Source organism: Ciconia boyciana, chromosome 6, assembly GCF_034638445.1.
Source record: "Ciconia boyciana chromosome 6, ASM3463844v1, whole genome shotgun sequence".
Classification (NCBI taxonomy): domain Eukaryota; kingdom Metazoa; phylum Chordata; class Aves; order Ciconiiformes; family Ciconiidae; genus Ciconia; species Ciconia boyciana.
The window spans coordinates 36,733,138-36,877,316 of NC_132939.1; the positions used below are offsets into that span (position 1 = coordinate 36,733,138).

At 38.4% G+C, this 144,179-nt stretch overlaps 1 protein-coding gene and 2 long non-coding RNA genes across 4 annotated transcripts; all 3 read right to left on the minus strand.

Annotated features, from left to right (window-relative positions):
- Positions 1-22,143: 22,143 nt before the first annotated feature.
- Positions 22,144-85,987, minus strand: SPRED1 (sprouty related EVH1 domain containing 1). 2 transcript variants are annotated; one of them, XM_072863551.1, is made up of 6 exons: positions 85,278-85,987; positions 50,212-50,386; positions 42,085-42,253; positions 40,736-40,785; positions 32,025-32,132; positions 22,144-27,213 (listed from the first exon to the last, which is right to left on the minus strand). In XM_072863551.1, exons 1-6 carry the CDS (start codon positions 85,307-85,309, stop codon positions 26,554-26,556), a joined length of 1,194 nt encoding a protein of 397 aa, XP_072719652.1. In that variant the 5' UTR covers positions 85,310-85,987; the 3' UTR covers positions 22,144-26,553. The 2 variants fall into 2 exon arrangements, with proteins under 2 accessions (XP_072719652.1, XP_072719651.1); XM_072863550.1 differs by having other exon boundaries at positions 22,146-27,213; positions 32,025-32,183; positions 85,278-85,985.
- Positions 64,656-67,517, minus strand: LOC140652599 (uncharacterized). The gene is made up of 3 exons (XR_012042872.1): positions 67,224-67,517; positions 67,011-67,091; positions 64,656-64,849 (listed from the first exon to the last, which is right to left on the minus strand). It is a non-coding gene; the product is annotated as an uncharacterized lncRNA (long non-coding RNA).
- Positions 67,518-70,834, minus strand: LOC140652598 (uncharacterized). Its single transcript, XR_012042871.1, has 3 exons — positions 70,764-70,834; positions 68,767-68,833; positions 67,518-67,576 (listed from the first exon to the last, which is right to left on the minus strand). It is a non-coding gene; the product is annotated as an uncharacterized lncRNA (long non-coding RNA).
- Positions 85,988-144,179: the final 58,192 nt, after the last annotated feature.

Consider the following 144,179-nt stretch of genomic DNA (forward strand, 5'->3'; position numbering starts at 1 on the left):
TGCCTGTAATCTTTTTAGTAAGATGACATAATACATATACATAATGTATGTATTATGTGATACATAAAAAATACAATAACTCAATTTTCTATTAATGTTAAACTAAGGTAGATCTCAACCACTTACCGGACTACTTGTATGAATATAGCAAATCATATGTTGTTATGCTATGCAAAACTGCTGGAGAAGTGTTCCTACTGCCAGGCTTGCGAATGGGCACGGGCATTCTCATACTGCCTAATGGCAAGGGTGGGGTGGAAGGGTCCTGCTTACTGCTGCAGCAGAGTGGTCACCTCCTGGTCTGCACTGCCAACAGAGCAGGCTTTTGGTTGTACGTGGTGTGTACAATCTATCTGCTCCTAGTAGGGAAAGGAAAACTGCCCACAGATAAGCTAGCTGCACGTTTCGAAAGATTCGGTCGCTTTCTCCTTCTCATATGCAGCACAGGAATAAAAAACCACATCTCTTGAATTCAAATGAGGGGGAGACAGACTGCTTTAATGCAGAAGAGGTACAAATAATCTGTAGTACTAAGAAACGTTTAGCAGACAATTATTGACCACTAGAGGGGATCATAGGAGTGGAGAAGGAATTGAATCTACTACGTAATAAATGCTTTCCTCTAAGACAAGCTTGCCTACGTGCGATGTTGTACTGTATGTGCACAGTTTAAAAATGATTGAGAAAAGACAGCACTTTATGCATGCTTAAGTTGCTATAAGAAGCTTATATTGAGTTTAAAACAAATCAATAACAGGTTTATTTGTTAAAATGAAATAACTTCTTTACACAGATTTTTTTTTCATCAGTTTAAATGAATACAGGTTAAACCTGCTCAACTTCCATCTGTAAAAAAGTAATAGCCATTCTTTTAACCTAATAAAAAAAATAGGCACTGTTCTTCAACTTGCTGACATTTAAACAAGTGTAGCTTGCTTGTTTAAAAAGTAATGTTAAGTTGCTTTTAATCCTTCTATAAACTCCTTCTTATCTTTAAGGATGATTTGGGAGTACCCACCCCAGGCAGCATCGACTTAATTACATCTTTGTGGAACCAGACTGCAAGTTAAAATTGATCTATATATAAATTACATCAATCCTGCAAATAAAGTGGATGTGAATGATGGCTATACTAACTTCACTGAACCTGAACGGATTTATAATAGCTACAAGAATCCTGCCCATCAATTTAAGGGCTACCCTACTGAAATTGAAGCTGACCTGCCATTATAGACATTTGATTTAGAAGTCACCCTTCTAAGATCCCCCAGACCAAATCAAGCCACCTGAAGTAGTGACATCAAAGTTTTCAATCCAAAATGAATTATTTTGAGAAATTATGCACAGTGATAAATTTTGCAGAATGAAAATTTCAATTTCTTGAAAATGGTCTGCTCTCAAACTACTTTCTCAGGGCACATGTCTCTGCACAGATGGTGGGGGAGAGGTCAGAACCAGGCAGTCATCAACACCTTGCACAATGACTGCAACATACTGACTAGTCCTCTTTTTCCAGTACTTGTCTAAGGAGACAGTGGCTCTTCATTGTCCTTGAGCTGGAATAAAATGAAAGAGGCACAGTCTAGCTCTGTAATGTTATAGACTTAATTACACATAGTTGAAGGCACTGAGATTTTTGTCATTTCCTTTAGAAGGAGTAGGTGTGGGGCCTAAATATTTCAGTGAGATGTGCTCGTACCTTTTAGCATCACTGATAAAAATAAATAATTCCTTTTTTAGATAGGAATAGACCAGGCATCTACATTTATTTGCTTCTGTTTTTTTCTAGTGGTGCATTACAAGAGAAGCATTATGGCTATTGAAAGAACCTAGATTTCTTTTTGCGTAAGTGGAGTCTCACACTGAATATATTAATACACAACAATATAGCAAGAAAGGTGTTGACCATAAGCAGCTTTACAAAAGGGAAAGCTGAGCGACTCATGGAATTGCCAGCACCTTTCACTTCTGTCAGGGGACTCAATTTAATTGTCTTCTCACTACCAAGATAGTCATTACACTGTGAGGACTATTTACTTCTGAAGTTTCCCATGGATTTTTTTAAAGAGAAAGTGAGAAGATGATTTAGTCTGTAGGTGCCCAGTGAACACTTGTTTGCAGAAGAGGCTGCTGAGTACTGGTCACAATTTTGTGGACTTTATTCCACTATGAATGAGACTGAAGCCTCAAACTAGTGCAACGTATTAAGTGAGCAAAAAAAGACAGACCTCCAGTAAGTCTGGCCCCTGCTACAGCAAATGTTCTGCCTGGCAGGACAAAGCAATGAATATTCCAAGTTCATATTTCTCATTCTTTTAAAAATAAACTGTGCCTGTTTTGCTCTTTAGACCATATGGCATGAATCATTTCAGTGAAGCATTCATCACATCATGATTTACACTGACATTATTTCTTAGAAGTTAAGTGGTGGGGCTTCACTGTGAGGAGCTTCATGTATTACAGCCATTCTCAGTTCTCTTTCACTTGTTTCACTGAAAGGTAACTTTATTCATCTCAGCTCAAAACTAGAGTTACAGGAGTGAAAAACCAAGCACAAAGTGTTCCTGCTTTTAGGTTTTCTGGTTGAAAATTAATCTCCTCAGAAATGTACACAAGCTTTTATTTTAAGCTTTTATACTCATGTATGATGTAGTCATAGGTGCCTGCTTGATACTTATTCTGTTTTCATTTTAAGAAAACAATAGAGAAAGTCTTAGGATAGTTCTTATGCAAGCACTAATTTAATTAAAATATGCTGAATGTTTAAATGGCAAAGAAGGTATGTGACCAGGTGTGTGCGTTGCCTGAGAGGGATTCTCTGAGGTCAGAAACCTGCTACCGAGTCCCCACAACCTGTCTCAGTAACACTGGAAGGCTGCAGGGTTCTCCAGGAAAGTGTGTGCGTGCGAGGGCACCACAGGGACTATGCTACCTCCATGGGGAAACCAGGCATATAGATTTGCAAAAGCTCCCTCTTTCAGCTCACAACTCTTTTTTTTATCACTACCTGTTTCTTTATTCCATGGATTTGCCACAGTTAAGTGAATTTTCTGTGGCTTTTTCCCGTTAGCTTTCTGATGAGGAGAACAGAAAGTGGAGAAAGGAAGATCTTTTGCAAGACAAAATGTCTCGTAATCTTTTGTAAGACAAAATGATTTCTCTGCTAGTCATGTACAGAGTGTGACCTTGGGAGATCACTTAAAACTCTTTGTGCTTCAGGTGTAAAAAACCGTGTTATCTGCGTAGTAAAGACGGTAGACCAGAACTTAATGAATTTAAGAAATAATAATCATCATCATCATACTCTCCTCAACTGATAAAATGTAAAGTATCAGAATATCTGTCCTAGTTAAAATAAAAGACAGGAAACATGGGATATTATTAAATGATGGGAATAGTTTCCTTCTGAAAAAAAAACCCATATCAAAACATCATAAAGTGGCAAATGTTGGGTCTTGAATGTAAAGCTGAGACTTTCAAAGTATGAGACATCCATTCCACTGGGGCTTGACTCACAAGTCATACTTCACAATTTGTAGCAAAACTGGATTCTTAACATATTGGAATAAAGATTTTTAACAAGCTTCCATCTGTTAAACCAGCAAGTTGGCTTGGTCTGATCATGCTTGCTGTTTTAATAAATAGCCAGCATCATTTTTCAAACCACAGCTTTCAAATTAGTTTGGAGGATTTCAACTTGCACTAGTTGTGGCCAGTCCTGAAAGGTTTACATTGCTTGTACGTTTGGAGGAGCCTACACCACAAAGAGGACCCAACCTCACGGCCTGGTGGCTTGGAAGAAAGGCAGACCAGTGCCATTTAGGAAGGATGGGCTGAGAAGTGACCTCAGGATAGCCACTTCCTTGACTAATGGCATTGCAAATGAGACGTAATTGATCTCAAACAGGAAGGGAGTGAACCGCTAAAGTCCGAAAGCAACTCCCTGTCTGGAAGGTGTGTTTGCCACAGAAAAAAAAGCTACTCTGTTAGCATGGGAAAATGAACTGAGGGCATATTTATCTTTTTGTTGGTTTTTTTTTTCAACAGCACAAATGAAAATGTCAACAAAGAAGTGTGCATGAGATGAAATTCTTGCTTTTCCCTCTCTAAAAGAAGGCACACTTCAGTAGTGCTACACAAGCAGTTTTCAGGGAGCCTGGTAATGGAAAGGCTTCAACAAGGAAGATTAGAACCTGACATTTTGCATTCTCTGACAGAAATTCCCTTCTAGGTAGGGAATTAAGTTCCAAATCAAAGTGTGACCTGAATGCAAACCAGCATAAACTTGTGATTCTGAAACTGTAAACAGGCTACTCACCTCTGTGCGTACTAACTTGGAAAGTGAATAATGAAGTATCAATAATGGGTAGTTATTGATAATCATGTTGTGAGGGAAAAACCAACAAACATTCCCCCTAACTTACCTGGCTAACACATTTATCCCAGCACTCACTAGTGCCAAATTGCCTTTCCTTTCTAATCACTGTATGTGAGAATAGAGAAAATTAATTCAATATCCTAAATGGTTTTCTCTGGACAACAAACATCAAATTAATAACCTGTTGTACTTATGCTCATTAAAAATGAAAATTGCCAGAGTTTGTGGATAACATGACTGAAAGAATCTGAAGAGGAGAGAGGCAACAGGAGGCTGGGAGAGGGTGGGAGAAGGGACATTTAGGGGATATATATTTTTGATCATTTTATATATTAATACTAATATATAAAGTATATAAATTTATTAAATTATTACATTTAATATAATTTATATAAATATAATGTATAAATTTATTATATAAATCATCTAAATTATTAAATAATTTATATAAATATAAATTATTAATACCAATACTAATATTAAAGGTTAAAGCAAAGCATCAATAAAGTTGAGTGCTTGCGGTCCACAGTAAAGCATTCAAAAAGACATCAAAGAGAAATGAGAATGGGAGAGGTGATTAAAAAAAAAGGGCTAAAAACATTACTGAATATTAACAGCTGAAAAGTTACACAGGCTAGAAAGGCTGAGCATGCTTGCTTTATGCCCCATGCCTCTCAAGTCCTGAGTGTGGGATTATCCAAAATAGGACATGGTGAGGATTTGGATGCTGGCCTCCCACCCATACCATTAGAGGTTTTCTTACAAGTCAACAGAAAAAAATGAATTGTCCAGTCTGTTGCCTCTTCTCTGTCTTCTCTGTTTCTACAACCAAGCTCATCAGTTTCTCATGCATGCTTTCCTGGGGTGTTTGATCCAGACTTTTTCTCCACTCCATCTCAATCTTGTCCTTGTCCCAGTTCCCCTCATGAATATCAAGAGACTGCAAAGCACGGGAAGTGCTAAAGGTTCTGTGAAATGGTTGCTTAAATAATCTTAAGCAGCTGAGCCGACAGGCTGAAGTAATAAAAAATTGAGTCAATTAAAGGAGCATGAAGCATTTGAGCCCAAATGATTGAAGTCTGACAACATTAGAAGTAATTAAAAAATGTATGACATGGCCTTTAATGCATACAGTCTTCCTCTCATGGAAAAGTTAATACAAACACACATACATGCACACATACATACATATACGTATGTATATTTAAAAGCAGGTCACTAACTTATATTTGAGGTTGGGGGTAGGTTCTGGTTCTTAGGCTCTCTCTTTCAAATGATTCACCCATGTACTACTGCTTCTGTGAAAAGTTCTTAAGCTAATTCTATTGGATTCTCCTAGAAAAAGAAAGAAGGTATTTTTAGAAAGCTTATTTTGCTTTGCCTTGAACTGTAGGCCTTTTTTTTTTTAATAGTAACTCAGCCTTTTGGTTTTCTTTCACCCCTTTCACCCCCTCTGTTGCTATTCCTTGAGAACTGTGGGTGGCTGATGAAGCAGTGAACATCACATGATGTCACTTAGCAACCTGATGTTCATAAATAGCAACAATCATTTTTCTAATGGCCATTTTTCCCCATCAGGAAAAATGCTTAGTCCCAGTCCATTCTGACAGTGCCAAATTCTTTCTCTGACCTTCCAGCGTATTTATTGCTTATGCTTTCCTTTTTGGGGCTCCGATTCCAAATGATGGATTCCAAATGATTCCAAACATCATGGCTGACGAAGGCTTCTAATATATTTCTGAGCTTACTGGTAGCATATAATGACAGTAATTGTTAGCACCCTTGAAGCTCTTTAAGAATAGTCTCCTCTCCCTTTCCCCAAATGTCTGCATTGCATAAATCTCAGATGACCTCAACATACTGTTGGTGAGATGAAATCGGAAGGGTCATCCACAAATGACTTTTTTTTTTTTTTAAATGCCTTTGGGGAATACTCAGGAAGCTCAGAAATTTTTCAATTCTTTCAGAAAGAATCTGGCAGGATTTTTGTGCACCCTCTTAATATTAGTATAATCCTTTAAAATATTGGCTATGCTGTGAAGGATGGCCTTTGTTAAATGACAGATTTTTGCCAATAGCATGCCTTCACATGAGTTATTAAGACAGAAACCAAAAGATAAACTAAGATAAACTTATAAACTAAGAAAAGTCGAATTGTGCAAGTCTTTGAAAAGGATCTTGCAAAAAATTGCTTAGGAAATATAGCAAAATTATGCAACCACCTAAGCCCAGCTTGTCCCCAAGGAGATCTCTGTCTGAGAGCACAGAAAAAAACCCAGATCCTGTCTGTGCAGCATCAGTTCCCCTCTCCCTAACCATATGGCTGCTCCTCAAAGAGTTGAGGGCTCTGTAACTGAGAAGAGGGAGTAATGTGGGTGAAACCAAGACACTGTCATCATGCGTGCGTGACGGCTTCCACAAATCCTCCAGTTACTCTGTAAATACTCTTCTCCCTCTCACTATTTGCATTGCTAATTCATACACCAAGTAACTAGTGGCTGAACTACACAGATAGAGAAAAGTATCTGGATTTCTCGCTCCCTTTATTGGTTTTTTATTTGATTTTTTTAAAATTTAATATACTATGGAACAGAGAAGTAAGGAAGACTCAACTTCCTTTTTATTTCCAAGACATCTTTTGTCCTTCATACCTTCTTTCTGTGGAGCTGCATTTCATATCTATAAATCTTTGGGGGAAAAATCTACATTAGAAACATTTAGCCCACAGAGCTCTATACAGCTCTCACATAGCTGCACTGTCTTGTATCAACAAACTGTTGTTATCTGAGCCACTTCAGGGACACAGGCTCATATCTGGAGGGTGACAGCAGTAAAACTGCTACAAGCAGTCTTGAAATTTCAACTTCAGTCTGTCTGGTGGAAGCCAGAGGAATAGGAACTGTGAAATACACCACTTCCTCTTGTTTGAGGGAAGTAAGGACAGCGGTACTTAATCAACAGCTCTCAAATAGTCTGCTAAAACCTTTAAACTCAGCTTAACAGGAGAGGCAGATACAGTGATCCCTGTAATATGTTACTTTCTACTATTTCTTCCCACAAGCAAGCAAAGTTAAGACTAGTGTTGTGAAAGATGAATTCATCCAAGCTGGGATTTGGTGTAAATTATGCAGACTGAGAAAATGAACGAGAGATTATGGCCTCTGCAAAGGCATGCTTTACTCCCTGCCAATGCAAGAAGATTCTTTTTTTTTAAATTCACATTTTTATTACTATATACATGATGTGATTACTCACAGAAATCATCACATTCACGACACATGCTGGCTGGAGACATAGGAAGAGCAAGTCCTTAGCCTGATTACTTCCCAACATATTTTTATTTGCCTCATAGTCCTTTTACATGTTATAGTGTGAATTAGAGTTGGAAGACATAGCTAAATGAAGGCCAGGTGGTAGGGTGTAGCAAAACTAAAATCACAAACAGTTATGAGCTGCAATGAAGATGATTTAGGAAGGAAGAATATTTCATGCTCTTTGTGTGTCAGTAGATGGTGCTCTGTATATTATCTACATACACAATGTATGTGCACAGAGTGGTTTTGTAGACAATGATTATTATGTAGCCTTCCCTTAGTGGAATGGAAAGGACTCCTGGGGGGAAAAAGTATATTAAATTCAAGTTATTTATAATTTTAGTTATATTAATGTAAAAATATACTTTTTGCCCCGTATTTTTTTCGTAATTCCTCTTTCTGTTCAGGTGTGTTCTTAGAGGGTTTTTGCTTCAGTAGGTCTTCTGGCTTCTGCATCAGCATATAAGATAGTAAATAAAAACAAACTAGTAAATAAGTTTGCTTCACAACTTAACTAATTTTCATTGTAACCCCCATACACACAGCTCCATATAGCTCCATATGCAGATCCGTTTAGGTGCTTATCTGAGAATGATATTCCTTAATAGTCTTTCAAAACCCCCATTTTAGCAATAAACTTTTAATACTTTTTATACTTTTAATACTTTTTATGTTAGCTCTTGATGCTGATCTTCACAAATTATCATTCCCCTTATTTGATCCCATCATTAGGAGACACCTATACACACGGTAGTATTATTTAAGAGTTCTCTTGGAGGAGCTTTTGCTCAGCCTTGTTTTATTTTTTACATTATAGACATCCATTTAGACACCAGTCTACCCAGAATATTTCCAATCGTAAATACGAATAAAAAAATAGGTAGTGTTGAGACATGACCGAACCTTGAGGTATACTGTTTCCTATTGGTATGCTGTTTCCTATTGGCTTTACTAAGATGAAGTAGAGTAGAACTCTTTACTAAGAGTTCAGCATCTTGCAAGACAGCAAGCTCTTTTTTTGGGAACAGTTACAAATCACAGCATGTACAAAGTACACGAGTTGTCAGTGGCGCACTGCAGTCCCACGATGTCAATGGAGAAGCTCCTTTACACTAAGACAAATTGAGCACACTGTGTGGGCACCCATGGATCTTTTCACCACTCCTTTCTCACACAGGGTTGGTGCTCCTTTCTGTCTTTCTAAACATAAAGATAAAATAAAAGTAGTGAAAAAGTATTTTTAGATGGAAAAAAAAATGGTTTTAGTTTTTGATTCCACTGAGACGCTGCTGAGTTTCAAGAAAAATATGGTGGACAGAAGGGAGGAATCAGGATAACATGCTGGAGCAGAGTTCACAGGTCACTTTTCAGCTCTGTCAGTCTTCTTGCAGACAAGTTAATGGAGGTGCTCAAATCTTCAGCTAGGTTTTGCATGCTACCGGCTGTAATGCATGCCCTGATGCAAGTGCCCAGCCTGTACTCCATAAAGCATGAAAAGACTTCGATGCTGAAGGGTGAAGTTTGTAAGACTGAGTGATCTGAGCAGGACATAGCTTGGTTATCCAGTAGGACACATCAAGGGGCAGGCAAGGGTCTAAGTGTCACTGTCCTTCTTCTAGGTAACAGTCAAATTCTTTTTTTAATAGCTAAGAAGAGAGGGTTGGAGGTGGTACACTTCAACTCACTATTCCAGCATTTTGTGTATTATGGGACATCCAAATTCAAACCTCTACTGTGTAGCCAACAGGCTGAGGATTTCTCAGGCAAGCCCTCTTCTTGAAGATCGTCAGTTATGAATAAATTGGTTTCACAGAGAAATTTCTAGAACTCAGTCCTTCCCTGCCCAGCTGCATGCCTTGAAAATGCACCTTTTTGGCACAGCAAATATAGACTAAAAACCAGTGTTTTATAGAAAGCAAACTCCACGAAAGAAATTTGTCAGGTGGATGGAGCAATCACCTAGCAGCAATCACACTAGCGCTGATGGGGACCAAGCCTGGGACCCACAGCCCAAGGAGTTACTCAGACAGGCTGAACTATTGGGACCACCTCATATGCCTGTCTTACTGGAGAATTTATATTCCAGATTTAGGTAGTAAATAAAGAATAATGGATTAAAAAGGATGAGGAATCTCTGTTTTGTGAATCCTGGCAGAACTCCGGAGCTGCCCAGCAGCCAGCTGTTTGATATGGTTGCAACTTGATGCACCTGTATGTCTGTGCAACAGATAATGTAACTTCACACATGAAATATTAGGTATTGAGTGACTTTAGGTGCCTTTCTGTGTTGAGTAGATAAGGCAACTGAAGGTGTCTGTAAGTGCTTGCAGAGACACTTGAGGAAAAAATCCTTGCTCTGAACTTAGCCCACAATCCCTATGAGACTCAGTTGGCTGTCCATGAAATGGGAATACTGTCACATCCTTACTTCTCAGAAGTATTGTAAAGGAAACCACTTGGTAAGACTGAGAAGTGTAGAGGCAGTATGGCTGTACAGAAAGGGAGGGAGGTTAATGTATTCGACAGAATAAGACACTTTCTTGAGATATGGATTTCAGGAGGAGAAAATATATTTTCAGCCGAAAAATGTTAAAAAAGTTTCTTCCTAGATACTACAACTGTAGTAAATATTTATAAAGAAATGACCAACTCTAGAATCAAAAGGAAGATTAACAGCTTCAGTTTTATGTGCTAGCAGCCAAATTCTTCTCTCAGTTTGTGGAATTCATCCAGGCTTCTACTCTCTAACTTTAGTGAGTTACTCCAGATTTAAACCAGTGTAAGCAAGGGCAAGTTAAAAATACTTGTGCCACAGTTGGCCTTGGAAAATATATTTCTCCATGATAGACGTTAAACTGACTGCTGAGGCAGACAGCATGTCTTGCCCATAATAATTTTGTATTTGCTTCTTTTCCTCAGTCCTTAAAATGAGTTCATGACTTCATGACTCTAAGAGTAAATACATTATATAATGAATACGCTTTTTATTCAATATTTGGAGAAAATTAAAGTAAATGTTGTATGTTGCATGGAAAAAGCAATGATAATTATCTGATGAGAGAGTTAATATGAAGGGCACTCAGTTAATCCTGTGGTCTGAGGTAAATGGCAGACAATCAAGTAAACCTAATTAACATCATAAAACAAAGACAAACAGCATTAGCCCACCAGCTCTTGGCTAATCTATTATTTTCTTCAGAATACCATTGCATGAAAAGGTTAGGGCATATATACTCAAATAAACCCCATTCCCTAAATGAATTGTCACATTGTACTGCTGAAAAAATATCAGTAAAGACCTTTTGTTCCATTTATAGAGTGTTGCTTATATGGATTTCCTTTTCATTTGGAATAAGAAAGGGGTTTTTTGTTTGTTTTGGTTTTAAATGAAGCTATCGTGCTTTAGCCAAATTTGACCCAGACTTTCAATCTGCACTCTTGCGAGCAAGTCCTTACTCACGCAGATAGACCTTTGGAAATGAGTTTTGCCTAATGGCATTTCCTCCCAATTATTTTGGTAGATGAGCATTGCACAGGGAGAGGGGGATTAGTGAGAAAAGAGAGAAACCACACAACCATTGCAATAATAATGATACCATATTTCAGTGCAGACAGTTAAATGAGAGTAACTTTGCTGCTTTAGGTGCACTTCACCATTTGCATCAGTAATCATTGAAGGTGAAGCATCAGCACCTGGGAAAAGCTCCTGAAAACAAGTATCTTTTCTGTGGATTATATTTTTGGTTGGGGGAAGGATTTGTGATATTTTCTTTGGGGTTTTATAAAGCAAATATACATAATGTATCATTACATTTGATTTCTTGTCATTCTGTTGGTTCCTTCTGCTGTTCATTAAAACCTGGAGGACTATGTCACTTGTAGATAGTCTTTCCATAAATATAGCACTGTGGATAAACATTGTGAGATGTACTTTGGATGTGATGAGGGTCATTTCTTCATACATTTATACACAGAGACTTGGACAGAATATCAGAGGATGGACAATATGAAACCTTTTTAAAACTGCCTGTTTTCCCAAATTTACATAGAATTGAGTGAATGGGACTCAGAAGGGTTTTTGAAAAGTGACTGTTTCTTTTCCTCTGCACGAGCCATCTGAAGTGAACAGAGTTTCATCTCTCAGATGAGAAGGATTACCAGATAAAAATAGCTACCAGTATGATGAACTAGCATGTTTTTCCTAGGGAAAAGGCAATATAGTATTTTCATTTTTTTCTGTTCATACAGTACATATATGCTGCTTAAGAATAAGCAGTTCAGTTATTTCATTATGTCGATTATTAAAGGGTAAAAGGAGTAAAATAGGGTGCCAGCCCTGAATCCTTGTCCCTCTTCAGTCCTGACCTGGCAGGTGGCCTTTCCCAGGGAGGGTCAGCAGGGATTTTGCCATATATATGAGTGACTGGGAAGGCACAGAGGGTAGCAATTGTCCATCTCCTGGAAATCTCTGGTATGTTGTTCTGTAAACATGCTCAATTTTACCTAGGCTTCTTCGTCTACAAAAGGAAGAGAGGGATAGAAGACAACTGGAATAGAGAACAGTTTTTCTACTTTAAACTCAGGATTTGTGCAAAATATTGGGTGCTTTGACCATGATTTATGAAATTCAATGAGCATTATCTATAAACTTCAGAATTTTGGTTTTTTTCGCATAGATGTGACTATGATGGACTTTGATTAACCTTTCTATGCATTTTGTGTTATAATACTTTAACTGTATTGCCCTTTTCCTTCATGGTGGGTTTTTTTGTCCTAATGGCAAAGCATTGTCTAGTTAGATTTATACAAAATTTATCCAACTATTAGTCTTTATTGGGGACTAATAGAGTAGAGAACTCACTATTAAGAAATAAAGCAAGTTAAAAGGGATACGTGCACGTAGTAAAGAAGTGGCATGGAGTGACAGGAAAAGGGCAGCAGCTTTAAATTAAGAAAGGAAAATGATGTAATAATGATTAAACCACAAAACAGAACTCCAACACAGTGAATGAGCAATGAAAATAAGGTAATAAAAAGGAGTACTGAACTAGCTCATGAGACATGTTATTACAGTGAACATTATGCTAGCACTGTTTATTTTGCTTAGCATTATGGCCACCTTCAAGGTTGCTATGACAAATGTGTGTGAGCATTTAACGGAAAGTGAACTTTTTTTTTTAGCTAAGAAGGCATCCACCAGCTCTCTGCCTACTCAATTTCCTAAATTACGTGCCACATAAATTTAACTTTATTGGCACTAGACAAATGTTAACATTAACCACCTATGGGTTAAAACAATGTTGGAAATATTCAGTGTATTTCTCTGTTGACATTCTCAATCCATACATTGAAATCCATGCAGTTATGCAGTTTTGCTTGAAAAAAGTATTAACTCAAAATGTATAGCACAGTAACAGCACCTAAAAAAGAAGTTCTGCTAGCTAAAGGGGTGATCCAGAGATAAAATGAATATATACAGCTTCTACTGGATTTAAGGGAAATTAAAGTTGTTTTCATAACTGGCCTTTCAATGACATTTTTCTTCACGGCACTGAAAGAGTCTTATTCATGTGTGACTAAGTGACACTAAAATTTATGCAAGCTTCTCACAGCAGAGGGAGTAAAGGAGGAAAAGCACAACAGGGTTTCTCCATGCAACTTACAAAAACATTATCAATGTGGTTCATTCATTAAGCAATGACAAACTCAGAGGCCTGTTACCAGCTGGAATGGATGTACTGGACCGACCAAACAAAGAGGGAAAGTGGAATTGGGACAACCAGAGTCCGAAAGTGAGCTAAAAATAGAGCACAACAAGGCCATTGGAACACAACACACAAGAGGGTCACACATTGACAGTGCCACTTTCCAGGTGGTTATGTAGTGATCCAATTTATAAACATTAAACTTGGTATTTGGGAGCTTTGGTGGCATAGGAAGCAGGTGAGGGGTTCCCACCTGGCCTACCAGGACATGTACGCGGAGCGGTAGAAGGCTAGATTAGCCTTGCAGCGTTTGAAGCTGTGCAGGTAGTGCTTAATAATGTACTTAAATAATGAAAACACTAAATGGCAATAGAGTGGGGTCACCATGGAAGTTCTGAGGCAAGAAGAAAAGCTGGTGTAAAAAAAGAATATGAGATCAGGGAGCCCATCTATGAGACCTCATCATTTCAAAAGGAACGGATCAATTTTCTCTGCTGGGACCTCAAGCTGAAGGTATACTGCCCTCTAACCTGATAACTAAAGAATTTTGTGATATTATTGTTGGAAACCTTGATATACGCTTTCTCTTTCCTGAAACATTGTTTAGAAGATGCTTTTTTTGCAAGTTTTTTCTCTTTGTTCCTAGGGGATGATCGGTAGACAACTCTGTCATGGTCTGTACATCTTAGCACAAGATTGCGATGTCATTGTTGGGGTGCCTGATGAAATGTAACGCTGTCACTGCTAGACTAACAAAAAGCATCAGGAGGCTTCAACTCACACCACAGGAACCTGCAAGACTACAAGTGATATCGATCATGTTCTTGTCTGATGTTTGTTGTCAAAGATTCAAGCTCATAGCAGAGCTCCTACAAAGCTGGCCATGACCCTGTCAAAAGGACTCTAAAGCAGCATGTATATAGAGCAGACACTTCTACAAACATTCCCCAAGTTGATGTCCTTCTAATGCTACAGGTGGCAAATAGCACAAGAGCCTAACCACGTACATTTGCTGCTCTGGGAACACTGTATGTAAGCAAACAAGTGACTGAGAACAAGGAAAAAAAAACAAAAAAACACTTTTCTGGGATGTACTTGGTGATGGGAGAGGAGCAGGCTCACCTGGCTGTGGAGATTTTGCTTGAGATACCACATTCTCTTTCAACATGGCAGTGGATATTTTTGCCATTCCTGGGGACATGCTGTGGTTCACTAAGCTCTGCCCCACTGAAAAGAAACTTTTCATGCCATGTCTCTGCAGAGTGCTGCATGAGATATTTGTGTTGGTAGAAGAGCTGGAATGGCTGTGATCAAGTTGAACGCAAGAGCAGAACTAATGCAGGGGTTGAACAAGCTTGAATACCAAGCTGCCAAGGTAAACCCCATCTCAGCTCTCCCATTCTAGTCCATTAATGGGTTGAACAAGCTTGAATACCAAGCTGCCAAGGTAAACCCCATCTCAGCTCTCCCATTCTAGTCCATTAATGGCTTGAAAAAATGGAAGCAACCTCATACAGTTGATGTTTAGCATCAGCCCTCAATAACTCATCAGGAGCTATTTCACCTGAAGAAGACTGTTAATAAGCCATTTTAAGACATTGTCTACAGTGTTATCTAGCTGGCTGATAAACTGCTGCTTGCTCACTGACAGAGCTACAGGACGCAAAAGTCTTCAGCAAGCTAAAGTTTTTGGAAGAAACCAAGACTGTGCACTCAGCAGTTCTTTGCATTCACCACATTGTATATAAGCCCAGTTAACTTTTTAAGCAATTTTACATCCTGAATGCCTAATATCTATGACCACTATAAGTTGCTATATTCCAACATATAATTTACTTGGAGGATGCTACTAAAAAAAAACATTTGGGAAGAATCTTTGCTTCAGTCCTGATTTGACAACACAAATTACTGTCAACTGTCATCTAACAGTCAGTATCATAAACAGAGAAAGGTAAAACACTAATTTTTCAGGTATTGTGATGATACATGATGACATGGCAGGCTTTTGAATACTTCTGCATTCTAGCTACGTCCCCTGACACTAAGAAACACCTGTTGATACCTACCTCCTCTTGACTAGCTTTCTCCACTTTTCTAACAAATCAAGACAAGAGTGAACTGACAATCTTTCATGATCTTCCTTAAACTGTTGCTGTAGATGTGTTATTGACAAGCCACTTACTGTCCAAAAAAGGAAGCAAAGAACTTACTGAAAAATTATATTAGCATGTTTGTACCAGCCACATTTCAGAAGTTGTTTAAAGTCTGGTAAGTGACTATCCAAACATGTCAGCAGCTGGTGAGATTACTGCAAGTAGAGTTGATCTTCGTAGTCAGAGATATAGTTAAGCCCTAACTACAGCATGTAGTGGAAATAGAAAAAAAAAATTAATTGCAAGATGGACTGCAGCTGATGAGGTGCCATCTGATCATCCATGTAAATATGCAAACTGAAATTCCCCTTGGGCTACATCACAGATGTCAAAGTTCCACCAAGTCCTGGCAGCTTGTTCACCAAATGCTCTGACAGCCAAGACTTTCATCTCAAGTGGTGTTGTGATAGTATGTCAGTCGCTCTGTTTTTGCAGACATGAATCACTCATGATGTCAACCTTTCCTAAATGACCTTAGCAACACATGGGAGCAGTTTCATTTAAATGTTCTTACGTCCAGTTACCACACACACAGTTTTGAACTGGGCATGCTTAAAGATCTTTTCTACAATATAATCATTAATTACACAAAGTGAGATTTTTCACACATGCAAAATTTTCAGAAGGCACATAATCCCAGAAGAGGTCCACACACATAGCAGGATCTAGTCTGACAATTTACAAAGGACAGTTCTTTAACCAACAGCCTGATAAGGAAGCCTACATTTGTTAAAGGTTCATTTGTGGATAAATGATGGTAACACAAACCATCACTGATTTAGTGACTAGTGAATTGAAGAGCAAGCCCATACGGTGTTCTGTCCAGGTCTACAAAAAGACTCCACTGTATTACCTAAAGATTGCCTGCTCCATGAAGGGGAAGGCTTCTATATCATCCTCAGAAGATTAAAAGTAGATTTTCAAGGGCAGGTGCTTAGGAAGAGAGTGAAAAAATACAAATCAAGGGATCAGGGACTTGAAAAAAGCAGTTGCCAAGTGCAGGTAGCTTTGCACTTGAGATGTAACCGAAGCCTAAACCCTAGGGGTGTGTTAAAGGTAACTTCTAGATCACGCTTCAGCAGATACATAGCCAATTAGAAATACCTGCACTGGACAAAGCACATTGTAAAGGTTAGTTTAGAAGATCTGAAACTACCCTAAGTCATCTAGAAATATAAAGCTCAACTGGTTGAGCCTGTTTTCTAAAATTCTTCTAAATAATAGTAACTGTCCTAACATACTGTTACAATACAAATCTGCTAGCATTCTCACCCTACTTTTCCCTCTAAATGTAAAGTATGTGTCAAAGAAATTGAAAGGTAGAAACAGAGACGCTGAAGAGAGAATGGAGATAACTGTTGCAGTGAAGGTGTTTCAGTAGATACACGTGGGCCACACGTTCAGGGGGTGAAGTCAGAGCGAGTCTTACAGCTCCAGTGGGTGACAGTCGTAACTCTGGTGCCTGTGTGACCTCTCCTCCTGCCCAAAGGGGTATTACTGCACGCCTGGGGAGCGATAGCACAGAAAAGTACAACTAACATATCCACTCCCACCTTCCCTCAGCTTCCTTCCCACCTTCCGGGAAGGAGAGACTGAGTTGCTTTACATTTTTGTTGTTGCTGTTCTTGGGGCAAAAACCTTCTACTTTACTTACACTACTGTAAGGCCTCAAGGCAGTGTTTACCAAGAAATGAGGTCTGCAATTAATAAATATAGGAAGACAATACTGTCAGTGGTCAGAACTGCTGCCACACTCATGAATGTTTGAGTCAGTTCAGAGGTATCAGGCTGAACAAATGAGGACAGAGAGGAAAGCAAAGAGGTGAAAGGTCTAAAGGGAAGACAGACTTCAGGAAAGTAAGCGTTTTTTGGAAAGACTGGTAGATCAATGGAGAGAAAAGCTACAGAGAGCATGAAGTCATCAAGGATAGTGCAGGAAGGACTTGAGTCATGATCAGCATGTTACTGAGTAAGCTGATGAGCCAGAGTTACCACTTCAGAACTGGCTGGAGGTAAGCTAGCAGGCATCCATAGACAACAAGATACCTGACAAGCAAACAATGCAGTTCAGGTACTTTCGAATTTGCTAGGAACACAAAAAGGGCCAAGGTTTTTAGAATATTTCATTATTCTAAACTTTGTAAGAGAGAAACAGGACTAAGAAATGTGAACTGGCAATTATATACTTAAAATCTATTCTAGTAACCACTTGAGACAAACGTCTGTCTAAAAACAGGATGGATGTTTGTGTGCAGTAACATTACTTTGATTTTTTAGGAGAGGCATGAAGGGGAATGACTCAATCTTCTCAACTCCCCACCCATCCTTTGGCTCTGGCTACTGAGCACAGTATAAATTTTGTAGTAGCTACAGGGTCCCAGAGCCACAGCCATTACTAGCTGCCTGCTCCGCATGCGTTAGGACACCCGTGTCCAGCCTCACGCTGCCACTGATGCTTCAGTCTTGAGCATGTGCGTGTGCCTGCCAAGTACACTCTGCTCAGGCAGTTTTGCCTGGCTTCACTCAGGAAACTTGCCTCAGATTCCAGCCAGGTTTTAGAGATGCTTTTAAGATAGATTAGTAATCTGGAAAAGGTTTGGAGGCCTGATTTTTTAATTTTTTTTTTTTTCCTTACTAAACTATCTTAAAGTTAGTTAGCAACTCTGGGAAAACATTTTCTGTGCCAAAAGAGCATGTGAAGCAGCTGTTCAGTACTTATGCAAACACCTGTGCATATTTTTAAGCTTACTAACAGTTGGAATAGCTTTCCCCCTCACCTCAATACTATGCTAATACCTATTACTTATATTGAAACCTTTGTTCATGAAATATATTCATATTTTAATAATTCTGTCAGTGAAAAAATATTGAGGTATAATGATGACATGACTAAAATGACAATCCTTCTATGGTACTTGAAATGTTCAAGCATTAACAGTAGGATTTGCCTCCAAATCAAAGACCAGATTTAGCAGGCACAAAATTGCATCAACTTTTCTGAGACTGCTTGCATGCTTCTCCAAAATCTTCATTTTCTTGAAAAACAAGCCACAGAAGCTGATGCTGTAAGTGCCTTCTGGAGATTGCTTAGTCCAACCCCACCTGCTCAAAGCAGGGTCAGTTTGAGCAGGTTACTCAGGGACATGCCTAGGTCAGTTCTGAATGTCTCCACGGATGGAGACTCGTCCACCTCTCCAGGCAACCAGCTCCAAATGCACTAAAGCCTTCTGGATACTCCTTCACAACCATGACTTTAGAAATACAAGTTTACTTTACTAACATAGCTAACACAGAGATGTCTATGCAAGCCTGCCACAAGCTAAAATTATTCAGAAGTCTGAATACCACCACCACTTTAGAACAGGCTGTTAATTGAAATGTCTGGAGAGCAGTCAACCTTCAATATCAATCAATTAGTTATTCATCTGTGCAAATCCCAGACAAGCACTATTTACGAAGAGAAGTGTTCTGTACTGTGACTTGATGGATTTCAGAGACAGTGCCTCTTATGGAAGAGCCAGGACCTGGACTGTAACAGACTACATATTTATCCAGGTACACAATGAGGCTCAAAGGTCCTGGGGAAGTCAGAAGCTGCATAGCTGTATTCAGAAAGTTTGAAATCTCTTGGGAATACTCTATCACTTGTCAACGCATCCTGAAGAAGTTAATTTTGTGACCAGGGCCGAGACGATGCTCCTCTTCCTCTGCTCTCCCTCTCCATTCCCATTATTCCACACACACAAAATTTAACCTCTGTCCTGCACTGTACCTCTTCAGCTCAGGGATCACCATCCTCACATCTCATGCCTCCACCAATTCCCAGGCTTCTAAGAACTCACTGAAGACCACCAAGCCCAAGGAAGAAGGAATAGTCATTTCATCATTCTTATGACAGAAGTAGCCCTGAAAGAAAAAGAGCTCTCTCCTTCATAAGCAGCATTTTAAAGCCATAGTTGTAACAACATGGAAAACAAGAACAGTTGTTTTCACATGTCTGTTTTCACAATCCCCTTTTACTTCAGAAATAATGAAAATAGTCTCATATCCTCAATTTGAGAGAAACAGTTCACCATTACTTGCTGTTTACATGGGATACAAAATGGCAAGCTACCTACATTGGGGGCTAGGAGGTCTTTAATACATGTAAATGGATTTGTTTTCTGCAAATGTAGTAGCGGAAGGAGAAAGCTCACACAGCAATGGTTTGGCAGGCTGCAATATCGGAGTAGGGGAGCCCGTATTTCAAGGCCAGTTTTGCATGCAACAGGAAGTTTAATCATCTTAACAGGCTTTCGTACAGCTAACTGTAGCATTGACTGGAGAAACAGACTTGATCGATCAATACTGGATCTACATTTAAAAGGATAATTCTTTCTCTTTCAAACATTTATTGTTGATCCCACTAAACATGGTTCTACCATCACAAAACCTGCAGTATTTTCCATTGTTAGCAAGCTCATTAACATCTGCACAGTGTCCTTCGTGGTGAAATCAGAACTATCTCTTAGCAAGGTTGCTCATTATCATGGAAAGCAGCTAAATCTGTGTTTCTATAAAGTCTCCATTTTTAGACAGCAGGTCATACTGCAACAGCTTTCATTTAGGAGCTGTTTCATTATCTACCATGTAGGCCTGGGTAGGAACTAAAAAGAGCTTTCCTGGTCATGTTTTTTTTTCCCTCTCCGCCCATCCTCCCACCAAACACTGAGCTTTTTGGTCAGCTTACCTTACCCTGATACATATTACTCAAGAGTTTTCTCTTGGTGGTTAAAAAAAAAAAGCAGTAAATGCCAAACATGAAATAATTGTTCCTGTGCATTACTTCAAACTGACATAAATAGCCATACATTGCTAAAAACACATCGGATATAATTTGGTGGGTACTGAGATGTGCTTGGAGTCTGCCAAATCACCACTTAGCTGAAATCACGATTCATGTGAGAGGCTTACTCTGTCAGTGAAAGTCATTATCTTCTCAAATATGCCCAGATTTCTCAAGTCAGGGCATGGATATCTAGAGCTACAAGCTTCCTGAAGAACTGACTTCTCTCTCTCTTTTTCTTCTAGGTAAAAACCAAATATTGCTAGTCAGTCACATTATGCAGTACTCAAAGCATAATTTAGTCAGATCCCATTGTGCATGCATGCACACACTCTCCAACCTCAAGTTAAAGGTATGAAATGTGGGATTATTTTTTATTCTCGTCCATTTACTTGTTGCATCTGTTTCCAAGCTATTAAATTACATTACATAGCTCAGTGTTCCCAAATGATGGAAGTGATGATATAACCCTGCAGGCTAAAGTCTTTCCATTCTGGTACAGGAGCATGTAGTGATCCATGAGAGGAAGCCAAAAGGTTCAAGAAACAGTGATACAAAATGCTGAGTATTAATTGCTATATGGCAAGGAATAATTGGGATATTTTTATGAACCCTCTTTAGAAACTGGCCACTAGGTCTGTGGTCTACAGACTATAAGCTGTGGATTGACTTCAGTTTTTGATTTAATTTATAAACCTCAGAAACTGAGTTTGACTTACCTGTCAAAAAAAAACCCAACCAAAAATTAAAAAAAAAAAACAAACAACAACAAAAGAAAGAAGAGCCCCTTACCTATCCTTTTTTTCTTGTTCAAAACCAGAAGTATGTGCATTATCCATGACGTTAAGGTGGATTTGTCTGAGATCTAACACTAGGTTATTAATTTTTATGGAACCATGTTTAATGCTGAGTCACTTTCTCATATGTGGCCTTCACATAGTCCTGTAATATTCTCTCTTAACCCCTCGCCTTATTAGTCAATTCATTTGCCTGTTTCCTTTCTCTGGTAAAGCTGCATTTTCAAATCATCAGTTAAAAGCTTAAGTATCAACAGTTAATAGTCCATGTAATGATTACACCTGGCAATAATAAAATTCAAGTTAGAAACCGATCAGATGAACAGTGAGAATTACTTTATCGGTTGTAACCAGTAAGAAAACATTTGCAAAAGCTAGTGGCAAATACAATTCAATTTGGAATAATCTATCCTAAACTCTGACCACTGAGCTTTCAAATTATACTCTCACAGATTTCTATGTGTTCATCTTCATTTTTCTTCATGGACTGATTAGTTTTTCTTCCTTTTCTGGTGTACATCTTATTCTTTAACTTGCACAAAGCTTAGAATTATATTCAGAGATACACATTTTTGTGGTGGAGTTGAGTAGGAACTCAAATAAACATGATTTATATGAAGGAATCTTGACCTCCATAGCACAACATCAAGGACAAGTACTGCTGTAGATACAAAGCAAGCTGGTACAGGCACATTTTTGTTTAAATCATTACGGCAACTCTTAAAAATGGTTCTTATGATGAAAGATGCTAGAGCTTGAAGGTAATACAATGTTTGTTTGACCAGTCCTAAAATCATAAAGTGATCTGATTTAACGTTTTGTTTAACCAGTAAGCAGAACACTATGGCGAAATGACTACCTGTATTTACATCTTTTTATTCTGTTCTTGAGCTGCAACATTTAGTTTCATACGCACTGTTCTGAGTAATCCCAACACAGAATGGAAAAACATGTCAGTTGTTTCATTTCAAGATAGTTTTAATCAGGTAATTACAGGAAAAAACATTTAAACAATTTTTATGCTGTTATCTGCTATGTCAACTTACAAGGATATGATGTAACAAACCAGTTACAAACTTAGAGGCATATTTACATTATATACTCAAAGTAACAAGCTGTATTCATATTCATAAAGGAAACATCTATGGGATGAGTTAACTAAATTATACATCATTTAGTAGAAAGAAATAGCAGTTGAGGTTTAATGGAAACAATATACACATGAGGCACTTTGAGGTCATTAGGGTGGAACGCAAATGGCACCAAGCGAAAGAAGGAAAACTATGTACAGCTTATACTGCAGCTTTGAACATGAAGGCTTCTTCTTCACCGAATGCTTTGATTTCTTAAATGAACCACAACTTTTGCAATTAAGAAAGAGAAGCTTTCAGGAAAAAAAAAACCACCCCAAACAAACCCAAACCCGAACAACCCCCCCAACCCCTCCTTGTATTTATCAGTGCACCAAAGGAAATGGAAGTTTTATCCACCCAGCTGCTGGACTAACAGTACCATAAGGCATCTTTGTAAAGTTATTGTTTTGTTGCCAGCCACCACCCTTGATCTTCATTTTATTAATATGAATGTATCACTGTACTGGCTGCATACTGTGCCATAAGCTCTGAAAAGATTTAAAGTCTAATTTAAACCTGTGCATTATTTACACGGGAGTTCAACATTATCCTCCAGGTACACATGAACAGATCGTTCTGAAGAGAACACATCTGAAATGGGAATGTTATATTCCAACATGCAAAATTAAGACATTCTTCAAAATACCTTTGTTTCTCTAGAGGAAACTGCATTGGTTAAGACTGTTTGGAACATCCCTTACATAAGCTCTGGAAAGGCATCTGAGTTTTATGCCATCGCTTGCTGCTGTTTACTAAACAGTTACCATAGTAATTGGAGATTATTATCAGCATATTGCTTTAATCTTGCACACCGCTGTAGGTATACCCTTCACAACTGCTGAATCGCATGGGCGAGCGCACAGACCCACCTGTGCACACACAAAACTTGATTCGTATCACAAACCAAAAGGCCAAATTCCCTCTGCATGAACATGAAAACTCCATCGCTTTGCTGTGCGAAAGAACTTCGGGGGCGGGGGGAATCTTTCTTACGAACTCAGTGACAGAATCAAATAGGCCATCGTAACTATTTTAAGCCTAACAAAATATATGGTTAAAGCATTTTTACTTTCAATCAATATTAACAATGAAACCTAAGAAGCATGATGAGATAAAGTATCACAGTAAGAGTCCAAATTACTGTTTTGTAAATTCATAACTAAAGCTTAACATATTTTTTTAGCTTAAGTAGTGCACCAATAGCCAGTTAAATTGCTATGTAATCAAATATTGTGCCTGAATGCAGCTGAATTATTTTTCCCCAGTAGATGGTGCACGAGTGCTGCTAGCATTTAACTTCTTCCCCTGCTTTCAAGGGGAAATACTTAATTTTCACGGTAACTGAGGCTTTCAACAAGCAAGGGACTTGATATTCAATGATGGTTTCCCAAGGCTCGGGTCTCCCCTCCAAGCAACACAAAGCTCTGCTACTACATGCCTGGCAAACTACAGTTCTGATGTTAAGGGCGAGGGGAGGAGTAAGAATTTTTTCTTTTCCCAAATGCTTAAGAAAGTATTTCAGAAGAGACAGAATAAATGTTACGTGCTGTCAAAAACAAAAGATGCACGGATATAACAGCCTGTGCTGGAATGTGTTTGCTGTATGTCTACCTTCCACTACTCATCTCTTAACTGCAACAGTGGGTAGGATCCCTAACACCAGAAGAAAAAGCACGTGTGCATCCTACCAAAACCAAGCCTCATGTAACCATGTATCTTTACCGTTCTTTTAGTGGCTCTCAAACTGGGCACGCAGGCTGACACTTCCAGCACAAGAAGAAAAAGTGAACATATGTCAGTTCAGTAACCCTTTTTAGATGGATCAAATCTTCAAAGAGGACAGCAAAAGGTGAAAACATTTTAGCAGCAGAGTGGTTAAATGCAAGGTGAAAATATTAATGCACACATTCAATAAAAATATTAAAGCATATATGTTTTTTATAAAATACAGTACAGGACCAGGAGTTTCACTATGTTGTATAGTGCTCAGAGGAAACTGTTAAACTTATTTATTTCTGAAGTATATACACAATATGATTCTACAGCATTTTCCTATACAGCCAGCAAGTTCTTTTCTTAGATTGTTCATACCTCTCTTCACCTTGAATTAGGAACCTAGCACTTACAAATATTAAATTCCTCTCATTCACTAGAAAAACATCACCATTTTTTATCAAAGTTGTTTTTAAAGTTAACAGTCTATTCTAGGCAACCAAGTTTAGCTGAAAATGTGTGAAGCATGAAAATCAACCAGAGTAGCAGCTTTCAAATATATAAACAGTAAAAACCAAGACTGCTGCTACCGTGTCATATTCTTGGACTTAATTCATCCAATCAACTCTTAATACAAAACTAGAAGCTCTTCCGTAACTTCTACAGTTATCAATATATTTGTCTTCTTTTCAATGTGAAATAATACTTTGAGATGAGCTATGTACACAAGGTGGTCAATTCAAGCTGTAATATAAATATAAATGTTTTCTTTTAAAAAGTATTTTACAGACAGATAATGTTATATACATTTTCTCATTTTACTTCCGGGCTACAAAGGAAAATTAAGGGCGCTGATACATGCAGAAAGAAAAATTACACAAAATATACTGAAGAAATGCATAGGAAATAAGAAAAGTCAGTCATGTATACTTTTTAAAATCAATTAGGTTTTTTGTTTAATACAAGGATATACTGAGGACAGTCTGTCCCACTCCGGCCAGGATTATCAAACAGGCACCTTTGCTAATGAGTTATGACTGTTTTTAGTGTTTTACATATCTCTAATGAAAAGTAAACGTTTCTTACTTCATGACAGAGCAAAGCATGTAATGTTTTAAAAAATCCTCTATGGGTTAATCGGTTAAATCTTATCCGAAAGTTAAACACTTAGTAAGTACAAAGCCATAACAAATATCATACACAATATACCACCACGCATACACATACATACACACTCTCTCTCTCTCTCACTCCCTCCCCCATCCTCCCTCCAAATTTCCTCAATTAAGAAGTTCACTCCAATTTTGCCTGGGCTGTAATTTATTTCTCAAGCTAAGTCTTTTGTTGTTGTTTTTGAACAAAACACACAGTACTTTTGTTCTTGCCCGTTCAAATAAGTTCAAAATAATGAAAACAATTTCACTTTTGTTATTAATCTTTTGTTTTAATCATAGTACTTGATAAACAGCTGAACAGGATCCTAGTTTAACAAAAGGATAAACAAGAACACTGATGACAATTTGTTACAACTGCCTTAATGTACCTTTTGCTTAATGAACATTTGAATATGCAATAAAGTATTTTTGGAGGACACCCCAAAAGAAAACAACTTGCTGGTTGAGCAACAGAAACAACTTCGTTTTTGCTATCATGTTGAAATCAAAGTCATTTATATATAAAAATAAATGTTATGTTCTAACAAGAACATTTTAGACAATTACATCTGTGCTTAACAAAAAAATATTGGTCACTCAAGACTAGAATAATTAATATTTTAAAGGTTTTTAGATTATCAGAATGTATGGATACAACACAAACTGTAGCTGAAGGGAAACAGGACTGAAAATATCAATTTGTCCATCTGGAATAAAAATGCGACTAAATTAACTAATTAAATATTTAAAATACTACCATGGAATGTGACAGTAGATATGGTCCATACCTACTATATCAGAGGGAAGGAAAGTTTAACATGTAATAATTCGTACCTTACACATTTAGTTAAATATAAACATTTGTTATTTATACATAAAGTCGCTTCCAAAAAACTATTAATAAGTGATTTAGTTGCACTTAAAATCAGTTTCATTTCTCATTTGCCGAGTATTAACTTTTCTTAATCTTAAATCAACTGTCACTAGTGCACTTTTAGTTAAAATTTCCCCTCAGGTAAGTTTTAATCCTTTTAAAAGAGCCCCCTCACCTAAACCATGAATGTACAAAGTGGCAAAAGTTAATCCCTTTTAGTATAATCATAGTTTATATACTCATTTTATAGCCAATAATAAGAATAGGCTTTCCTTTGCAAAATCTCCTTCACAACTTGCAACAAATGCCACGCACTCAAAGGAAATAGTTAGGCATGGCTAGCACTTGTAAAATGCCAAGGTCTGACAAGTCTTGCTGCTTCCTCCACATCAAGCATCTCTTACACGAAAGAAGATTCCCTTCAGCTTGCCAAAAAGCTTCCACAAATCCAAGTTAGATGCTTCCTGGAAACAAAGATTTTTCAGCTCTGTTTGGCACAAGACTGATTCATCCCGCAGCTTTATGCTTTCCTCCACAGCACCCACATACCTCACCACAGTGATGGCATGCTCTCAAGGGGAGGTAGCAGCACATACATGGAGCAATGAACGAGAGTGCCACCAGTGCTAACCAGCGTAAGCAGAACTTGTCATCACTAGTGTCACACGAGCAAGGATCAGAGAAATCTCCTTCAGAGTCTGACATGCAGTGATACAGCATGCTCTCTGCGCAAAGCATGCAACTAACTTGGTAGATACATCTTTTAATAGGATCTGGCGCATCTTGACATTTTCCTCTGCCATTATCTTCATGATTAAACCTTTCCTGGCAGTATATACAGCGGGAACGCTCACCATCCTCTTTTCTTCTTTTTGAGTTTTTAAATTTTGATGAGGAAGGCTGAGTTTTAAATACCACAGAACTCTTTGAGTCTTTCAGGGAATTCAACTTAGTTCCATCCCCACATGGGTATAAATAGTCAGATTTTTTACTGTCTGATTTAGAAAATGGTATATTTGAGTCTGCATCATCCCTCTCCAGGTCGTTCTTCCACATGTCAGGATGCCTGTAGTCTGCATAACGACGTATCAAAATGTCACGAGGGTTTATTCTAACAATTTCATCTTCATCCTGAAAACTAACGTGTCTGATTGACTTCAGTGGGACCTGAAATGGCAAAGCAAGATAAATTTACTACAGTGAAATCCCAAATTTATGCCCACCTACAAGGTAAAACTTAGATTAGAAAATTAAAAATCAGGATTTTTTTCCTTGCTGCTTGAAGATAAAAATTTCAGCTTATTTTCTTAATAGTACAATTTACAGACTTCCCCACAATAATGAGCCTTTTGCATTATATTAGGACCATGAGCTTTAGTACTCTTTCTTTTTAGTATCTCATAAGAGCTTTGGATATTTTGGTATCCGCATAAAACTTGATATTGCTATTTGAATTATGCTCAAAATTCAGGTTTTAACATCTCACAGTGGCAATTAATTCCACAGATCAATTACACCTTATGTGAATTTGCTGATTTCACACCAGTGGTGATCCACTGCTTTAGGATTAACTCCCTGATACAGTCACTTTGAGATACTCGTGTTATCTAGGAGAAGCTTTCTTTTATTCCTGCTCTAAGTTTTCAAACTCCCTCCACTTTTGCAACAAGAGTATTGAATACTGGTTACTTATTCTCAAAGCTGTATTCTAGGTAAGGATTCTCCCATATGAAGAATAATATTCAGTACCATGATCAATCAATAACAGTGGCTTCTAAAGGCATCTCCCCTTAGCAGTACTTAAATCGATTAGTTTAGGACACTGGCTGGCAAACACCTAAGTACTTGTAAAATTCTCAACGTGTAATGAACTGACCATAATTCCAAGACCTTTTACCTCAAAAGACAAGTAAGAAGGAACATGCTAAACACATACAAAACAAACAGCAGAGAGGTAAGATAGAGTTCTTGTTTATTCTGCCTTACGATGAAAGGGCATGAAAAAGTTGTTGAAGGTGGCAAATTTGAATAATCCGAATTGAAATACTGCAGACCTTATATCTAAGTGTAAGATAGTGGACTGCCACTAAATATTACTGAAATCACAAGTGACTTTCACGAAAAGGTGCAAATAATGACAGGATAAAAATTTAGCACATGTGTATGGAAAGAGCTCCCAAAACCAGCAGATAGTGCAGCAAAAAAGCAAAAGTCTCAGTATGTCCCAGTATTCCTGCCTTACAGACAGGCAATTATTTTCCTACACTGTAGGACTATTATAATCGGAGCCAGAATATAAGCGAGCTTCAAGTCAAATTCCGCCTTTTTCTCCTGTCAAGTGCACAGCCTGCAAACCATCTCACAGAAAAGACTGAAAAAAAAAATCACTCCCTAACCCATTAGCCTTACAAATTCTTCCAGAATCATGAATTATTTGGGAATGCATCTTTGGCATCAGTGTTGTTGCTTTGAGAGTGTTTACCTTATTAGTACTGATCAAATTAATGAGAATTAATGTGTTGCCATTCCATAGTCTAGGACAACAGTTGAACTGCATGTTCCTGATCTGTTGCAGTGTGTAATGACAAACTACTGAAGATGATGTTTTAAGTTAACACACTTCTGTTTCACTTTGCACGTGTCTATGCTCCTACTACACTCAAGTCTACATGCCCTGGTTTTGGGGTAGGAGGCAGAAGAGGGAAGGCAGCTGGGAAAGAGGAAGGAATAGCTTCTTAAAACATGCCAGCTTCTGATTATGTAAGAATATCTGTAGCCTGCTCTAACCATCACTTCCCTGCTTGATAATCCTTGTGTGATATATTTTAAGTACAGAACTGTAATTAGAGCTGCTTTGCCCTGGGAATTTCAACTGGAGTATGCTAACAAGAATAATTTTTTTTCTTGGCTCCAAGCCACGTAGTTGGACTTCCACAAGGTCTCGAGAATACAGGGTGAAGAAAGGTCATATCCTATTCAGCTAACATCACTGCTCTTCCATACTTCCTCAGGCTCTGATGCAATCAGTTAGGCCTCCCCTTTACTTACAAAAGCAGAGTGCTTCTCAACTCTATTCTGTTTTCAAACAAGAGAAAGAGCCTATTGTTTTAGCATCAATAACTAGCTATGGGTAATTGGCTTTTTTGAACAGTTAACAGCATCAAAAATGTCATTACAATTCTGTATGTTACAGGCATAAAGGATATTTACTCCACTGTCCACAGAGTATTATGCATGCACTTAAGACATTAAATAAAACCCATTGTTTAAAAGAAAAAAACCCCCAAACCTCAAACCAAAAACCCCACCCTCAACCTCCCATTCCCCAGACAGCTAATAGCCATTAAAGATCACTACAAATATTAACAACTGTAAAATCTGACCTCTCCTCAGTCTTTGAAGGCTTTTTATTTGTTTGAGCAGAACACACCACATACATAGAACTCATTTCTTTTTTTCAAGTCCCCAGCCAAACACCTACTAAAATGCTTAAGGTCTGACATGTTACAAACAAGGCAACATTACATTCTTTATGCAACTGATATTAAGAAATCATTTTTTAACAAAGCAAGTGGGAAATGCTGAAAAACAAGCAAACAGGAGAAATGTTGGAAAAGCTTTATTTATGAAGTGCTTACATATTGGGTGTTTAATGGGACCTATATGAAAGCATGAGGTACATGAAATCTTAAGAACAATACATAATCCAGGTTCAGTTATGTACAAATACCAGCAAAATTTACTGAGAATAATGCACATAGTCCTCTAGCCATTCAAAATTATAACTCAGTACGAAAGTGCCATCTCTGTGTAATAGCTGAAGCAGGAAGGGAGGAAGAATATTACAGCAAACTGAAATTCCACAGAGAATCTCATTATGAACATAACTAACCGACTGGAAATTAGGCAGAAAATTTTTGTTGACATGACTGAAATCACTAGTATTACACTTTACTTGAAGGGGTGCACCTTCAAACAAAGCACGGACACTTGCTTGGTACAGTAGCCTTTGCTGTCTCTCGTCAAACAGATATACCTGACTTTGCTCAGCTTGCAGCTCCACAATATGAGGACACCAGCAGCTGCATATTATCACTGCAAAGTACTAAACTTAAGTTAAACACACATCAGTGCATCAGAAGCTGAAGAGCTGAGGGTCTTGGGTATTTTTTAGTAACAGTCAGAGTATTACAGGTGAAGATCTGAACTGTCATTAATCACTTCTTTAGTTTGAGCATGTACTTCTTGAGCTATTCAACTTACAAGCACAGTAAGAGTGTTCAAACTTATTTATACAAAATTGAAACAAAATAGGTATTTACCTCAAGATCTGCTGTGGCACATGGTCACATGCATGGAGTTCAGCAGAGGCAGTGCAGTGTGTGCTCATACTGAATGTAAGATTTTGTTGACTTGCCTATGCTCTAAATGTGTGCACCACAGGACCATGCAAAAAGCACAGAGTGTTGGATGCAGGTGGTGCTACAATGCGAGAAAAACATTTTAAAGAATATCTACTTAAATTTCCATGGAATCTCCCATAACTCCAGTCTACAAGAAGTGAATTCTAGCATTGTCCTTTCAAAGAAATTCCTATTTAATTTCTATCAGACAGACACTACCCAGTATACCACAGCTTAAATTATCATTATTATCAGGTATTTTAGGCTGCTGCACTTTTCTTTACAACCCAATGAAGACTAACAGCACATACATCACTGGTTACTGTAGTTGTTAAGTGTTAGCTGCAATAACCTAATTACCAATTAATTCTGTTCTAAGAAATTTTTAAATTATCTTTGCAAGTAAATAGGAAGAGGGAAAAATATGTACCTCTTGATAAACAGAACAAACAAAAATATGAGGTGACTTATACAAAGAGATAATTGGAGCAGATCAATGTTTAAAAATCAGAAGTTCATAATTTCAAGCTCTTTAGCTAGTTCTCCAGATAACACTGCTTCTTTTGCTCAATAAAGCAGTTAGAAAGCAGCTGATACAAGACTTTAATACAATCCTGTTTTCTTTGCAAGAATAACCAAGGGAATTAAAAAGCTTTATTTCAAGGAGCAGAAATATTTTCTGATGAAGTGTTCACAAGTACTTGAACTTGCATTCTGCTTTGACTTCTGTTATTAAGCTTATTCTAAAAAAGCTTCCCATGTGTTTGCTTCTAGGCATAAGGCCCTCAAATTAATTATTATCCAACTCACTATTAAGTCTACTTCTACAGTCTACAAAACCTGTCCATTCTTTGAGGCTTAGAAAAAAGCAAAATGTATATTGTTAGAGGAAAAGCTGTAACATTGCCTTTCCAATCTAATGTTGTATAAATATGACCTCTTTGAAAAAATATCTGTACATCAGCCTTCCTCATGTTAGTGGGTTTTTTTCTGTTTTAAGAATCTGTTTACCAATAGCTTCATACTTTTCCTGCATAACTGATAGAATGTTTTCCTTTCTGTACCAAAATAGAATATTTTAGTTTAAATAGGCAGTTAGAAAGCATAAACAATGTTTCACTAAAAATATTTAGCAAAAGTGCCCCACTGTGTAATACATCCAATATATCAATTTTAAAGATACTTTTCAATATTCCTAATTGAAACAATATTGGTATACATGTAACCCAGATTGAGCTCATGGCCAATTAACATTTTCTGAACAAATTTAAACTGCTTTTCAAGGCTGCAGATAGAGAAGTCTGCAATACAAAAATCTGCCTTCAAAGAAAGTGAAAGATTTATTAATGTAGTCTGCTGCACTACAAGCATAGGTAAATACCTTCACAAAGCTTTACCTCTGCCATAGTAATGCTGTAATATTTCAGCTGCAATGCTTATATTGATCATTTCAAGAAGCTGAAAGTATACTACTACATACAGGGACTTAGAATGAAAATGCTTTCTTGTCAGAAACTACATACTGTGCCGTGAATGCAGCAAGCAAAGAACTGCTTCTTTTGTTGGTAGTCTTACCTGGTTAGGTTGGCTAGGAAAACAGGCTCTCCTGGTGTTGAAATCCTCAAATGCTGAAGACCTTAAATTTGCACTGTTGTAAGGTTCACTGGTTACTACAGTTTCATGCTGGAAAAGGTGATCTTTCATTAATGAACCTGATGCATTTTCTTGAGTAGTCTAGAATACATAAGAACTCCCTTGAAACGATTTTGCATTTATACAAAAACCACACCAAAACCGCCAAGTTAATACATAAATGCATTAATATTCTACATAATGTGTTAGAGGCATCCATAAACACAAGTATTTTTAAATACACATTTTTAAAGTACGTATAAGTAGGCAAGTATTTTCTTTACTATGAGTCAGCCTTGGAAAATAAGAGTTCCGTCTCTGCAGAGCATACATAACTTCGTTACAAGAGAGATATATGCCTTTGTAACTCAGTTGCCAAATCAGACTGAGGAGCTCCTTTAAGGAAGGAGAGATTAGCCCAGTCTCTGAGATTATGCTTTCTCTAACTACCCACAAGGCTGCCAGTATTTACAAATATACAACTGGAGGAAAAAATTTCTGAGACTAATAAGGCAAAAGCTAGTCAGACCTTTTAATAAATTAAAAGCAAGATCAGCTGGAAAGGAACAGAAAGTCAGTTTTAACATATACTGGCTCAATTAAAATATCTAATTACAGCAAGTGTGTATTAAACAACTAATGACTGTCATTTTTAAATTAAGGTTATATCAGGCAATTTGATACAAAAATGAGACCATGTGACAACATATAACGAGATATCTACAGGATGTGTGCCACTGAGAATAAGGAAGAGGAAGTATGTTTGGGTGGAATATTGGTTTGTGAGATGATCCAATTTCTGAAAAGAATAGAAAACCAAACAGTTCTCATTCTTTAAGCTTAACTGACTGGGATATATTTAGGATACAGTAGAGCATATTGATACAAATCCCATTGGGCTGCCAAAAAATGCACTGTACAATGTTTTGTTTGTATTGAGAGACACTGCAAAGTTAACTGGCTGTCATCATCTGACAGCACTGAGAAAATTCTGGCAACATCCAACTTCCAGCAATGAGAATGTTCAGCTTTATTGTAAGGATTTGTGTATATCAAGAAAACATTAAGGGGGAAACAATAAAAATGCTGCAGAAAACTACTAAGGCAGAAGCAAACCTGAAGTTTTGGCAGGTTAAGTACTAAGACCGAATCATTATCTTTCATTTATCAAAATACTTAAGGAACTTATTCTGGGATTACATTAGCACCTCACGTACATAAAAGCCTAATGTATCAAGTTCTAAGACATCTAGATAAAGTGGAAGTAGCTGTTCTGTAGCTGATCTTTAGAAGAAAGAAAAGCATCACATCACTAAGAATTTATATATTGTTCACAAGCACTCTGAGTGGAAAAACATTAAAATTAGTAATTAATTAATGATCAACTTTAATATTAGAGAGCATACACCCCATGAAAGACAATAGCTCAATCAGGTTAAAGTTCCACTGAAAAGTTTGAAGACAGGCAAAACTCCAGAAAAGTACTTTAAGATCCTTGACAACACCACTAAGCAATCGACCCTGTTGTCAAAATTAAATTTTCTGGTCAAATGCTGTTGGGAAAGGAATATAAAATAAATGTTGAAATGACTGGCAAGAGTTAGATTTCATGGATGTATACTTATTTTAAGAGCAAAAAGTATCAAATATTAGCACAATATCAAACAACTTCCTAGCAGGAGGTACTCCTGCAGGTACATTGCCCAATGACATAAAAAGCTTCCAAAACACTGGTTCAAACCACAGGAGAGCTACATTCAGAATGAGGAAGAAATGCCTACAACTATTTTTGGTTTGAGCAATGTTATAAATGCTTACAAGCAGAAACTATTTAAGCTAGGAACACACTTAACAGCTAGAAGCCATTTTACAGAAACCACAGTGATAAGCACTACCTAACCCCCTTAGCCCCCAGCTATTATCAATTCGAGTGGTCTAGGGAGAAGGATGAGAGCCGCAGAAACTACTACTCCTTCCTTCCCAGGGAAAAAACACATACTACCCCCAAGTCTTTATCCCTGGGTGAGATTTGCAACAGCCTGCATTATTTCCTGTCCCTGCAGGTGATTCACACCTTTTTTCTTCAGAAATAAACTACCTACACTATAAAGCAAAAAGGACACATGCACGTGCTCAGACAGACCCACAGACACACACGCTCCCCTTGGCAGTCAAGAAGGGCTCCATCTAATAAAGTATACAGGCACTGATCATCTATTACAGTGCTAACTAGCAGTGCCAGACACTGATGTATGAAATACAAACCTTAATCTTAAAGCAAGCCTTTGTGCCCTATATGCAGCAATTATAAAGGAATGCTTTTATAAAATTCCAACACAGACACCACAATTCAAGCTAATTGACTTCAAGGACAAATTTGGGGGTGGCAGGAGACAGACAAAGGCATCTGACCTTTGTAAGGCAAGAACTGATGAGACAGCTGTTGGGAAAGCACAATGCTCAGCCTACCAACCCAGACACTACAGGTAAGCAGACACAGCCCAACTTCTGGTATTTATGAAAAATTAAAAGCCATCAGGTCAGTTATGATCTTATTTAGTCTATAAATATTCATTATGCAGAACTACAGAAATGCCAGATGAATATCCTGAACTCCGTATTTTTAATTAAACTGATAGTTTAGACACAGCCAAACCACATTTATTAGTATCAAAAAGGAATCTTTGGATGACACTTCCTGCTCCAAGGTGATGTTTTATGACACGGACATAAACAGCCAAAACCCCACATTTATAATGGAAACACTGACAACCTGAAGGGAGAGACCCTAGAAACAAAAATGCTATTGTATTGAAAATGCATTTAAGTAAAAAGCAAACATGTAAAGTTTTCCACAAGAACTAAGATTGGTATATTAAATATACAGAATATTACACACAAACACAGATGCACACATTCCCCTTTTCTACTGTCCAAAGCAATTACACCGCCCACATTCAATATCCTTTAACCACAGCCTGCAAAGTACAGTACTGGCATAGGTTATTCAGTATCATCTGTAAAGTAACCTACGCCAGTTTTTAATGCACAACGGAAATCTGGTTTGCTCCCAGCTGCTGGTATAATAATTACTGTCCTATGGTTGCTAAGAGATACTCTGAATTTTTTTCCAAGACTACTAAAACATTTCTGTGCGCACAGGCAAAAGGATGCTGGGTAAAGCAATAAAATGACTCCAGCTGTAGCTCTCCAGCAGAATTCAAAGCCAGATGACAGCTGTAGAGAAAATGAAAACCAGACTGAGCTTCTCTTCTTCAAATTTTCTCTCCTTACTTCTCCCAGTTTGCCAGAGTTAAGTCTGGGAGAGAATTCAACATTGTTCTGCAAACATTGTTAAAAATGTTCTGCTCTAAGTAAGCTTAATGATTACACAGAAGGATGGATGAGAGACCACATTTCCGTTGCACCCCAGTTCTTCTATTTACTTCCCATGAGGCCTGAAAATCTGCTGTTTGATGCTAACCAACACAAGAAGCATTTAAATGTTTTTTCCTTAATTTTTAAATTGTGAATAAATGATACAGGTTTCAAAAACATTTGAATAACTTCCTTCTGCTTTAGCTATTTCTAAGACTGATGGAGCAACTATTTTCATATTTGGCAAAGAAACTCTATTATAATCAGGTATGTATTTTTGACATGGACTGAAATATTACCTAGATTACTCTGAATGTTTTGTACAGTTTAAAGCAAAAAATAAGGCATTTGACATGCCTCTTTCTTCCCAGGCTGTTCTACCTGAATATATAAAGCATACTCGAGGTTTTTAGGGATTCCAAGGAAGGAACTAATAAATTAAAACACAAAGCATAACTCTGAGGAAATAAGAGAGACGTGGAGATGTAAAGAGGCTGTTAGGGATACTGGTGAGGGGGGGGGGGGGGAAACCAACCCACAAACACAAACCACCAAACCATTCCTCCTCTTTTTTGAATACTACTCCACAAAAAACTTAATAAACCCAAATAATTTTAGCCCAATATATTATTAGATTTATTTTAAATGGATAATATAAATTAGTATTACTTTTAGTTCTAGGAACTACACCTAGCAAATTTATTAAGTGCACTAAATATTACTAATCTTTAGTGTTTTATCATGTAGTATTTTCTTCTCCATAAAAACAATACAATGTCAAGGGTAAATTATTTCACATTTCCTTACAAGTCATAATGTCAAGTTATTTTTTCAAAATAAGACTTCTGCGAACCTTTTGCTTTAGACAAAATAAATTGAATGATCATTAAATAGTGCATTTACAAAGAGGTCACTAAATACTGTATTGACAAAGAGGCACATGAACTATTTATGTCCTCCTTGCCTGCACCAAACCCACTTAAGATACACATAAGTTGCAGGTCTTTTCCCCTGCATATTGACAAAAAGCCCAATGTACCTATTTCTGAAAGAACAAGCCGAACTTTTTTTTTCTGCTTACAATTTATCAGTTTACAGTTTTCTTCTGCCATTAGTAAGAAACTCAAAAGCATAAGTGCTCCATTTCTTATTAGTTCAAAACTGTTAAAATGTGTTGGTAGCCTATAAATAACACCAGTATGGCTGAATCAACAAAACCTGCAAGAATTTAAAGACTCAACTGCTCTATTTTTCGGTTCTCAAAAGCAAGACTTACGCATTTCAGTGTCCAAAACCCACATAAAAATACTTTTAAATGCATGAGCTCTAGATGCCATTTAGTTAGATTCACTTCTAAGGAAAAAAAAAAAAAATCCGATTTTTACAATTTTTCAGTTAGGCTAGATGAGTTTTAGAGCAAGAAGTTTATATTTGGTAGACGAAAAGAATCTGAGCCAATCTTTGAACAAACAAGCAAACGGTCTTAAACAAGCTGCTTGTCTACTGCATTCAAAATGCCTGGTTTTATACCAAAAAAATCCAACCTCCTACCAAAACAAATTCCCAGTGTGTATTTCCATATAAGTATATATACATTCCCAGGATCCATTTACAAACATTACAGGAAGTCAGATAGCTCTGCATTAACTCATTTGTGTATTTCTATTTGAAGTTAATCTAGTAAGCTAAGGCTTATTTAATGATATAAACAATTTGCATATAATATTTCATTAAACAACTAATAATAATTGTAATCATTTAAGCAACCTTTACAAGCAAGTATGAACACCCTTAAGTGACGGTATTTTTTTAATACTAAGATTTTAACATTATTTCTGAACAACAGAGCATCTAAAGAAGCCATAATGAAGCTATGCCTTAAAATGATAAATTTGATCTTCAGTAAGAAGAATGCTTTCTCTGTAAGATTTTATTTAAAGAATGTTAAAAAAAAAAATCTAGTGACCCAAAATACAATATAGTGAGCAAAATGCTAGCCTAGAAAGCACAAGATAAGAGTTCGGGTTTTGGATTTACATTTAAAAGTTGCACATACAAGTTTTGGACAACCCCTATTTCCGCTTGCTACATCTATAAAATGTGATACTACTTATTACAAGTAGGCATTGAGGTTTAACAGCAGTGCCACTGACTAGATCAGAAGGCTGTGTGTTTTGATCTTATTTGGATCATTTTATTTGCTCTCTCTAGCACTGAATATAACCAGCCAGTAAAACAACTTATGAAGTATGTTTTGCTTTCTCCATCACTAATCATCTTCATTTTTAAAAAACTATTAATGAAATGTATGTACAAACTACATACTATATTCATACTTCAAATATGCACTAAATATAGGATTCCTGCTGTGTAAGATGACTAGAACAGCATAGGCAAAACACCTTGACAGCAGATGATGTAACTGACAAAGACCTATTAAAATGTACTTTGATGACATCCTGGGGACTTTACCTACCATACTAACTAATGAAGAAAGAAATGAAACTGAAAAATACCAATACACATGATAGTTACTACAGGGTATAGACAAAAATCTAAGTTCATTAACAAACATGCTATGAAAAGTAAGTGTGAAATAACCCTTTTCTCTTTTTGATATTCTTCTATTTTAGAAACAACTTATGACTACTTAATATTTTCAATTAAATGGAGAAGCTCCACTGCTTGATCTTTTGTACTTCATTCTTTAGATGCTACAAATTACAATTCTGGAAGATTGTTCTGATGAAACAACAAACATCCCATTGCCCTCATATCCAAGTGTCAACCTGCTCTTTAGAATTCTATCCACACTCTGAAATGCCCTTGCATAGAGAGACTCCAAAACTTACCCCAAAATACTAGTAGAGACTTGTGAAAACAGCTTATAGAATAAACAGGGTGGGGGAGGGGAAATCATTAGGCCTTTTAAACTGTAGTGGGGTGGGAAAAATGGGGGGACAAGTCAACATGACTCTTCAAATACATAGTAAGTTATCTTTAAAAACAATGGTCTTAGCAGTCTTTCAAGTTAAGAAAAACCTGGGGTATCAAATTCTACTTATAACAGTATCAATCTTGGAAGGGTGAAGGAATTAATCATTTGGAGGAGAATGTACACTGTTTGGTATTTCCAAGATATTCTTGATGACTAGACCTGGTGCCTGTAACTAAAATGCTGTAGTCTTTCTACACTGATATTCATAACCCTGCAATTACAGCTTCGTTATTGATGCATAAACCTGATTTAGATGAAGCATAGCTAAACCAGGGTGGGTTCAGCCTTCCCTGCATTTCTTCCCCATGTCCCCCCCACCTTCTGGTATTGTTATCAATAGGCAATTCTAGTATAATTTATTTTACTTTGGTATGCAGAGATATGGTAAGAGAGATTGGCTAGCTTTTTTGCCTCTAGAAAACAGGTAATTCTTGCCATCTATCCACAGCACAAATCCACAATTAAGCAATGTGTGTTGTGGTGAAGTCATGAAATATGTTTTCCTGTCTGGAATGTAACAGATAATTCTACCAGCAGTTTGCACCAAACAGGATTGTTTGTACCTGTAAGTTATATATAGAGAGAGTATTTTTTTAAATATATGTATTTATTTTTTAAAATATATAAAAAGTAAACCTACATCATCTATTTACATATCTAAATATATCTATATTTACATCTATATAGAGTAGATTATGTAAATATACTTTTCTCCACTTTCCCAACAACAAACTTTGTAAATATAAAGAATCACAGATATTTGCTTCAATTTTGGCATCCTTATATAGAAATGTAATAACTAGGCAGCATAATCAAGAGGTAATTGATTTCCTCTAACCTCATTAGGCCTGTAGAAATTGCTGAATTATTAATCCTTGCAACAAAGCGTGTTTTAAACAAGTCTTTTAAAAGCTGGTTAAGGATTGCATTAACTTTGGCACACATTTCCTCCACCCTGTCAAAATCTCATTCCTACTTTAAATCCAAAATATCTAATATTTATAGCAATTTTAAAGTGCTTTAAAATAAAGCACTGCAAATAAAGAACAACAGGTGGTTGCACAGCTAACACTTACACAAAGAGATACATTTCTTCTACCATAAAATGGAAGGAAATCAGGACACCCTTCTGCATTGCCACTGCATTGCAGTATCATTTCTAAATACTTGACTCTCAGTCTCCTATCATAATTTGATTCTTACCCATATCTTCAAAGTAGGCTGCTAATTTTCTTGATTTTGAGTTGCAGAGGTTCTACACTGCATCTATCTACACTGATAAAGAATTTAATATTGCATAAGTGGCAAAACTCTTTCCCTCAAGAAACCACTTACGAATACTATCAGTTTTCTGAGTAGGCACTAAGACCCTTGAGTCAACTTGTTTCTATATCAGCTTCATATTAATTTAAATATCTGCACTCTGAAAACTGAACGTATGTGTGAGTAAAGCCAAGACTTTCCCTGAAACTGTAAATAAGAAAGATGACAAGCACACATAGACACAAGTAGGTTTTTACTCAGTTATGTTACAGCTATTTAGTGTATATATGTATCCATAATATTTGTTTATACTGGCTTTTTAATTACATGGATTCTTGGATATTACCAGGCAATGCTACACATCAGTGTTACAGTATTTGATATGGTGTTTAAAGCATTGTAACTCTGAAGCATAGTAGGAAATACCTTTTTACCTCTTATGCCATTATGACCTATAGAAATTGAATGGTGCAAATAAGGATCAATAAAAATTTGAATTTCAACACATGACTCCTTTATCTTCATTGTGTTTTTAAAAATTATCTGAACTTCTGCCCTTGTTTGGACTAGATTCTTTTAACTGTTATCTCAGCATCTTTTCAACTCTAACTATACAATGTTAGAAGTGTCTATCCCTGCAAAGTGAAATCTAGGAAAACAAATAGGATGTGCATGTAAAAGAAGAAGATTCCTGACCCCTCTATTTTTTTTTTCCCCCCAGAAGAATATTTAATGTTCCCATGAGTTCACAGAGGACACATAACCTAGAACAGACACTGTAAACTTAAAAATTAAACTCAGGATGGTTAGTCATCCCATTGATTAAATATTGACTACTTAGTTTAGGACAGACAATATCGTAAGTCTTCTAGATAACTGCTCTGGAACTTATTTCATTAAACTGAATTTTGCTATTGCTCTTATTTTGCTTATTCTCACTAATGAAAACAAAAATTGTTCAATGAATTTCTTCAAAAAATAACTGCACAATTAATTTAAAAATTTAAATACTCACTTGAAAGCAGTCTTCTGTCACTTCAACATCATTTTGGGAGGGTGGATAACCTACAGAAAAAGTAAAAAAATGAAAATAGACAAGGTTATTTTCCTTTTATTTACAGTTTACTGCTTCCAGTAGTCCACACCATCCTTCAGTATCCAGCTATGACGATATAAATATGGTTGTTTACTTTTATAATCAGTAATCACTGTATTTCAAGTTGATTTTAATAAGTACCATTCATTTCTACATTCTGTATTTTATATACTCAGTATTCCTAGCCACACCTCTCTCTTGTTCACACCTTTCTCGTAAAAGCATTTTCAACATGTCATCAAAAGTCAGAAGCAAGGGAGTATACTCTTGTTAATGTAGCATTTTGAAGATTAACAGCAGATACATTTGGTTGGCATGAATGCATGCTGTGCTATATTCTGCTATAAATCAGCAGAAATTGGAACTGTGAGACCCTAAGAGACAAAAAGGACTCATATGTTCTCTAATTATTTCTCTTGCAGAGATATGGATGATATCAGCACAATTCAAAAGAAGTCATTCTAGTATGTCAAAATGCATTTCCCTTCAGAAACATGCTTCTCCCTTTGCTAATATGATAGCACACATTAAATCCATAAATTTACAGCACATCACAGAATATTTTGTTTAAACTTCTCCCTTTGAGTTACTTTTTACAAGCCTGAAAGAGACGTTCTTTCCATTCAATAGACACCTGTTCTCTTCCCTCTCTCCCTCTCCCCATCCAGCAATATATTTATCATATTTTCAGCTCAGAATCGAGGCTTGATGATCTTCAGTTTGATCGCTAGTTTCCTTGAGGTCAGTGAAGCTCTGGAACCAGTTAGCCATATTACTATTACTGTAAATTCTTCTGCCATTCCACATAAACCTGTCCTCAGAACTAGTCAGCTGTTAGTAAACAAATAAAACTATTAACTAAAAGCATGTGCAGATAAAAAGAGAATTCAACGGGTCTCAAACCATTCAACTTCATAGCTTATCCTCTAAGAACACAGAAGCTTCTGGGAAGAAGATCCAAGTAAGACACTATAACACTCCAGCTTCCTCCATTTCTTCAGAAAAAAAAAAAAAGAGGCAATGCTTTATTATGTAGGGATGTTTTGGGGAATTACCTTATTAGTGTTTGTGAAACAATTTAAGACACTTGGATGAATGGCACCTTAGAAGTGCCAGAAGTACTATTTAAAAACTGTTAAAATCTCCATATGCTATAGATCAATCCACATCCTTAAATACTGTCAGCATTGTTACGCAAAGTGCTTTGACTTCTCTTTTACTAAGCACAACGCCCCCGCCCCGCCAACCCCTTCACCTGAAATATGTACCTTGAGAAATATCCTCTACTGCTCTCCGAATACCTCTGTCAAATGCTCTTGCATCAGCAGGACTCTGAAATGTGAGGCCAAACTTTTTGTCATCAATCTTCCAGTGGTAAAAAGTAGGAGTAACTTTGTTGTAAACGAGGTCCTTCTTTAATGTGCATTCCAAGACCACCTTCCAGAAAGAAGACAGGAGGAAAAGATATCACTGACAAATATCAAATTTGAGAACAAAATGCAGTCTTCATGAATTACCTGCTCTTATGATGTATGTTTTCAGATAAAACTCTTGCTCAAATTTCTTCCTGTTACAAGGATGTAATTTTAACTTCATTTCCATTATGGCCAAATTATTCACTAAAAATGCTGATAGGTGGTATGGGTTAAGGACACTATGTGTATACTGAGTGAATCTTCCCAGCCTCAAAAGTATCTGTCTCATACCCGTAGCAAGCACTTCTGGCGGTACAGACTGGCTAGATGTTCAGCAAATGAAATAGGCCACACCCCCAAAAACACATTACTGTGCTGATATCAAGTATTATTGTATCACTGGGAATTTTATTTGTATACTTATTCTATAAAATTTTTGAGCACTGAACTAACTTTATGCTGCTTTCAGGCCATATCAGTTTTCTCCCAGAAAGGCTACTAGACAAAAGAAAATAATATAGGAGAATTGTTCTAAAACCTGAAATGAATCAAAACTCAAATCTTTGTGAATGTATTACTGCCTGTACCTAGACACAAATATGTTTATGGCTCATGTTCAACTATAATGCAAATAGTAATTAGGAATAATTAACAGAATTATTTGGCTATACAGGTATACATGCACATTCAGTTATGAAGCAAAGTTGCAGTCTTCACATCATTTCCCCACTTGAATTGGGCTGGTTTTTAAAATACATTTGCATATTTAATTTATCTGCAAAAATTATTTCACACAACATTGTTACATTGAATGTTTCTTGATTAAAAAAATCCAAGGTGAACAAGAAAGTACAGAGGGACATGCACTGATCTGCTCCTGTAGCACTAGGTATAATAAAATGCCCAGCAAGACAGCCTGTATCTCTGTTTTACTACTAGATTCTGAAAACCTACACTGAGAGGTGAATGAGGAATTTTAATATTCTATCATTTCAACATTAATGTATTTTCAGAATTTTCATTTTTAATTGTTACATATGCAGCTTTTTGAGAGAAAAATACAAAATTTCTTACAGCATGTGGAAAAATTAGGTTAATTATACACTGAGAAAAAAAATCTCTAAATTAAAAAAAAAATCCATCTGCACTTAGATTATTCTTACTTATCCTTTTTGTTTTTCCTTTCCTTGTCTAATTATTACATAGGCAAATAGAGTTTTTTCTCCTGCTCTTCATTATTTATTCCCCCTACCCTACGCCCCACCACTAATCACGTCCTCTCAAGTTTTACTGCCTTTTAGCTCTATCTTCAGAAGGATGACATTCTTCCTGCACATATAAACTCTTTCAGCATTAAAATTATTTTTGTTACTACACTCTGAATTCCCTAAATGGTCAACAATATGTAGGTACAACCACCTAGAAGAAAATATAGGAAGGAATCTATTTGCTGTAGATGTGCAGGAAAAGGTGCTGCAGCAAAAATAAAGTATAATTCTGCAATTCTAAGGTGTATTAAATGATCATTCTTTGTTCCTTTTGATGATTTTAAGCTTGCTTCCTCCTAAAAAGAGGAGTTAAAAAATGAAGATTTCTCACATCACTGCATTTTTGAGGTCTGTGAGCACTTTTCGGGGATCTCTACTATATTAAACACCAACTATTTTTACACTATATTTTGCGTGCAGTTTCCCCCAAAATATCAACAAAAAGTACTGCAAGAGTGAGTTTATAGCATCTCAGTGAACACCTGCTCCCAAAGGAGTTAATCCAGATTACTTTATACTGAAAATTCATACCTGGATGACAAATATTTTTTAAAAGATAGTACCACTGGAGATAAACTACTGGATTAAAACTTTACTGAGTAGAGGCTAAGATTTTCAAAGAAACCCAAACTGAACCAGAAAACTCCCAAACCACCCCCCCCAACCCCAAAAGCAACACTGCTACCACCCACCCCCCACCTCCAACCCTCACAACATTTTATAAGACAAGCAATCATTAACAAAACAAGCAAACACCATAATTGTTTTCAGCTTAATTTAAGGAAACAACAAATTTGACAGGATGACACTGTTTTTTCAGATCTAAACCTATATGAAAACAGACCTGTTAACACAGTAGATCTAAGTGGTTAAGGGCATTGAAAGGGGAAAAATTAGATGCATCAAAATTGTATGCATTATCAGACACAAGAATCCATACAGGGGAGACTTTATGCCTGCCCCACCTGACAAAAGACTCAAAAACTTTAGGTCAGAATTATCAGTGGGACACAAAACTATAAACAACCAGCCTTCAACAGTTTTTGTTGCATCCAGAAATACTAAAAACGCAAACTGAACAAAAAAACCATACCAACCATCCCCTAAAGCATTTCTTCTCCCCAAATCAATTCTATGCTTTGCAGCAACAACGTACTTTTTCCCTGTTAAACATAATGCTGTCAAAGGCTTCTTTATGCTGAAGCATGCAAACTATCATTGGGGCTGAGGAAGAAGTATCCTGATACACATACCTCCAAAGCCTGGAAATGGAAACCAAGCTTTTAGCAATACAGATATTTTCTGAGTCTTCAAACATCCAAAAATCCAATTATTTTTACTGCACTTTGCTATGATTTGGAACTCTCCACATCATGTGTGAAGATGATATCATACTCTCCCACATGGTTACCAAAAATCTGCCTTTCCAAACCTTTTCAGGTAGACCTTCCCTAAGATCTCCAGTGATAAGCACAACAAAAACCTGCAAAATTGTAAATTAAGTGACTATGGCTTAACAAAATTGTATTTTTTAATAAACATGGGTTACTGTTCTGAAGGTTTTCTTCATTTGGAGACTTAATATACGACTTCCATGACAATATGAAGCAGCCACCTTAGCACGTAATGGGAAATGTTGCAGAGTTATCAGACTCAAGACCGGAGAGCTCCAGATCCACATGATCAAGATCTAAATTCTCAGAGCATAAATAGGGCTGTATGTCTACTTACTACTATTTAATGAAAAAATCCTTTTAATATCCAGATGTCACTAAGCGTAACACTAATGAGTTCATAGCTACTCATAAAAATACTTGCTTGCTACATGTTTCTTTTCTCACCTCTACAAGCTACATTCTTTAAAGATACTAGAAACTATTTGGCTTGTGTAGACAAGATGAATCTCAAGTCAGAAATTTTCAACTTCAACACTTCAAACCCAAATATTTTTAAACAAAATAAGATGAGTATTTAAGATATTAGCATCATCATCTAGAGCTTGTTTTGGAAACAAATATGAAAAAACCCTTATGGCATTTGATATAAATTTCTATTTTGGTAACAGACCCCATAAGTGAATATTTCTAGATACTGGATACTATTTTACTGGTTTCTAGCTGTACTTCCAACAGCTTACAACATTACATGTAGATAGATAGTTTCACAATTTCTCATTCCCAGCCCAAATCTACAAACACATAAGCATATAGTTTTTGATGAACCTTTCGAATGCCTTTTCTGCTAAATAGAATCAGAGGCTTTTCTCTAGTCTTGGGACAAAGCAGCATGACCTGAGTATATTCATTCTACAAAGCATGTGGCCCCAGTGCCACCGTGACATTATTATTCTATGTGTGATTTTTTTTTTTTTAATTCAAAAGTAAGATGATGTGAGGACTGTACTACAGCCCATCAGGATCAATGTTTTCTCAAACTTTAAAGCCAATTTAAAAAGTAAATGATAAATTAAGTTTTTGAACAGCAGATTTTTAGAAGAGAACAGTATTTATATTCAGTTTCAGCTTTGTATCTCTCCCTTTACACAACTACGTGTTCTTCAAAATAAAGATTTTAAACTTTCATTTGTCACTCCTGACTCACGAGCCAAAAGATACTAGTCACTTTTTTTTTCCTCCTTCAGTAAAAACTTGCATGGCAAAGGACTGGAGACGAAAATAAAGCAAAACGGAGAAGTCTATTAGACTTTCCATTCAAGAATGTAAAATTCACCAAAGCCTAAAAACCTGTAAGCTTGAGCCTAATGTATGTTTAACACTAGTGCTATTAAGATAGAAGAGAGCTACTGTAAACACAGAAAAAGAGAGCTGCAGACCTGACCAGGTTAGGAAGGACTGCAATTGTTCCAAGCAGACTGGCTGGAGCCAGATCTAGGAAGGTGAGTATAATAAAGGAGGAAACGTGTAATTATGTCAAAGTCTTCACAAAATACCCTTACATTCCAACACAGATCTAAACAACCTGAGCAAACTAGCAGGGAGCATTCCCTCTCCTAAATTAATTCAATGGTGCCACCCCTTTGCTTTTCTTCTCAGATAACTAGGATGCTTTTTGTGAACCCCATGAGATGTTTTAAATAGCTTGGTACTGCACAAAAATTCTGGAAGTTGTACATGTAGTCTGAAGCTGATTCATAAAACGGCTGAGAGCAATGTAACACTCAGGTATATAAAAAACCGATGAGAAACCCCCCCCCAACAAGCAGCTTGGATATTTTGATGTTCGTCCCAAAGTATTTAATTTACACAGCTGACTTACAGACCGAGATCTATAGTCCTAATTAAATGCCCACATATCCTATAGAATATATGGAGAGATCTGGCACATTGGAATGGAATTGCAGTGTAGTGTCAGAAGCTGTACTTGGAGAAGCAGCAACTAAAGCTAGTTTACAAGAAACAGTAAGAGAAGAGATAAAAGATCTCTCATTCTTTTTGAGTCTAACCATTTAAGAGGCATCTGGAAGATACCTCCATCAAATACCTCCCCTATGGATTTCAAGTTGCTTTGGAATAAATTCCACTTTTCTACTGACGCATAGGTTGAACAGTAATATCAGCATTATGATTCCCATATATCTTAGGTAAAAGCCATAAATCTGAATTCCACTTGCTCTCTAACCTGAGGTATTTCAAATCCCATGCTTCCCTGTGTCCCAGAAAAGTGCTCCAAGTTCCACGCTATAGGTTTTCCAGGATAAGGGAATTTCTGCACCTGTTCTAGAAGCTGAGCCAGTTCACAAAAGAAAGACTTAACTGGCCAGAGGAAATCAAAATATAATCTAGTTATACAGGTATTTTAACAGTGTGTAATGTGACTTGGGGGGGAGGAGGGGGGAAGGCTCCATTTGTAAGGATTACTTTCTGGTTTAATCCATAGAAGTATTTTCAGAAATGGCTGCGTGTACCTTGCAAAAAAGTGAGTGAACTGGAAATCATGGTCCAGCTGACCAAGCCGTAATGAGTTCTAAATATTACAATAGATTAAACATTCCAGAAGACACAGACTTTGAGCACATGAGTAACTGAAATGATCAAAATGGTTTAGGAAGCTTTTTTAAAACAATATTGCTACCTTCTCTTTGCAAATACAATTGCAGAGCAACCAACGAAACAGCGTACGACCAACTTCAAAGAGTATTCAGGTATACAGACACACCAAAGCCATTCTAAAATGAGATCAGCGCAATGTTGGAGCACAGAAACAGCAGATTCAGTAAAACTCTTACTCAAAATCAGAAGATGATCAAAATATTTGGTCCCTACTCAATAGCAAACATGATGAACCCATAACAGCTTCCACTTTTACTTTATTTTTCAAGAAAAAAAAAAAAAATAGCATTTTACACCACTGAAGTGTTCTTCAACAGTCCTTTTCAGGGTTGCCTCTTTGAGAATACAGCCTTCTCCTCTCTTTCAGTTGGAACAGACAATTACATTTCAACTTCCTGATGTTGTTTTTCTTGTTCTTTTCTTTGTATTATGCCATATAATAGTCACCTGTCAATTCTATTTGGACTAAAAACCCAATTCTTTGGCGTCATTATAGAAAAGGTTAAAAATTGTGCTTGAACAGTGAATCCACAGGAATATCGTGAGAACAAATGTAAAACTGTTAACTATATCGAAAGCATAAGGATCAGAACAGTTTTAGAATCAGTGACCGGATCCCTGTCCAACAGAATTTCTCTTTCAGTCCCTGCTGCGGTCCTTCTGAAAAAGTGTCATGACCTAACGATGTCTTCACATACCTTGGTGTAGGATCTTGTTTCTTTTATGCCAACAGGGGTCTCGTTGCATACTGTGCAACTTTGTTGTTAATTCATTACACATTAGCTGTTGCTTATAAGTGCATTATTTGAAGTCTGAGGAAACACGTGCATACATAGCTTCCTTTTACTCCATTACCAAAGCATCACTGGCTCTACAGTATTCTTCCCCACCGCCTAAATCTGTGTTCGTTAGTTCCCTGAGCTTTATTCAATATACACTGGATAGATGTTTTTCCTAGGATAAAAGATGGAAGAAATGCAGCTGTGTTTTTGAGGGGCTGACTTCCAACGGCATCTTCCTAAAACTGTGTTAAGATCAAAATCTGCCCTGACAGACTAGTAGGTCACATTTGGGGGCAGTAGGAGGGGGACAGACGGACACAGGATGGGACACACAAAAAACAAAAAAAAAAACCCCCAAAACCCAAAACAAAAAAAACCTGTTCAGGACAATAAAGGTTTGGAAAACATATTCATACCAACATGAGCTCAATTTTGGACAGGAAGAGGAGCAAAGACATTTAAAGCCTTCTACCAGAAGTGGAAATGAAACAAGGCTTGCCCAGGGGAAGCAGGAGAGAGAGCGCAAACGCATCAGGACGCTGATGGCTGCGACATTTTCATACGCATGCAGGAGAAGCATTAAACCAGCCTTCAGTTCTGAGCATTTTATTACCCTCAGATTCTGAAGGCAAGCTGTGAATGTCGAAAGTATTAAGAATTAAGAGAAAATTGTCAAGTATCTCTAAATGCAATTAAGCTCCTCAAAAACAGCCTCAATAAGGCTAAAAAAAGTTCTAAAGGGAACTACTGCAAAGTGAGGAAGGAACTGCAGGTGCACATAGCTGTGCGGGAACACAGGGTACTCTGCTAATAGCACTACGCCTCGCTGAAACAACTGAGTCAGCAGAATTTCTATTTATATGCTCTCTTCCTACAACAGTCACAGTCAAGGCAGAAAACTCAGCAGTCCTGCCTCAAGGGAGAAACTGGTATGTTTGAGAAAGAATCAGCAGGACGGTATAAGAAGCAATTCTACCTTGTAAGCTTACACAGGAGTCATAAATTATTGGCAGAAAAGAGTAAGTTCTTAATAAAAGTCATTAAGGTGGAGGTTTTGTGCTTTCTCCACTTCTCTTTGTTTCCACAGTAAGACACCCCCCCTTCAGAAACCTATTTGGCACACAAGTAACCAAGCGAGCCTTAGTAAGCTAATTTTGTCTTCCATAGGTCTGCATGTAGAAATGGCTGAGATCTACACCAGTTTTCCTTTTGTGAGGCTGACTTTCATGATGCTATTTAAGACAAGTTTATTACGGGTATTTTATTTAATGTAGCTGATAAATGAATACTGTCTATGTGTTCAACAAACCAGATCAATCCTTGGACCTGTCAGCTTCATGCTTTCTTCCAATACAAAAGTTGTTTTCATGTAAAATGGCTACTTTTTATCGTAGCCAAATTCCACAACTAACAATCATTACTGAGGAATTCCTTCAGATTTTGTGTTTTTAACTAGTTATCTCATTTTCCAACACTCCTATTAAGCACAGCATCATTGGCGTTAACAAGGTTATTTAGGTTAACAAGAAGGTTTACAAGAAGATTTAACTTTAATCCTCCATTGGAAAAAAACTGAATAGCAAAATGTTTCTCCAAATGGATGGAAATCTGCAATGAAAAAAATATGTTTTAAAGTTTCTAAAAGATCAACGTGCTTAATTCTAGAAATTCATGGTATTACACCTTAAACAAATAACTGGCTGTTTAGGTATATAATCATTGATATGGATAAAAGCTCAGCAACAGCATTAGACTGAGACTATAAATTTACTTTCTAATCTACAAGCAACAATAAGCAAACATCTATTCTTAAGTCCTATGTAGTTTTAATAGGAACATTAAACGGATGTAAATTGTTACCGTTTTATCCCTGAGTCGTTCTCCATGGATAAGAAAATCAGCACAGCTATTCTCTTCCTGGGGAATGACTTTGAAGACTGTGACACAGCTTAGTCCACCCCCTCCAAGTGGTAACCATCCACCACTTGAGTCATCCCGGGTCATCACCACAGCTCGCACTCGTGCATAACTATTACTGGAAGAGATACAAAAGAAGAAATTAGTTTTCCATAAATGCAAACCAGGTAAGTCTAGTTAAAAACCAAAACAATAAACCCACAACCAAGATCACGATAATTAATGTTGTGGAGGATCAGTCCTTCCATAACAGTCACCTAGAAGAAACCAGTATAAGATGACCCTCTGTACTTTTATACCTTCATTATGACTTTTTGAAGCTTACATGCAATTCCTTGTAAAGAAACTTAATCAGACAATATAGTTCCTCAGAGTCAAAACTGATATTCTTCTAAAAACGTCACAGTCAGTGATCTAGCTAGAGAGGGCCAGGGGTAGGAACAGAGTAAGAATCAACTCCCGATTTATTTTAGACTAATCATGAAGCCAGTCAGCCACCATGAAATTGCACAGAAAAGAGAACAAGAAAGCAGAAAGAGGTCAGGCCTTCTGCCACTGAAATCTAAACAAGAACAGGCTTCTAGCCAGAAACCCCGCTTCCCTTCGTCCCTCCCTCCCTCCTCCCCACGCACATAACCCGCCCTTTGCAAGGGTAGGTCAGGACACACACGCTGTGGGGTTTGACAACAGAACCAGTTACGGCTACTTAAAACCTAATATTTGCAGTGTCTACTAGCTGGTTCTCTCCTGTATTCGCAGTGTCTGGAAAATTACTTGCATTTTACAATTTAACAGCTTTTTCCATCATTTAGCATTTTTACAAAATAAACAAATGGTTATGACTTCATTACTTAAAAGCCAAATTCCTTTTTCAGAGTCTAGGAAAAACAGGTTTTGGTGATCTTGCCTCTCTCAGCTTTTATTTATTTCTTTTACATTAAATGACACATTTTAGTTTTGGTTATGAATTTGCTGCTACATCAGATGGAAAACCCCATGGTTTACCAAGGATGTTATTAGATCCTACATTCAAAGTATGGTTTACTGCATGAATGTAACAGTCCATGAATGAACATTCCACCACTTTAAAAGAAATATGCTTCATGCTACCTTTTGCAATGTATTTCTGATTGAGAGTTTAAGTACTTATGCCAGTTAGCATTACTGATGTCAAATTTAAGGACTGAACAGGAAATATTAGAAGAGGACAAAGCTGTTCCTTCTGTACAAAATTATTTGTGATATAACCATTCACCAAACTGTTGTATTTTAAAATGATCACTGCTTTATTTTTTTTGTCCCCTCAAATGTCCCAAAATAACTGAAGGTAGGCTTTTTTGCGTAATTAATATATTATGTTCTCACACATACATATGATTCACACATATGATTCACATATATATATATATATACACACATATGTATAAAAAAGAATTTTGCTGCAAGCATCTAAAGCTTAAATACATAACGGTTTGCAAAATGGGAAATAAAACAAGACTATCCAATTTTAGCTTATAGGCAAGTGAATTTGTTTATAGAGACTTTGTTTGCCCCCTCCAAGCAAAAAACCAGCTGCCTCCTCCCCCTAAACCTCATAGTTAACATGACAGTTCAGTCAATGTTTCTCACCATTTCTGTACCAACATCTTTTAGTAACTCCTCCCACACAGCAGACAAATATAATAAAGAAAAATCCTATCCTTCATTGTATGCATCTATCAATTCTAGTATCTGCAAATAAAAATGGATATATCTTGATGCTTAATAATATTACTGAAAGTTGAATCATTAATTGGTCTCTATTTCACTCCATGGTATTTCACTAAGTGTTATTTCACTCAGAGATAAGTTCTGATTGTAGCTGTACACTTCAGACACAGGTAGTCTTTTGTCTCATTTCTCTCAGGTGAAGAGCCTCTTCTGACAGAACCTGAGGACACTGGGACTTTCCTCTGAAACAGTAAGAAATAGGATGCACCAATTGGTTAAACCTACACACTCTCTTTGCTATTATCCATTCAAGCAAACCACAAATTTAGCTTTAAAGTTATTAATTCTATAAATTTGGTTGTAAATCTGAATACTAGAGCTTTCTTTTGTATACTAACAGACTGCAGCAAGAGTTCAGTTAAGCATCATTTAGGTATATCACAGAACTTCACTTAGGCTACATCAGAAAACTTGAACTACAATAGATTAATATTTTTTTTTAATGAATTTTTTTTTAATGAAATAATTTTTTTTATTTGAATATTTTTTTAATGAAATTTTACACTCCACATCCATTTTCTCTTCAAGAATTGCTAAGGAAAAGCAAAGAGGAAGGATACATATCATACCTCAATGGCTTAGCTACTTCCATTTGCAATAAGTTTTCTGTCAGTGTTGGGTTTTTTCCCCCTTCCCTACACTGAGATGCCTAGTCTGGTCTAGTTAACAATCTTGTGTTTTGCCTCCATATTTTCTAAACTGTTTTAAACAACATTTATCCTTTCAAATATTTTAGAAACTACTGTCAAATCCACTGCAAATCCACTGCACTCCATCCAGTGCAAGAGCCAAAACAAAATTCCCGAACAGGTAATATTTAATGAATAACCTCTTAAATTAAAACAAAACAGTTTTTCCAGACAACCACCCTGTAAATTAACTAGACAAAGTCATTACTGTACTTGCAGCAATGCCAAAGACTATGAAGAGACTGCTTAGTTTTGTATTTTTGTTGTTGGTTGTTCTTTAGTATTATTTTTTATATTTTAAAGGAACTCACGATCGGTAATGATAGCTATTTTTAGTAACAATACAAGCTGGTTTGCAATTAGCCACAAAGCAGCAGCAGGACTTAGAGTGATTTCCATTTCCAGAATCCTCTGCAAACAAAACAGCATCTGCCTGTCATGCTACTGGTGCTACCGAAACCACCCAGATGCCTTGTACCTCTAAGTGTTATAGCCCCATCTACTTTTGGGAATTTCGGAACAAATTGCTAAACTGCCGGTGTAGCTCAGCTGTGGGAAAAAGGGCAGACAAGGCTCCAGTGTTTTCCAGCACCACCCTTACAGCCTAACATTTTTACCTACTCTTGCATGTTTAGCAGCTCTATCAGGAATAACTAAACAAAAGAAAACCAAACAAACAGGGCAATCGGTTGAGCATTGCTCTTACGAAACCTTTTACTAGAGCTACCACAAAGCATGTGAAATGTAGCATGAAGAGCAGCATTGTAACAGCAGGCCCAAACCTATTGTATCACATCCAACCTTTTCTGAGACCCCCTGATTTTGGTTGTGGCCACTGGAAACTCCTGAGGCAGAGCAAGGTTTACAGGAAAAGACAAATGGGATTCTGTCCATAGGAAAATGCTGCTTCCCAAGAGTCAGTGCTGAGCACCAGTGAAGACTGGGGACAACCACACTGGAATCCAAGATAAATTCCTAACAACTGTGGAAACAGATCTTCTCTCTAACAGCTGAGGTCCTCAGGTAAGGAGATAAGAGTACGGTATTCTTATGTGATTACAGTGAGTTAATAAATTGTGATGAAGCAGGGGGAAAAAAAAAAGAAAAAAAAAAAGGTTATCTACAGTGTTATTTTCCCCTAGTAGTTAAGAGCTACTGAAGAGTACAGCACGTGTCTGAATGGTATACCCGATTAAACTTCAAATGAAATCATTTTAAGATAGCATAGCATATTGTGTAAAGTTTCATTCTAAAAATATTAGCAAATGAAGATGATTCAAAAGATGTACCAAAATCAAAACCTGGAGTGGGGTGAACTAAGAAGTCTGAGAAAGCATTAGGGGGCAGAAACAAAGGGCTACAAACCATAAGTGGACAAGAAAGATGCAAGACTTACAGTCCTTGCCTGCCATCAACTTTGTTTTAAGAGCATCAAGCATTAAAATCTGACCACAGGTTTTAAAGGCTCTCTCCCTGCTCCAAAAGCTGTGTGTTCATATCATTGTAATGCTCTTGGGCCCAAATTGACTTATGACCTGGATGATCAAACTGTTGTTCAAGCCCAGGAAGCACTCCACTGACCTCGACAGGCTGGGACCTTCAGCTCAGCCACTAATGAACAATCCTGCTTTTGGTGGCTGGGGGGAGGAACACAATTGTAGTTTCATCACTATGGGGTTTTTTGTAAAAAATAAATTATTTTGGTAATTTGGGGTATTTCTTATGTGTAATATCAAGCCAATTAAAGATACCAAGCGTTATTACAACATTTGTCCTTTCTTCCATTAGCAATCCAAAAGAGAATGAAGGTTAAGAATTTTCTGCCAAAATACTTTTCCCAGAGAAAAAGGGGAAGAGATGTTAAAGGAGGAAAAAAAAAAAAAAGGCAGCTATCTTGTTGCATTACATTTATTTTAACCCAGTTTCAACAGTATGAAAATCTTCCCTCTCCTAGATTCATAGTAAGCATTATCATTCTTTTATTTATATTGCATCTTACACATTTCTATTTTAATATAGGACTGAAAAATAACAACAATGATCTCAAATGTTTGTTAAGACAACTGAACAGCAATTGCAAATTGTTTTTTAGTACTATAAAGTTACTACCATCACCATCAAGAAACCTGGATCTTCAAGTGAAATTATAAACTGAACTATACGAGAAACTGACCCTCTTAGCTTCAGTAAAAATATGTAGCATTATGGTTTCTTTCAAAGCTCGAAAGCAAATTTGCAGAAAAGGACCTCGGGTTTCAGGTGGACACCAAGCTGAACATAAGCCAGCAACATGCCTTTGAGACAAGAAGGCCAACGGTGTCCTCACCTGCATTAGGAGAAGCATTGCCAGCAGGCTGAGGGAAGTGATCCTTCCCCTCTACTCAACACTGGTGAGGGCACACCTGGAGTGCTGTGTCCAGTGCTGGGCTCCCCAGTACAAGAGAGATATGGAGCTACTGGAGGGAGTCCAGCAAAGGCCACTAAGATGGTTATGGGACTGGAGCATCTGTCATGAGGGAAGACAGAGAGCTGGGGCTGTTTAGCTTAGAGAAGAGAAGACTCAGGGGTATCTTATCAACACATATAAATACCTGAAGGGAGAGTGCAAAGAGGATGGAGCCAGGCTCTTTTCAGTGGTGCCCAGTTGACAGGACCAGAGGCAATAGGCACAAACTGAAACACAGGATGTTCCATTTGAACATTGGGAACCACTTTTTCACTGTGAGGGTGCCTGAGCACTGGCACAGGTTGCCCAAAGAAGTTGTGGAGTGTCCCTCCTTGGAGATATTCAAAAGCCACCTGGACATAGTCCTGGGTAACCTGCTTTAGGTGGCCCTCCTTGAGCAGGGCGGGTAGACAAGATGACCTCCGGAGGTCCCTTACAACTTCAATTATTCTGTGATTATTTTATTAAATAACATATTTCAAAGCACCGCAATTTCAATAAAATACAACTTTATAGATATAACTAATATGGGTTAATTTATGAAAAGTCATGGTACTTTGAAGTAAGAGTTGTCACTGTGCACAACTGTTATTTAAACACTTCTGACAAGGCTAAGGAAAAAAAAGAAAAAAGGCATTCTGAAAAATCGTGACACACTCTGCTATGAAATTACACTATCTCTGCTGGCATGCAAGCAACAGCTCCAGGCTGATCGCCGAATGTGAACTGGTCATGGATCAAGGCTCTTTACCTTTGACTGGCACTTTACACACGTACTTTAACCCCTCCAACTTCTGCTGTAATATACTTATGTGTTTGTAGCCTCACCCAAAGAGCATACATGAACCATACTTGGCTTTTTATGGTTATTATCCAAACAGCTTAGCAGAATATTTTATGATTCCAAGCTAGAGAAGCACTCATGAGTACGTGCATGCCCAGAGTACCAAAAGATAATACCAGACCACTGAGCTGAAGTCTATTTCACTTGCAGATAACATTTGTTGAGTATTGACTCAATTTAGAAAAAAATCATTAATTTCACTAGTATCACATGAACATATAGGTACACTGCTGATGATATAAAGCCCTTTGTTACTAAAGGTTTAGAGAATGACTGCCACTGGCACAAAACATTAATGACTTATCTACAACAGAAGGAGATGCAAATATAGCACAAGCACTGAAAAGACATAATTTACATCAAGAAAACATATGGCAGCACATCCTATTAATTTTTATGAAAAGGAAACTGCTGTATATATATTTTTTGCCATAATAACAACTACTATATGAGGTTCTGTCTGACATCACTGTTACCTTTCTCCTCTTGCAATTATACCAGCAAATCAGAATATACATCAAACTATATGCTGGCAGAAGGCAAAACTTTGCAGATTTTCTACTTTGAGAGAGAGGTAAAAGCTAGTTTTTACAGTAAAGACAGGAGGTACAGCAACCATGCGTGGCTACTGTGCCTAGGAAATTTATTTTTGTGAGGAGCTTAGCAAGAAAAGACATGGGTTTCCAGGAGGAACTATAGACAAATGCTGTTACATTTAGGATACTGCTACCCACACCGATTTACTGAAGAGCTTTGGACTTTGCCAAAAAAACCTGACTGGGACATTCCTGCTCAAACAACAACAAAAAAACCCAACCAACCAAAATCTACTTAGAGAAACCTGAACTACCAAAACTGAACCCATAATACAGTGGAAAACTGTATTACATAAGGAGGGTATAACTGGTATCCTGAAAGAGACAAAAATACTTCATTACACAATTATTATTTAGCTGGAGAGGCTTGTAAAACAAGGTGTTTGACACTGCACCTACAATTCAAAAGGGAAAATGAGACACAAATGAACAAGTGTCCAGAATGGGAAACGGTCAAAACAGTATATTGCTGTTACAAAGTATTCTCTTGGAAACATCAAGAAAAGAAAAATTAAAAAATAGCAGCACTAGAACCATATTCCTGTTTGAATACAGGCAACTTAAGATTTGTGACCGTTTAAAGTAACCGATGCTGCAAGGAAGAATGGCTACTACCGCAAGAACTTTTGCAAAGCACAAGACGACTGGAGAAGCTGTTAAAAAAATTTGAAAACCATTAAAATTACATACAAAGTAGATATTTTGACATTTCTGTGAATAACATTTTAGCCCTGCTCCCCAGCACCTCCTCTTGTTTAGTAATGGTAGCTCGTTTCTATTACTTCTGTATGTCATCCATGAGGACTGGTTAAATGAAGTAATATTTTAGCAGATTAAAGGAGATCACGACACATACTTGGGTTCCACCTCTTTTAAAGAACCTGCCTTCTGGATGCCTAAGTTTTCGTAATAGTATGGATTCTGTAACACCATCTGGTCAAGGCATATTACTTAAAAAATTTGCATCTGATATCAAATACACAAGCAAATAAAAAACCCAAACTTATTTTTCTTTCTTCCCTTCCACACAGAAGTTAAAAAGAACCAAAGTAACATTCAAAGATGGGTCCACAGGTTTTGGACACATGTCACTGAACTAAAAGAACAGTATATACTATGTAGTTCCCCTTGGTAAGAGTTGGTGAGGTGAGCTGGACATGGAAGATGTTTTTTAATGACTTCCACAGCTATGGGCTTAACAACAGAGGACTGCTGGTACCAGGGACTCCTGGATTAAATTCCATCCAATTTTAGGCAGATGGGATAACAGAATCTGAGTGGTCAGATCCTGCTACTCATACACCCCTCAAGTCTAATGGGCTTCCTCCAGAAAACCCTAAATTTGCCTCATTTTTACAAGCTGACAGCCACGAACTCCAGACATATCCACTCTTCATCCCAGCCCGGCTTCTCCTCTCTATATATTCTCATAGTTTTTTCTTCCTCCTTACCCCAGAATTTCTGAAGATCCAGAGGAATCTCTTCACTCCATTTATAGCACAGAACTGTCTGCACCTCTTCTAGTTTTGTGAAATCAGTACTTGTCTCTTATCAACTAGTAATCAAGCTATTGGGTACTGACGCCACGTATTAATTGTTACTTGCTTACCATGGAAACATGTAGATAAAGATGAAAGAGCCCACAAATAAAACAAGAGAAAGAGTTAATTTTTTAGATAAGAAAAGTTACCATTTCTTTCCAACCTTGCAAAAACAGAGGAACATCTAAAGAAACGATGGAAGACAAGCTTTTCATTTTCTCTGGCACTTCAGCAAACTTAGGACAAGCACAAGTTTCTAGCCTAAGGCAGATTCCACTGCAAGTAAGACAACTTGACACTTCCAGTAAACGTCGTCAAACAACATCCATCCAGTCTAGAAGGAAATTTTTTATTTTTGTTTTGTTTTAAATGAAGCTTACAGATTCAGTTGTGCCTTTTATTTTCCTTGGAATAGCAATGATTACTACAGTTTATGATACATAATTTAAGGAAAGTTTTTCAGGTAATAGTTATTCTATCTGAACAAATCAGAATTCTCTCTTCTCTCAGCGCCATTTTCCTCCAGTCTTACATACTCACAAAGTCCCTGAGCTTCACTCAAGTATGCAAGTACAATTAGATCACCCTCATAGTCAAAGCTATTAGTCATCTAGCCATCAAGATTAAGGATGGCAGGACTCTGGAGACCCTGTTAACAGGAGATGTGAATGCATTAATCAACACGTCATTTTGTAATACAGTTCTTGACCACTAAAATAAGATGAAGGTAACTAATACACTGAAAGGAGACCATAGTAAGATTCCTTAGGAACAATTTTAGCTGCTCTAAGAAGGTATGACAGGCTGTACTGAATATGTTATTTTCAAACAAGCACCTGTGTACTTTTTATTCCACTGCTCCTTGCATTTAAGAATAGTGCTCCACAAGTGTCCAAAAAGCTATTACTTTCCTCCTAACAAACCTAAGAACTTATTTAACAAAGATAAAGGATAAACCAAGTAGACCCTGCTATACTATCTCTAACACACCAGAAAACATTGTCTCAGATTTTATGTTTACTATGTCTGAATTTCTTTCAGCTTGTCCTGGACTATACACTCTTTGGGACACGGACTGCCTGTAATGAGCATAATTCAATAAAGACCTGAGTGCATGTTGGTATACAGAGTTTAGCTGGTGGGCTGCTACATACTCTAATCTTTTGGCAATACATTTATGGAAGAAAAACACATCAGTCCCACTGAGTTTACTCACCTCAAGCAACACTTGGTATTAGGAAGGCAACCATGAAATTTAAATTTTAATCTTGTCACATTAAAACAAATTTATAAAAGGTCCAGATCATTCCTGGCTTGCATTTCCCACTCAGCCTGCACAGAAAAGGAACAGAACCTGAAACCAAATAAAGTATATCCACACTTATAAAAATAATCTTCCTTTAACTGCCTGGCTGAGCTGTGAGATTGCTAATGAATGTTGTATAAGAAATAGTGTTTTAAAACTATGTGAATTAAAACTGCAGGATCATTTGTTGATATTGTTAAATCTAAAGCTTGCCTCAACATTTACATTGACATGGCTTTTCAAGGACTTTAACCTGCCCATATGAAAGTGATCTTGCAAAGTAAATTATATTCTAGGAAAATCCCTAATGCTAAATTGCTCTTTTTAACATGATAAGAAAACAACAAACATCCAAAAGGATGTTTCAAACACACACAAATGGACAAATCCTAAATGTCCACACTAACAAAACAGAAAGACTACAAGCCAAACTGCAAAATGCTTAACAAATAGCACCAAAATCAGAGTAAAAAAGAAAATCTGAATGAGCCTCAAGGAAGACAGCTTGTGAACTTAGAGATCTCTTTTAAAGGTCTATGTTCAGTGACTGAAAGGAAGCTACCATTCCCTTGCTACACAGCACCACACTTTGTGATTTGAATCAGTCTTTTTGTAGTTTTAACAAAACATTAACAAGATTATACAAAAACTTTTAATGGTAGGCCCTCCATATCTGCAATACGTCAGCATGAACAATGTGCCTTAAATAGCCAATATACAACTGTATGATCTATGTTTGATAATCTCAGTAATAATTAGCATCCTAGCCAGCAGTCTCAAGCATAGAAATAAGTGATTCACAAGTCCTAAGGTCAGAGAACATAGCAATGTTAATAGTGCATCAAAAAAGTGTAACTAAGCTATGTGTAACTACATTGCCCACTCCAACTACTGCTAAAGTAATACTTGTCACAAGTCTCTACAAAAAGCTGTATGTAATGAATACATGGGTCATGCATGAACATAACAGAGCAAAACAGCACACTGAAAGGCCTCTCAGTTCAAAAGGAAGATTACGTTGTATTATTTGCTGCTGTTCCAGATGAAAAGTTTAGAAACTTTTAACCAACTGCACAGAAAGAGAATAAAAAGTATACATGCATTCCCCCTCCCAAATATGTAACAAAACAAAATAAGAATGCATTTGCATTTCATAACTGATAGCTAGTCGTGAGAACTCCTACAATAATCACTGAATCTCTCAGTCTACTCAGCAACTGAAAAGGGATCCACCAGCTACATTTTCCTTGTTTTGGCAACGACAAAGTCCTAAACAAAGGGTTACAACACTGAGATCATGGGATGATTTAGTGTTATGATTACATCTCGTTGCTTCCTCTTTGGACTTTTCAAAATCATTAATACCATTAGAAGTTATGGGTCTGGGGTGGGACTTCACCCTAAGGAGGAAGTTCTGAAAAGGGTGCTGGAGATAGCCAAGTCAAACCGCACAAAATATATTATTACAGAATCAGAGAATCACAGAATCATATAGGTTGGAAAAGACCTTTAAGACTGAGTCCAACCGTAAACCTAACACTACCAAGACAGAGTATTAGAGTAGTACCTGCAGTAGTATTAGAGTATCAAGAAAGCAAGTGCAACATGACACAATGGAAGCTCAAAACAGTTTTTAGACAGTAAAATCCAAGTAAGGAGTAAAAGAAAGGTCTTTCTGCTCCAGTCAATCTATGAGACAAAAATGTCATGTAGGAACAACTAGGCAGAAGTTTTTTGGTGCAGCTCTGACATCTATGTTGCACAGTTTTACTAGACAAAACAGATTGCTATCCACCCTAAAAATGTTTTAAGTGGCTATTTGCCACTTCTATTACACAAAATATGGTATAATAAAATAGTTTATAAAATATAGTATAAAGCACAAAATTGAAAAATCTTACTAAGTCAATGGAATATACATTACACCATTCCACAAATGTGTTCTTGTATTTAACAGCACTGAAAATGAATCCTGACTGCATAATTTCAGAAATACAAACAGAAAGTATCTCTGCTCAGAGAGACAGAAGACAACATTATATATTCAATAAATATAAGGAGAAATTAAACTGGTGGAATGATCAAATAGGTGTAGATGGCAAAGACCAAACTCAAGAAAGGAATCTAAATTTGGATGTTTCATTTGTACCCATGTGTTTTGTTATGGACTTTTGCTCTTATTCCAGCAACAGAAGGACCTTCTCTATTCATATCCCAAGCACAGGGTCTACTATTAAAACAGTAAGAATTACAAATAATTTTCCCTTATTATAAATAACAATGAATTTTGAGTACTTTTATCTCCAATAAGACTGTCGAAGTAATCCCAATAAACCAGGAGAAGCCATTAACTGCTTTACTAGCTAAAGAAGAGCAATCAGCATTTTTTTATGCATCCTGAAAAGTGAGGTCAAAAGACCAATAACGTATTACAAGTAACTTCTTTAGTGATGCTAACAAATATCTCCAATTTTTGAGCCAAAATTTTCACTATTTAGGAATTTAAGCCTCAAGTACTGGCTGTATCATAAAAGTTCATCTGACAGAATTCTGCAGACTTTGTTCACAACCCAACATTCGGACTGCATTCATCACGTATAAGCTTTATACACAGGATGTACAATAGTGGTTTTGAGGGCTCTACTCCTTGAATTTGGTTGTTCAAACATCAAAAAGTTATTGTGTTCGAAGAGAAGAATATTCACTCATCATGCAGTAATTCCTAGACAGAATTCATTTGCCTGTAATTTTTATCCATTCCTCCCAGTATTATTAAATACTTGTTAATTATTATTTTTAAAATCTTATTGACTAAAAGAAAAATCAAGAGAGAAGTGATTGTTGAGTCAAAGGATTCTAGAACCGTCACTCTGCAAATTTAACTACCTGATGACTAAAGTAGCTCACCCTTATTTTCTTTGCCCATATGTTGACTGGGAAGCGTTGTGTGTCCGGTACTCAACACAACCATCTATTTGAGGCATTTTCACAAAAGACTGAGTAAAAAAAAAGATATTAACTATTCCACATAAAAAGCTGATGTTTAAAGAAAAACAGCTGACACAGTTGTTTCTTTAGGAAGCACAAAAGAGAAAAAGATTGCCCAAGAGTTATTTAAGGGGAAGAAAGGGGAGCTAAAAATGCCAGAACTCAAGTAACAAAAATGAAGTAATAGATGTTTCAAAAGTCAGTGACATGAAAAGATCAGAGGGGGAAGAATACAGCTTGCATAAATTCTTCCCTACCAAGTAAATAACATTAAAAAAAAAAAGGAAAAAAAAAAGTGGGGGAGGGGGGAGAGGAATGGGAGAGAGAGAGAGAGGAAACAGCATCTCCTTTTCCCAAGCAAGAAGCAGACACATAAGGTAAAAACTGGGTACTCTTCTTCAATGCATGCAGCCCAAACATGAAGTATTTGGTTGTAACCATATGAGAGAAGCATAAACACAAAGCACAGAACAGTGATATGTTCAGCATGCAATTCTTATGCTATGGGTTTCTATAATACACTGATTTTTTTCTTCATTAAAAGGGAAACATGAAATTTTGTAGCTAAATCTAAACTAGTAAAAATTTGGTTAGATTGGTTCCAATAAAAAACCCCACAGTAAAATACTTAAATTTTTAATTTTTAACTGTATATGGATTAAGTAGTTTCCAGCAAATGCAAGGTATTGTATTACAATCTATATCATATTAATAGTTTTAAGTAACACAGGTGGAAAACTGCTAGGGATCATGAAGGAGAGGAAAGAAAAGTTCTAAGATGCATTTCCACAGTGAGTAAGCAGAGACATGAAAATGCACAGCAATCAGATTTCTTATCTTTCCTGTAACCAATTTCTGCAGCCTGATTTCAGGACGTCCTTTAACAGAGACTGGTTAGAGAATACAAAACTACTGACAATTTACACTATCTTCTACTAACAAGTCCAATGCAACTTCTATGCTTGCACTACCGTTATTGCTATAAGCACTTTAAAGTAATATGATTTGGCACTGCTGCCAGAAGCACTCTCCATCCTTCTCTTGCCCTGATCATTTATTCCTGCCATGCACTTTCTCCACCACTTCTGCAACTTTGCAGTGATCAACACTGGGAAGCTGATGTAAATCAAGAGTAATCCAGAAGAAAGGTTCACCTCAATCCAGAACAATTATCCAACCTTAATCAGTAAACGACTGATTTTGGTCACAAGGCTATCTTGTAACTGCTCAAAATGGTTCTGTAGATATGACACTTCAACGCAAGTTCCCGAGCAGTGTCTGAACATGTGTACGAGTGTTTGCTTCACCATCAGCAACTGTTGCCAAACTCTCATTCACATAAGTCTGTATGGATCAGGAAAAGAATGGGTCAGTCACATTACAGCCCAGTTGGAGCTTGACTGCTTCTCTACATTATATATGTATTTTAAGATTAAGCCACAACTAGCAATATGAGCACCTAGGATTTAAGTCACAAAGTCTGGCACATTTGATCTCTTTCTGCAGTATCAACCAAACTTAAGTCTTAAATTTTCCTTTTTTTTAGCTTCATGCGTGTGGAATGATGAGCACCAAACATGTAACAAAGTTATGAATAGTTTTCCTCCTCCCAAGAAATGTACATTTTCTTTCTCTAAATTCTTACTGCAAGAGGTTTTGGCCTCTCTATATTTAGTAAAGCCCAATTTACATGCTAACAAAACAAACTGGATTTCCTTTATGTAATGACTGAATACACAAAGCGAAAGCCCTCTTGATTCCAGAAGATGCAAGGGGATTAACTCTGGTAGCACAGAAAACAGATATTCTGAACAGTGCAAAAAGTTTATCCCACAATGTGGTGAAAACTGAGATGCAGAGAAACCGCAATTTTCAAGAAATGCAACTGAAAATACATCATAATATGAGAATCAATTATACACATATGTAACTTGCATGTAGCTTTTAATTTCGATATCATTAATCCACGTAAAACCTAGTATTTTCAAGATGGAGATAAAAGAAATGAGCACGATCTTGCTGCAGATTAAAACATTGATACAGCATATATGGCCAAACTTTTATACGCATAAAGCAATAATTTTACAATAAAGTAACACTAAAGATTGTAGTCCAACTGTATAAATTTAGAAGTCTGAATGCAAACTGTAATAAGATTCAGCAAGGGTTAAGAGTACTCAGTCTGGATCTTTTTATTGGAAAGAAGTTATAGCAACCTCTATTTGGAAGAAGTTTAATATATACCAAACAAATGTGATTTGTCTCAAGTGATTCATCTTCATTGCTGCACAGCTCATCTTGATTGCTTCAAGCTCATCTTCATTGATGCACAGTCACCAATATTCAAGGAAATATCACCCAAAAAAAGTTTTAAAATAGAAAAGTAGCCTTTAAGAACAACCTAGAAAAATTAATTTAACAGCTGAAGCTTTTCTGCTAGAAAACATTTATTAATTTTAAGGAATAACAAAAAAATCAATGAAGTGACTATACCATTAACTAACTACTTGTAATGGAGACTTTTTAAATTTTAATTGAGACTAGTCAATTTACTGGTACAACACAACTTCCAAACTGCAGTACTACTGGCATCATGAACCACTGTTGCTTGTTTCCACTTTTTTTTTTTTTAGTTTGTGCTGCTACATTATTATGCCAAGCACATAAGGGGAAAGGAAATACAAATTGCCCCTCTTCAAAAGAGGAAGGAAAAAAAACAAACACACATAAAAACCCTTCAAGTTTTGCAGCTATTCATCCTTTAATAAGGATCATTATTTATAGAAGGTTATTCAGTATTTGTTGAGAGTGCAAGGAAATACAAAATCCATGAATTTCAAGCTTTAAACACCAGGTTCCAGTACACTGGCACTCAGAAGAAAAACAGCTTCCAGATTACACTCATACAAGCATTTTGACACAGAGAGACAATGCATCTCCATGAGACAAACTAAAGGGCGATGCTCCATTTAACAGTTATATGATAGGAGTACAGCACTATGCATAGCACATAAATGCTACACAGATCTCTCATCTTGTGAGCTCCTTATTAATTGCAAGGTTTTATTCATAGGAGATGTCTAAACAGTCACACATGTAGAGTTCTACCAGTGATTCAGCTTCCGTAGGTCTGCAGCAAAAATTACTTGATTTTGTGGGATAATGGGAAGGTAACTAAACCTACTCTCCTAAATCCAGCCTGAATCTCTACCCATTTCTTCTCCTCCAGACTTGGGGCGCAATTCTGCTACTTCCTTTGTGTTAATTCAAACCAGTATGCAACTGTGAAGTGGGCTGGTTGTGCAACCGAAACAGAAAAACCATCATCACAAAAAGATCGTTCTGACAGATTGGTGCCCCAAATCACCTGCAGTCATGTGCCCCTTAGATCTAAGGCCAAGGCTGTGTAGGTGAATGCAAACTATCCCTTTCAGTGGCAGCCCAAACCCATCATTAGAAATGCAGATTTACACAAGTATTGAAAGACTTATCTAACCTATTCATTGGGGGGGGGGGGGGGAAGCATTTGTATATAAATTCACCTTTAATCCAGAGGAAAGCCATAACAGTTGCTCTCTAGTCCCTACACAAATTTTAATTCTAAATAGTTTGCTTTTTGTTTGTTTTGTTTACTGCTTTAACTCTGGTTTAAATCAGTCTGAAACTGATGACCAGTAATGTAGCTGTTTGTCCAACATAAAAATCCATTTGTTCCTCCTGTACAGTATGGGAACAAATAGACAAAATTACCCCTTTGCTTTAAGAGACCCAGAAACCAAGAAAAATTTTCTGTTGCATCTGACATATTTCAGTCACTGTAGATCTATTATACACACACTTCCACCATCAGGTGTGACTCTTAGGAAGGTCTCACTTCAGTCAGCATACCGCTACAGTAGTGTTTTCCAGATATAGCCAGTAGTGCTTACATTCACTTATACAAAAAGTTTGAAAAAAACAGAAATTAAAAACAAAAAAAATAATCAAGCCATGATTACTGCACACAACTAGAGGCTGAGAGCATTACAGCCTTGTTTCAGATATGAAATAAATACTTTTATCATTTTAATTTGAAATTAGCCCTGTAAGTCTATTTATGCATTTACTCTTGATCCTCATGTTCCAGCTTCCTGAGCAGCAGTTACATGGTTAAAACCCGATGCCTATTAGAATAAACTTCTGGTGGGAAGTGCTAAGAATTCACCCCGCTGCCTACCAATCTATCCAGAAATCTGTTCTCACTCCTACTTCCTCCTGTCTGTTCCTTTCTGAAACAGCAGTAGGGGGGTTGGGAGTTTGCCTTTCCTCTACTGGATCACAGTTGTGTACATGAACTATACCGGACCATATGGCAATCTCTTTCAATTCGTAAGAGGCAAAACAAGCTCCCTACCAACCCAATCCGAAGGGATCCAGGTAAGAGAGAAAGCCTACAGATACCAGTGCTCACATCTCCATATTCACAGAGACCAGTTACTAAATTCTGCCAATACATTAAAGTAACAAGTAGAAACTATAGAAAATGTTGCTTCAAGGATAAGAGCAGCCCTGCCCATACTCACACAAGCATTTACAGCATGCTCCAGCTTCTCTCTCCACCATACACAAAACCAGCCAGCTGCCTACATGCAACTTTGAGTAGTCTGGAGAAAAACCAAAGACTCAGATGCATTATTCAGCATGCAGGAAGGCTCTGACATAAAGAAAATTACTGTATTGAAGGAAAAACAGTGCCTGTTTAATGAGCAGCGCATGCAGAGGATGAGCCTACTCACAGGAGAGTGAAACTGAAGAGGAGAAAGGTTGAAAGCTGAAAAGAAACCTCCGTAGCTGCCTGGAAGCTGCCAGGCAGAGGCAGGCCAACCAGAAACGTAGTGGAGATGGATTTTCCTTTCGTGAAGGGAAAACATTAAAGTTTTATTGAACACCAAAGTGCAAAAATCCAATAGGAAAACAACCCCCAGACACAGCACCTCAGGAGAAATTCCACTACTTGCTCTCAGTGAAGAGTGGGTAAGTTTCTCACAAGGGCCCAACCTTTGGATACATGAAGTTGTGTTTAGCTCTTCGGTAAAACAAGGATTGTCTGATCAAATACACTGGAATAAGATCTTGCTCATTTCCTTTTCTGGAAAGTTAAAACAGATTTTTACAGAGACTTTATTTTCAATCTTACAAAATAATAATTGTGTTTTACAACAGCTTTTAGCCCAGCAACCAAGTTCTTGTGTAAAATAGTCCAAAATTTTGTCTACATTTCCATACTAAGTTTTAGGGAACAGGACTTACATAAGCATGCAAGGAACTGACCTGACAGAAAATAGCCCCCTCAGCTAGAGCTGCATAATTTTTTAGTTTAATTCAACTAGTAGAGTCATTAAGTATGTAACAATTATATTTGTATAACAACACAGTAATCTAATTTTCTTATTTTAACTTTACTATTCACTACTATGTTCAGAAGTTCTTTACTACCACATGGATAGCTTCTTGAGAATAATAAGAAGCAACTATATCAGAGGGAGAAGGGAGCAAACCAAAAGCAGCATAAGGCGTTGTCCATTACCTGCCCTAAAGAAACACAAAAAACACCAGAGACACACGACTGCCAACCAGCTGGAGATATATCCAGGATCTGCCTATATTAAAACATAACTACAATAAAAGTCAAAACTAGACTACTGTTTGCCATTGCATCATTTCTTCTTCAACTTTAATATTGTACACAATGTGGAGACAGACATGGGCCGTACAGGATAAGATTGAATAATATTCTGCCTTTAATTTATAGGTGTTAATACACATGTAATCTGCAATCACAGATCCATGACATTTGATATACTAATACCAGAAATGTTACTGTAAGGAACCCTTCACTCCTCATGTTAAGGTTAAATATTCATCACTCTCAGTTTAAGAGATTTGAACATTTCTCTCTGACCACACTTCATTAAAAAAAAAAGGACATAAGCAATTAAAAAAATAAGGAGTGAGGTGGCCAAGAAATTTTAACAAAATCTCTAAGCACTAAACGAAGAGAAAGTCTGACCACATCTGTATTTGTCTTAGAGAGAAAAAATCATCCTTTACTGAAACACTGCTCTGGACATGACTAAACACTGCCACTTCCAGAATAACAAAGAAAAACAATTTTCTTTTCATTGATATGCTATGAAAAGAAGGCACCTTTGTATTTTCTTGGTTCTGCTTTATGTCATAACTGCATGTAATTAAGATTAAACATCAAAAAACTTTAAGGGTTCCAATGTTACCATGAAGAAGTTGAAGGGTTATAACTCTCCCTCACTCAAACCTTACAATGAACACTGCAAGAGGATGTCAAAGATGCCACTAGTCTATCACATTTTCAACCTTCAGAAGACAGCTGTAAAAAACACAAACAAACAAAAAAATCACAAAAAACCAAACAAACCCACCTTTGAAAGAAACTTCAAAATCCATGTTTAACAGTAATGAGTTAAAATACTAAATAGTCTAAAAGTTGAAATACTAAATCTTAGAAGTCCTACAGGGTGATACAGATTTCAGAAAGCTCACAGAACCTCTTTAGGAACAAGGTTCTCTAATTCATGCCACAATAATTTAAGGTTCAGTTAGTGTCAAGCCGTATTATTTCTTAAGGGCTTTTCTCAGACAGATTATATGTCAAATAGATTTAACCCCAGAGATGTAACATGATCTTATAATAGTTATGACTAAATTACAAGTTTTAAAGTAGACAGCCATCAAAGTAAGGAGAACAGGCAATCGTGGATTCAGGAAATGTACATTCCCCCATAGTCAGCTAATGGCAACTTTAATAGGATGTGATGGATTTTTCTCCACCAGGAGAAAATACTGCCTGCATTTCTGCTTCAACAACCCACGCCAGCTGACTAATGGAGTTATATTTTTGTCTCGTATGAGGACGGTTACTTGCCCATCCTCTAGCAGTTGCAAAATGAAACATTAACAGCAGCTGTGGGGTGAACAGAAAAGCTGCTCTATTTGGTAGCCAAGATCCAAAGTACAGGCCTTTCCCCTCGAACAGTGGAGCTCATTTTCTGTCACAGGGTGACGGAAAGACACAGCACAGAACAAGGCCACTTTTAGGGCTTAAAGTAGCTAACTGAAGATACTTTTAAGGAGTAATAAATCTTCACGGGGAGGAAACTTATAGGATTCAACAGAAATTAACAATAGGGTTCTTGGACAGATAAGAGCCCTTGGGAGCTTAGAAGAAGTTGTTGGAAAGAAATACTGGTGGATCAAAACAGGTTTCTTAAAACAACTCTTATCAAATACTATTAAAAATAAAAACGCTTTACCTTGGCATAATAACAATCCTAATCATAACAGACCAATCCCAAAGAAACACTTCTGCCACGCTACTGAGTAATCAGCATACGCCTGCAACTAGAAACATCTTTTTATGCAAGCACTTGGGCTTCAGTCCTGCAAAAATTTAAATATATCACTCTGAGTAGACCTACAGAACTCTGTGGAAGTCTGTAAAGTTTATCACACACATAAAAGCTAACACATATTTCTAAGTCTTGCAGGATAATTGCTTTTGGCAGAATATAAATAACATTGCTCTAATGTGTTTCAGCATCATGGTCTCCTGCCTTAAGAACCAGGCATTCTGGTGAAGCCTGTCATTCTTCATATAAAGAGTGGCAGCTGCATAGCCCACAGAGACATTTAAACTTCTCTTTACATTTCTTTAAAGTTTCAGAATAGTGTTTGGGCATTCTTTAAAAGTAGCAAGAAAGCTAACAAGTGAAGCCGATAAAAATTGCCTAGAAATGCTTTCTTACTAGTGCCATGGATACCACTGGGAGGACTGGAAGCAATCCTTAGACAAACTATCTATAGCTTCCAACACTTCCAAACAGTACATCAATTAGACTGTGGAGTTTACTAGGTATTTTTCCAGAATGCAACACACTGAGTGACAGGGCAATAACTCAATATGAGAAGCAGTCTTAATAAAGGACTCTAATGTTCACTGTACTATAGTTCAATGAAAAAGCTTAAAAATCTGCTTCAAGAAGAGCTTTCAAATAGCAAGACAGGCATCTGAAATAATTTTAGAAACTTAATGCCAGTAGTTTGCCTAATTGACTTTTAAATGCATACCTAAAACTAGGCCTTAGATTTCTCTCCTTGTCAGTCGTCTTTATCTTTTCAGCATTGTCTTACTGTCTCTATTGCCTTTAATTTTAGCTTCTAGCAAGGATAAACTTGAGCAAAGAAAGGGAACTTTGGTAACTGTCAATGCCATTGAGAATTAAAAGAATGGTATATATCACCTCCCGCAGTGACTACTGCTTTTGCGAGCCTCAGCTGGAACAGCAGTCTGTCTTGGCAGAAGGCCCAGCTCTAATAAGGGGAAAGGAATTAATATATTTTGTAGACATAGGTAGCTCTTACAGCAGGTTTACTTTTGCCCTTCCATCCTCCCCCCCCCCCCTTATTTTCATTCGATACCTTCATCTCTCTAATCCCACTTTGAAAAAACAAGACAGTTTCACTGATGATACATCATCAAGATTTTACAGCTGAGAAAGCATTGCATACAACAAGAACAGCCCTGGTGTAATTTACTTCTAAGAAATCCAACAACACTAACAGGGGAAAAAAGTAATTTAAAATACTCAGCAGCTCTCTCAGACCCGTATGATTTCACATTCACAGTTTGTATTGCCTTGGCCCAAATAACCAGTTAGAAATTCCTTGCATTCAATTGATTTCTACTAAGCACATTTTGTTTTGTGTACAAAAATGACAGACAGACCTACAGGTAAATGGAACAGACAGATAAATTTTGAAGTATTTACCTAACTTTTAATCAAGAAATCCCTTGTTCGCACCTCAGATGTATCTAGTTTAAAGTAGCATCTTTTAAAAAAAAAAAACAGTTTCCAAGTATTAATGAGCCAGCCCTGACTGACTGGATGCTGAAGGAAGACAACACAGGCAATCCCCTCCCCACTTCATGAGGTCCTTGTTCAAGGCCAAAGCCCAAGAGCACCAGCACCTCCCAATCCCCATTCTCCTTCTGCTAAAACACTACTTTAGCATCACAGAATCACAGAATCGTATAGGTTGGAAAAGACCTTTAAGATCATTGAGTCCAACCGTAAACCTAACACTACCAAGACCACCACTACACCATGTCCCTAAGCACCTCATCCAAACATCTTTTAAATACCTCCAGGGATGGCGACAAGCAGTTGACACTGACACGACCATAAATTCAACGCATTTCCTAACAAAACCAAATTGCTAAGTTTTTTCCCTAGAACATCATGTTTACCATGTTATCTCATCACCTTATTCACATGGTTCTTGTGAGACAAACCATTTCAAGAAAAGAAATATCCACGCATTACACAATGCTCTGAAATACTCTGTTTAGATACTAAGACTAATTTCAAGTTCTAACATGCAAACATGAACAGCCAACTATACCAAAAGATTAAAACAATAATCTGGCATAGCAATTTCAGTTTGCTTCAACTTCTGAATGCCTGAAAACACAACACTTGTATTAAGAACCATTAAACCATCCAAAACTAAATTGCTGCTAAAGTAAAATGAAGTCCTACCAAACAACCACATGGTAAAGTTTTCCACCAAAGAATCAAGAAACAAATAATATATTTCAGCTCAAACTTCCTGATGGGAGAACAGATGTATATGGAATTTAACCAAGTATAGCAAGTGGAAAAGTCAGAGAAAGGATGTCAGCAAGAATTTTTGCCAGATCCTTTATGGCAATTCTTATGTTTTTACGTAAAGTATTAATATCTTAAGGTAATAGCAGCATTAACATCTTAAGATAATAAAATATAGTACTAAATCATTGTTAATTTGTGATGTTCTTGGAACATTTTGTGCAGATATTAATTGCATCTCTGAAGACCTTCAATATCTGTTACCAAGTTTCTTGAACATTTTGCAAAGGGAGATTTCCAGTCTCCCAGAAATGAGAAACTGTAGCTGACCTCTTTGTAGTTTTCAAGTAGTTCTGAACCATCATCTGCCTTGTCACAAAAACTTCTCCAAACCATTTCAAACCACAGATCTACTTTACCATTAAAAAGCAAACAAGTGAGCAGTTAAGTTCAGTGAATTTTCAATAAATCTACTCCCACTCTCCCTCATTAACTGATCTCAACTGTAAATTTGCTTTAGATGTTTCAAGAGGTGGCTATTAACTACATAGAGACAAAGTTATTTTGTGTGTCAAAATTACAGCACCAGTGCTATTTATTTAGTGAAACTGGATTTGTCAGTGTTGGTAAAACGCAGGGCATTAATGGAATTCTTTTTATTTCTATTTTAAATGGCTTGTGTACTTATGCAACTTTAGCTTATTCTGAAATACTTCACAGGTTGACAGAAAGGATCTGGAAAAAAAAAAAAACCCAAACCCAAACCCATTGTGAAGAGTTAAGTATTTCAAATTATGTAAATAGTCTATAAAAAAACATTAAAACAAACCCACTCATAGCACATATCAGTTATACCACTACAAAACTTCATACCATTTGGGGGAGCGGGTATTTAACAAGAAGTTCAGATTTACATCTCTTAAAAACACCCACAGAATTATGGAGATTTGCTTGTGAGTACCCTTTGCTGCAAAGTTTTACAAAGGAGCATCAACTTCCAGACCTTCAGAGCTACAGACAGATAAATCCATGCAACCCCAAATAGTATAATTAATACTGAATTCAACTTAATTCTTCTGGATCTTGGAACTTCACTTGGTAGCAGCCTCAACCACCAGACTGGGCAACTGCTGCTGCAAGGCTACATATTGAAATGAATAAACCACACACAAAACATTTTCCTTTGTGAAGGAAATTGTATATAATGGAGCTCAAGAGACTGAATGAAGATGAATGAACAGAAGTTTTACCATTAGGAAAAAACAAACCCTAAAAAAAAAAATTACAGACAAGTAATACATAATCCTCCCTACTTCTGCTATCAGATATTACAGCAATTTCTGATCATGCTCTCTATGGAAGTTAAAGGCATACAAAATACTACATGAGGCATACAAATACTACCTGGCTATTTAAACCTTGAGAAATATCGATCTGAGCTTCTTGTGATCTACTGGAATAATGCACAAAGAAAAGGTTAGACCAAGAGAACTTCCCACTTTTTGACCAGCATTGCTATTGCCAAAGGACATATCCCAAAGTCAAACAGAAACAATTCCTGACAGAATTATTTGCTGAACTATAATAAGAACTCATTGCAGAGGAAAGCAAAAATAGTCCTTTGGAGAACACCAGTTTCCAGTGTAAATAAAGACAACAGAAGTTGCATCCTACTGAAAACACGATACAACCAAACTGATTTTCTTAGTTAATAATAAAAGCTTGAACAGCATCTTTCAATTTGACTGTTAAGACTGCATTTCTCAGGAATCAAATATACCATTTTATTATATAGACAAAATAAGGGAATATTTGTCTCAGCCATAGAATACCAAAAATGCAAAAAAATCCCCTCCCACCAAATACACCCTAGATCATAGATATTAATGCTGTAACTGGGAAATTACAGTTATGCTTTCTCCACCGTAAAACACCTAAGTTAGACAAGAAACAAAAAATGTAAAAAGCAGATCCTTTCTACTATAGGATACTATGATGTCTGCACTATCTGATTGTAATTGCCTTGGAAACTGTGAAGCAACCTTAGAAAAGCTGGCCAAAATTACTCTTGCCCTTCCTTGTTTCTTCCTCTGACATGTGACAAGTGTCCTCTGACACTTGTTTCTTCCTCTGACATGTGAAAGTTAATTAGGATAGCTCTTGCAACTTCTCTACTGAAATGATCTTTTTCTGAAGCACATGGCAAAGATTTGGATCATCATGCCTTATTTGGGATGATATATTGATCAAAGCTCATTATTTGCACCCTCCAGATGGAAGGAGCATGAGGACCTTAAAGCTTACTTAAAGCTTTTACTTCATCCATTGAGCTTCAGTTGTGGGGATCAGATTTGCCAAAAGATAGAAAAGCCAATCCTATACCTCCCAGTAGCTGCTCAGGCCTAAAAAACCAGCTGACATAACAGATTTGGTTAACTTATTTCCAGTTATTCCACAAGCCTAATCCATACGGTTTGATTTTGTTCATAAAATTCATAAAAATTTGTTATAATTGTAGCTCTACTTCAGGAAGATTTGTTCACAAACATAAAAAGAGTTGCATTTTCTGTAGTGGAGAAGTCACTCAACATTGATTTTCACCATTTCTGTAATGTCTCTCCTTTCATTGCTGAAAGGAGGATGAACTTGTAGCCTGTGGGAAGCATTCTGTCGTTCTACAGCAAAGGAAACACATGCTTTTATTTGGGTTATGTTTTTGTTGTCCCAGAGTGGCAAAAACCACACTTCTTGCTAGCATTGCCCAAGGGTAAAACCCTGATATTAAGACCTGTAAGGGTGCTCAGTGGACCGGTCAAAATGTCTCAAAGAGACACTACCCAGTGTCTTATTTTCCAGAGAAGCTTTTCAGGATAAGCTGTATGAGAACACTAATACAGAGAAATGCTCAGAAAAATGCTTCCTAAAATGCTAAAAACAAAACAAAAGCTACAAGGATGGCTGTCTCTAAAAGCCAACACACTTCAAAACACATAAAGATATGCCACTTTCAGCAGTAAAAACAAACAAACAAATATATATGCACAAATAACAAAATAACTAATGCAAGAAAACTACAGTTTTAAAAAGGTACAGGAGAGAAGGAAAGAGAGGAGAACCTGAAAAGCTCCTCTAATTAGACAACTAATCTTATCAGTTTTACCGTAGTTCACCACAACTTACTCCAGAAGAAGGAAAATAAAAGGCCCCCCACAGGAAATTACACTAAACTATAGCATTCTAAATTCATGTCTTGTTCTGGAATAGCTTCCTTGAATAAACCTGTTCTTCATCCAGAATTCAACTAATAGATGAAGAAGAGTTCATGTTTTCTACTTTGCTTCAGGGGAATGAATGTGGACATATTCTCCCTTTGCAGGATTTGCAGGCAGCCATAACAGAGAAATGAAAGGTAGTGAACTCCTGCACTGTCAACCTAGGGAGTTCAAAGAAAAACAAACCTGGTTTTGTTTCAGTGACAAACATACAACATGCTTGCACAAGTATCTCCTTTACGCTGTGCAGAGCGCCCTAAGTATATGACGTAAGATACTTAAAAGCAAGTGATAAGGCAAGACCACTTCAGCTTCTTCTGAAACCCTTTCCAAAAAGTCCTCTTCACCCCCCAAACAACCTGAAAACAGAGAAGTGTCTAATCCCATAACAAGATTCCCTCAGCCTGCCTGTAGCCAAGAGGCTGGGGTGGACGTATGGTCACAGACTCAATATTCAGTGCCCCAGGCAAATGCTTAACCGATTTCTGCAAATCCTCCATTACTTAACCCGCAGTTGTTAACATGCACGATTCTTTTCCATCACCATAGTAACAAAGCACGTACATTTTAAGGTGCATATGGGGGCTCTTCTAGAGGATGTGTCAAGTTGAATACAGCTAAGACAATATAAGCTATTTTAAGCTAGACCCGTTCAGTAGAAATACAGAAAGGATGAAAGTACCATGCTAGAGATCATCACAGGACTGTTTAAGCAGTGGTTACACATCCATTAAAAAGTTTTCTGGAGGCTGAAAGAAGCAGAAGATGGAGCAAGATTCAGTCAGGACATTTATGGGGCCTAATGCATAAAAACAGCTGTGTAGTAACAGCCTGATTTTAGACACACTAGCTTCTTCAGGAACCACAGAGCAGAACATAGTAAAAAATTTTAAGAACAATACACTTTACCCACCAATTGCCAAAAAAAAAAAAAAAAAAAGAAAAAAGGTAGAAAAAAGATCTGATTAGAAAAACATATTAACTGATTAAGAAATTACAAGCAACTGGCATCTTTGTTTCAATGACAGCCGCAAGTACTTTGCACTCACATGCCTGAAGTATGACACTATTCCTGTAGGATACGAATGACACCACAAAAACCTAGGCTTAATGGTAATCCATATGTCAGGAGCCTCCACAGCAAATATGCCCGTACATGTCAACAGCCTAACTGGCACCCTGTGACTAGCATGCTAGACGCACATATTCCACAGTGGCATGACTTCTCGTAACAGATGTCATCAGCGCCTTAAACAAACCAAACCAAAAGCAAGTTCAACATAACAAATGTATTATTCCCTCAAATAACTTCTCATACTACACTAGAGCAAGCTTCCAAATTGGGCAGAAAAAAAACCCAACACCAAAAACCCAACTTTCAGATAAGAATTAAGAAAATCATGCTAGCAGAAAGAATATAAGAAACAGCACGCTACAAGTCTGGATAGAATTACAGCAATATTACCAACAACTAAAATACTTCCATAGTTGAAAGCTGAAGATTAAAGACTAAAACCAGACTAAACTGCAGAAACAAACAAACAAAAAAACCCCTAACAAACTTGACAGAACATTGCTTTACTTTTCAATATTAGTATTTATAGTATTTTAACGCTTATTAAGATGCAGTCTTCAACTACACAGCACCACCTGTGCGTGATCAGAAGGTGCAGTCCTCCTCTCCAGCACAGGATGAGCAGCAAATGAGGCAAGGGGCTCAAAAAAAGAAAATGGGCATTTCCTAGTATTGAAGGTTTGAGAGCAGAACCCAGGCAATCTGATTGTATTCCTGGCTCTGTCTCATTATCAAAATCATCAAAATTCATACCCCCTGGCCACATGGATTATATTTGCACAAACAATCTCAGTTCTCAAGCCTGAAAATTCTCAAGCATTTCATTTTACAACTTTGCATTCCCTCGGCACGCTTATTATGTACCATTGGTACCAGCAATCATAATTGCTTCTAGTTTTCTTTCCTCAAAATCTTGCAAAATTAGAGACAGCAACCCCAAAATTTGTTTGCATAACATCAGTAGCACAGATCAGTAGCATTTGAACTACAAGTGGAACTTGCAGTGAGATAGATAATTGCCCCCTGAAGAGGGCACAGACATACCTATCCTAAGACTACCCTACTAGGAAACTTGAATCTACTCTTGGTCCTAAAGGGAGCAAAGAGCAGTGATTAGCAACAGTAACTAGTGCTAAAAACATACAGGTTTGGTACATAAGGTCAGCCACTTGCGTAGATTAAAAAACGCTCAGGATTTCCCATTTCAAATGTATAGACCTCAATTATAAATCCTGAATTAGCTTCTTTACACCTTTCAAAAACATGTTCCTGTTCAAGGCTCAACATGTATCAGCCTCAATCACAGGCTTCATATTAAGGCATGCTGTACTGGGATCCAGAGTAAGCACGCCATGCACAGAAAGAAATACCTACGGCACAGAGTACTTCATCATGTCTGAGAGGCTGAAAAGTTTCTAGGAAGCTACATAAGAATTCTGTACTCCCACCTTTCACTGCCCTTGCTTAATCCTTTCAAAAGGTTAAAGAGAGAGAAATCACTTCTGCCCTCAAGGTCTATACCACTTCACCAAAACAGTTCTGCACAATTTCTGAAAGAAAAAAAACCCAGGCAGGAATCCTCACTGAGAGTTATATTTTACCAATTCTGGGTTTATTTAGGGAAGGCAGTCAGTCTCAGTAACAATTTTTACTAAACCTGACACTAGTTTTCAGTAATTACTTGTTTTATTAATGAAATTCTTGATACTTCTTGTTGCTATGCTTGTTTATTCACAGCATTTGACTTCACTAAAACTGAAATAAATCAGTTTCATTTTTGCTTTGACAAACTTCAGTTAGTGTCGCAACTCATCAGTACAAGTCAAAGAAAGGGTAATTGTCAACAGTTGTCAGATCATCTTGGGGAAGACCTATTTATTTGGTACTGTTTTTCTGGAGTTTCTTTAAAAAAAAAAAAAAGAAAAGAGGACAACTTTTCCTAGACTTTAATGACACCTGCTTTTGCAAACCATTCAAGCCAAACATCGGCTCACCCAATTTCTTTAGGGGTTCTGAACAGGTGAGTGTTTGACTCGCTGTAGCAGAAGTATGGATTACAAGACTTCCTCACTTAACTAAACTATCACAAACAGCAGTCATCAAAATTTTCAAACACAAGAATGAATACATCGCGGGGAGGGAGGGGAGGGAAAAAAAAATATCTTTACCACTTCATTTTTAAGATGGTTTAGATATTTCAACACTACATATTTGGGGAATTCTTCTGCAGTGCACACATTAAAAATATTTTATTCTGAATGGAAGTTTGGTATCAGGCAGCAATGCAGAATGGAGCACAGTAACTGCTGAAGTTTGTATGGCCTATTTTCCCTGTTTGAATTGAAGTATTTACTGTCATATGACTGTGAGTTCTTAGAGATAAAATGCTTGTGATCTCCTTGCATATACAGATGCATTTATCATCATTATATTGGGACTTTTAAAATTATTATTATTATTATTTATTTTCCCCACATTATTTGGAGCAATGGGAATTAGGGCCTGCAACTGTGTGTAGCAAGTCAGTTAGTATTTAATCAGAGCCACATTTATAAACAATTTTAGTACTCAAAGCACTTAAATGCACATTTTTTGTCCCTTAGCATATCTAAAGATTTGTTGGTCTTTTTTTAAAAAAATTCTTTTATTGTCATACATAGGAGAAAAACAGTAAATATAAAGCACTGAATATAAATAAATGAATATATATTCTTTTAACAAACTGATATCACAGATATCAGCATGAACATTTTGTAAAAGATATGCTTGAAAAGATGTGAAAACACACGCACTTAAAATGCCTGCTTACTTCCTACAAGTAAGTGCTGTTCAATACCACCATAGTCTTAAAGACTGATTCCTATTACAGATATTTTTCAAGTAGGAGAGATACCATGTTTACCCTGGTACCATATACCATAAAATGTTACCATATGCAACATGATACCACCTCCTGTATGAGGAAAAACCACAAGGAGTAGTGCCAGCCAACAGATTTTACTAGATCATAGTCTAAGCACTAGCAAAAAAAAAAAAATAAAAAAATCCTCTCTTCCAGAGTACAGGAAAAGTAAGCACAACAAAAGCATGTATTGCTATTGTATTAAGTCTAGAAACATATGTTAATACAGCATATCAAAAGAGCATCCAGTCCTCTTCCTTCCCTCAAAATCGCTGAAGATTATTTCTATCGCTGAAGATTATTTCTGCTGAATACCATGACTGGTTAGAAGACACACCTAACAAAGTATTAGAAAGTATAAAAAATGTTGCAAATATGTTTACATCTTTATTGAATTTTAATTTGGAATATTTGTACCACATTAGTTGCCAATAATTAAATAAATACTTCACAGCTAGAAGTGCTTTCAGAAAGAGGAATTAGTATTTTCAAGGGAGAGAAAGGAGGAACAAATTTTGTATTTTCAGGGACCATTTCATTTCTGTTTACAACCAATTCCAGCCATTCAGTAACTGTGGAAAATGTGCTAGTTAAAATTTGCTTGCTCAAATGTTGTTGCACATTATAACAGGGAGGAAAAAGACAAAGACAGTTCCTTTTTAATATAACCATAAAGAAACTGGGATCCTCAATGACATGGCAACTCCCAGCCATCTTTCAAATCCCTTTAAGGAAAATGCAACATGTTCCAATCGAGAAAGAAGAATAAGAGTGAGCAAGCAGACATTTAAACATTAGAACACCACCATTTAAGACAACATACATTGTATGGTGTATCATAGTTACTTTTTTTGAATCAGGAGAGTAAAAACCAAAAAAGACAAAAGTATTTTCTTTCTCTCCTTTTTAAACTTGTGTCAATATTCTAAAAAGTATTTTTTTTTCTGGTGTTTGTCATATCCCATCAAGTTGTCATCAATACATACAATTTCTCCAGATATACATAAGAATGGGTACATAACAAACAAAAATGCTAGTGTTCAGCCTAAAAACCACCAGGAATGCCCTCAGCTTTAATCCTGTGACTTCCGATCCTGTCAAGATATATTCCTTTCAAGAAACATCTCTACTTTTGAAACATATGCTGACGTCCTTACTGCCACTTTAACACTTCAAGAACATTAAATTTTAAATGAACAAACAAGGGAAACATTCGTCATTTTTTAATTTAAATATTATCACTGGCTCCAGTCATGCTGGAACATCCAGAAAGCACTTTTCTGCAATGCCACAGTCATCAAGGAATGTTGCTAAGGTGAACCTTTTTTGGTTTTCTTAAAATAAAATAAAATAGAAAAAAACAACCAAACAAAAAAACCCCTGACTCCCAGATTATGTAACATGCAAATTCAGTTTCACCTTCAAAATAGTGTCGTGTAACATAAAGCCAAAAAGATAGCAAGAAGCAGTTCATAAGACTGGAAAAGCCTTGCCAAGACTCTATAAAGAACCACTCCCCCAAAAGAAAGTATATCAGAATTGCAATGATTTCCTATAATCAATTGGTTTAGAAGATGCTTCCCTTAAAAAAAAAAAAAGTCTTACTTTTTACAAATTCCTTACATTAAGGGATGAAGAATTCCAAAGTCTATATATGCCCTAAATAGCAGAAAGAAAATTAGCCTGCTGAAAATTGTTAAAATTCTCCCAGAACTAAGAAAACCAAACTAATTGGCTTTACTTTCTGTGATACAACTTCATGCTCATCTTTCAGTATTTGGGCTTGTAATACAAGGAGTTCTGAAGAACAAATAAAGTATAAACAGTATTTTCATAACTACTGAAGGAAGACATGAACATATCAAGTAAGTATTATATTTTTAAAATCTAGTTCAGCTTTACTTTTTCAAATCAACACTTGAGGACATTTATAACATCATAATCTAGAGGCTGTTAAGCACACAGCATTAGTATACACTCCGTGTTTCTTTAATTTATAATCTCTTGAATTAAGTTATCTAGGAAAATGAGTATAAGATTACCTATATTTATGTAGCAAAACAATTAGCCTATGACAGTAAAAAAATCTGTAAAAATACAGTATGTAAAATAACCTCTGAATATAAATCAAGAGCACAAGCATTCCCTGAAAAAGCAAGAGGCCACCTGCAAGACAGAGGAAAGTAAACAAGCCAATAAAGCAGTGCTCCTACTTTTCAATAGCAGCAACTCAGACTCCATCTTAAGCCTGTCATCATTCATCCCTACTGAATGGGGACTACATAACGTAACAATTATTCTGTTTTACCTAACACTGAAATTCAGTAGCATTTCTAGACAGCAATAAAATCTGCCACCAAAACAGGAATTTGGTACAGTGCTTGCTGACCTGCCTCCTTTGACATTATTATGTTAAGTTGCATGAACAGCGAATCAACCCACGAGTCCACAAATCCTACTAATTCCTTCATTTAAAAACTGATCGTATTTGTGAACACCACACTGTGTTCATGCTGACCACACCGACTGCAAAACACCACTGCGGGAGGGAATATCTGGAGGTATAGAAATACTCTCATTTAACTAATACCTAACTGACAAATACAATAACATCATTACAAGAACAATGTAAAAATCACCACCAAAGATTCATCTGTGGCAATAAGAAATTTATAAGGCTGCCTTCCATATGTTCATGACTGACAGGAAACCTAGTAGTCCTTAATGCAGCTTTTTAATTAATCTTTCCCACCACCACTGAGAATTTAACATTATTAACTGAGGTCAAACTCTAGATACCGCAAATATTTACATCTTACTCCACAAAATGAAGTTTTATAAACAAATAATAATGCTCAATTACCAGAATATTCCCGGTAGCCACAATGACACAAAATGCATTGCAAAGTACCCGTATTCGCCCTTATATGCCAAGAGATTTGTTAATGAATTCAAGGCCATTGATGTCATCAATTATACTGATAAAATTAAACACAGTGAACTTTTCACATATGATGAATTTCAATTTGTAGATCTGCCCTATTTTCACAAACGGTTTGTTTGGAGTTTCAATCATATTTCCCAATCATTTAAAGTGACACGCTTGTGCTATGTGCAAAATCAACCAAAGAGGAACGACGACTCTGGCCTCGCCAAAAATACTGTCAAAAAAAGCAAATGAAACTGAGAAGAGAAATATTTTTCTTATTTTTCTTCTGATATTGTAACAACCAAAGTAAAAAAAAAAACCCTATTCTTTGAGAAAAAGCACTGTTTATAGTGCTTTTAGCTGTGTAACATTTACCTCTATAACAACACTGAATTAACTCAAACCAAATACTGTATGCGAGCCTTCCTTTCTCATTTTAAGTAAAGATTAGTAATCTTTCAGGTGCTCTCTTAGGTTGCACTAACAACAACACCTCCTCCACTCCACGAATGTATAATTAAGGATTACCTTAGTGTAATTTGTTAAGATAATGAAATAGTGTATTCATGAGCAGTGAACATCACCATTTTAACACTGGCAACCACAAAACAGTTACATCAAACAAATACGTTGTCTGTTTCAGGGATCCTTCATCACTAAGTTTCATTCGATTGCATTTTTTGGAATATTTCAAAATATTTAAAATCAAAGTTAATACACTGACCTCTAAACAGTTTCTGCCATATTAAAAACATTTATCTGTTATTCTGATATTTCAGAGATCTCTTCAGCCATGGCACAGGTTAAGGAGAAATGACAATAGCTAATCTGCTGTAAAATTCTCAAAGAAAAGAGAAAAAAATTAACTGCATCGCTGATTTCTACCAATTTAGTTGTCTTCACTGTTACCTGAATTTTATAATAGGCAACATTTTCAGATGTCTCATTAGGTATGACCGACTTCCTTCTACGCTATGTTGATATCTTGCAATGTAAAACAGTATTGTTCAATAAAAAGTAAATTACCCCAAATGGATTAACATACTGCCTTGAAAACACGTTCATAATAATGAATTTGATTTTCAGTATCTTATTTTTGAGTCAGTATTTCTGGAGGGGAAAATATTTCAACGTTTTCTGAATAAAACTCTTCCCTGCTTAAATGTTAGACGGTACAGCGAGAAGGTACTCCTGAACTAATGCTCCTTTATAGGAAAAGGACAAACAGAAACCATAAAAACAACTCCCTCCCCACCATCTTTACAGTAACTTCCCATGCTCGCAGCCATAAGCCCTCTTTCTGCTGCCCTCTCCGATAAACCTGCCGGCCTGCCTCTCCCTTCCCTTGCAGGTCTGATCTGCGAGGCTGCTGAATGCAGACACTGTACTGCACTGTGAATGGACAGCCAGGTATTTTATGAATGGAGCGGATCACGTGCTCCCAGCACCTCCCCGAGCTGATATTTCCCACATAACTGTGTCAACAAGCAGCGAACAGCACATATTAATACAGCAGGTCCTGGAGACCTTCCTCCGCCAGCCGCTGGCTGCAGGCTGGTCCTTAGCACAGGAGCAGCAGCTCTGGGCACTCTGCAGGGCAGGTTCTGCCGCAGGTCAGCGGTGATGACAGCAATTTTTTGGTTTTGGTTTTTTTTTTTTTTTTTTTTTATGAATGGAGATTGTGGTATGCAAATGAGAGCGATTCACAAAAAAGGAAACATGGCGGCGGCCCCGGCGCCCGGCCCCGCGGGTGCCGCAGCGGCTCCCGCCCGGCCCGGCCCGCTCCGCGCAGCGTTCAGCGCCGCGGCCGGCAGCGCGGAGCTCCCCCGGCTCCGCTCCCCTGCGGGGCTCCGCCGCCCTTCGGGGCTCCGCTCCCCTGCGGGGCTCCGCCGGCACTGCTCCTCGGGGGCCAAAACCGTATTTCGGGGAGCGCACGGGAAGGTGCGCAGGCTTCGCTCAGGGTAAGGCAGCGAACTGGGAAATCGGCCTTTCCTGCCGGCGGAGAGCCGTCCGCTCCCCGTCAGCCGGGCTCTCTCCATCCACCCACCGCTACCTGCCAATACAATGGGCGCAGCGCTCCCTCCCCATCGCCATGGCCGCGGCCGGCACCCGCATCATTCATAAAATCAGCCTGAGCAAATACCGACATGGCACATCGTAAGGCTACAGCTCGGAGACTGTAGCCATCAACCTCAAACTTGCCGATAATATTAGAAGTTTCAAACTACTTTCTATTTGTCTTTCAATGCCATAAAGAAGTCGGATGTTTTCTGACAAATATTTACCTCCGCCGACCCAAAACGTGTTTCAAAGACAGACTGTGCGCCGGGGGATACAGCCGCACAGACACACATTCTCCTCTGGATTTCCCCCAAACCAGTCACATTAAAAATATTAAGAGATCCTCGAACTGTCCCCTTCCTCTTTAAAAACAAAAAAAGTCCCAAGTGCTCATTAAAAGGGGGGGGGGGGGGGGAAGGCTTTAGGGTAGGTTTAAGCTGTATTTACACTGACTGACTCATCCAATTAAAATTCAGGAGCAGTTTCCTGCAGGATGAAGCTCCCACACACTAGTTTCCATGTGAAATATCTACAAGTAATAGGATATTATCAGAGGTGGTACGTGCCGATACCTCTCTGGGCATTCAAAGCCCATCCTCCCCCTCCAAGACACCATCGCTACCTGCACCGTTTTCTACCGGGCTTTAATTAAGCCACGCTTTTCTGGCCGCTGGCTCGCAGCCCTGCTAAACCAAGCTCCTTCACAAAGAGGCAGCTTCTGGGCTTCCATGTACGCGAGCAGAAATGCGCAGTACGCGCACGGGGAGGCCAGGACACGTACGTGCGCGGGCAGAAGCCCCGCGGGGCGCGGAGCCGGGGGGACGCGCCGAGCCCCAGCCCCAGCCCCAGCCCGATCGCGGGGCGGAGGGCAGAGCCGCCGCGGCGGCGAGGGGGAACGGCCGCTTACTCGTTGTTAGAAGTCGCCGTCTCTTCGCTCATTTTCTCCTCACCGCGATCCGACCGGGAGACGGAGCAGCACCGACGCAGCCAGGGCGCAGCCAGAACTCACCAGAAACTTCACCATTGTTACCCCCCCGGTCCGCCGCCCCCGGCCAGGGCACGGGCAGTGTTTTGAAGTGAGGGAGAGGGAGGGGAGAAGGGGGGCGGGGGGCAGAGCGATCTTTATCCTGGAAACACGAAATCCTGTTGTCCGGCGCTGGAGCGTATTTCCCCCTGTCTTTAGAGATGATGATGACGATGATGAAGGTAGTGGTGGAAACAGCAGCAACAACCACGGATCTTCTGCTCTTGCTCCCAGTTAAAGGGGAACGGAGTGGTGGAGACAAGGGAGGGCTCCCCGCCGCAAAAAGCTGCACCGCACCGTCCTCCCGCTGCAGCTCATCTCCCGCTGCAGCCGCCTTCGCTGCTGCCCTCCTCCTCCTCCTCCTCCTGCTGCTGCTGCTGCTCGGCCGCCTCCCTGCCCGCCCGCCTCCCGCGCCCAGCCGGGGCAGGCGGCGGCGGCGGCAGAAATTCCTCCAGACACCGGGGCCGCCACAGGCCGGGGCAGGCGGGGGAGGGGGAAAGGGGGGCAGAGCCGCTCGGCTGGGCTCTCCCACCCCCTCCAAAGCGACGCCGAGCACTGCGGAGGGAGGACGAGCCGGCCCCAAGGAGAAGGCTGGTGACGGGGGGAGGGAGGCGTTTTAAACCAGCCTGGGGGTGGGAAGGGGGGGGACGGAGGAGAGAGAGGATGCGTCACGGCTGTTTGTGTGAGGAGAGGAGCGGGGAGGGACGGGAAGAGGAGCTGCCAGGGCGAGAGAGGAGCCCCCGGCCGCAGGACGAGGGGGAGACGAGGGAGAAAGTCCGCGGGGAAGTTCAGCGACAGCGCTCCCTCCCCGGCTGCAACTCCATTAGCGGCCGCCGCCTCGGCTCCTCGCAGCCGCCTCCGCCGCCTCCTCACAGGAAAACTGGGCGGAAGCGTTGACTTCAAGCTCCTTCCGCCGCCACAGCTTGATCCAAAATAACCACGGGGGAAAGGGAGGAGGGACAAGAGGGAAGAGCGAGGGGAAGAAAGTAATCCCCTTGACCCCGCGCCCGCCGCTGGACAGGCCCGCCGCGCCCGGCGCCCGCCCTGCGCTCGAGTTTCCTGAAAGTAGTTCCCTGCCCCCGGCGCTGCCTCACGCGCCTGCTGAGGAGCCGCCGCCGCCGCACACGCACGCACGGCGCCGCGGAGGGATACGCGAGCTGCCCCGGCGTCGCCCTCCGTCCTGCTCCGCCGGCGCGGGCAGGGGCTCAGGCTCGCGGGGCGCCGCGGTGATCGCTCCCGCCCTCGGCCCCACCGGCCCCGGCCCCGGCTCCGGCCCCGGGCGAGGGCGCAACGCTAGCGCGGCCAGCGGCCCCTGGTCGGCGGGGAGCTGCGCAGACCCCCGGGGCCGCCGCCGTGAGGCGGGGCGGGCAGCCCGGGGTGTGGCGGGAGCGGGCCGCTGGCAAAGAGGGGGCCCGGCCCGGCGGCGGCCTGCAGCGGCCGGGGGGCTCTGGCGGGCGCGGCAGAGCGCCGGCGGGCCTCCGCCTGCGGGAAGGGTTTCCACTCTTCTACTTTTTTAAGCCGAAGAGAATGTAAGCGCTAAGTGTGCGGCAGCCGCTGGGGAGTGCGGGGGCCTGGTGAAGCGGGACCGGCGGTGTCCCGTTCCCGATAGCTGGTACCGGTATCTCCTTCCTTACAGCCCGCCGTTAGCCTCCGTCTTCAACAGAAATGCGCCGGTAAAGAGGGTGGACTGGCGAGGCAAGAAGCGCGGTCGTGTTAACCTGGATCTGCTCTCCTTCAAGCGATGCCATGTGGGGCTGTCACCGCTGTGCCACCTCTGAAGGCGTGGTGCACGGCTCACCTTCTCCCTTTGAAAGGGGAGCCCTTTTGTAATTAGCTCCTTCACTCTCTAAATCGGGGAGCGGTTCTAAGCGCTCCTGTGATGGCACAGGAGGGTGTCTGAAACCCTGACTTGGCCTCTCTTTCTAAATGCACGCTGAAATTGAGGCATTTGTAGTTGATACAGGTAAGCAGTGAAATCAAGATGCAGCAGCAACTGAACCCAAATCCTTTTTCAGGAATTTACATGGTAAACGTGCTGCTTGATCGGATGGAAAAGCGGAGCAGTGCTGCAAACCCTGAGGACGCAAAAATCATGAGTCAGACCATCAAGTAAATTAGATTATAATAAAAGATTATATTGTGGTTTTGTCTGCCGGTTGGATTTTGATTTCTTCCTGCCTAGTCTTTGTATGCATGCTTGCCAACTGGTACATCTTACTGTCTGAAATTTATGGAGTAAAATATTGTGGTGCTACTGTAAGAGGCATCACTTCCCTGATGCACATTCGTTATCCCCGGCTTCTTGGGTACTTCCTCACTTTTTCACAGCTGCTCTCCAAGAGCCTTCTCTGTCAACTCTAATCCCATTTCAGTTCTTTCTGTAACTGCAGGATTTCTTCCCGACTCTGGTGGTGTCATAGGAGCAGCGATGAGCTGTTCTCTCTTCCTGTTTGAAAAAGATGGGGCGAGCTCCCTTGGCGATAATAACGTGTCCCGTTCCCACACTACCATTGGTCGGCTGCTTTTCCCAAGGAAGGGAGAGACTGGAACATGGGAAATGGGGAGAAGGAGATTTCACCGTTTCAAGGGAACCTGGAGTGCCTCACGTCATCGTAGGCCAGACTACAAACTTCCAGCATCTGTTTGAATGCACAGAAACAGGGCAGTATTGCATTTATCAAGGGTGTTTGTTAAGGAAATTCTTCCTTTTCACCTAAGGTTCAAAGTACAATTTGTCTATGGGTCTCGATGCCCAAAGATTTTTCTTGAAGACTTTTCCTTTTTCTGTGTGGTTGAAAACTATAAGAAAATGTTGCAGTGAGGAAAAAGCATGTACAGTTTCAGTCAGGTTTTTATTTTGAGGGGTGGTTAGTTAAAGCATTTTAAACCTAAATTTATTTTTACCTTATAGGAGGCAAGAAAAGGCGCGTTTCGTTTCTAGATCGTTTATGTTCGTTGCAGTATTCCTATGGATCAAAATTCTGTGTTTCTGTAAGAGGGTTCTACCATAAGCATAATGGAAAAATTATAGTAAACTGCTATCACGCGCTCTCTGATAAAGGGCCTATAACACATGTTCCAAGCAGCACACATCTCAAACCTGCCATAATAATGCTTGCTTCCTTATCTGGGAGGCTTTTGGAGGAAAATTTCCGATTGTTTTGTAAAAACTTTTTTTTTTTCTAAAAGAGTACACTCAAAAATGGATCAATTATTCATGGCACAACCTCATCCAAATACTAAAAATACATTACAAACCCATTTTTGTACAATTTTACAAGACACATGAATCAAATTGAGTTTGGATGGGACCCTCCTCAAGTGTTTTGAAACTCAGCTATGGGGCCATAGTATTATTCTACTTGGCAGTGAGAATTCTTTCAGAGAACTTTGTGACTGGCAGATAATGTGACTTCCTGCTAATTTAATTCTCATTTTCTACCGGCTTCAGAGTTGAAATATTTAACATTCTGTAAGCTAATGGTTTTATTAAGATACTTTGATGAATATGATCCTGTACAAGAATGCTGAAGAATCAGCTCAGTTTGTCAGATGGTGGTATAGCTGTATTGAGGTGCACCTGAAGAAAGAGACATGTTGATGACAAGAAAGAGCATTAATCTGGGGTTTTATCTCAAATTCCTTAAATATATTTAAGGAAAAAGTGATTTTGATCATGGCAATTCAATAAAATGAACTGTTTTGTAATATACCACAAATAATTTCAAACCATTTCAGTCTCCTTAAGGTTTTTGTGAGTGTCTTTATTAAGAATAAGACATGTATTCAGTTGTCAACTGAAAATGTGAAACTCATCCTGCGACTTTTCGTTGTCTGTGTGGAGGGGGTAAGGGGGAAAGGCCCACCGCTTCTTCACCTGCGGTGGCTCTTCGACTTCTGCAAGCAGTCTCGTGCTGCGGTATGTGTAGCGGAGGTCTTGGAAGCAGTTTCTGTCCCTCCACCTGAATATCATAAAGAGGACAGAAAATCTGCACTGGTCTGTGTCTTGATTTTGAAATCCTGTTTGTTTATCTCTGCCCAGGTTGGAAAGATCAGAGAACACAGTCCTGGAGTATTGGCGTCCTTTTGGTGAGCAGCAGTTGGTTTCAGGGCCTTCCAGGTTCACTTTTTGGAGCAGAAATAAGTGATCAGGTGTTTTCAATGTAAATGGCTTATTTCAGAAGTACGTGTGAGTGCTGCCTGTGCAAACAAGGCAGAAGCAGGCTAGGCATGGGTGACACCATTCAGAAACCTCAGACAAATGGCCACTTCATGTCCCAAGCACCACATGTTTTGGGGTCTTGTCTTTCTTCATACATTCTGTGCCTCTTTGCTTTCCGATGTTCCAGACTGTATAATTTAAATATCCTGAGCTGAAATCTGGCCTTCCTGTATATGATCTGGAAAAGATAACTCTAAAAATGAAAGCTTCTAGTACTTTTCACTAGAGCTGCTGAGGTGTACTCACTCTTTGGTGTAGATACAGGGATGGCTTAGCTAGAGACAAGATATGCCCAGTATGGGATGGGACAAATGTGGTTTAAAATTACGATTTTTTTACATTGCTTTTGATGTTTTCCTACATCCAATGCCTACTTTAGTTGCACTTTACAAAAACTAATTTATACCTCAATGCCATTGCTCCTCTGTAACATTTTGGTAGCTGTGGACCTCTGAGGTGCAAGTATTCTCTGGCTTTGCTTCCAGAGACCCTTTTAAATGAGAAATGGGGAGGCAACAGTTACTTCTAAAGGAAAATGAAGGCAATGTATGTAATTAGGAAGCCATGTAACATACAAGGAGAAATCTATGTAAGCAAAATAATAATCTGTGTTCTGAATTTCTGTGTTTTTGTAATTTTCACACAAGTATGCATCCCAAACTCATCAGCGTTTGTCCTTCTGTGACTAACACTAGTCTTAAAAATGCTCAGTTAACCAGGAGTAATTATGATCAGGCAGCAGTGTGCTCTATGTTACAAAACATATTTCTTTTAGGGACTAAAGCATTTCTCATATACTACTACTGAATGTAGAGCCAGCATACATTTGGCCCAATATGCTTATTCGCCATTCCTTGAAATGGTTCCGTGTGTGTCTGTGAATGTCTCTGATGAAAGAGGTGGTCAGGAGTGGCCATGGAGTGTAGCAGGACTCTTGAGTCTGCGGCAGAAGAATTATATATAGAAGATGTGTTAGGGGGGTTAGGTTGCATAATTCTGATCGGCATGGCATTCACATCTTAAAATCCGTAATAGGATCAGTGGAAGTTAAGTAATGCCATCCAGATTAGTCGGTCAGTGCAGAACTTAAGTGACCAATTCTTAGTTGAGGTTTTAGCTCCTAAATATGAAAGTTTTGAACTCTACCTCCGTGAAACACAGTGATGCCTATATTCGTACGCACACACTAATGATAAATTTGCAAAAAATGGAGGTCAGATGGACGTTCTGCCATTTTGAGGAAAATTATTAGAGGTCATTTGGGAATTTCTTCTGTAATAGCTTTCATTCAGAATCCTAGTGTGAGTTGAACACTGGGTGGTCATTACATGCATCTTAATAAGGATTTAGCTAAACTGAGCTGATTAAATCTATATTAGTATTTCAGCAAAGTCAGATTTCGTTAAGTTCTAACCAAGAATCCTGTTATTGCATACAGGATAAAAAAGTTGTTTGTTCTACTTGATGCTACTGTCTCAAAAAACGTTTTCCAGCAAGATACAAAACCATGTTAGAGTCAAATCCATATCAATTCCAATGTATTTGAGATGGATCTAACTCATCAGAATATCAGAGTTTCATAAATTATTCCAGTTACTGATTTGCAATAACCTAGAACTATTTATACTAGATAGAAAAATGCTAGCAATTGCTGCTACGTGTTGGAAAAATGGAGACCCAGGTGGGAGGATGGGGGGACATCTTGTGTGTTTTCAAATGTATCAGCTGTTGTACCTTTGATGTGGCTCATGTGGCTCATGTGCACAGCAGTCGCAGGGGTGATCTGTGGTATCAGTTGTTCAGTAACTTTATTCTATCCTTTTTGAGCATGGTTACAGGGTGTTTTGGGATAAGCATATGTTCGGGTTTTGTGGTACTTTATATACCTTAAGGTATGGCCAGCTAGGGCAGCATTGCCGCTGAAAGGAGCAGCCTCACCTTCCTCCTACTCTGCTCCCTTCCCTATCTTGCACCTCAGGTGGCCCAAATACTTGTGTGTTGAGCAATGAACTGCACTGGGAAATTCACCCAGTGTGGGAAATAAAAACTGATTAGTCTTTCAGTATTTCCAGTTAACCATGCAACTAGATAAACACCCATGCTCGCCCAAGAATGGATAACAAGGAGGGGGGAGCAAGAAAATGGTGGCAGCGCAAAACTACTTTTTATGGAGGCAGTGGTCATTTGTGCCAACCTAAAGTGTGGCTTGGTAAAATACCGCAAAATTTCGGTACATAAAAGGAAGAAAACAGACAATATAAGTACACTGAAAATGACTACAATCTCATTTGTTTGCTAATGGTTCTGTTAAGTAAATACTCTGTGAAAAAGATGCAAAAATCTTATTTAGAATCTCATTCTAAATTTCATATAATCTTTCATGTGTTTCTTTTTTTGGACTTTTTGGCCCATTATTGTCAATAGTCACCCAGAAAACCAGGCCCCAGGATCCTCCAAAGGGAAAGTCCCAAATGTATTCAGAAATTACAGTGGTGCCTGCTGGCCAGCAACTGGGGACAGATTCATTGCAGTCATGTCAGTCTATATAAAATAGGAACTGGAGACACATTTCTGTTCCATATGCAGAAATGTGTTGTCTAGGGGAAACTGTGGTCTAATGCGAACACAGAATGACCCGTCAGCAGTTCTGGTTCTCCTCCCAGCCCTGCCACCCCTCTGTTGTGCGATCTTTGGCAATTCATTTAAAAATCTGCGGGGTATGGCACGATTGAACAAGAGCTTGCAATGTAGTTGAAGAGATTTCAGCTGAGACGCTGTGGTCAATTGTATGTAGACTTTTAATTCGTTTCAGGGCACAGCTGGGAGATTAGTTTCAACCTACCACTGCAGGGAGTTAAAGCAAACCTGTTTCTTTTGCAGTAAAATGAACAAGGAGCATTTACACAACCATTTAATATGTTCAGCCATGAGGAGGTAGGTTCCTACATCACTCAACTTCCATGGGAGGACAATTCTTACTCTACCCTGATTTCTCTCATTTCCAGAAAAGAGAATGGAAATATCTGCCATATTTTTAAAGGTGCTTCAGAGATTCAAAAGGGTACATAACTCTCTCAAGCTTTTCCATTCCATTAGAAGCAGAAAAGAATCAGAAATGGATATGCAAGGTCTGAATGGAGTGTTAGCTGAAGCGCAAGTGAATGTTGCACATAGTCTGTGCTTTAGAAAACAGGCTGTGCAGTACCAGGATTGCAAAGAGAGAACTTGCCTTGCACCGCTTCAGGCACCCAGTTATTCCAGTATCTTCTTCCACCATGCTTATTATTGCCATTGTATTGAAATTGTTTAATGTGAAAGAATGGTAAAATCTCAGACTCTCTGCGTTGTGCTTGTTTCTTTTCCTACAAATGGACTTGTGCCACTAACCAGTGTGACAACCAAGCTGTATGTGCCATTATTTCTGGGAGCCACACAGAGTTGTGCTGAATTAACTAATAGCATGATTATACCATCAAGCAAATTCAATTAAATTGTTATATGTGCATGCTGCCTCTTGTAGAAAAGCTTTAACTCAGGGAAGGAGAGCAAAAATTTAAAACAGCAATATAAACTAATTTTAAAATCAAGCATCCAGTATAGAAGGTTTTTTGGTATTTATACTGCATGTTTCCATTCCTCCTTCTTTACTACAAAGCAAATTCATCCTTATATTTAAAAAATTACTGTGTTTCTTCTTAAGTAATGGAGATTATGAATATTATTTTAGAATTGGTAGTGTACTTCAGATCTGGGCTATTTTTAATTCCAATTGCCTAAGAGATTTTTCTTTTGCCCAAGAAGGTCTTGAAGGAAAAAGTCCTCTTGCTTACTTCTCCAATTCAAGCTCATCATGTGTAATCCTAGAAACTCACTGTTTCTAGTTATCAGCACTCGGACTAGGATGTATCTCTGGTTTAGTGACTAGCTTAGTCCAGACACCCAACTTTTAGATGGCTAAACGAACCCTACTTACGAGCGCTTTCTATCCTTTAAAAAATGATCAGTCTAGCAAATTAGTATAATACTCTAGGGTCTCTCAGATCCTGAATTGCTCTGATGTCTCTCAGCTGAGAAATAAAACAAGGTCCTGATTAGCAGTGTTTATTAAAAGCCCCGTGGCACTTTTTGCCCGAGCTGACTATAGATGGGTAATCACATCCATGGTTACATAACGAAGATAAACATTTCACGGCATTATAAACTCTCCTGCTGTGAAGCATAAGCCACCCACCAACTGCCTGATTTTAGGAAGAGCCCTCTCTATTACATAAGTGTTCAGTATGGGGGTTTCTTGCACCTGCCTCTGAAGCATCTGGTACTTGTCACCTTCAAAAACAGGATTCGAGACTCGATGGACAACTAATCTGAGCCAATCTGGCAATTTTTATGTAACCGAAGGCTCTTTGTGACAGGAGGACGTGTCATAGTTCTCGCTGATGTATCTGCCGAGTTCCCAGGGCTATTTAAAATGTGTATTGTATGTTCTTCCTTAAAAGTTCATTTTTAAGCTGCTCGATACAAGGTAATGTTGTAGGAATCGCTATACAAATGTGCAAACGAGTGGGACTGTATTCATATGTGTGATTGTGGGTGACTTTTAAGTACATTTCTGTTCATGAAGAAGGAATGAATTGCTAGCAGAGAAAGTGGGAGTACTATTACATAAGTTGGAGCTATCCAGGATATCTTTAACTCATTCTCATATGCTTTGTGCATTTTTGCTTTCTTCGCAGAAAGGGCAGAACAGGTGTAACTATTTAACATGGGCTGTATCTCACCCTAGATTCAACTCCTCCCTACAGTGTTTAGCTGGTGTGGGTTCCTGATTGCTCTCACAAGCAGATCACACAAATGCTACCAAAATGCTTGTGAAAGAATTTACACAAGAGATCTGTATCAGGGGATTTTATCATTTATAGGAAGAAAAATTTTAGATACCTTCTACTGAAGTAACATCTTTGATTTCAAAGCAATCTTCAAATCCTAGGCAGGAAACCTGTTATTTTTCATGAGAATGTATTAGGCTCTGGGATGGTGAATGGTCATGTTTAAATCAAAGTATTTTCTTTCCAGCCCATTTTTAAACCTCACTGATGTTTCTGAGAATTAAGCACATGCATAAAGCTAAGCACATTCTTGACAGCTTTGCGGCTTTAGGATAGTGTAATTTGCTGCCTGTATTAAAACACTCTAAGCATTTCCTAAACAAAAGTCTCGTAGTGCACAGCAGCACAGTGAAACATTTTATTGTGGGACATTAACAATACCATATCTAATTGAAACATAATGCTCTTTAAATAAAAAATTGGCAGCATTAGGTGCTGTATACATGTTCCTTGGTAATGATACTTAATATTTTAAACATCAGATTAATCTGAAGCTCTCCAACCAATAGACTTTGTGAAAAGCTCTCCAAACATTTTCATCCATCGCTGTGGGTTCCAAATGTATCGGCTCTTTGTCTTCTTCCTGGTTGCACTGATTGCAACTGTCACTGAGTCACACAGCTTGCTTTGGGCCTGCAGCCAAGCTGATTACAACAACAACTTGTGAACCATAAAAAGGTAGTCTCAGATCTCAACGAGAGCTGAATTATAAAGAAAAAGGACACGCTAAATCCATCTGAAAAAGAGTGGACTCAGTGGTTTTGCATCGTTCTCACTACTTTCTGAAGAAAGAAATTAGTTATCAATGGTGAAATTAATTCTTTTGAGACATCACAGGCAGCTACAAAAGGAAAAGATGTTGAAGCTGTCTGTAGTCTATCAGATGTTAAGGCAGTACCTGTTAGCGCAGAGATCACAAACACACAGGTTTAGGGGCAAATGCGCCAAAATAATTTCTTAGTTACTTTCAGTGTATTTCAGTGTTACTTATATCTCCGAAAAATGACTGCTCACCAGCTGTCTAGGAATATTTGACATCTCCAGGGTGCAAACAATAAAACTAACAAATTGCTTTATACAGTAACATTTACATGGATGATCTTTATAAAATGGATGGTAAACATACCACGTAGGAAACAACTAAGCTGTTGTCCTTTGGGGGGCCTTGGAAAGCAGTATTATTAAAAATAGTATCACAGCCTTTTTGGATGACTGACTAAAAAGTTTTCTTCCTATCTTCCACAGCACAGCATGGCTCACATAAATCATTTGAGGAAAAAAATACTTGAGTTCCCAATGTTTTAACCCATATATTTTAATTGCAAGTATTCGATGGGGTTTGGCTATATAAATAACTTTTAAAGTTTTCAGTCCATCTGGTGAAACACCACTTCAATTTAAAAATGAAGTTTTGCATTAGATAAGCTAAAAGTATTCTATAAAGTAATACGGAGCAAAACATTAATTAGACGTATGTGGCTTCGCTGACATGAGCACCTATGTTATATCATTTTTCTTCTGTAGTGACCAAACTTCATGTTAGAACAACCCAACTTGTTTCTCCTCCGTACTCACAGTGGGAAGCTGATCTCTGTCTTCATTCCCTAATTGGGAGAAAAGATCCTAATTTCCAGCCTAAATTTATTCATGATCAGATTATACCCACGTGTTCTCAGGACAACACTGTCTGCTAGCTTAAATAGTTATTTTCCCTCTTGATATATTTATAGTCCATCATTATATCAGTCCCTATACTCTAGATGAACCAGACCATGATCTTCCCTTTTCTTCTCATATGCCAGGCTCTCAATTTCCAAGAGCAGTTGTATAGCCCATCTCTGCAACTGCTTTAGCTTGAATTCATCCTTCTTGAACATGAAACACAGGAATTGTGCAGAATAGTTCATCTGAGGTATTGCCAGGGCTCTGCACTAATGGCATGAGTCCTTCCATGTCTCTGGTGTAGCCTATGAATGCATTTCTCTTTTTCTTTGGTTATAGCAGATTGGTAGCTCAAACAGTTTTGTATCCAGTTAATGTCATCCTCCAGTAATATATGTCATCCTCCTCCTGAGTTGTGTCTAGCTGAGGAGCTCAGATTTTATAGTAAAACTTTTGTTCTTAGTTTCTAAATGCTTGATTTTGGCCTTTGAATTTCACTTCATTTCTGTTACTCCAGTCCTCAAAGTTACCTGGTTTTTCTGGTGCGATATCCTCCTCCTTTGTGATCACTTTGCTTTGCAGTCCGTCTCATAACCACAGATGTTTTCTGTGACATCTACATCCATCCAGATGCAAATAAGACTGATCCCAAGAGCAGTGCTTGAGGAACTCCGCTAGCTGCCTTTCTCCAGCTTGACGCTTTGCTTTCAACATTTGATGAGAAACATCTGCACTTTGTAAGATGACATGGAGACCACTGCTCCTGCATGAATCCTTAAATGAGATTTTAAGATGCATTTTGTAAACAGAAGAAGTAGAGACAGGATAGCCGATTTTTTTGTCAAAGAGATTAGAATCCTCATTCAAGGCCTTAAAGCTATTTTGGTCCATCAGCGTTCCCCCTGCTCCCTCAGACTGCTAACATTTGCAGGCAATTCACTAGTTTATATGAGAGCATTTTAACAACTTCAGAACAATTAAGGGCAAATAAACAATATTAGTATTCAGATTAAGTATAAAGAAGTAGAATCTAAGTTTGATGCTTCATTTGATTTAGAATTCGGATTAGAAGGCATCAGAAAACCTGCAGCTTGCCTCCCCTTTCATCCAAGTTTTTGTTCAAACTATGAAAGTAAAAACTAAAAGCCATTGTGAGAAGGAAGGTCGTCAGGTTCATTCAGATCCAGAAATTCAAATACATTTTGGAACAGTAAGGCAGAAACCATACATACTGCTTCAGTTTAATCTGCAAATCAGAAAGCTGCATCAGAACGAGCAACAATTTATAGAATTCTTTACAGTTTCAGTATACAAGGCAAGACATAAAGACTAAACTAACACCTACTATCTGCTTTCTCTCATTTCTTAGATTGTAAACTGTTTGAGGTAGGGCTAGTTTTAAGATTATTCTGTTTCCATAGTGCTTAGAAAAATGGGCTCTTTTTCTTAGTTGGCACTATTGTAGGAAACACCATTTCTGAAGAAGTATGGACAAAACCTGCCCTGTTGTCAATGAATCATGGATAATAGTAATGCTTTACATATTTCCTCTTAGCCTCCACATTCTGTAAAGATTAAAAAAAAAAATCTTCCCATGTAAATAACAAAGTACATGTATTTGCTGTACAAAGAGCAGTGTTCAGTTAATGTAATGCCTAAATCCCATTCACAAATATACAAAACATTTAGTCAGGTTTTAGAAACTATTTTTAATTCTTTCCATCATACACACAAGCTGCAACACATATGATATAACATTCCTACATCTCTGGTCTGTATAAGAGGAGAAGGGGATTTTAAACCCTATTCTTGATTTTCTGAGATTGATTAAAATGCTTCAGCACAGCTGAATTGTGCAGGTGTAAATTGTCTGTGTGTGGGAGGAAGAGACAGAATTGCTTCTCTTCAGCCTGATCTGACTTACACTACAGCAAACAGCCTTTTCTCCTTTACGAAATGTGTGGTAGTCAAGAAGCATCCTGCTCCTCTTGTGATCTGGGGTACTGACAGAGTGTTTCCAGTTATTCATTCTAGATGGGAAATGCAGGCAAGTACAATGCAGAAGACATGGTTGGAAATGCGTTCTGGGATTTTGGTGGAATTCTTGCATCACTAAATCAATCTTCTCCTAAATGTCTGTGAAGTGTCCTTGTTTTTAAGCTGTCTTTCATACACACACAGACTCATTCACAGACGCACACGCATGTATAGCCATGCACACATACACATGCGTGTGCACAGCTATGCATACATATGCATGAACACATATCTCAGTTGTTCCTGAAAAATGAAGCATTTATAAATTAATAAAGCTTTTCAGCTATTTTTCTTCCATGATGTTATACCTACTTGGCAGGCTTTGATGCTGCTAGTGTCAGAGTGTCTATGGGGCTCAAAGATCTGGCCTTCATTGCACTACCCATTGAATGTGCACACAGAGAAGAATAATCCAATAAAGAGTGGAAGTCCAATAGTGTTTGCAGACAGAAATGGGAAGCACCTAGAGCTATTATCTGTCCATTGTCTGGAGATGGATAGGGAGACTAGACTGTAAGTGAGGCACCTAGATCATATGCCTGGAGATATGTGTTTTATATTTTTTCCTGCTGTGATTTACCCAAGCTTGCACTGAGTTTCTGCGGTAAGAGCATGAATTGATTCCCGATCTCTTGATTTCAGTGTAATATGTTAACCATACGTTATTCGACTGTTACTAGAAAATATGTACCTGAAAATGCTGTGTATCTGAGATTGCTGGGAACTGTTACTTGGCTTGACTGGCTATGAATCAATTTAGAACAGTAAGAGTGGACATACTAAAAGTGGATTGGCAAAGCATTTTGGGAAATTAAGAAATTTTAAAATCCCCAAGAGAGAATCAAAGAGCAAGACTTTCTTGGAAGTCAATGGAGAGAGCAGCTGATTGACATATATTTTATAGAGAACTCAAATCCACCTAGTGTGCAACAGCAATGTTAATGTAAAAGCAAATAACTTTTGTTTTTTGAGTCACTTGACTAGAAAGAAACTTGCTGTTCACAGGACACAGACTACATGGAGAGCTGCAAAGAGTCATCCAGTAGAAAATACATTTTGAGGATATTCTTTGGACTCTTGTCATTTTAGATTCCTGTCAATGAAGTTTTGAGATATCATCTCTTTGCTGATATGCCCTCCTGAATGAATGTAGTAATTAACCCTATTAAAATAGCAAGTACCATCTGAGCAGCACTCCTATAACCACAGTTCAGGTTTCAAAACAGAAAAAGAAAGTACATATATCTTCAGGAATGAGGAGGAGTCAAGCAAAACAGTCATTCGTCACATTTGCCTCTTTTATGTCCCCTGATCTCCTTCTGAAACCATCAGAAACATTTTGCTGTGGTGTGTTTCACGGTGTTAATGGTCTGATAGGATAAATGGTATTTGTTAAAAAGTTTTTAAAAGTCCAGGAATAGACAAACAGGGACAAAGACATAGTAGAAAGAATCAAGGAAGACATTTTTCTTGGTCTGGTGCTAAATGCCTTAGTACTTACAAGCTTTCAAAGATCAGCTGCTGTATTTTGCAGTGGAGAACTTGAATACAATACGTAGCAGTAAGTTTTTGCTGGTTTTTATTAGTTTAGCATTTATGTAGTTAACATTGACTGTAACAGCTAACTTGGACTTTCAGGCAATAATTGTGTATGGCCTACTATTCCTGTATGTGTTTCCAAGTGCTATGTCGTATGAATTGTACTGGCAGGAATTTTCTGTCCTCCACTGCATTACTTTTCTAACAAATGTTAACAAATATTTAAACTGCCAAATATGCATATGTTTACATTTACATTTTCCATTTTGCTTTTAGAAATGTTATTGTGTTTTGTATGGCTTACAAAAGGTTTGGGATCAAATTTCTGCCTGGTGTGAGAATGTAAAATTATATTACTGGAGAAACATTAGCTTATGGCAACCATAAGTGTATATGAAATGTAAAGAAAACATATTCTTCTAGATTACAGAAAATATGCTCTTTGATATCTTCTTCTGCCAACCCAGCAGTGCAAGGGACATTTCCAGAGGAAAGACATTGTTACTGGGAATATATAGTTTTGCAATAATTTGCTAACAAAACACTCTCTTGATCTCATGATTTACTTATAAGTTAAGGCAGCCCTGAAGTGATCTGACCTTGGGACCAACAACTTCAAGACTTGGAGAATGTAAAAGGAGCAGCCTCTTGTCACTACTAATCCTCTGAACATTTCAACTGCATTCAGCTAGGTTCAGCTAGATCAGGGTGTTTTTCATTTGTCCTTTGATCTTTCCACTACTCTTTTTCCTTCCTCCAATCACGTCAATGCTGTTGGGTTTTATTTTATTTTCCATTAGTAATAGAGTCATAATCGATGGCTTTCAGGATTGGTGAACAGCTGACATTTGCTTTGGGATTACCCCAAACTGTCAGACCATTACTATCTCCTATGGTGGCCATGAGCATATTTCACTGCTTATTTATATGCTAGCTACTGTATGGTGAGTACTTATATTAAATGAAACACATAGAAGAAGCTTTGCCAGCATCTTAATGAATCTTCTGAGAATGATTCTCTTGTGGTTCAGCTGCTTTGCTGTAGCTCCCAGATCTTTCATTTTCAAATCTACCACTTAGTTTTCCACAGACTTTTGTCATTTGCTCACAGATAAGGCGAAGCAACGTGCAGTCTGAGAGTTGGTGCATGCTGTTGCTTTCCAAATCCCACAAAGATTCTTCAAACACTGTAGACCACAGCAAATTTCTTAGGCAAGTCAAGCTATTGTAAATGAAAAAAATCAGGCGCAAAAAATGCTGATGTAAAATTATATACATTTATTATTAAAATGCTCTCATGGGATACAGAAACACACAATATATGCTGCTCTCAAATTACTCACAGGATTGCTAAAGAAGTCATCCTGCTATTCTTAGAAACAGTTCTGAGAACATTTCTTTTGCTGTACAATCGCAAATAAATCCTACTTCATCTCAAAACCCACAGAGACTCAGAAGCCCTTTCTGTGCCACCTTCGGATTGATCAGGATACCCCATTCTGTGATTTTGGATGAATCACTGAATCTTTTTGAGCAAGATTGTTGCTATCACATAACTACCACCTGGATAATAGAAATGATGCTATCTCTTCTTACTGCTGACTGAATAATCACCAGCTGGAAAAAGCAGTAGCTGGTATCAGGCAATACACCAAAGGCAGGAGAGTCAATATTCATCAGCCAATGTGATGAAGAACTGAGCTGGAGTATTTTTCTCTAGCTTCAAATAATTATTTTTATTTTTAATATTACATTTTTAACACAAGACTGAGTAAGTGTGTAGTTATTCATGTGGAGGCTCTTTACGTAAATCATGGTTCTCAGGCTGCACCTTACAAAGTGTGATCAGGATTTAAAGTAAAATCCCTTTCCTGATCAGCTTGTCTGCAAAAAATATTTTAAGGAGAGATCCCCTATACAGGATATGACTTCTTCTACTCCTGTTTATATCTGCTTGAAAGCTCTCTTTCTAGATTTCAAAACTGCCCTGACTTGGCTTCACACTTTTCTGATTTTGTATTCTGTTCTTCCCATCCCATCTATTTCCAAGTTTTAGATTTTTCTCTCCTTTTTCTGCCCTTTTCTTCTGTGAATCATTCTTCCATGTGTATTACACATCCTTTCTTCCAAACAAATGTGGCTGGTAACTCTTACATGAAAACTAAAATTGGTGAAAATTGGAGTAATGCTTCTGAAAAAGCTACCAAATTTTGACATTTTCACAATGGTTTCACTGAAGATCTTGATTTCTACTTTAGACACACCTCCTCTGCAATATATTAGTTATTAGTGTATTGAGTATGATATATAAATCTGTCAGGTTTTGTAATGCAAAAATACATGAATAAACAAGTTCCTAACAATCAGAAAGAGGAATTATATCTTCACAGAGAACAGAAATGTCCACTAAGACTGGCAGGTACACTAATGGTCTCTTAGACTTCCATCAGACTATTTGCATGAGGAAGCCATCCCTAGTAAAGCCATGCAATCATACAGTGCAGAATATTCCTATGAGGCATCTGCTTGGGGTTTATTTTACCACTTCCATGTTGTGCTATTTTGGCATGACCATCATTAGGCTTTTGAGGTCTGAAACAACCCTACAATAAAACACTATTTTTTTAGTATAGTTATAAAACACTCACAGCATGAAGTCCATCACTGCCTCATACACCACAAGTTAGGAAATGGTGTGGGATCACATTTGCCTGTTGCTATTTTCTTAATGTCATTTGTATTTTTTTTCAGGTATTTTTTTTTCAGTTACAATCCTTGTATTTTCCATAGAGGAGGGTGAGCTACCAGAAACCAACACACAAAAAGCTGTTCAAGATATATGAAAAAGAGGCAGAAAAAAAGAGAAGTCTGAGGAGACCCATGCTATGTTCTGTGAGAAGTCGGCAGTGAAACACACTGATAAAAAGTAGCGTGTGCCCATTCTTCTTCCTCTTGTTTGAAATGCAGTATTAGATGCTATCTGAGATTAGAGAACACATAAAACCAAATCTACATATGCAACTAATTTAATCAAAGGGATGGGAGGGGTGACTAAAACAGATCAAATGCCAAAACCATACTTTGCCACAAGAAAGTGTGGAGCTGGGAGTGGAGTGGGTAAAAAATGTAGTCCATATGGTCTAATTATTGATGTTCAATGCCTTTGTCATCTGCCAAGCACAGGGAGATGCAACTGGAAGTATGTTGTCCTGGCTGAACTTTCTGATGGTTGCTTTCCCCATATTTCTGTTTAAAGAGTGATAAATCACCAAGGGCTACTGCATAACAACGTTTTCTTCTGACTCAAGGGAAGGCTGTGCCTCCAGTCCCCTCAATTATAGCTTAACATAGAATCTATGGAGAGAAGGACAAGAGAGCATGGGGTGTTTCTTACTGTGCAGGATGGTCTGCTTGCCTGTGGCACCTAGAGGGGTGCTTTAAGCAACATAATTTTTCTTTTGATTCTGGCAAAGATTTAGTAGTAAAACCCCATTGTCCTTGCGAGAGCCCTTGGGTCAGGGTAAGCTTCCTGCCGGTGGGACACATGCACGAGGCCGTGCTGAGCTTGCCCAGGGGAAGTGGTAGGAGTTCCCGTGTTTAGGGAACTGGGCCAGGCAAGCTCTAGAAAATGGATCTTGCAGTTACAGAGAGACCGATGAGATATTTTCCCACTGACCATAACTGTTTACAGTATCCCATATTCTCTTGGATTATAAAACGAGGATTGTGAAACACAGGGCAGACCCTTTGATGCAGTTCCCCTGGGAACAGGAAGGAAAAGTGAGCAGGAGGTACGAAACAACCTAGAATTTGTGGTTTTAGCTTTCAAATAGTGCTTAAATAGTTGTTACCATTGTGATTAGTTCTCATGAGCTACAACTTCAGCCTGGGAGTCGTGCAGCACGGAGACATTGCTGGCATTCTTTTCCTCGGGATCCAATTTTGCACGAGAGTGCAGGATGGAGGATGGAGGGGCCATGGGACCTGACCGGCTCGTAGCACAGCACAGGTCGGCTATGCTGCGAACAGCACGGTGTTTGTCCTCCACGTTGTCTCCTTGTTATTCTGGTGCTTTATCACATCTGCGTGGGACATGTTTTCCCCACTATGAGAAATAAATTTAACTCGCAGTACTCTTATTACTCAAATGGGGCGAGGCATACATGTTTAATATCAGTGCTGGCATTTTTGGAAAGCTTTGTAGATCATGTTTCCTGCTGTGTTCAGAATTCTCATCTGCTCAATAAAACAGTTTCTACCCCTGTCCACCCCCCCAGGCAATCACAATTGCCAGTTTTCAAATCAAAATGCTCCAGCTCTGTTGAGCTTCTCCCTCTTAGAAAAGGCGTATCTAGTGCCAGTACTAATACTGTGCCAAGCTTCTGCTTGGTTCAGCCACACATTTTAATCAAACTTTCAGAACTGAGTAAAACATTAAGCACACTTCTTGCACTATTCATTTTTTAGTGAGTTATTCAGTAAGTATAAAACAATAATTGGCTCCTGTATGTTGTGACAGATAGCCTCCCCTTCCGCTGAGCCACAAGTATGAATATTGAAGGAGCCATCTAATTCAGACTCAGGTTGTTAATGTATTGTTATACAGAATTTTTTTCAGGTGGGCCAATAGCTGACATCTCCACTTACAGGCAAGAACGTTTTAATCCACAAAAGGGTTAGACATCCAACTGATGTTTACATGAATTTTACCAGCAAATTCAACAAGATCAAGATTAGCTCTCAAACAAACCATTGGAAATCTAAGCAAATGCACTTTTACTGCCTAGATTTTTATCACTTCTGCAAGTCACAACTTGCAGACAAGTTCAAGTCTGTGAAGGGGCAAGTATCTGTCATTTAGCCCTCTAAGAAAGGTGCTTGTATACAAGCTGCAATTTGTACCTCCTTACTTCAGTAAAACCAATATGAATAGCTCTGATCAGTGCAGAGAGCTATATTGTGTTCTAGGGCAGTCTAATCAATTGCCAGTTTTTAGTTTTCAAATCAAAGCTGTTTATTAGACATTCAAGAACAAATCTATATGCATGCAAAAGTCTAATTTTTAAAGGAACTCAGATAACTTAGGAATAACTCTGCTTACTAGGAAAATAAGCAAACCCCAAGCCGTGAAAACCTGAAGTAACAAATGTGTTCCCAGGCTGAAAGTATTCTAAGTTTGCAGGGAAATTTAAATATTGTCTATAATTTCATGCGAAGTGGTTGAAGTATTACCATTATAATTCCAGATGTTTGCCCTTCCTCTGCATGAGTGTAATGACAGTCAGACCTACACTGATCAGAATAATGAAATCATATGATGAGAATACAGCGAATAAACATTACAAAGAGAATCATGTAATTTATTTCATTAATTCTGCATGGCATATTCTCTGGCTAAGTATAAGAATGTCAATGAAATGCATAACACCTTATCATGCAAATATTACACATGTTAAATGAACTGAAACCTGATCATTTAATTAACAATTGTCTTGCTGTATAAAAGACTTTAACTACATTTGAGTGTATTAAAATATACAGTAAAGATTTCCTAAGTTTTGAATCCACATTTCTTGCAGCAAGCAGGGAATAACTCTGCTTGCGTGTCATATTATTAACCTGGAACTTCTGCTTCCTAGCAAAGATTAGTCAGATTGGTTGTACTGTTAAGACTGAAGTGTTACAAATTTAGGGAGCCATTTGTGGATTGGATATCTGTGCGTATTTACTGGTTTTCATCTTAATGTATGCGTGTGTTTCTGTACACACACACACGCGTACACACACAGAGATATATACAATAGAAGATGGAGATGTAACTTGTAAATAAGTAACTTGATAGGACACCTGCATACAAAGAGAATGTTACCTTAAGGACAATGCAAAAGCTTTATCTATAGCTTTGCCATAATGGAGGAGGCCGTGTTGACTGTATATTTTTTACAGTGAGGATAGGAATGTTCAAATAAACCCCCTTAAGGTAGGTGTAGACAAGCTCATTGAAGGAGTTCATGTGCTGTAAAGAGTTTATGCTCACCATGAACCTGAATTAGCCTATTTTTAGTCCTGAGGAAAAGAGAATCAATGTAGTTGTATCAAGCTTGGAATAGCAGCTCTCCCCACTTAGGCCCAGGTAATAAAGCACTGAAGGTAGCACAGTTACCAAGGGTTTCAGGAAGTGCTTGGGTTTGGTTAAGGGATGGAAAATAGGTTAACTGATTTTATTCATGAATGAAAACAATTTCAGGCCGGTAATATATCAAAAACCGAAAGCCATTTCAGAGTTTCAGAGTACAAACAGTCATATTTTATAACTGAACATAAATATATTGTCAGCTTTTGCCTGACCGATTAGATATTTCTGAAATGGAGCTTTGCAATCACATTGCCCCACAAGAAAAGAAATACAGAGAGAAAAGGTTTTCTTGCTCTGATACCTGCCAGAGTCTCCAGCTTAGTTACTCTTCTTTCCTAAAGAGCAGCATCTGGCTGCTAATGTGTTAGCACTTATCTTAGCATGATTTTGAAGAGTTCAGGATGCATCCTACAAAAACTGCTGCTGGTAACAGGCTTAGTTCTAAACAGAAACTCGCAACAGTACTTTCCTCCGACAAAAGTCAAAGAACCAAGCTAGGTTGTGGTGATTCTGTAACCACAGTAATCTATGCACTGCCACACTGCTGTAAGTCACTACGGGTTAGCTTTTGTCCAGTAACCCAACTTTTCTCAGGTCTGGGACCACGAATATTTGGGTATTTTTGGTACTCAGAAACTGGTATTTTGCACATGAAGGAAATAATGATGCATAATAATAATAATAATAATAATAATAATAAATAGACAGATGCGACACATGCATCACTGATCTATGACAAAAGATTTCCAGCACTGAAAATGGTTCCTGAGATGCATGGAGTTACAACTCTGAAAGGGCTGGAAGCTTGAATCCAGACAAGGTGGACTCAGCACCTTCCTTGATGTTTTCCTTGTTGACTTCCAGATACAAGGCACTCTTCAAATGATTTTCTTCTCAGTCCTGGGTGTTTTGGTGACAACAATGAGCAGTGAACCTAGTATCTCATAGTGCTCTTTCTGTACCCCTGAACCCACACTATTATCAGTATTTCACGCTAGGGTTGTAAGATTTAATTTAGAATATTTGTACAGTCAAATATTCCCTTAGAATTTCCTTGAAGTTTTAATGCAAAAGACATAGTGGAGATAGAAGTTACTTTCAATAATGAAACTTTTATGGTGATCCTTTGATACTGTGAAACATGATTTCCTTCTACCTATTTTGTAAGTCAATTAAAAAGAAGAAACTAAGTTCTGACTTGTGTACTGACTACCAGGAGCACTTACAGCTCAGAAATGATGCTACTAACAAAAAATTAATGAAGCGAACATGTTCAAATTTTTTCAGGACAGGATCTTTCCAAAGCAAAGTTAGCAGTAATAACTGATTTCAAATATGTTCCTTTTCTTTTTTTAATAAACATAAAATTATTTCTAAACCCTAATTGATAGAATCTTTGGCCTAAAGCAACATGACAAATAATGAACCTGCAAAATAAGTAACAGTAAAAAATCCTTTGTTTGTGTGTGATTTTGCACATATTTTATCCCATAGAGCGCATAATAGAAGCAGAATAATACTTGCCCTGACTTTTCTTCTTGAAGTCCTGTTTGCCATTGCTCTTTATCTTCAATAATGATTTACACTTGAACTAACTGAGTTCAGAGAGTGTAAAATAGCATCTCCACATTTAGGAGCATATTATACCCAGTTTAGGCTGGCATTTGTGCAATTGCTATGCAAGAAGAACAATGAGTGAAGCCCTTCAACTGTAAAAATGGATGATTCAGCAAACTGTTGCTTATATGAGTCACCCTTACTTTGCTGAGCAGATTTTTGATCTTAATGACTCTCTACACCATCCTGAGAAAGCATTCTGAAGAAAAGCTGTAAGGAATGTCACTCCCACCCATTGCACCCCTACTTTGCAGGCAAATAGTACATATTACCTATAGTCAGTTTGTCTGGATCTAGCTGGCAGGTTATAAAGTGTCTGGACACAGTCAAATCCAGAGTTGTCTTGCTACAACAAAATCCATATTTTCAGGTTTGTTGTCCACATACAAAAACCCAACATTGGCAAGTAAATCTGCAGCACAGAGTGGTTTTCTGTAGCGAATCACTAATTTATCACTGGGACAAAGCCCATTCCTATGAACCAATTTGAGCAGTTAGGCTGGTGACCTTGTCTTTGCACAGAAATCCTAGGTGAAGGACTTCTTATGCATCTCACATAGCATGAAAGGACAGGAAAGCCAAAAGAAGAAGTTCAGAAAGTGTTTTAAATGCTTTTTAGGGCCAGATTTAACTGCTGCCCCTGACAATTTAACTCTTTAGTTACAGAAAAGCATTCTGTAATTGTCCTATTTGTAAAATACAATGACCTCCACGTAAATTGAGTTCCCAAATCAATTGTTGCCTCCATATGAGCAAAACTCAACAGTTGAAATTGTGGCTTTTCTTCTCAAATAGAAGTTTTCTGTGCAGGTCATAAAAAGTTCAATCCTAAATGAGAAACTTTTCAAAGGTTTGTCCAATTACAAACCAGTAATTTAGGTCAGCGTGACTGTGTGGCCAATTTGTAAGGCAAGATGATGCAAGGACTGGGTAACAGTTCGCCGCAAAAATGGTATTTTTTTAAAAGTAAGCCTAATTTTCCAAGGTTGGTTATTTCTATATTTTTAAATTATTTATCCTAGTAAAGAACACTGCCCAGGCTAAGATTCTTTGATTTCTTATCTCCTCTGTTTACATAATTGGCAATGACCTGCATGTGCAAAACAGCAAAGGATTCATTCACTGTCCTGTGTTGAGAGGCATCTGCCAGAACTGCATGTTGCCTTTTAAAGTGGAGGTACTTTTTGGTTCAAAAATACTTTACCTGAAAAATTCCAGTCTTAATCCTACAAACATACATACCATTGTGGAAACCTTTTTAAATCCTCTGACATTTTATTTATATGCCAGATCACAGACTAAAGGTGAACAAGGGTATCCGTTTTGCTGGAACTCATCAGATAGACTACTCCTTCATGCCATACATCAGCTACCAAATATGTCTGTCACTCATGAATGGGTAATTACTGGGAGGGCAACAAATGTGGTCTAGCCAGTTTTGACACCCACAAAAATGCTTTATTTTTGTGCCTATGATGAATGGCACATCAAAAAAGTTTCTTCTTTTCTTGCATGGTTGGCATCCTACTTCTTACCTTGATTAGTAAATATTGTACGTATTGCAGCTTACAAAATATCCAGCTTTAAAAATCTGTTTCCTTCCTACCTAAATAGTAGTTTGAAATAGTCATTAGGCTGAGTCCAGAGGAGGTTGTTTTTTTAAACCAACATGTCTGAACAAAAGTCTTTTGCTTACATTCAGTGCAATCTTTAGGGTAACGTATTTTCAAAATCAAGTACTGATCACGTTCACTATAATAAAACTCAGGTACTATAGAAACATTTCACTGGTTTATCTCGTAATACTTTACGTAAAGTTTAACTTTAAGTAAAGTTAATACTTTAAGTAAATACTTTAAGTAAAGTTAAAAAATACTTTAAGTAAAGTTTAACACCATTTTATAGCTGGAGAAATTGAGTGTGAGAAAGGTAAAGGGACAAGACTGAGGCCATGAAAACAGCTAAGCAGAAACAGAAAACAATTGAAGCTGTCTATGTTGCAGTACTTTAGCCACATTCATGAGGGATTTATATAATTTTGGATAGCAGAGATTCACACATTGCGTTCTCTGCTCTGAGTTTTGGGATTTTGAGTTGTGATCTCAGCTGGGATCAGTCTCTGACTGATTTATAGTTATTTAATACCAGGCTATTTTTGTAAGAATGAAAATATACATATTGTGTCTCATATTGGCTAATACTGAAACATGCTTGAAATCACAAGGAAGAGAGGGTAGCTTAAGAGGGAGGTGAACACAGCTAAAAAAAGTCTTTGTGGTTACTAAATTTTGGGGCTAGGATACAACCCAGTCCCACCAGAAGGTGACAGGTCACATTCTCCTTCAAATGAAGTGATTCTGGAAAAGAACAAAGAGTGGACAAAGAAAAAACTTTTCATTCAGAGAAGTTAAAGAACCACTACTTGAACACCACGTTTCAGGCAGAGATGAGTCTGACAGGAACATACCCACTTTCTCCCAGAGAGCTGTTTATGTCAAGTCTTTGGAAAAGGGAAAGCTGAAGATGTTGTAGCCACTGAAGCTACTCTCTGACCACCTGAGAATTCTCTTTATATAAAGCCTATCAGCAGTTAAAACTGTTTTGTCTCACCGGAATAGTGCAGAGCTGCTAAGCTGGCCTGAGGGTCAGTGTCTTCATATTACAGATGAGAAATTTAGAGACTACTCAAACTATAACATCACATAAAGAAACCTGATTTGTGGCCTTCATAAATCCAGTCTTCTATTTAAAGAAGAAAAAGGCTTTGGGATTGATTAACCGTGCCAAGGAGGGATTTGGAAATACCAGAGTAGAAACCTCTAGCATTGCTCTAGTTCAAAAAGATAATTGTTAAGTAAACAGAACTTTCAAAGCAAGAGCTTTGCTCTACATAGCAAATAAGCACTTAATCAGGCATGTAAATGGAAGAGAGGCATCTCAGGTATTTTCTGAAGGTAATTTAGGGGCACTTAGGACTGCTGTTATGCGCTCAAGTTGGTACCCCTAGTAGATTTATGGAAGTGGTCAAAAGAGATTTTGAGAAACTAGATAAAGGTTCTTCAGAGCTACACAGAAGACTGAAGATCATCCTGGAAATGCCAAAATGGCTGGAAAATGCTTCAGATTTATTTTTCTGTGTTACTCCTGGAAAAAGGGGCTCTGTTTAGTCCCATGTTTGAGGAACATGGAAAGATTCTTGCTAAAGCAGAAAAAGGATAGTAGGAAAAATCACAGAAGAAGCTGTATAAAAAAGAATTGAATTATGCATGCATATATTTGAAGTTCTACATTCAGAAAGAAAAGATGGCAACGAGGAACATGAGGAAGTACTGGGAAAAGGATGCAAATGTTCTGAGGGGAATTACTGTTGCTCATTTCTTTTCCTCAGCTGGTTGGTCTGCTTTTGGGTGAATTACTGAGAAGATGCGTCACAAGTTATGTCTCTATCGCTGCAGGGATTCTGCTTAAAGGTGGACTTCACTCATGTAATTTGCTCAGGTCTGTTGCCAGTGTAGGGACGGTTAGGAAACACGGGGTCCTAGCGGAGCAGGGAATGTAGCACCACTGGGACTGGCAATGCCCTCTGGCAGGAGAGCACTGGCCGCTGTGCCCCCCTACCTCCCCTCTTCCACACAATGCTGATGTCTGTGGGTCCGCATTCTTAGCCAGCCAACATGGGGCCACCTTCACAACTGGGGCTCCCCTGGTTTTTGGGTACTCTTACTGGAGGAGGAAGCAATGTGGGTGCTCTCCATGGAAAGGACTGAAGGCACTTGTTTTCTGGTAGTTCTCTAGTCAAAACACAGCGTAAATTCACTTGGGCAGCTGAGGTATGACTTCTGGAAGCCACTTCATCATGTTTTGTCCCCTACCATGCGTTTCCTATTTGACAGCGGTCACCACCAGTTTCCATGAATACTTAACAGGATGCAATTTAGATTTTTTTTCCTAGGTATATACTGAACATATTTAGAATAATCACATTAGTGATTTCCCTCACCTTCTTTTTTCAAGTATTGTGAAGGAAAGTGATCTCACCTCCAAAATTGGATAAAATTTGTCCAGCTTATATTTTTTTCAAATTTTTACTTATGCATCCATAAAAATAAATTAATTGCAAAACTAACAGAATTTTCTTGTTAACTACTCACATTTCCAAATGGAAACAAATTGCTTTTAGAGACTGTCTCCCAAATAAATAAAGCTAAATTCAATGGATAAATTGAATGACATTTTACATATCTCTTAAAAAAAGAATCTTTTGTGCAAAAAAATGAGTAATGAATATATAAAAGAGCACTTAGAGTAGATACAAACATTTAAAGCCAGGCTGAGACTTCAGCCTGTACAATAAAAGACATGTACCACCAATGTAGGATAATTCAGTGGTTCTTAAAATTACAATCTATTATAGTGTGCCAATCATTTTCTAAATCTGCCATCAAAACCACATACCTCACTAAGAGTACTTTTTTTTTAAAAGGCAGCAAACCTGTTATTTTCATGACTTAAAGCCATATGGTCTCTCTCAGACTTTCCTCTGCAGCACAATTCGCTTGTAATATTGAGATTAATTCTCTATTCAGTAAATGCTTGTGAATCACACCTTTACCCGTCTGCCATCCTGTGTCAAAGAAGTGGCACTCCTCTATCTACAAACATTTCATTCACCTTGGTTTTTTGAGTGCTGCTCTCAGACTACATTTTCCACAGATCTTATTTTTATTGATTCTTCAGTTTCATGTCTGTCTGTCTCGTGTGCAGTCTCTTGCGGTGGATACAATAAAACATGATTGTAATGGGTGAAGTCACCAGACTGCTGACCTGATTCAATGTAGATTTTCTGAGATCAGGCCAAATGATCCCATTTTAATAGACAATAGGTCACGAATTGTCCCCCACAGAAGTTCCTTGCATTGCCATTAAGCAGTGGTGCTTGTAAATATGTAAATATTACTTTACATTTTGTAATTAACTTTATTCTGACAAAAACTGATTTTCTGTCCACTTGATAATAATGTCCTCAGGTTGTTTGCAAAATAGTTTATAGAAGACAGTTCTGTGTTGAATTTTTATTCTTTTTAGAGCATATTTTGGCAATGGTGAGTACATTACAGTTTCCAGCCTCACACTGAGCAAAATAGGTAAGGTTGCTCTTTAGGGAGGAGACATTCCTTTTCTCTGTGTGTGTGTATGTATACAGAGCCTTCCATAGTCCTTGGTGATGTCAGTCTTTTGCTGGAGCTTGCAAAAACAACTCTATAATGAGAATAATATGACATTGGGAGGAGAATAAGGAACATAAATCAGCAGTGTTTTATGTTCCTGATGACTTGTAGCTTTTAATAGATACAGGCTGAAACTAAGTTGGCACCACACTTAAAATATCCCAAGACCTGTTCTTGTTCCTGTTTTCAGAGGTCTTGCCACTGTTATGATAGAAGTAGAAACTACTGGCTTTACTCCTCATGATTTTTTTTTTCTTTTTGCTACGTAAAAGGCTGCTGACATTTCAAATGACAAATCTAGTTTCCTCCAGTTCTCAAAAGAGGAAGCCTGACTTTGGTGAACATGCGAATCAGATACTGCTGCCAAATGGAAATGGTGTCTTTTTGGGCTAAAGCTTCAAAGAAAGAATCCTGTATTAGCAGCACTGAGCTTGCTGCATATCTTGAACACAAAGTCAGATAATGACCTTCAAATCTGAATATGCAGAAGATACCTTTCCTAGCAGGTCTCCCAACTACCACAAGAAAAGAGGGTTTGGCAGCCAAACTAAGGGAGTTCTGCAATCGCTCCCATGTCTGTTTGTTAGACAAGGAAAAGCTGCGCAGGGATAAAAAAGGGCGATTTAGCTGGGTGGTAAGGTGGGGTGAATATTATTTTTACCTGTCATTTCAAGTGCTGAGAGAATCTCTGGATAGATAAATTAAGTCACAGGCCACAAGGATCATTTGGTGACTCTTTCTACTTTGTTAAAGCTAAAGTGGCAGGGAATGAGGAGTTCAGTGTGTTTGTGCGTTTATAGAGATAAGGTCACCCATTAGTTTCACAGACAAAGCCTCTTGGTATCTGAAGAGGGAAAAAGTCCCTTGTTCTAGTGAAACAGCCTGCACTGTTTCTCTCTTATTTCTCTCTACAGGGTTCTCTTTCACAAGCTTTACTATGATTGGGATGCAAATGAAAAGACAGGGTGGGGAAGCATAAATTATGACCTATGGCAGAGAAGTTTAAAGCAGGGAGAAGTTTAAATACAAGTGTAAATAAAAACAAGGCAGTATAAGTAAAAGTAGAGGTCACATCTACTCAGCACAGTCACTGTTGTTTTTATTGTGGGAGCGACAAGGGACTCCAGTAGAAGCACAGATTCCTGCTGTGTTCACTGCTGCTCAAAGACAGCATGTAACAGGTATCTGTGCCCCCAAGAGCTTCTAAGTACAGCCTAATTTTATTCCGCATCTTTACAGAAGAATGTGTTCTAAAAGAAAGTCACGTTTCTTTGAAAGAGGGAAGACACTGTAGCGTATTAGGTACTGTCACAAAAGAAATTGTGTCAGAAATGATTCCACTGCAAAGAGAACAAATTTATATTTATATCTTTTTCACATAAGTCTCTTTAGAGATCATGTTATTTGCAGTTCTTAGGAAAGTACAGCCTTTTTTTTTGAGAAAACCATATATAATTATGGAACAGCACTGAGTGGCGTTAAAGCAGAAGTGTCCAGTGTGTTCTGAAAAAAACTACATAATGTTTAGGACACTATATGAATCATCTTTATTATCACAAAAGGAAGCATCCAATTAGAAACAGACATCTGAAATTTCAAGTGAGGGCATGGTAGACCACAGAGATTGGTAAAGTGAGGAAAAAGCATAATAACATGCTTGTGTTAGGCTGGTGTACTATTTAGTACCAGTGCAACTGTAGATCAGAAAAATGTTACTTGCCAAATAATGTTTTTGCTTTAGTGGTCTGGATACAGTTACAAAGTAACTGTGAATGACAATCTTGGCATATAAATGGTTAGCAGATATGACAATCTTGGCATATAAATGGTTAGCAGATATTCATTCCAGAATTTAGGCAGCTGTCTGGTGCAACCCGATATATTTTGTAAGTAGTTTTCCATATAAAATGTCTCACAGAAGGCTTTACAGCTAATCATCCTTTGTATATGCATACATAAGAGGATACCAGTTGCAATATAATCCATATTTGGCATATAGAGACATAGTACAGGCAGAGGCCAATGAATTAGGATCTATTGTAAAAGCAGACATTCGTAAACAGCAGCTAATTAAGAGTTTATCACCATGTCACTATACACAACAAACCCTAATATTTCAGTAAAGTATAACAGTGTGTGCAAGCTCAGCTGTCATATCTTATCGGGTTGGAGGCTTATGCGAGGTGAGGACATGACGCTGCACACAGCACTGCGCTGTATGTGGGAGTAGCAGGGTAGAGTATGACAGGATGGTTCTGCGGTAAATCCTCATCACTGCTTAAATTTTTCAGAATTAAAACCTTACAAAAATGCCTACTCTATACAACCTCTTACCTTTAGTAAGGTAGGACATTGGGCTCTTTTTCCTAAAAACACAAAGCAAGAAGTAAGTGTAAGGTATTAATGTGAAAAAGCATCCTACATTATCAGAAGACAGCTGCTTTCACAACACCAAAGAAGCAGCTGAACAAAGGAACAATGTTGTTAACTGCTGCTGGGCATTCAACGATACGCATATGATGTGATTGTATGAAGTATGTAAGCACATCATTCTTTCAGTGGGAGAAACGTGGCAGAACTAAAGTGGTCCTTGTTATGCCAATATGAAGAATATTCTCCTTTCCTTCCATTTCCTGTTAGTCCTACAGAACTCCCATTTTCCTCACCACAAAGTAGTAAAGATTGCACAGCAATGATACGAAACGGATACTTTCTATTTAACGCTGTAACTTGTGATCCCTCCATTGTGATCACTAATTGTGCAGCTTAGGGCTTATTCAAAGTCTCACAGCTTTGCAATATTGCTGAGGAGTCAGCTGGGACAGGGTCCAAGTATCCTGAATGATCAGACTTCAGGTCGGCAGCGGTGAGTCTCTAACTGTCTGATATCAGTCTCATTACAAAAAGTCTTGCTTCCAAGTCTTCCAGATCTGTTTTCTTAGGATCGGAAGAAGATTCATTACTCATGCTTGAAATCTTTCAAGCAGACAGCCTGGCTTCTGGATTGCCAGGGGCATTAGACAGAAAGAGCTGCTGAAGTCCAGAAACTCTGAGGGAATGGGAAGAGCCTTTGATCAGGAAAACCTTCTTAAAGAAAGGAAAGAGACTGTCCTTTCTGTCAATGCAGAAAGTAGACCTGATGGAGCCATTTGCTTTTTGAAAAGGGGAAACGTGATTCTGAGCTACATCAGAATCCAAGTGACTGTAATGTTAATCCTGCCAACATTTATTACCAAGGACCAACTGTTTACAGTCTCTATCAAATGCAAGAAGTAGTGGCCATCAAATGAAGATATTAGCAGCCAAGTTCAAAGCAGAGTGGGTAGTAGACCTGTGGAACTTGTTACCAAAGGACACTCTGGATGCACGAAGTTTACAGGATTTCAGAGAAATGTTGGGTAACTGGGAGAGAGGTCTGTTGGTGGATTACTGAACAAGCGGTATCAGGCTTAGGAAGTCTTCCAATCTGAAAGAATCAAGAGGCTGGGAGAGTGCTAGAGAGTATATGTTTGATCCGTTTTTACTGGGGTTTATGCATCTAGTTATGGACATGGTTGGAGCTAGAATATGGGGCTAGGCAAATCCTAGGCTCTGCTGTTCTTATGTAAAGAAATTTCTGAATTACAAACTGCTGGTTATCAAGATCTTCCAAATACTAGGGAATGTTGACAATATACTCATCCTGTTCTTACATTCTTCTGTAGGTCCCTGCTGTTGACCAGTGCTGGAGACAGGATGTGGGGCTACATGGGCCTTCGGATCTAGTATAGCTAACCTAATTCAGGATACTGATACTACTCTTCCAGTCACCTTTTTTATCAAGACTGTTCAGAGGCATCTTCTGGCATATCCTACTACTTTTCATCTGTCAAGTAATCTCTGTGGGTAATTCCAGAAAAAGGAAGTAAAAACAGAGTACTTAGGAGAATGACTGTGATCGTGGCTTCGTTCCACAGCTGCAAAGCTTTGAAACCCCCCACTATTCACAGTCTCACAGAATATAAGACCATTACAATTGGTCTCAAAAATTTTAAGAACAGTTGTTTATATAAACAACCCTTTTATCTTCAAACAATGTCTTTTGGTCTAAATACTGTACCTATGATCATAAATTTCTGCTTATTATGTGGCTTAAAATAAATAAACAAAGGACAATAGAAAAATTGCAGTAGGCCCTTTTGCTTAATTTCCTGAAAATACAGAAGTGGCTTCTTGGTGGGACTTTCCAGACGTATGTACTCAAGTCAGTTTTCTCTGAAACCACAAAAATGTCTCAAAGTTTATGCCTGTTTGTAATTGTACATTTTAGAACATTTCTGATTCTCTGTTAGTCAGAACTTGATGAAATATTACAGGAATGTGTGCTTCATTTTTTTAAAGGCTAAAGCTAACAAAGGATGATTTTAAAAAAATATCCAAGTCAGGCATCTAAGCTCTTTTTCAAAAGTGACTTTTCCATTCAGAAGCCTAAGTTCCAATGAAAATTAGTCATGTATTCATGAGATGTTTAATCAAGGAAATAAATGTTTTAAGTAATTAACTAGGACTGTTTTCACACTGAAATGTAAAGTGTCATCTAAGGTCACCAACTAAACTTGTAGGAAAGGCTTTTTTCTACCCATATTAGTACTACATGCAAAATATATGGAAAAAGGTCTACAGAAATTACCAGAATGGGAATTTAAAATACAATTTTAATAATGTCAGAACAGAGAGACTTGGTTTTTCACCATGTTCTACATTATGAAATTTATTAACATCCATGCTTAAAAACACAATGAGTGGGAGTAAAGGTTTCCAAAGGTCCGTGGTAACTTTTAATGTCCATAAGCAACAAGGTAGCAAATGTCCAATTTCAGCATCCTCTACATATCACTGCTTGCTTTTTCACTGAGTCACAGTGGAACGTGGTACTTTCCTGATCCCATGAGGTCTATGTATTTTACATGCTGTCCATGAACATGTTGCAAGTAAGTTGTGTCGCATTTTTCTGGCTTCATGTCAGACACTGTAAATTTAAAATGTGAGTGTCAAACTTTGTCCTTAACATGTAAAAAGCCTGTTCTGTATGCTCAAAAGAGCAAGTATTCTGCAATGTAACTGTTTCTATTAGCCATATGGCTAATATGTGGCTATTGGCTAATATATATGTGGCTAATATGTGGCTATTGGCTAATATATTGGCTAATATGTGGCTATGGCTAATATATGGCTATTAGCCATTTCATTGAAGATATGTAAAGATTTTGCAAGAAGGCACAATGAATGTAGTTTTACCGAAGAGGCTGCTAAATTAAGTGGCAGGGATCTATTATACTAAATGTCATTGTTCACCAGCTTGCTCCTGTAGTTTGAGTACGTGCTTTCTAGAAGTTCTCTTCATATTGACCCACTGAAAGGAGTTCCTGGATTCCTTTAATGAAAATGTATTAAACCATGAAAAAAATCTTGAGTTAAATGGGAAAGAGGGAAAGTGTAGGTAAAACTTCAGAACCACGTGGCTATACGTGGAAGCACATAAGAAGTGGCACTACTAGGGGACATTAAAATCCCTTAATCTAAGTGACTCTGCATCTGATTTTATATATAAATGATACAAAGACTGAGTTTCTAGTTTTCAAGAGGATCATGAAAAAGATAATTTCTCAGTGAGGGCAGGAAGAAAGGAAGGAACTATGAGCCAGGAAGGAGAGACATTAATGGCTTTTTTTCTCAAAATAGCACAAGGGAAATGGCAGCTGAGAGAAGGAATTAAGTCTAAGAAGCTTTCGGGAATTTGCATGGGAATTGATCAGTTGTGAATGAATGTACTTGTCAATTTTTGGTACAATTTACTGGAGGAAGATATAAAAGCACAGTCGTTTATAACTGATAATGTAGGAGTGCTTACATTCATTTTGCTATCTTAGCTCTTGCTAGCTACCTCTAATTGCTGATAAAATTTCAAGTAAAACCTGAATAGAAAGTCAGGTCTCAGGCCAGAAAATTTGAGCCGTTTGTGTAGATTACAGTTTCAGTCCTGTTTTTAAGCATTTCAGAACACATGGCTCAGATTTTTGGCTATTTTACAAATATCTTGAGAATATCTGGTACTGAAATGGTCTAGTTCGTCTGTGAGAGGAAAGACAAAAGGAAGTTTACTCTGAAATTCAGTATATCTTACAGCCTCATTCATAGAATAAGCATCTGAAGTAATTAAGAAACAGATAATCTGCCTCCAGAAGAATACAGTGCAAGTTGGTCTCTTCTAAAATGAAAAAGGACAGATTTTCCTAAATTTGCAAAAAAATTGTTATTCAAGTCTATACATTTTTCATAGGTGTCTTGACAGAAAACTGTTTGCAGCTGTTGTTAGATTTTGGCCTCTACATGCTCAATTAAACAGGGAAGCAAGTAGACTGATGAATGGATTTGTATTTGAATAGCTAAGACAGAGGGGATTCTTAAATACAAACTTTGAAAATATTAAAAGCAGAGCCTCTTCAGGAAGTGTTGGGAAAATTCTGCAGTACAATGGGTATGTAACACACCTCAAGGATTTCCAGGAACCAGACTTGTGTACTCCTTGATGTCTCCTATCTGTCCTTCATAGAACAAATATTTCTGTGACTTAGCTTTTAGTCACATATGGTTACCACTTCATTGAAGAATTCTGGAAATTTTACAAGAAGGCACAAACAGGATGCTATCTGCACATGTAACATCCAGGAATTTGTCTCTCCACATAAAAGCCTACCCTAATAATTTTTGATAATGTTTACCAATGGCTAGGCAGCAATACAGGACATGTCAGTAAATACGAAAGTCTTACCAACAGTATGTTGCATACTCAGTCTTGAGATGCTAGAATCAAGATTTGATTTCTCTGTTATGTAAAGTGTGGCCATTTATTGCTATATAAGATGAATATGAATTGCTATTGAACCAGACTTTCCCTTTGATCACTGAATGCAGAAATCCGTAATGAATTTTTGCTCCATCTATTGTTAGGTTAAATTTCCCATCAATCCATATTGGGAAGTCTTTATTCAGGGAGGAATAGAAGGGAAGCCTCTGGAGCCAAACTAAGGCAGCTTCTAATAGATCGTTCATCCAGACTACTCTCTGAATTTGTAGCCACCCGGCCCTGTAGATTGTGCAAACCAACATGGAAGAGGCCCTCAGTCTGTGAAGACAAAACTTCTTTCCATGCACTTGCATCCATCTTTACTACCATTCTGGTGCGTCTTCTTGGTAGCAGCTGCAGAGGTAGCTTCAAGGAATATTATGCTTCTGCTCTGCGTTATCTTCCTATTAGTTTTTAATACAGAAATCCAGAGAGGATTGTGATTCAGAGAACAGCTGCTTCCTTGATTCGCCTCTTCCTGTTCTCCCTCAAAGGCTGTTGTACGTAAGCAGAAGGGCATCGGTGGGGTCGCAGGCAGGGAGGGGTGGAAGCCATGCCCGGAAACAAGTACCGCTTCCCTCAAAACACAGGTGGAGAGACACTTAAAGAAGATACCTGCCTCTTTTTGTGTTCAATTCAGAGACGAACTTGGCTTGAGTGCCACATAAAGGTTTTTGGACACTGAGTAATATCCCAATTCCAAAGTAAGAAAGTAAGAGGAAATAGTGTCATTATATCTAATGACTCCTATGTTTTAAAATATCTGTGAAAATTCTTGACACAGTTAGTAAGGAAACATACGCTAATTGTTCAGAATTAGAAATCGTCTAAAAACCTTCATGAAAATCTGGATTAGAGTTTATATCCCACTCAAAATATGATTTCCCTGTGCTTCACCAACACCTGGAATCTAGTATGTATTTGACTAGCCGTGGTAGGCAGAATTGTTTAATTTAGCTTTCTATATACAGCCTGTAGGTTAGGAACAGCAGACAGTACTCTGCAATTTTAGTGATTGTTGTCTGTTTACCATAATTACAGAGATATTTTAAACTTCCACATTTTGTTGTAGGCATAATATTAGGTAGGGAATAGCAGCAGAACATTTTGAGTAATCTGTTATTGTGGACACATCCTGAAGACTAGCTGATGCTATATTTAGTCACTATGTGGTTAACTGTGACTAGACTGAGGATGTTATTTTTTGTTTTGTGTTTGAAGTTGCAAACATTGATTTTTGCAGTCTGAAATTGCTCAATTAAAGAAATAATAATCTCAGTTTTAATTCAAAGCTGTGCATATACATACACACATGCAGATTTTTCCTTTTACTTTCTGGGGATGAGTTCATATTGCTGTAGCTCAGTTTAATTCAGTTAAGTTTCTCTTGAAGCAAACTAGCTGAACAATATAAAAATATAAATTCACAGCCAACTCCAATATAACCCTTATTAAGGATAAATTGTTCTTTACATATATGTATACAGATCCAGATCCTGTATCCTGATCCTGTTCCTGCTAAATAGAATCAAACAGAGAACACTGTAAAGGAACAGAAGTTTAAGAAAAACATACACAAAAGTTATTCAGCAGGTACATTTCAAATGATAAGTCTTTAAAAAAGACATATACAGCTTTAAAAAAAATCTTTTTAAATTGGTAGTATTCTTAGCCGCAAGGACCTGATTTAGCATTTGGGGTTAAGCTGTGACTGCTCTTAGTTTTGTGGCTACTGTAAGTACCAGCAGCAATTGCAGCCTCTGTTCAGGGAAGTTCAGGAATTCCTTTTCTATCGGATCAGGAGCCCAGAGACACGGAGGGACAGGGAAGGAAGCAGAATCATGCTGTTTCCTCTGCACAGGACAATACAGTTAGTAAATTATAGCCATTATTTGCAAAAAGCATAGGCGAGCTGTGAAACAATTTAAATTGATTTTGGGCTAAGGCTAAAGTTCTGTTTTTATCAAAGATTCCATTTATTGCACTGAAGCCACAAAGGTACCCTGAAATTTTGTGGCTAAGGTTTACGGAGATGTGCGATTAATAAGTGTTTATATAATTTTGTTAGGTGTGTGGAGCCTACACCTACATAATGTCTTATTTGTTTGTACTGTAATTTTTTTGATTTTTGATAAACAGCATGGTTGCTCTTAGTAAGATGTACAACATGTACCTTTCTTAGGACACAAAGGATCACCCACAAAAACTGGCTTTCAAAAACAGAATTCAACATCACAAAACTTAGAGAAATATTAATTTACCAGTGATCAGTCAGTGCTTCCAGATACTATTTTTCCCAAGTTTGTCATGACCTCTCTGCAAGAAATTCCCCTTCCTGCTTCTCTACGAGTAGAATGGTTCACTGGGATGCTTCTGAACCCGCATCAGGCAAAACCAGGAGGTAAATCCAAGTGTTACTAAAGTAGTCTGCCTGTTTATAACACTGTGAGTTAGGGAGTGCTCTAAGGAATGTCTCTGCTGACAAGCAGTGAGGACCAGCAACCTTAAAAACAAGGGACGTGATGCAGCTGGAGATATTAAATCTATGTAACAGCGTAAGAATTGCAAATTGCTCCTGCCCTTTTCAAAAGAGTACATGTCTACTGTTTAAGTCACATAGGTACTCCTGAAAATTTTACCCTTCGTTAGCAGGAAATGATCCATGTTTCCAGGAGATCCAAGCATGTTAATTATGGGAAGATCCTAGGCATTTCAGGAGCACACCTGTTTTTTTCCAGCTTATAGTATGTACTCAATTCAAGGGACCAGTCTAGAGATCTAGTCTGAAACAGTATCCCTTGAAATACACACAGTATTTCAAATCCTCAATACCAATTGCTTTATTCTCCATATCTCTGCTCCTTTTTGGCCTCCCCACTTACTGGTAGCAAGTTTAGCTCTGAACGAATCAGAATTGTTTTGTCAGCTTTCTTTGAAAAACAGTCTTTCAAAATGTAATTTAGACAGCTGCTCCACTGCATTTGTTTCAGATTTATGCCATAAGCTTTTCTTCCTCATCCATATGCCTATAGCCTCTTCAGCTACTCATGAACCCTGTGATCTTTGGAGATCTATCTCTGCTCCTAATCAAAACAGTCAACTGTTTAGCAAAGTCTATGGGGCATGCTCACAGAAGTTGACTTTAGGGATACACAGGGCTGCTCTTCCTCAGTCACCTACATTAAATGGAGAGACAAGGCCTCAGGAGTGAGGACTGAGGATGATAAAGCCACTAGAATTGTCAGCTGTTGAATGTCAAAATGTCAAATGTCAACCCCATATTACATACAGATGAGAAAATCCTGCCTTCTGAGATATTCATAAACCTTTCCACGTGCCAGACAAAAGAGTGCGCTGTATTTTCAGACAAACCTGCAGTAATCATCCTAAACTGCTTTGTAAAGTACAGGTAGCTATAATTATCCTCATAGTACAACTTGGGTAAACCAAGGCACAGAAAGATTTAATGATTATATGAAGCTATGAAGCATGTCAGCATCAGAAAACATGGTTGTTTGACTTCTGTGTGTCATTTGACCCCCTTAGAATGCATACCTTCTCAACGCAAAAACTGGTTGATTACAGTATTACAGTAGGTAAGACAAATACAGTTTTAGCTAAAAAACATTATCTGGCAAAGAGTCAGTATTAATCATGATTAATACTGCAGTCACCTAGATCCAGCTGTACCACATTTCAATCTAAGATAAATAAAATCTTCTTCCTATATTATGTGTTGACCACACCCATATGACCTTGTAAGGATCCCCTGTGCTGTTCAGTGGCTTATATACACCTTAGCAGAATCTCATAGAATCACAGAATGGTTGAGATGGGAAGAGACCTCTGGAGATCATCCAGTCCAACCCCTTGCTCAAGCAGGGTCAATTACAGCAAAAATTACAGTAGCTCAGGGCTTTGTCACGGTGAGTTTTGAGTATCTCCAAGGATGGAGACTCCATGACTCTGTGCAACCTGCTCCACAGTAAAAAAGTTTTTTCTTATGTGTAAATGGAATTTCCTGTATTTCAATTCCTGCCCATTGCCTGTTGTCCTTTCACGGAGCTCCACTGAGAAGAAACTGGCTTTGTCTTCTTTACTGTCCCTCGCCCCCAAGTATTTATACACATTGATAAGATGCCCCCTGAGCCTTCTCTTCTGCGGGCTGAAAAATCCCAGTTCTCTTAGCCTCTCCTTGTATGGCAGGTGCTCCAGTCCCTTAATCATTATCATGGCCCTTTGTTGGACCGGCTCTACTAAGCCCATGTCTCTTGTACTGGGGAGCCCAGAACTGGACCTAGCCCTCCAAATAAGGCCTCAGCAATGCTTAGCAGAGGGAAAGGATCACCTCCCTTGGCCTTTTGGCAATGATCTTCCTAATGTAGCCCAGGATGTTGGTTGTTGGCCTTCTTTGCTGCAAGGGCACATTGCTGGTTTGTCTTCGACTTCTGTCCACCAGTATGCCCAGGTGTTTTTCTGCTAAACTGCTTTCCAGCCAGTTGGCCCCTGGCTTGTACTAGTGTATGGGGTTATTTCTCCCCAGGTGCTGGAGTTTGCACTTCCCTTTGTTGAACTCCATGAGATTCCCGTCAGTCTGTTGAGATCTCTCTTAATGGCAGCACAACCATCTGGTGTGTCGTCTGCAAAGTTTCTGAGGGTACATTCTGCCCCATCATCCAGATCATTAGTGAAGATGCTAAACAACATGGAGCATTAGCACTAATTTGTATGACCACACTAGGAAAAAGATTAGTCTGTAAGTGGCTGCAATGGATTATAACAATCTGCTTCTGTTCGTGGTGAAAAACATGATTTTATAATTTCTTCCTAAAAAGGATGAGATGCTATCATTTTTCTACACCATCCCCCCCCTTTTCTCCTTTTCCTTCCTAGTAGGAAAACGCAATACAGTCCCATTCCTATCTGAACGACCTTCTTCATTTTTCTTTGTAGTTGTTCTTTTTCATGGTCCATCTCATTTATTGCACTTGGCCAGCACGCCAGTGTCTACCAGCTGCCAGCTGTTTAAAGAAAATAAAGAGAAGAAGAGTCCATACTAAACCATTTTTCTGTCTTTCATGAAAACAGTTTGCATTCTGCACAAAAAATTAATTCGTGGTGTAAGGGAATTGACGTCAGCAGTGTTACACCCAGGATGATTTTGGCCCTGCATATCTATTATGCAATACTTTCAGATGCACAATTCTGTGATGAACAAATGACTGCCAGATGTGAGAGTACTGTTTTCTCCTTTTTTTGAGGTCCATGAACAAATTCTCATGTGAGGACTGTAAACTTCCTCAGTGTATGCATGTGTATAGACTTTAAGAATAATTCTATAGAAAATATTAAAATGGCAACATAAGAAAGAATAACAAAAGAAACCCTACATTTATTCTTAAATAACCCCCTTAAAAAAATGAAGCTCTTATAACTTCCTTTCATACATGTGATACAGGCTCCTCCATCCTTCCTGACAGGCAGAAACTGGCGACTTCTACCAAAATACTGACCACATCCAGCTTTGGGAGAGAAATCCCTGGGAGCAAGAGAAGATAAAATTGGTATCTTGGCCTTCTCCTGAGGTCATGATAGAGTGCAGTATAAAGAGACCTGTAGTTAAAGATGATAAACGTCACAAGATGTGTGGAAGAATCTAGTGGCATGAAGCCGTCCATTGGCTTTCCAAGTATATCCACAATATTTTTCAATGAATCATAGTGAAAAACCATGAAGTTTCCGAAGCTTTATTTCTGCATTTAAGCATCTAAGTAAGGACCTAAAAGTCCTCCATATTCATTGTTCCTGTGGATTTAATCTTGATTTCATGAGAGTAGGTCACTGCAATAACATGCTTTGTAAAGATACTTCACGAAATACTGTTTTCCTTCCCTTATGTTGATTTCTGCCCTTTATGACAAACGTCTTGGCTTGCTGGTTCTTCTTGAAAAGATCTTCCCACCTAAACAGCTCACTTTTTACAACTGCTTCTTTTGCCTGCTGGTTAGGATCCTAATGCTACTGATATTGCCTCTAGCAGTTTACTGCAGAAAATAAATAGCTCAAGTGAGGAAAAAAGTTCTTTCCAGATCATGTTTTCACTGCGTTTTATTGAAATCTCATCTTCTATAAATGTGGGTGATAAGTAGAAAACATTTCTTGCTTTATCCTTTCCTCTATTTTAATTTGTTCTTTGTGCTAACCCTTCCCCTGAGCGCCAAACACATTGGACTCCCAGTATTTATGGCTAGGACTGAAGTATCACATATGGAGTTAATTCCCATTCTGAAGAAACTGCATCCAAAAGTCAACACATTATAACATGACTTAGGTTCTTTTTGCAGTACATTCGGCACTTGAAGCTGAGTCAGTCTCTTGCACAGACTAGCTGTACTCTAAACGATAACAGCTTAAGCTCACGATCAGTACTGCCCAATGTTAGCAGTGAAGTCTCCCTCCATGCATTAGCCCATTCCTGCTGCCCCCACTGTTTACTACATGTGTTGTAAAGCCAGACTAACAGAAAAGAGGATTTTTGCAAGTAACACTATTTGTGAACATCGTATTCAGCAAGTGGTAAATACAGCAGCAGCATGAATCAGTAAGAAATGTCTGATTTTAAGCCTTTCTCAGACTTATCAATAGTAGTTTTGGCCAAAATACCCGGACCACCAGGCATCCTAGGTATGTACTTCCCATGTCTGCTTTGCAGATATCGAATGTTTTTTGAAATTCAAGGGAATTAGCAAAAGCAATGTTTTGCCACTGAATAGCAGTAGGACGAGTAATAGTAAGACTTTTCAGTTTCTCATCCTAGTGTGATTTTTTTCATATATCTTTCATCACCAATACAACAATGTCTCCCACTGTACTTCCTCCCCAACCCTGCTTTCCAACTCAACATATTGTTTTTATAGCCTATTCTTGATACAAATGACAATGTAGCCTTACGATATCCAGGCAGACTGGGATATGCTTCAGGTACTATGTCTGTTGTCCCAGTGATTAGCTCCCTGTTAATGATTCATTTTTTTCTAAAAAAAAAGGTTTATGTTCTCAGTTTTTGGTAAAATACCTCTGTAAATTTGCCTGGAGCTTTGAAATGACATATACCATAAGGCTGAAGTATCCTTGTATTTCTAAACACAGGAACTTCTGGGGGTATCTGGTCTGAGGTAGACTGAAGATTACAATATTATTTAGAATACTGTTGCTTTCAAATAAACTGTATAACATTTCCTAACCTTTAGGACACAGGCTGAAAACGTGCCAAACTTTATTTCCATACAGCCCTATCCTGGAGTATTTTTAGTTTTTAACCAGCCTTGGAGCTTTGGACCTGGCTTGAGCTGTATGCAAAAAGCAAATACAATGTAACTAAGAACTTCAGGATTGTGATGAAGCTGCACCAAGAGATCCTTTGAACAAGAAAGGGGGGGTTGGCACAGATTCCACCTTTTTGGTTTAACAATTAGGTAAGAGAACACCTGAAAATAAGCCTATGTAGTTCTTGATCTTTCTGAATGGTAGGCCTCCTTCTTTGGGATTATGTCAGATTTCCATCGCCAGTCTCCGTTAAAGCTAGGAAAAATTGAGAAGGTTATAGGAAATAATTAAAATAATTAAAACTTTAAAGGACCACTTCAGATGGATGGCTCAGGCACAGCACATTTACGTCTGCTGTAGGAAGTCACAATTGCTGCTGTGTGTATATTTTCCAACACAAAATATCTTAAATAAAACACACTTTCCCTGTGAATCAGAATTAACTATTTGTTTCTCTGCTTTTTGGCTGAAGAGAGAAATGCATTCTTTTTGTGACAGACAGGAGGCAAGATTCTGTATGAAGCAATACTCATCTCCTAGTCATGCCCAAACATATACTTATATGGGGATGGTGTGGGCGAAAGACTTATGGAGGGCAACAAAATCCTCTCCCTGGCAATAAGCTTGGGAGATCCAAAGCAGCAGAGTCAACTGGAAGGAAGGGTGCATGAAACAGAATCACAGAAGTAGAAACAGTCCCCAGGTGAGAATCACTTTAGGGTGGCTCAGCCCATTTTGGTTTTCACCTTACAAACATGGAGGACTGGAAAGCATGGAAATACAGAAAAGCTCAGACAAAAGACAAAAGGTCAACACACCTAAAGTGGAAACAATCTTGAGATCTATTTCAAGTCAGCGCTCCACATCTGTATGCATAACAAAAGCACTACCCAGTTCATCACAGAATTAACAGCCTAGCGCTATTCATGAGCAATCCAAAGAGAGCGGCAGAGGAATTGTGGACGAAGGCAGCGCACTAGAGCTGGGGGAGCTGGGGAGTTGTGTAACACCTGCTTGCAATACTGTTGGCACTAGCTACTGCTCTGAGACTGTCACTTTCCAAGTTTTCTGAAAAAGTATAATGTAAAAATCTTAGGACAAAAGGAGTGGTATTTCTGCAGAATTCCCTTTTCTTATTCTCAGCCGTCATATACTAACCAATTTCTAAGATGATGTATTCAGTATCCTGTGGAACTCTAATGAATTCAATGAAGTTATTTAGGGTATAAATCAGAGTCAGTTTTGCTCTGTTTCCTTTAGATTTCATATGCTTATTACCCTCAAAACTAGCTGGTCCCTCCTCCTTTTATTTCTGCAACTCATTCCCCACAGCTGTAGTATTTATTCAAAATCCTTGGCTGCTTGTTTCGCCTCTCTTTCTGCTGCCTGAATAATTTGATCCTCTGGAGTATACTACTTTAAAACTGTGTTGTACACACCAGATGAGGGATATTTTTGCGCCTCTTTTCCAAGGCCAGATTAGAAATGAAATTATTTCTGTTTAGATAGCTAAATACTGATCTCCAACTTTTTTTTGCTTGAGTGTGTATCTATCTTTTTCAGCATGTACATTGAAACACAGTCTCTGACATCATTATTAGGGCCACAAGCAGGGAGTTGAATGGGAGCCAGAGTATTACTTATTAAGACATTCTGGGCAGTCAGTGAGGTAAAAGCAAGTAATTTATTTTGTATATTAGGCCCCTTGATGTTATTTTTGTTTGTCACGCTAATATTGTTCTAGATCTCTGCTGTGTCAACTGTAGTCAGGAAACTAGGCAAGAGTGGTGTGTCCTTCACAAAAAGCACATTTAGAAACAATAAAAAATAATTACTTTGAAGATGCAGTAAGAGCAGTAATTGTTAATTTCTGAGGTCCTTGTGGAGATAACTGTTTTTAGAACCGCTAGCACTGAAACGAAATGACCTAACAGTTTCTCATTGTCTGTTCAAATTCTGGAAGGAAAATGTTCAAGATTCATGGAGTGGACAAGCCTTCATTTCAAATAGCGGTATAATATAAATACAGATACTTATCTCTGAATGTAAAGATTGAAATTTCAGTCCTCTTTTCATGCTGACATCTTTTTAACCACCCTCCATCAAAACATTCCTGCATGTAGGATAACTTTTGATGTTTCCTCTGAACTTATTATTTTTATGTATTGGTGGCTCTAATCCCACAGCTAGTGCTTCAGGTCTGTCAAAGTTCTGGATGAAAGTTCAAACTGGTATTTTCTTTTAATCAGTTTGGTTTGGTATCTGTTAGCCTGGATTCTGACAGTATGTTTCAGCTAAATAGTGACCTATAGCACTAGGCTCAGAACTAGGACTGGGAATGTAGTTTGCCATAGATAAGAGCTGGAGACCACACATATCAGCTCAATTAGATGATTAAAAATGTTTCCACCAACGTTTATAAGAACCTCAGATATTTTGTGGAGTTTTTGTCCATACTCACATTCTTTTATGTATATGGATAGATCTATATTATGTATATATTTATATTGAAATATTTTACACACACACAAACATATGTATGTATATATGTATGTATACAAACTTGCATATACATATAATAGGCATGACAATTTACATTTTGTTACTGCTGTAACCATTACTTGGCATTGCAGAGATCTGGCTTAGTCCAGAACAGAAAAGTCTGTAGCAGCTGTCTTCTCTGTTCCCAGGAAGATTCTCACTTCCTCTTGACAGATATTAAAATTTTATATCAATTTGACCCTTTCTGTGGTGCCTGGTGAAATCTGGCAGACCTCCCTCTGCTTTACAAGTTGGACTATTTTACAAGTTAGCAAACCTCCTCTCTAGTTATGTTGTTTTACTCTGCTTTTTGCCAGAAGTAGTTGTGAAGCAACACTATACATTTCGCTACCCAGTTTTAAATTTGTATTAGTCAATGTATTTAGGGTCAAATTATCACTTCAGTCTTCTGTGGGACAAATGCAAAGTGATGACAATCAGCAACTGATTCCTCAAGGGTGTTAAAAACCCACCATTAGTTCTATAGCAATAAGGTGATCCAGTCATGGCTTTGGACACTCAGCGATCAACTGTTGCCAGTTACCGGCCAGCGCACAGTTTTTAAGCTGTAGCAGGGGTGTAAGATGCCTTAGGGCATGCTTTGATCTCACGTGCTTCAGCAAAAATGGAACGTGAGGCAGCACAAACAATAAAGATATCTCCTTTAACTTGCTAAAGAGCGTCTTTTAAATTTGCAGCAAAGTTTCACATTAAATGTTTCTCATTACCATTGTCAATACAAAGCTAATATTTAAGACAATGGTCAGCACATTAATCATCCAGAGAGTGGAGGAAACGTCCTAGCTGAGCTGACTAAGCGGAGGCATTCTGGAGAATGTTTGCTCTAGGAGTTAGTCACCCTTCCAGAGTCACAGAGCTGGCTTCCACTAACAGAGAGGTAGCTGGCTGTGGGGTTGACTATTTTTAGTATGAATACATAAAGATGACTAACACTGCATCATGCCTTGGATTGAACACGTAGCATTTGTCAGAAATACATGTTCAACGGAATTTAAGAAATATCATAAGTGACTGTATCTGTGTCTAACAAATTTACCACAGAGAGGAAGTGATTGAGCACACAAGGCAACATCTAGGTATGAAGAAATAATGAGTTCTGTGAGCAGAGAGAAAGAAATGTGTCTCTCTTAAATGGCCATCAAAGAAAAGAAAGTAATGAAATAAGCCAGAAAGATCATCCTATTACAAATTGCCCCACTATCTATCATGATGCTAGTGAAAAAGGAGTCCAGTGGAAGTGGGTGGATATATGAGATGATAGACCAAATCTCAGCAAGGAGGGTGGAATCAGAGAACAAAGAATGAAGTGCGCACTTCATGTTAAGTACACAAAAGGTGTAAAACGTGTAAAGCTGTAAGGTGAGGTGCTGAAGGAGATATGAAATATATCTCTTTGTGCTACTATACTTTTTATCACATAGAAGAAATATTATTGTGACAATAATCAGCGGATGCGTAAAACTGAAAAAAGGAACAGAAAACAGTATAAATAGTGAGGAAGCCCCTAAATTACCCCTTCTCCATACATACACACAATACATCTTTTCAACAGTCAAAAATGGAGTTGAAGTTCAGCTTCTAGTGCACAAAGAAGTACAGCAAGTACTCAATCTACTTGCATAAATATCAGAATATAGCATGGTAAAGCACTCAGCCAACTTGTATGACAGCATGAAGAGAAAAAAAGGAGGAATAAAAAGAGTGAGCTAGTTCAGAGCAAACAGACAGTAGGCTGTCATGCAAACAGAAGTATTCATGTCTCACATGCAAATCACCTGCAGATTTTTTTTTCTACTGTTGCACTGTGTTCACCTATTTCTAACTTTCATTATTTGAGGAGGAATGGTATTTTATCCCCAGCAAGTACTATCTACTTGATGGGGGAGCTTGTTATCCACACCCTGGCATACTGCACTGTGAGTAGTGAACAGTACACGAGAACCCATGGTATCATTTTGACCTGAGGAACTTTACAGCTTCTGGCTCGGCAGAATTGCTTGAAACAGACCTGGTTGAGCTACTGTTGAAATAATAAAATATAAGCATCAGACAATAAAGACTCATGGATACAAAATATCCATGTGTAGCTTGCATATAGCGAGGGCTCTGGTTAGGATCTGAAGCTTGCTAAATAAAGTTTGGTGAAAGGACTGGACAGAAATTCTGTCTCAAGTTTCATTCCATGCAATTCAGTGACTTTTGTACCCTGGTAAAAGTAGATACTAGAGAGAATGTGGTCTGTAAAATCCACAGTGCAATCATGACAATTTTGATGCTTTCTGCTTACTGTGAAGGGTCCTGAAAGATTTCTTTTCTCTAAAAATTCCTGTTTTTATCAAAATAGCATGAGCTGTCCTCTCTGTATGTGAGAATATAGTTATTTATATTAAAGGAAGGATGCTTCTGTTTGAAATGACATGAATACGCCATCTTTTTTTTTTAAAAAAAAGAGATGGGATACACTCTGTCCCAGATGTGATTGGATGAGGAAGGTCTTTGGTTCTCATTAGGGGGCTTGAGTGCCCCATAGGAAACACTGTATGGTGTATTGTAGGGCTGCACCCAAAGGGAAGTTTCCTGCCATCTCTGTTTTGAAGACTATGTGTGGAAGAGCACACAGTCAACAAAATTTCATTGTAAGTCTTCCAGCTTTTTGACATAGATCTGAATGTGTCAAGTGGAAAGATAAGGGGAAGAGATACGTTTTACAATTGCTTCACCTTTGCAGCTGGGTATGTTTCAGCTACAGCACATAAGGTGGGGCTTTGGAGACCAGACATGCCATCCTTCCCACACAGGAGAAAGATGACCAAACACAACACAAACTGAAAATATAGCTCAGGCAGTGAGTCACTCATTGTGACATTCTCTGCTATGGTATGAGAAGAAACTTCAGCATGTTCTTTTCCTGTAATGTTCAGCCATGGAGCTAATTTCAAATGAAGCCACACATGTATCTGACACACCCAAACCCATGCTTCATTATGAGGGACATCCCATGTTTTAGACCCAAATTTACATCAGGCATGTAAGGACACAGTGTTCTCATTTCAATTATAGTAAATTACTTGCATGAGAAATGCTGAATCATAAAGCTCAGGTTAAGAGCCTTCCTATTTAATTTTAACCCCCTTGCACTCTTTGCTTGTATGTTCATTTTAGGATTCGGGCTATGTCATCAGGCTTGATTACAAAACCTCCCTAAGCCTTACAGAAGTTTGGGAATAACTCTTTTCTTTATAGAAATTAAACCAGTAAATAAATTATCTTGTAAGGTACCTTCTGAATAAACCTGGCCTCAGAAAATACATTTTTTGTCCTTGGTAATCAGTATGAAGTAATGGCATTAGAGCTCACTGGTGACATGCCTGCTTATCCAGTTATCAAAGAAAGTTCTACAAAAACCAGGAAAGCATTTTTCAGGAAACATTCTAGGGCACAGTATTCTACCTTTGAAGAAAAATAAATCTATTGACTCTTTGCTGTTTACTTCTTTCTTTTTTCCTGTTTTCTGAAGAAATATTTTTTAAAGCAAGTTTTCTAAACAGCATTTGTTCTGGAACATTTTCTTTAACAATACTTTATTCACTGTATTAATGTTTATATCCTCTTTTGGAAGGGCTCAGATACTTCACAACCAAAACTTATATATCTGTCACTGCAGTACAGCCATCTCTGTTGTGAAATACAGAAGCTACTCTGGTAGCAAAAATGTTCACTATGGAATTAAATAATAACTCCTCTTTTATTGCTTCTGCCTTAGTCATGTATTAGTTATTTAGGTGATTGTATTCTGAGAAACATCTATTAGCATTATTTTTCAATAAATCAAAATCTGTAAAAGTAGCTGGCCTCATCTTGCTATAAATACTATTTGTTTGTCAAATTTAAGTCAGCTTTTCACAAATCTCTGAATGTCCAGCTTATAAAGAGATCACTGTAAACTTGAACAGCTGTGATTTCCTAAGAAACGGATGAACCAGAGAATGTAGGGGAAAAGAGACTATTTTCCCAAGCTGTGCACATTCTTAATACACATACATAATTTTTGGTCCTGCTGCTCGCTTCCTTTTATATTAAACCAGTCTATGTTCCTGTTTCTGACACTGAAGCTATGCCAGATGCAAGGAGGGGGACCAAGCTGACAAATTTGGATACCATCATCTCTCAGGATTCTTAGTGACTCAGAGAGATACAGTAAAATTGGTATTGTACTACACTGCCTGCTAACTACCCTTTAACCTCATTAGAAAAAAATGAAGTGTATAAAACAGGGCAAAAGAGATGAACTGGAAAAGCAGAAAGGAGTTTGATTATCTTGCTCTTACTGTCTTTAACAGTAAATGTATTGAATGATGTAAATTCAATTCATTTGCTATCATCCTTTATCTCAGTGAATAATACAGAGCTGTGCAGAATTCAAGTATATTGTGAAATCAAAGAAAGAGCATCAGCTGAAATGTAATCACATTTCTGCCTTAAACACATATGCTTGACAATACTAAACATAACACATCACTGAGTCATAAGGAATGGCAAAACACATATATTTTTCTCTATATTTTAAATTTGTTTACATTAGCTTTTGACAGCATTTTCACTTCTTCTCCTATAAAGTCTGTCCCCCCTGTTGCTTTGTGGATCTTTCAGACAGCACAAAGGATCTTAAGGGGAGAACAGGATTCTGAGTCATACTCCAGTACTTGAAATCTCTTTAAATACTTTTTTTTCAAAGAGCTGAGATTCAATAACTGTGATACTTTATGTAACAGAGGGTAATTGTATATGCACATACACTACTAGAATTATACATTGTGCCTGGCTTTTGCTTATTCTCATTCCACTAAAATGTTGACCACTTTTCCTATTCAAAGCCTTATATAAACATTTATTTATTCATTTTGAATGCTAACCTGTGAGATCAGTCAATATTGCCATTTCTTTCTCCCACCATAGGAAAATGAGGGTCGAGAAGTATCTTATCTTATTCACAGCTACAAGAGATTTCATTAAATTCTCAGACTTAGGACAATTCTCTGGATTTTAGGCCTGCAAGTGGATTACAGTATTGAACTTACAGATCCCTTGCTCCATTAATTTTTTTCCCCTCATTTAAATGCCCTGGACTTTCTAGACCATCTTCCATTGTCCCCTCACAGGAATGACCTGGCCAGAATGTAGCCTACTGCAGAGATCAGACATATTTTAAATACCAGTTTGCTTCAAGAATGCTTTTAACTACAGCGAAGCAATCAAGTACCAATTAAACTGACCCACCAGTTACCTGGAAAAAAACCCAGAATTTGATGTTCAGTTCTTGAAGTAATTACCTGGCTCTAACAGGCAGGACTTGGACTGAATCTTGCCTCAGGCAGGCTTTTTTAACACAACAATTAGCACAAAGAAAAAAAAAAACCAAAACCAAAAATCAACAGATACATGCAATCAGAAGAGGGGATCTGGAACTAGAGTGGAAAGAAAAGAGTGCTCAGGATTTTTCTGTCTCAACTAGACTAATTTTTCTGTGTCACCCTGCATACAGCAACAGTGCTGTCTGCCACAAACAGATTGGTGGTGACGCTCACATAAGCCTTGAACTTTTAATTTAATTCTTTTTCCTATATAGAACCTCACTGAATTCACGGAAGTAAGGATCTGTTTACATGAAGCTAAATACAGAATCCCAGCCACCATAAAAGATGTTGATATGTATTATTTTCAATACAAACAAAGAGAGAAAAAAAAAATCCCCCTTCAAGTCATTAACATCAGATGGAAAAACAGGAAGAAACTTTGGGCAAGGACAGTCTTCATTTTATGTGTATGCAATACTGAGGACAGTGGAACATGGATCTCTGACTGATGCCTCAAGGTGTTGCAATGATTCAAATAATATTGATAAAAACTAGCTGTCACTGACCTTTTTTTTTTTTTTTTACTGTGGAAGAACCAAGGTCACAAAGCTCTTTGGTGCAGCTGCCTCCAAGCATATGACTAGTTGTGAGATTTTGATTTTTTACTATTGTACTTCTCTGCTTGTAAGTTTTAAAGACATGTAAGGCCAATAACATCATGATCTTGCACAGATGAAGATGGAATTTCATACAAGGATGAAATTCCTGTATACAGAAGCGGGCCAAACCATAGTGCCTGTGACTAATATCAGATTTGTTTGTGAACCTGAGTTGAAAGGGACTGGTATTCTCTAAATACATGGATTTGGTACAGTTTTTCATTTGTAATTTCACTTTGTTATAAAATTCATAGTACTCCATAGGCAGTCATGTTGATTTCTTACTCAGACCAATGCAGATGAACACTGGTATTCCCCTAAAATTAAGGACGGTATAACTGCTTTAAAAGATCAAAATCCTTTGGGTGCTCCATTTGCTGGAGTCCATGAGGGTACAGGAAGAACTAAGACAGCTTTGCAGCTCTACATCATATTTCCCAGGCCACTACAATAGCAAGTATCAGTTGACTGACTAGGCATACTCTAATTTATGGCTGGTATAGTAATGCACTCTTAGACATTAAGCTAAAGTTTGGACTATTGCCATCCTATCATACTCCTGCACCTATGGCAGAGGCAGAACTAGAGAGTATTGCTAAAGGAGGGTAAGGCGCTCAGGCAGAAATAGTATTCTAGAATGTAAAATATGATTTAAAATAATGGGTGAGATTTTGAACACAAGAACTCTCTACAGATTAAACTAACTGCAGGACCATTCTGTGGTGTGAAGAAAGACACACCAATTCTGCAGTCAGAAGAGCTTGACTTCTAACATTGTCACCATAGCTGCATAAACTTGGAAAAGTAATTTGTCGGCTTTTCCATCTATAACTGAGGATGGTGATATTGTTCTAATTTCACAAGTACAAGGAGACAACTAATTTGTAAGTTTTTACAAAATACTTTGACCATATAACTACCATGTCTGATGGGAAACTGATGCTAGACAGCTCTTAATGCAGTAAAGTACTTAAACAATTACCTATGTTTGAACATGTGATGTTATGCTGATGAAGGTTTCAGATCTTCATGTCTAATATACAAGGCTGCTGGATGCTTCAGATGTCTAAATAATATCAAATTTTTCTGAGAATTATGTGAACAGATAATTATTTTAAACTGCTTTTATTGCATTGCCACAACAGTCACAAAATCACTTTTATTTATGTTTCTATACTTATAAATCAGGCTAATTCAGCTAATTCAATGCTGTAAAATAACTTGTTTGAGTTTTATACTGTGAGAGAAGAGTAACTTTTTTCCTATCTGGTAGTTCTGTGGTAATTCAATATCACCACATCTCATCCAGCATGGTTTGTCAGTGGATGATTACAGAACTGCCACAGAGAGGAGGAAGAGGTAGATTTAAAACCCCTCAGGCTAAGACATTAGTCCTCCATCTCCTATGTCCTAAATAATGTCACTAACCATCATCACAAACATAAACAACAGCGAGTCAACTTCTGTTTTCTGTGTAAGAACGAGTATAGGATCATCTCTTTTACAGGAGGCTCATGTTTCTGGAATGTTAATGGACAGAGACTGAATTTTAACATGTAGTTTTACTGTAAATCCTGCAGATGGACAAGGTTTCTGGAAGTTCCAGTAGAACCAGAGCCAATATCATGGGAAAACACTGAGAACCTGGCAGTCTGAGCACTGAGATTTGTCGTTCATCTTAACTCTCCTGCACATGGCAAGAAATAAAACCCATAGAAATATTCACAAATCCCTGCATAGCAAGACCATCAAGTGTCACCTGGCCTAAAGCCGCTTAAGGAATTTAAGAGACCTGCAGATCATTAGGCAGTTGAATCTAAGTCCATGGCTAGCATTTGCTGCTGTATTTAGTTTTAATAAGGCACAGACAAGAAGAATACATTCCTCTTCTTCCCTTTTTTTTGTTAGGCAGAAAAAACAGCATTCCCTGTGTAGTTTCAACTTTCACAAATGCCACAGTCTTGTCAACATATTGCATTGCTTTAAGTCACCTAACAGCTGTTTTTGCTGTTCTTCTAATAACTTAAAATCTTCTCAAAATTATACCCCTTTTAGTAGGCTGTCCTTCATGATTGATTCCTGTAGACTCCCATTTCCTTTTTCAGGTGTCTTTTAAAACTGCTCCTAAGTAGAATGTGGGAAAAATGTTGTAGGCATTATTTCCTTGATTAGGTCATTAGATTCTACAAAGTAAACTGTCCTTTATGAAATCCAGCAAAAGATATGCAGAAAAGTAACAGGATTCTTTTCTGAACCCCTTTAGGTGAAAGTATTGCCCTTTTTTGCTAACTGTGTTGACACGGGGCAATTATTTTAAAGCCAGCCTTCCATTTAGGTAAGTAATCAACTCAATGGAATCAGCCAAATCTAGTCACACATATAAGATTTATGAAATAAGAAAACATCTGCTACACTGATGCAACAGCACCTTACTTATTTAAAATGATAAAAAAATTTGTAAGCTTTATATAACATGAATACAAATTAAAAGGATAAAAGCTGGAAATCTTTCAAGTTTAAAAAAATTGTGCAGGTAGCAAGTGTTTTCTGAAAAATTCCATCTAACGTTGTCAATTTAAGGAAGTGTAAATTACTTCAACTTGTAACAGCAACTTGTTAAATTAGTTGGCCAGTTAAAGGAGCCTCTGAAATTTGATCCTTTATTAAATGCTGAGATTAATAAATCTGACAGTGTTAGGGTATCTGTCACAGATATTTTGGTTTTGAACTATGTGACATGACACTACAACTGTAAATACTTTTTCTGTAGAGGTTATGGTAAACTGTTAATGGTGTATATATACATGGCTGCCAAAAGCAGTGAGTGAAATGCATAAAGGCTTTAATTCCTTGTAAAATCTGACTTTTACACTGTAAATGGATCTGCAAACTGTAGACAAACACTAGTTAAACGAAATGCTGATTTTATCTTTTCATCGTGATGAATAAATATAGGTACTTGCACTGGACAAGTGCAGCCCTTGTTGTTATCAAAATGAATGCTACTGATATTCTTGAGTAAGTACAGTGTCTGTAATAAACCCAGAGTTTTTCCCTTCAGTAAATGTAGCTTTAACTGAGTTTCAGTTGCTCCTGTAATTCATCCTGTATAATCTAGTAATTGCCAACAACAGAGAATAGAAGACAAACCAAGTGGCATGGCAGCTTCACAGCTAAGGGGAAACAACTCAGAGTCGTAATAATGCAGCACTGAAAACCAGGTCTCCAGCTGAGTTCTCCCTTACTGGTTTCTGCTCGTTGTATTGCCTCCTTGCTTGCCATGCAGTCTGACACAAGTTTTCCCAGCCAAGGTTTCCATCAACACACATTGATTGAGTACCAACTGACAGACAAAAATCAGGGAAGGTGCACTCCCATCTATGCTGGGAAGCATAGGAAGGTAGGTAGGAAGGAGGAAGCAAGGTAACTGCCATAACTTTTCTCTGAGCTGAAATTGTCACTAGATGAGTGCAGCCGTGTTCTATGTTTTGCCAACTGGGGACAAGAATCGAGATGATCACCTGGGACACCTTTTCTTTTGTGTCCTCAAGTCTTACTTTAGTGGTGCAGGGACTGGCTTCTCCTGGAAACAACCGCAGCTTCTATGGGAATGATTTAGCCTACAAACTATAGAACCATGGTTTCTGTCCTGAAACTGGGGACTCAGCAGGCTCGTCCCGAGAAGCTTTAGGTAATATGAAGTTGACTTCATTAGACTCAGACTTCTGTCTTCTCATGGATTAGCAAAAGATAGTTTAAACTGGAACATGTAACTTTGAAACCAAGAAAAATAATGTCTCCCATCATTACAAATACTCATGGAAATGTGTGTGGAAAAAGATGAAGACTCTAAAAAAAATGTATGAAATCAGCAACCTAACAGCTTTGGTTGTTTCTTACCGTTTTTGTTTTTTTTTTTTTTTTTTCCAAGAGTCAGAAAACAGGTATAAAGAGAAAATCATTAGTAACAATATTAGAATCACAGAATCATAGAATCATAGAATCATTTAGGTTGGAAAAGACCTTTAAGATCGAGTCCAACCGTAAACCTAGCACTGCCAAGTCCACCACCAAACCATGTCCCTAAGTGCCACATCTTTTAAATACCTCCAGGGATGGTGACTCAACCGCTTCCCTGGGCAGCCTGTTCCAATGCTTTACAAACCTTGCGGTGAAGAATTTTTTCCTAATATCCAATCTAAACTTCACCTGGTGCAACTTGAGGCCATTTCCTCTTGTCCTATCACTTGTTATGTGGGAGAAGAGACCGACCCCCACCTCTCTACAACCTCCTTTCAGGTAGTTGTAGAGAGCAATAAGGTCTCCCCTCAGCCTCCTTTTCTCCAGGCTAAACAACCCCAGTTCCCTCAGCTGCTCCTCACAGGACTTCTGCTCCAGACCCTTCACCAGCTTCGTTGCCCTTCTTTGGACACGCTCCAGCACCTCCATGTCTCTCTTGTAGTGAGGGGCCCAAAACTGAATGCAGTATTCAAGGTGCGGCCTCACCAATGCCGAGTACAGGGGCACGATCACTTCCCTAGTCCTGCTGGCCACACTATTCCTGATACAAGCCAGGATGCTATTGGCCTTCTTGGCCACCTGGGCACACTGCCAGATCGTATTCAGATAGCTATCAACCAACACTCCCAGGTCCTTTTCTGCTGGGCAGCTTTCCAGCCACTTTTCCCCAAGCCTGTAGCGTTGCATGGGGTTGTTGTGACCCAAGTGCAGGACCTGGCACTTAGCCTTGCTGAACCTCATACAATTGGCCTTAACCATTCAATCCAGCCTGTCCAGATCCCTCTGTAGAGCCTTCCTACCCTCAAGCAGATCAACACTCCCACCCAACTTGGTGTCATCTGCAAACTTACTGAGGGTGCACTCGATCCCTTCATCCAGATCATTGATAAAGATATTAAAGAGAACTGGCCCCAATACTGAGCCCTGGGGAACACCACTTTTGACCGGCTGCCAACTGGATTTAACTCCATTCACCACCACTCTTTGGGCCCGGCCATCCAGACAGTTCTTTACCTAGCAAAGAGCACACCCGTCCAAGCCATGAGCAGCCAGTCTCTCCAGGAGAATGCTGTGGGAAACAGTGTCAAAGGCTTTACTGAAGTCTAGGTTAGACAACATCCACAGCCTTTCCCTCATCCACTAAGCAGGTCACCTTGTCATAGAAGGAGATCAGGTTAGTCAAGCAGGACCTGCCTTTCATAAACCCATGCTGACTGGGCCTGATCACCTGGTTGTCCTGTACATGCCACATGATGGCACTCAAGATGATCTGCTCCATAACCTTTCCCAGCACTGAGGGAAAGGCCTGTAGTTCCCTGGATCCTCCTTCCGGCCCTTCTTGTAGATGGGTGTCACATTTGCTAACTTCCAGTCAAGTGGGACCTCCCTGCTTAGCCAGGACTGCTGATAAAGGATTAAAAGTGGCTTGGTGAGCACTTCCGCCAGCTCCCTCAGTACCCTTGGGTGGATCCCATCCGGCCCCATAGACTTGTGTGTGTCTAAGTGGTGTAGCAGGTCACTAACCATTTCCCCTTGGATTACGGGGGCTTCATTCTGCTCCCTGTCCCTGTCTTCCAGCTCCGGGGGCTGGGTACCCAGAGAACAATTGGCCCTGCTATTAAAGACTGAGGCAAAGAAGGCATTAAGTACCTCAGCCTTTTCCTCATCCTTTGTCACTATGTTTTCCCCCTACATCCAATAAAGGATGGAGATTCTCCTTAGCCCTCCTTTTGTTGCTAATATATTTATAGAAACATTTTTTATTGTCTTTTACGGCAGTAGCCAGATTAAGTTCTAGCTGGGCTTTGGCCCTTCTAATTTTCCCCCTGCATGACCTCACGACCTCTTTGTAGTCCTCCTGAGTTGCCTGCTCCTTCTTCCAAAGGTCATAAACTCTCCTTTTTTTCCTGAGTTCCAGCCAAAGCTCTCTGTTCAGCCAGGCTGGTCTTCTTCCCCGCCAGCTCGTCTTTCAGCACATGTGGATGGCCTGCTCCTACACCTTTAAGATTTCCTTCTTGAAGAATGTCCAGCCTTCCTGGACTCCTTTGCCCTTCAGGACTGCCTCCCAGAGGACTCTGTTGACCAGGCTCCTAAACAGGCCAAAGTCTGTCCTCCAGAAGTCCAAGGTAGTAGTTCTGCTGACCTCCCTCCTTACTTCTCCAGGAATTGAAAACTCTATCATTTTGTAATCACTACGCCCAAGACAGCCTCCAGCCATCACATCACCCACAAGTCCTTCTCTGTTCACAAACAACAGGTCCAGTGGGGCACCTTCCCTAGTTGGCTCACTCACCAGCTGTGTCAGGAAGTTATCTTCCACACACTCCAGGAACCTCCTAGGCTGTTTAGTTGCTGCTGTATTGTATTTCCAGCAGACATCTGGTAAGCTGAAGTCCCCCATGAGAGCAAGGCCTAGTGATTGTGAGACTTGTCCCAGCTGCTTATAGAATATTTCATCTGCCTCTTCATCCTGGTTGGGTGGTCTATAACAGACTCCCACCATGATATCTGCCTTGTTGGCCTTCCCTCTGATTCTTACCCGTAAACACTCAACCCTATCATCACCATCATTAAGCTCTAGACAGTCAAAACACTCCCTAACATACAGGGCTAGCCCTCCACCTCTCCTTCCTTGCCTATCCCTTCTGAAGAGTTTATAGCCATCCATTGCAGCACTCCAGTCGTGCGAGCTATCCCAGCATGTTTCCATGATGGCAACTATATCATAGTTTTCCTGCTCCACAATGGCTTCCAGCTCCTCCTGTGTGTTGCTCATGCTGCATGCATTGGTGTAGATGCACTTCAGTTGGGCTATTGATCCTGCCACCTTTTTGGGGAGACAAGCACTAATTCCTATGTGACCATTCTCAGCTGCTTCCGTGGTTTCTAACACATCAATAACCCTTGTGTCTTTGCTGCCGCATGGATCTCCATCCCCTACCTCCACTGAGACAGCAGACTGAAGGACCTGGCTAGCACACTGTCTCTCAAACTTTGGCATGCTGCCCTCAGGCTTATCTTTAGTGAGCCTGGTTTTATCCCTTTCCCCCTTCAAATCTAGTTTAAAGCTCTTTCAATGAGCCCTGCTGACTCCTGTGCAAAGATCCTTTTCCCCCTTTGAGACATGGGTACCCCATCTGTTGCCAGCAGGCCTGGTGTTGTATAGACTGACCCATGATTAAAAACCCCAAAATTCTGCTGGTGACACCAGGCTTGGAGCCAAGTATTGATCTGCTGGCTCTTCCTGTTTCTTCCCTCATCATTCCCTGCAACTGGAAGGGTAGAGGAGAACACTGCTTGTGCTCCTGATCCCTTAACTAGTTGTCCTAAGGCCCCAAAGTCTCTCTTGATTGCCCTCGGACTTCTTGTTGCAACTTCATCGCTGCCTACCTGAAAAATCAATAAAGGATAATAATCTGAGGGCTGTACCAGGGTAGGAAGTTTTCTCTTCACAACTTTAACCTGGGCCCCAGGGAGGCAGAAGACTTCCCTGAGAAGTGGGTCCAGTCTGCATATTGGACCTTCTGTTCCCTTCAGAAGGGAGTTTCCTATGACAATGCCCCATCTTTTTTTATTTATGGAGGCAGTTTTGACGCAGGGCATAGGCTGACTTAACCTTGGCGACACCTCCAAGCTAGATGAACCATCGTCCTCGTCATTGTTCGGTTCCACTTGCAGAGCCTCGTACCTATTATGCGAGGGCACCTGGGAAGTCACAGAGGAGACGCGCTTGCTGCGCCAGGCGGGAACCTGTCGCCATTGCCTCCTATCCCTTAAGTCACCGCGTTCAGCCAGGTGGAGGGGGATAGGGCATCCTCTGTATCATGTGTCCTGTCTGCCTGTTGGGCCTGTCTCAGGGAAGGTAGGGCGTGATTCCAGTAGTCTGTCTCTCTCTTGCACTCCCTGATACTCCTCAACCTACTCACCTCCTCCTGGAGCTCTGTCAGTAGGCGGAGGAGTTCCTCTACCTGGGCGCACCTCCCACAGGCGTGCTCACTGCTGCCCGCCGGTACCGCCGTAAGAGTCGGGCACACCCTGCAGCCCCACACCTGGGCGGCAGCGTGTTCCCGCCGGAGCTCTGCCTGGGAAGCTGCGTCAGTCGTGGTGGGTGCAGAGCTTAGAGAGGCCATGGCTTTCTGCTAGGTGGATACCATTGCTCCCTGGTTGAGCTGGCAGAGCTTCAGTGCCCTTCCTGTGCACCCTCCCATGCAAACTGCCACGCCATGCCCTTGCTGCCATGCCACAACCTGTTTGCCCACCCGGAAAATATTATCCAGGTTTCATTTGACACTACACAGTAATGTAGTCAAACAGTGTAATATAGCTAGCCAAAAAGGCCAGAGTAGAAAAGAAAACAGGCATGGTGTAGAATGGATTGTAAAATAGCTCCACTAGCCAAAAACTGATAGGTAGCTTTTTTTACCAATTATCCTAATTACATACAGGATGCTCATAGCACAGTGTAGCTGAAGTCAGTCTGGGGTCAAAGATTTGAGTATCTTGCTCCTTAGAAAGGAAAATTAAAAGGATTTTCTGTGTATATGTGTATGTGGAGGGGTTAAGCTGACTTCAGTAAGATGTTTTGGTCTGACAATTACAGAAATATGATATAAGAAAATTAATACAAGACATTATTGCATTGATCTTATTT

Coding starts and splice junctions, on each gene's coding strand:
- SPRED1 (XM_072863550.1), bottom strand. CDS start 85,309: ATGAGCGAAGAGACGGCGACTTCTAACAACGA. Junction 42,254..50,211: donor AACGACTCAGGGATAAAACG/GTAACAATTTAC, acceptor TCTTTCTGGAAG/GTGGTCTTGGAATGCACATT. Junction 27,214..32,024: donor TTCCTAGCCAACCTAACCAG/GTAAGACTACCA, acceptor TTGCCATTTCAG/GTCCCACTGAAGTCAATCAG.